Source organism: Choloepus didactylus, chromosome 4, assembly GCF_015220235.1.
Source record: "Choloepus didactylus isolate mChoDid1 chromosome 4, mChoDid1.pri, whole genome shotgun sequence".
NCBI lineage: Eukaryota > Metazoa > Chordata > Mammalia > Pilosa > Megalonychidae > Choloepus > Choloepus didactylus.
Window position 1 is genome coordinate 10,924,414 of NC_051310.1, and position 143,748 is coordinate 11,068,161.

The 143,748-nt window shown below is 50.9% G+C and overlaps 1 protein-coding gene across 8 annotated transcripts; it reads right to left on the reverse strand.

Annotated features, from left to right (window-relative positions):
• Nucleotides 1–16,443: 16,443 nt before the first annotated feature.
• BCL11B (BAF chromatin remodeling complex subunit BCL11B) lies at nucleotides 16,444–107,933 on the reverse strand. Of its 8 annotated transcripts, XM_037831928.1 has the most exons (5): nucleotides 107,665–107,931; nucleotides 106,882–107,419; nucleotides 93,332–93,700; nucleotides 68,059–68,277; nucleotides 16,444–21,097 (listed from the first exon to the last, which is right to left on the reverse strand). In XM_037831928.1, exons 2-5 carry the CDS (start codon nucleotides 106,937–106,939, stop codon nucleotides 19,068–19,070), a joined length of 2,676 nt encoding a protein of 891 aa, XP_037687856.1. In that variant the 5' UTR covers nucleotides 106,940–107,419; nucleotides 107,665–107,931; the 3' UTR covers nucleotides 16,444–19,067. The 8 variants fall into 8 exon arrangements, with proteins under 8 accessions (XP_037687856.1, XP_037687857.1, XP_037687862.1 ...); XM_037831929.1 differs by having other exon boundaries at nucleotides 93,332–93,697; nucleotides 106,882–107,932; XM_037831934.1 differs by lacking the exon at nucleotides 93,332–93,700 and having other exon boundaries at nucleotides 106,882–107,933.
• Nucleotides 107,934–143,748: the final 35,815 nt, after the last annotated feature.

The window sequence follows — 143,748 nt, forward strand, 5'->3', positions numbered from 1 at the left end:
TCAAAGCCTACGGTGGTCAGAAAGCTTATTTATATGGTTTCTAACCAGTTAAATGTATTAAGCTTCATGCTAGCCTCAGACCAGAAATACGGTCTGTTTGGTGAATGTTCCTTGTGTTCTTAAAAAGAACACCTATTTTGTTTTTGTCGATTGACGTGTTCTACGAATGTCAATTAGGTCAAGTTTCTTTGTACTGTTGGTTAGCAGTGAAGTCTTCTGTATCCTTATTCATTTTCTGTCTACTTGCTCTATCAAGTACTGAGAGAGGAATATTAAAATCCCCTATTGCGATTGTTCATTTGTTTCTATTTTCCGTGTTATCAGTCTTGCTGCCCGTGGTTTGGAGCTCTGCTATGACGTGCACGTGCGTTTAGGATCATCACATTCTCTGTGCATGTGGCTGTGGGCGAGCCGCTGAGGCCTATCCTAGTCCCATCTTAAAATCTCAATTCATTCATCTGAGCCCACTTAGCAAAGCAGATAGTCTTGCAGTTCCTTATACTACCCATTCCCCTCTTCCAAAACAATTACTGAGAAAGAAAAAATAACAAAAATAAACACTAGAATTTATTCTACACATATATCTACCAATACAAGACTAGAAACTATTGACAACCATGTCAATTCAAGACCACATTGATAATTCAATAATAACGAAGTATCCTTCCCCCAAATTAAGAAGTGTTCAATTCTTTTCCCATGCCCTTGGTCTACAGGAATTTTGTAAAATTGCCAAAAATTGAGTGAAAGTCAGGCTTCCTATTAGAACACTATTAGGAAGCATTTAGTAAACTCCAGTAATGCACAGAATTTAATTTATGAGAACCGTATGTGGTAGCCTCTAATGACTCAGTGAGATGCTGCTAAGTAAGCATCAGTGACACAGAACAACAAAAAGCAGGTAATGGGGATTTATTCACTGCTAAGAACTAGGCTCAAAAACTGCTTGCAGATTTAAGTACCAGGAAATACTCTGCTTCCCCTGAAGAACCGTCTACCGTTCTTTCTGCACTGATGATGCTCATTGTACCCTTTTCCCTTGGACAGCCAGGAAGCTCAGAGCCAAACATGCAAATCAAACTTTAGGGCCCCATCGCTTGGGTGTTTCATTTTCACTCTGTTCCAATTTGCATTTTTCACTAATCTTGATTATTATTCATATTTTTCTAAATTATTAAATATATTTCTTATTAACCATCTCCTTTTTTATTCTTGTGTTTAACAAGGAACTGGCATGAAAAAATAAATGCAACGGCATGACTGTCTGAGGATCTCTCCCGATATTTCTAAAATCAATGCAGGCTAAATTCCTGGCCCCTGCTTTGCGCTCTGATTGTCCACTCAGGCTTCTTCAAAGAACGTAAAAAATGCCCTCACCTTCTTATAAGCCTGGCCCCTTAAAGTCAGGGGAGAAACAAAGTCAGCTTCCTGCCATCCCTCCCAGCGTGGGAACCCACGGGGATTGCAGCTGAGGCCGGCCCAGCTGGAGGCCATGGGGCAAGGAGCCGCGCCCCGACAGCCTCCCATGACGGTGAAACCAGCTGCGGGTCCACGAGGACAGTTACTAGGGCCTGCGTGCGACCCGAGGAACATGACATTGTAATCTCAGTTATGTTTTATTTATGGGGAGTGGCGCCGCAGCTAGGGTGTGTTAACAAACAAAGATGATTGCTTGTGAGCCACTCTCTCGTCCTGGGGTAATTAAGACAAAGTAACGCACCAGTTGGGGCATTGGTGTTGTTGACAACCTTTTCCAGAGGAAAATGATCTGCAGCACCCAGGCAAAAAGGGGGAATTGAGAGAAACAAGGACATGTTTTAACTTTGGTTAAAGGTGCATCATTAAAAGGTACTGGCATAAATTATTCTTCCTTTGAAAAAATCCATATAACATTAAGAAAATTACGGAGTATAAAATGCCAGGGACGTGTGGATTTGCAGCTGTTAGCAAAGTGGGCCGGGGGCTCCCTGTGTATCTCAAATGGCATAAATTAAAGATATTGACTGCAAGCAAAATAGCATTTGCAATCAGCTCAATGTTGCAATGTGTTATACAGACCATTTGCTTTTAAAAAAATTAAAATATGAATCAAACTTGGATGACAGAGAAGCTCAACTTCTCGGGAAAAATCAAATACATCTTCAAAAGGTCACAATTCATAGACAAATTGCTGTTAAAATTTATTACTTGTTTGCAAAATGTACTGTTGATCATCGGTAACTGCTAAATGCTTGGGCGCCTCTGACAAATAAATAAATAAAGAGCTCTGCATTCATGGGGCAGGGGGAGGGGTGAAATATGAAAAAGTACATGGAGAAGGACCAGGGGAGCTCAGGATAAAGAAAGAAGAGAGAAATAAGCATTGGCAAGGCAGACTCATACTGCTCTTTTGGAAACGCTAAGATGACCGATAATCAAAAATGCACAAAAGTCAGAGCATCTAAATAATGGCCACCGAGGTCCCTGAGGCCCCGTGGGAAGGCGCTTGAGGTTCTGTGCAGCGCAGCTGACCATCTGTGTGCCTGGTGCTGGAATCTGCTGCTTCCAGGCCTGTTTCCCCCAAGGGCTCGGAACCCCCGGGGGACAGGGACATCACTGAGATCAGACCTGCACCCCCAGTGCCCACAGAGCTCCAGGCACCGTGCAAGGTGTGGTGGAGGGCTTTGCAGTTTGCACTTTGACATCCCCTCCACCCTTTCCATGAAGACCCCCTCTTGCAATCCTCCATGTCTTCCATCACCAATGGCTCAATGCAGGGGGCCCCAAGAGACCCCCAAGAAGACTCCAGACCATTGCTCTCCAGTAGAACTGTCTGAGATGATGGACATCTCCTACAACTCTACTGTCTGATACCATCATTATTGAGCACTTGGAAGGTGGCTGGTGCAACTGAGGAAGTGAATTTTTAATTTTATCTATTTTTAATTAATTTAAGTTGTTGCTATTGGCTACCATATTGGACAGCACAGCTCTGGGATACAGCAGCATCAGCAGATGGAAGGAGCCGGGTTCCCTGCACCACTGTAGAGAAAGCTGCCCACCATTCACTTCACTGGGCTCGGACTTTAGCAAGAAATAAACCTCCATTAGGTCAAGTCCCTGGGAGACTGAGATTGTTTGTTACAGCAGCTAACTGTAAATACCCTGACTGATACACTGATGCTTATTGTTCACTGTGCTAAGCACTCTGCATGATGAATCTTACTTAATCATTTCAACACCTGGAGGTGGGAGGTCCTATTATTATCCACATTTACAGATGGGGAGACTGAGGCACAGAGTGGTTCCACAGACAGGAAGAGACAGAGTGGATTCCAGCCCAGTTCAGTCTGGAGCCAGAGCCTCTCTGAGGCTAAAACCAAAGCACCCGTGAGAAGTTCCTGAGGAGCCCAGAAGGAGGGCAGTGGCCAGATTGGAGAGGAGCCCCGTGGAATTCTACAATCTGAGGGGGTCTCAGAGAGGGTCCTGTGGCCAAAGCGGCACCAGGAGTGAGGTGCAGCCCATGGGAAGTCGCCGGCACTCTTGCTTCCCGGCATCAGACCCCTTCCTTTCCTACAGCCTCGCTCATGCTGGTGAGGGGAGAGGGGCCGAGTCTCCGGGGTCCCACCCAGGCCCAGGCGGTGCCCCTCCCACGATCACAACAGGACACCCCCTTCTCCGACTCAAGTTCTCCAGGACCCGTCATGCCAAGTGCGGCAGGGAACTGCACCAGGACAAATGTGCCCATGGGGGAGAAACGTCAGACAGACGGGGGCACGGGGAGTCCAGGAGACGGGGCGGACGGCTGGTCTCGTAGGGCATGGACAGGAAGGGACAGGCATTCCCAAAGGAGGGGACACCACGCCCAAAGGAAGATGACCCTATCGTGCGCCGATAGATGAACAGGTTTGTCCGGGAGATGCCTTGTGACAAACGAGGCAGATTGGGACTTGCTGTCATTTTTTGGTCTTTAATTTAATCACTTTATATTAAGATATAATTTACCTACAGCCTCACGTGCTGATTCATGTCTGGGAAGTAAGCTCCTCGGTGTCTTTCCTCACGTGTTACCATATCGATCCCCCCATGGGTGGGGCCTGGTCATGCCAATTGGCAGAAGAGGGAATGGACAGTGCAAGTTGGGGGTTCTGTCCTGTCCGGGCCACCCCAGGGACAAATGCTGAGTCGGGATCCCACAGGGGCCTGAAGACCCCGAGTGCACGGCTCCATTCAGGGCACCACCATCCGTCTGAGCCCCCCATCCATCCTTCCTCGGGAAGAGGAGGCACCGGGTCAGGAAGCTGGCACAGGGGAAAGGTGGGCTCTGAAACTGAACTTCCCTGTGCCCTGCATGGACCTTCTTGAATGTGGTCCCCAGAGCCCCCACATCAGGGTCTGCCAGGGTTTGTGTTTAAAATGCAGATTCCAGGCCTGTGCACACCCCACACACACCGAGGCCTACTGACTCAGAACCTGCATTTAAGCAAGCTCTGCAGATGATTCTTCTGCTACTTGAAGTGTGAGAACTGGCAGGCTAATAAGGTTTTTGGGTTCACATCTTCCAGAGCCTGTAGGGCTTTCTGCAGGAGGCAGCCATGCCTGTGGGGGGTGGAGGGGTCTTGCCCTCCCCAGGGGCCCCCAGAGTGACCTGGGTGGGAGCCAGGCAGCTGGGAGGAGCATGTGTGGGGCTGAGAGGGGTGTGAGTGCTGAGTGCACAGGCAGAAGGCACAGAAGGAACCAACAGGCAGGAAAGGCGACACTGAGACCCTGTTCAAGAGCCCAAGAGAAGACAGAGGCAGAGGGGACTTGGGGAGAGACAGGCGGGCAGAGCGAGGGAGTGGGGCACCAGAGAGAGGAGAGGATAGATTAGCAAGATTAGAAAGCACAGGGCAAGAGCGCAACGTGCGTCATCCCATCTGCCAGGCCGGCCGGGTCAGCTTTCTGCCTCTGGAGCATCCCCTTCCTGCATGCCAGCTGCCCCCTGCCCAGCTGCCTGCAGACGGCCAGGGACTGTGGTCTGTGCCGAGTGGGTGTCTCGAGATGTGCCAGGAGAAGCTCCCCGAGGTGCACACAGGGTAGGGGGCTTCACTCCAGTCCAGCGCCCACAGCGGCCACGCACCAGGCTCCCGGGTCCCCTGCAGAGTATGGAATGGGGAGGGGAGGCAGGGAACAAAGAAGCTGGGTGGCACAGGGAGGCACAGGTGGGGTCCAGGGCTTACCAGGAACATGGGACAACAACTGGGAAAGGAAAGGGAAGGCAAATGGAATTGTGCCGGGCACTTTCTGTTTACCATGTGCCATTGTCTACAGGGGCATAGAGACCCTTGCGCCCATGTTACAGATGAGGAAACTGAGGCTGGAGAGCATGAAGACCCCAGGCATTTGGCTGGTAAGAGGCAAGACTAAGATTCCAGCTCAGTCTCAGGTGTATCCAATTCTAAATCTCATATTCTTTCCCCTGCACTAAAGTTTCTAAGTTTATGAGAAGATAAAGAACAATACACAAGATGTTTTAAAACAGTGCAATTTAGTGGTACAAGAGACATCACAAGGCAGCCATGCCTGACCATCCACAGGGAGGTCCAGACAGTAAGCGCCATGTGAGTCTGGAGGAGAGCGGAGTAGTGTGGGCAGTTTCCTGGGGTGGCTTCATGGGGGTGGTAGGAGTTCTCTATTTATTTATAATTCCCTACCCTGCCATTTTCCAGAAAGTATTGAGGAGGCTGCAAAATTACATATACAAGAAGACTTTCAAAACAGATAATCAAAAATAGTATAGAAGGAGGAAATTTTTTTAAAAAATCTCTTTAACTAATAGAGCTGCTGTGACTGAACTTTAAATTTAATACTGAGCTTCTTTGCAGTTGTGGCAAAAAGAGAAATGCAACAAGTTACGTGATTCAAATACAAAATGGAATATATACTGGCTTACCAAGAGAAACACTCATTTCCCAATGCTAAATCTTAGAACTCACAGACAAACATTTAGATGGATAAATTGTCACAAAACAATTATATATGTATGTGTATGTATATATATATATATATATATATATATATATATATATGCCTGAATATATATTCAAATATATGCTGAATATATGTATATATTCAGTGTGTGTTTGTGTGTGTGTGTGTGTGTGTATATATATACTGAACTCAAAAGAGAGAGAACCCTGAAAGCTAGAGAAATCAAAGCCAGAGTGGTGAGAAATGCTTCCAAGGCTCGTGGGTTTCAGACACGAAAGTGGAACTGGGGACTGGATTTCCAATACCCGTATGGGTTTCCATCCATTTGAGGCTGAGCACCAGGAACAGACCCCCTTGCATAAAGCCCGGATTTTTGAAGAACTTCTCCATCAGCAAAAAGCAGGCTAGGAAAATGTGGTGGTTTGGCTCATGTGTCAGCTTGGCAGGTGATGGTGCCCAGTAGTCTGGTCAAGCAAGCACTGGACTGCAAGGATATTTCATGGACTTAAATCATCAGTAGGTTGATTGCATTTATGGCTCCTAACATCTACAATCCACAAAGGAAAGCGTCTCCAGCAATGACAGATATTTAGTCCAATCACTCGAAGGCTCTAAAAGGAGAAGTGATGACTTCAGCAGTCAGAAGAGAGAACTTTCATCTCTACTTCAGCCAGCTTCTCCTGGGGAATTCAACAAAAACCTTCATCCGAGTTGCCAGCTTGAGCCTGACTTATGAATTTGGACTTGTGCATCCCCACCATTGAGCAAGACACTTTTATAAAATCTCATAATATTTACAGCTATATCCTGTTGGTTCTTTTTCCCTAGAGAACCCTGACTAACACAGCTTGCTACACCCACGAGGAAGCAGTAAAGAAGAGCACTGCCCACTGGGGTTCGGTTGGGGAAAGGCACCAGGGCCAAGGGTCTGTGGATACAGACTTACACACCCTTTCCAGGCCAGCCCACGGCCCCGGGGTCCCACAGAAGCTGCCATGGAAGTCTCCGAGGGACCCTTTCACAGCCAGGACTGTCAGACACCCTGCGGGAGTCAAAGCTCACCGAAGATGAGCACACAATCCTAAATCACAAGCCACCAAGCAATCAAATCCGTGAGAGGAAAGAAACACGAGAGAACTGGGGAAAACGGAGTAAGCCCAACAAGCCTATAAAATCAGTGCGTTCAAAGGATGTCAAATGACCCAACAGAAAGCATCTTCAACAACTTTTTCATTTGTTTTCACTGGCCATGATTGAGAGAACTACTAGGTGACAACAATTACTTCTGTAATCAATCCAAGAAATGACCATCAATGGCAGCTGGAAATATGTGAGCTTTATTCTAGGTGTTGACACGGGTAAAGCAAAGCTAACGAGCCCCTCTGGTGTGAACTTGTAATGTTCTACCTAGAAATAAGGGTGGACCCTGACTTTCAGACAGGACTGGATGGGTCCATGAGCAAGCGCTACTAATAAACAAGGTCAGATTCTGGTGACAGCCTGAGCCCTGGTCCTCCTTCCAAAAGGGGACAGATTTTCAGCCCAGACAAGGTGCTCAGATTTTCCAGGTGGTTGGTTCACTGGATAAGAAGGCACATTTATAAACAGTAGTTAACTGACTCCTTATCCTAACCCTATGAAGGAGATGCTCTCATTACCTGCATTTTTACAGATGAGGAAACTGAGGCATGACTGGGTTAAGTGGTTAGCCTGTATTCCACCACTTATACGTGGCAGAGCCACGCTACAAAGTCAGGCAGACCCTCAGGGTACCTGCTATGAGTGACAGCACTGTCCTGTTGCCTGCAGACACTAACTCCTTAGTTCTCTCAACAACCAGGTGAGATGGTTCACCTATAAGTAGTAGGCAGGCACCTCAGCTTCCCAGACCAGAGAGAACTCTTGGGCCCCTTACCACCTGCCCCATCACCCTCACTCCACCTGCCCCATCACCCTCACTCCTCTGCAATCATCCCCCACGTCCAGTTACTCAGGCCAAGAACCCCCCATTCATCCTTGATGGGCCTCCTTCCTTCACATCCACACCAAATCCATCAAGTCCAGTGGTTCCTCTCCATTCCCAAAGGAGACCCTGAATCTGAACTCTTCTTACCCCCTGCACCTCTTTCCACAGAGTCCACGCCACCTTCTCCCCATCGCTGGCCCACGTTTGGCTCCTGTCTGACAGTCCGTGCTCCACGTGGCAGCCAGAGAGAGCCTGCTAAAACGTCACCCAGAAACAACCACCATCATGCTTTCCATACATTTCCTTCTAGCTTTCTTTTCAAATCATATGTGTGTGCGTGCAGTTGTCTTCTTCATAAGATCACAAGTATCTAACAGTCTCATTGCATGCTTATTTTGAAATCTAACATTTCATCGGGAACATCCATCCTATGCCATTGAAATGGCTTCTACAAACATTATTTTTAATTACTGCATACTCTTCCCTTGCATGGATAGACCATCCCTAACTTTTCTAATCCCATGTTGTCAGGCATCTTTTCTCCTTCCCGTGTTTGCCACTGTAAGTGCTACTATCATGAACATCTTTACAGCTAAATCTTTGGCTGAATTACAACCTCCTTAGGATGGTTTCTGGAAGCGGAATTATTTCAGACATTAATCGAAAAAGACGAGATTGCTTCTGATGCTATGGATGCTAGGTTATGGGATGTGTAGGCGTTTCCAGATTGTCCAGTGGTGACTCTGCACAGAACCTCTGGGGGTCTTGTGGAATCCTCATTAGCTGGAGCCAACGGCCATCACGACATTCGCAAGAGCCCGTCTAGCACGCATTATTCATTCGGATTTTCTCAGTTGCAAAGGCGATAGGACTAACTCCCTGAGAATTTAGAAGAGATGAGAGCTACCTGTGACCAGGCTTTCCCTCAAGCATCTGCATCTGCTATATACATGTATCCACGTAAGCATTTAGCTATATCATTTGGGATCACTCTTTTAAAATTTAATGTTATTTCATAGATGATTCTCCAGTCACTACCAAGTCTTTGACACCCTCATTTTAGATGTATGTAAATATTTCCTAATGAATGAACTCTTCTTCACTCACTCATTTCTCTATTGTTGAACTTGGAGGCTGCTTCCAAAATTTTATGATGTGTGTCTTTTGTTGGCATGTTTCCTCCTTGTGAATAATAAGCAATGTGTCTATGTTTCTTTTTTTCCCCTTTGGCTACCAAGAAACTTAGCGTCAAATTTATGATTTAAATGTAGCAATGTATGGTCTGCTTCTCTAGGCTAAATTTTTACTTTGGTTTATACCTCTTACTCTTACCTTTTAATCTCTCTGGTCCTGATGTTTTACTACTTATTTATGTCTTATGATGCTTCCTATTGACCTACTCAAAGCCCTGTGAATTGAGGCAGGATACTACTATCAATCTGGTATTTGGTTAATGAAATGCTGAAATGACCCTCTATAGGAATATAGCATTTCCTCTCTCCAGGAATCACTAATTAGTATGCTTAGTACTGTTTTCGAGAATGACCTCACCAAATCAAATAGTCAGAATGCTATTAGGGCCCTTGATATACACTGCCCCGGAGCTTTCCAAGGGAAGAGGGAAATGTGGTTGAAACGTGATCCAGGTAACAGAACTGAACCTTCAATTATACCTCCAGACGCAGGCCAAAGGGCTGGGTCCTGCTGGGTGGGAAAGGTGGCTGGGGGCTGAGGTGTCGCCTGCCGTCTGCCTCTTTCTTTCTTTCTTTCTTTCTTTCGCTTACAAACTCTCTGTTCCTGTACAATTGCTTCCACACTGCACTGTAGGGCATGGGGTGGATTCTTAGAGAGGAAGAAGAGCTGGGAAGAGGGAAGGGAGGGAAAGAGGCACTGCCAGTGATCTTCAGTGGCTGGGAAGCTGCCTAGCCTCTGGAAACCACCAAGGGCAGGGCATTTGGATCCATCCATGATGGATGGATGGATAGGTGAATGGACAGATGGATAAGTGAATGGACAGATGGATGGATAAATGAAAAAGCCTTATATGGCCCATCAGTGAGCAGCTCACCTGCATCATTATCATGTTTTGGGATTTCGACAGGGAGGGTGATAATCCACTTCCTTCAAAGAGGACCCCTGGGTTCACATCTAGGGATGTGTCCAAAATTGGACACTTCTTATTTTTTTTTTTAATTTTAATTTGATACTCTTTATAAAAGATCACAGAAACACTTATTTTCAGTTAGGCTTGTGAGGAATAAGCTATAGCAAAGGGAGACAGTTTGGACTGGGGGCAGCATGTGGTACAGTGAGGACTGGCTCTTCCCATCTGTAATAGAAGACATCAACATGTCCTCAGGGACCCTGCAGGACCCTGTGCTCCTGTCCAATGGATTGAACTCTGATTTTCTGTTCACTTGCTGCCTCCTAGCTGAGCAGGAGTTATTCTGGTGCATGGACTACATCCCCAGGGCCTAGGGTGTGGGACACTCAGTGTAACTTCTGAAGTTTTAGGGAATGAATGACTGAATAGATGGATGTACCATTCTGCTGCTAAATGGTAAGCCCCTAGCTTCCCACCAGAGTCTATGATACAGGATAAGCCTTTGGTAAACATCTACTAAGTGAACAAACATGTGGATGAGTTGATGGATGGGTGGATGGATGATGGATGGATGGATGGATAAGTGAATGGATAGATGGATGAAGGATAGATGGATAGATGAATAATGGATAGATGGATAAATGGATGGATGGATGGATGGATAGGTGAATGGACAGATGGATAAATGAATGGATAGATGAATGGATAAATGGATGGATGGATGGATGGATAGATAGATGGGTGATGGATGGATAGATGAATAAGGGATGGATAGATGAATAAGTGAATGGATAGATGGATAAATGGATGGATGGATGATGGGTGGGTGGATGTATAAGTGAACAGACAGATGGACGGATACATGGATGGGTAGATGGATGATGGGTGGATGGATGATGGATGGATGGATAGATAGGTGAATGGACAGATGTATAAGTGAATGGATAGATGAATGGATGGATGGATGGATGGATAAGTGAATAGATAGATGGATAAATGGATGGATGGATGAATGGGTGGATGGATAAACGGATGGATGGATGGATGGATGGACAGATGGATAAATGAATGGCTAGATGAATGGATAAATGGATGGATGGATGGATGGATGGATGGATGGATGGATGGATGGATGGATAAGTGAATAGATAGATGGATAAATGGATGGATGGATGAATGGGTGGATGGATAAACGGATGGATGGATGGATGGATGGATGGAAGGATGGATGGATGGGTGGGTGGATGGATAAGTGAACAGACGGATGGATGGATTTATGGATGGGTAGATGGATATGAGTGGATAGATGATGGATGGATGGATAGGTGAATGGACAGATGGATAAATGAATGGCTAGATGAATGGATAAATGGATGGATGGATGGATGGATAGATGGATGGATGGATAGATGAATAATGGATGGATGGATAAGTGAATGGATAGATGGATAAACGGATGGATGGATGGATGGATGGATAAGTGAACAGACAGATGGATACATGGATGGGTAGATGAATGATGGGTGGATGGAAGATGGATGGATGGATAGGTGAATGGACAGATGGATAAGTGAATTGACAGATGGATGGATAAATGAATGGATGGATGGTAAGTGAATGGTTGGATGGATAAATGGATGGATGGATTGATGGATGGATGAATAAGTGAACAGACGGATGGATACATGGATGGGTAGATGGATGGATAAATGGATGGCAGGATGGCTGTGCTACATTTTAGGGTTTGGGGGAAGATTCCTATGCTAGATCGGGTTGTACTCGGTGAATTTTAAAGGTCTCAACCAACTCTGGGATTTTGTTTCTCCGTGGCTACCTCCATGCATTTGTCTACATCATACCCTCTGCCGAACACACCATTTCTCCCTCACCTGTCCACATTTGCCTGGTGAGTCCTCTACTCATCTTTCATGGAGCAGCACAATTTTCCAAATTCTTCCTCTCTCTGGTTGATCAATTTACCTCTTCTCAGCATCTCTCACTTCCCAGATAAGTCTTCTGCTTCATAATATGTTTCTCTCATTGAACAAGGAGCTCCTTAAAGGCCAACACCAGGCTAGAGTCCTTGCAACTTGCCCCAGCCTGACACCTGGTTCAGTCTTTGCTTTGGGAATTAAACTGAATTGTGGGGTCAACCTGTTTTGGCCTCTTTAGAGTGTCCTAGATGAGCCAAAACCACAGTGCTGTAAAATTGTTTTGAAGACTCTGCAGGGCAGGCAATTAGTGACTTAGTCTTCACCTGCATGCAAGAAAGTCAGAATTTTCATCTTCCCTGGCTTGAAAGTTACATGAGCTTCATTATATATTTCCATCACATTAACATTTAAAAAAAAAAAAAAAAGGAGTTCTATTCATAGAGTTTTATCTCTGAATCGGAAAGGGAAGTTTTCTCATTTTAATTGCTGGACCCACAGCTCAAGAGTGAGAATATGCAGCTCAGACTCTGAACCACATCTGGGATTGCTTGGAAATGTGAAGACCCTGTGACTTGAAAGAAGCTGAAAACTCAAAGTTTTCATTCTACCATGTCATTCTACCAGCAATGACATGGGATTGTCTGCTCTTAAGAACCCATTCTCCCCCAGATTTTCATCATCAGATCAGGGAACTCTTCTGATGTCGACATCAGGGTCCAACTATTTTAAGGCAGAGTGGGTCTTTCCATATCACTGTAGCCCTCCATTTTACAGATGGGAAAATCGAGGCTCAGAAAAGGCAAGGGAGTCACCAGAGGTCACAGAGCTAGTTACCAACAGAGCAATGGTGAGCACTCAATTGAGCCTTCCTTTCGCCCCACTGAAATCTCCAAACATGGACTTCTTAGATGGTCTGATGGTGGTAGGACAGCCTGTAAGTGTGGCTGTGATTCCGGGTATGCAGACTAGGATTTTGCTCACCAACCTGAAACGGAAATCCTCTCCAAAATGACCGTATCTCCATGTGTTCCAATCAGAAAGTAACCAAGCCTTTTGGTTCTGCTATTTGCACAGCTTTCTGTTTGGGGAAGAAACGAAAAGGCTCAAACACCTGTGCATAAAAACCAATTAGGGAAAGACTTGGAGTCCAGGACTGATGGAAAAGAAGGGAGTTTCCTCTCTGGGAATACTAATTCCTGTAGAAAGCAGAAGGGCATGTCTTCTTCCAGATATTTCCAACTCCAGATAAGTTGCAGAAAAGGGGTTTGAATGCAATGTTCCTTGTCCCTTTAAGAGTAGAAATATGGGAAGAGAGTGGTCAAGGACCCAGTGGGTCCTGGATCAGGGGGTCACTGACCCTCACTCACATGAAGAAAAACACAAGTAGCTTTGTGCTTAGGTGGCAGATACCCAAGAGAACACTGACTGCATCCACCCTCGTCTGTTGGCTGCTCCAACCCCAGTGCTGGGAAGAGCCAAGCTAAGCTAAGCTATTTCATTCTGCAAGACCTTGCTTCTTCTGGATCTGTGAGATTATCCCCAAAGAAAAGCATCCTCCAATGTTAACATCTAGCATTCTGTGGGATTTTATTAAAAATCACAGATGGTCTGAGAGGCCACCTTGTCCAATAACCTTATTTTATAGATGGGAAAATAGGGGATGTATCCAAGGGTTCTGGGGCAAGCCCTCCCTCCGTCTTTCTCCTCTCTGACCCCTCGATGCCTCCCACAGTGGCTCATACCAGGTATTCGGGAAATGTCAGCTGAATTAAACTAGACTCAAGTCTCCAAATTCCCAGACAAAGGCTTTATCTTCTAAACCACTTGTTCTGAAACTTGGCTGCATATGGGAATCACCTGGACCACTTTCAAAATCCCTGAGGCCTGGGTCCAGCTTCCTGAGGTTCTGATGGAAATGGCTCAGGGTGCAGCCTGGACACTGGGACTTCAGAAAACTCCCAGGTGATTCCTAAGTGCCACCAGGGCCGAGGAGCCCCTCTTCCACCTCACCCTTCTTCACAGGGGCAAATAGAACTGTGGGTTCTTTGTGCCATCATTTCCTCTCCTCCCAAATATGGGTGGAAGGGTTTGGGTCAGGAGAAAAATGGAAATAAGCTGTCCACCCCCTACCCTGAAAAGACACAGAAAAAGACAAGGTTTGGAGATCAAGTTAAATGTCCAATTTATTTTTATAACTTGAAACCAGAACAAACTTGGTTTTGAACAAGCATACAAATGAAATGGCAGACACATGCTAAACTCAACATCGTGACATTAAGGGAAAAAAAGAGGCCCAAAAATCTTGTACAGAGAATAAAAGGAACAATAAATATTTTACTAAGCCATATTGAAATGACCTCCTGTCATCTCAATACTTTATCCATAATAAAAAAAAAGTGCCCGTTTCTTAAACAGAGCACAAATACCAAGCAATAATAAATAGTTCCAAACTTGTAGTAAAAGACAAAACCTCCAAGTAAACAACAAAAGCTCATACAATAAGTAATAGAAAAGGTAATAAAAATATTTCGCCTTGCCAGTACAAATGCAAACAACTTAAATGAACGTGACTTTGCTTTGCAGGGCTGAGATTCAAAGAGCACCAAAATCACGGGGTCGCCTGCGTGGGACAGAACTTTCCACTGATTGTTAGTTAAGGACTGGGACGAAAGGCTGATTTCCTTACTTTTCACATTTCATTTAGAGTATTTCAGTCCCCTCTCCCCAAGAAAGACCCTCTAAAGGCGGGTGGCAGATTCCAACATGGGGCAACTTTGAATAAAGTCATGGCAGTGTGGAAACTGGCCTGAGATCAGCTGGGTCACCCATGCTCGGGGCCTCTCTCAACTGGGTCATCAGCTTTGGGGTGGTGGTGGTTTTATAAACCTGAAAGGGAAGCAAAATTCTCTTTCCTCTGCAGTCGACAGAGACACAAACCTTGTGCTTTAGGATGGCTTAGTCCTGACTTTCTGGTGACTCTAAGCCACTGAGGGCTGCTGGTGGAGCTGACTGGCTCTCGTCACTACGGGGTGGCCTTGGAGACCGTCCAGGGCTTCCACGGGAACTGGCAGCCCCTGGGGCTCCGGGTCAAAGCAGGTGGGAAACGGTAGTCTCCGCTTTCCCTCCTTTTGTTTAACTTTGCAAAGGTAAGTGGCAAGGAGCAAAGAGCATGTTCAACAGAGAAGCTCCCAGAAGAGAGATTTCTGCATTTGGTCAAGAATTACCCAAAAGGATGCTTGGTTATACTTCTGTAACCTGAAATAATGGTTTCTTACATTTCCTGAAATTTAAAAACAAAACAAAACCAAAAAAAAATGGCTTCCTGATATAGGTACTTTTAAAAAAATGGATGATCCCCTCTTCCAGAAAACCACCACTTTATTATCTTAAAGCTACTTGGCTTCACAAAAATTAAAAAGGGTGAGGTGAGGGGGGAGGTGATGGGAGAGGGAGAAAGAAAAGAAACCAGGTCGAAATGGAAAGAATGAACAAAGGACCAACAAAGAGACTGGAGGATGGAGAGAAGATGCAGAGGAAGGAGAGAGAGAAAAGTGGGAAGGCACCAAATTTCATCCCAGGTCCTCGGCATTCGGAAACTGATGGAAGGTGGGTTTCGGAGAGAGAAGCGGCAAAGCAGGTTAAGAAAGACAACAGGCCAGCACCCTCCACGGAACGTCCTGGCGGTGACGGGTCAGGACCTCTGGCCCGGGCTCGCCTTCCTGAAATCCGACTGGCACCCGTCTCAACAGCAGATCGCTTCACTGGGCCGAGCGGACGCGCCAGCTCCTCTGATGACATTTTTTTAATGTGTTTTCAAGGACTAAAGAAAGCTCAGTTTGCATTCCTTTCTGCTTCTAAGGGGGACCCCAAAGGTGATGGCAGAGAAGGAAGGTGCTGTCTCACCCTCTCTCCTCTACCTCCTACAGGTGGCCTCAGAGAAAGGGAGGGTTCTGTGGACCATTCCCGACAGCTTTTCAAAAACTGATTTTTTCCACTCAACACCAATAGAGAATTTCCCACCCAGTCTGCTGCAGCCACACCGGGGAGCCTTGATGCAAGTTTCGGGGCGTTCAGAGAGAAGCCCTATGCAAACAGTTCTGTGTGTAAGCCAATTCCGACAAAAATATATACAACTAAAATGATTTGTGAACCAAAGTATTTAACGACTTCTTTTGTTTCTTTTCCTCAAAGGTTGTCAGACAACCCTTTTTTTTCTGTACAATAGGACTTAACATACAAATTTTTTTTTGCAATATTTTATCCTGCCAAATTAAAAAAATATATTATGGCAGCCTGTTTGTTTTTGTTTTTTTTTTCTTTTTATTTCCAAATTCACTAACAAAAAGGTACATTAAATCCCTTTAAAAGGACAAGCTTACAGTTAAAAAATTACAAGCTCCAGTAAAAATACAGCAAGTGCCTACATCATATGAACCAACCAATATATCCATTCCAGAGGGAGGTGGGAAGAGAAAAATAAGTACAGGTCAGAAATGTGATTTTTTTTTTTTCTGCAAAGCAATAACAATATTAAGCACTTTTTTCTACATACTTTTTCTACATGGTGTAGCAATCCCCCTTTAATCCCCAAATACAAGTTTCTATACATTTTTTTTGAAATAAAAATTCAACACCCAAGGCAGAAAAAAATGTACTAAAACTCCGACTTTACAGTTACTGTGACAAGAACAAATTTATAGACCCACCATTTAAATTTTACTGCAACATTTTCAAGGAAAAGAAAAGGCTTTTTTTTTTTTTTCTTGTTTTGTAAAATGCCCAGGCATTCTCGATTGTTACAAATACTGGTCCACTTTTACAGTAATCAAGAAATTTTAATATATATAATATATACTAAAACCCCGTCACCAAAAGAAAACAATATACACGCAGCCACTGTGGCATTTTTGTATAACCTATTAAGCAAACTTTGAAAAAAATGATCGCTCCAACACACATACACACAATTTTTTTTACCCTTGTATGTATCCAATACTGTAAACGTATTTTTAAGACAGAGTGCACTAAATGTAACTTTAGAAAAAAAATTAGCCGTTGTTCCTGAATTGTTTTTTCATTCAACGATATCAACGTGTAACTTGTGTCACTTGAGTTTTAATTCAGCAGTAAATCACCTCCACTCCATAACTAAGCAGCATTGTCCCAAAAACAAAAGGGGCAAATTCAGCTAATGGATGTCCAAAGTTGTGCTGGGCTTATTTCGTCCTGTGACTGGGTCATATGGCAAGTTCATGTCCTCTATCGTCAACCGGGATTTATTTATTTATTTATTTAAAGTAAATGTGGCTTTGCTCGTTTGTTTCTAAAGAATGTACTTTTCTTGTTTTACTTTTTTAAAAAGTCTTTTCATTTCAAAAAAAAAAAAAAAGGTTTTGCATTTGTCTCAAGAGACTCAAATAGGAAGATCAGTTTTCAAGGCACTCACGTCAAATTGAATGGCAGTAGTAAAACTGTCCAATAAGTGATTATTTTATTTTGTTCTTTATAGTGCCAGCGTCGTGAATGCCACGCTTTAGCAACGCTGACACTCGATCTCAGCGGTCCCTTTAAGTTTAACCCACGTCTGGGCCAAAGAGAAGAATATGCTGCAATTTCTTGTTTAGAAGCCATTTAATTCAAATACAAACAAAAGGTTTAAAGTGCGGGTCAACAGAATTCAAATGTCTAACCTCAAGGGTCCCGGGTTTGGTGCCTTCCAACCTAATGGGATAAATTTTTTTTCTTAAAAAAAAAAAAAAAGGGAAGTAGCGCTGAGCACTTTCAGATGGAACTCTTCCCCTGCTTTTCCGTAAAAGGGAGCAGAAATTCCTAAGATCCCATCCCTCCTTCCCTACAATGTCATCAGGATGCATTAAATGACAGAACTCTAACTTCCTCAATTCATCGTCAGGGCATTTGTCTGCTTGAGACAGGGCCAATGACCACTCACAGCAACATACAACTTGGGAGGTATGCGGGTGGGGGGATTAAAACCAAAAACAAAAAAACAGAGTGAGTGAGGGAGAAGCTGTCAAGTCAGAAAAAGCCTGAAACACCACCACTGGTTTCTTCCTTTCTGTGTTACTCCAGCTACCCAGAAAGAGCACCCTCACCTCATTTTATTTACCTAATCTACAGCACACAGCAAGGAAGTGTCCCAGGGCATGCCACCATTCCAAGAAAAGGACAGTTATCTGCGGCAATGCCCAAGTTTAGAAAGCTCTCGCGCCATTTGTGGGGTGGCCCTGGGAAGCTCCCTGCTTCTGTGGGGATGCCGAGCTCAGGGAGCACCCCCACCCACCGCACCCCACTGAAAGAGTCAGTCTACCACGTGAAGGTTGCCATCAACACAGAAAATGCATCAGGACGTCCCCATTGCTACATCTCCATTCCAATTGTGAAACAAAGTGCTACAACTTCAAAGATTGTTACCCGCTGTACATCCGCACCCCCTCCCCAGCTTCAAATGCATGCCACGTTCCATTTCGGGACAAAAGAAAAAGAAGGTGGGGGAAAAAGGGTTCAACTACTTTAAAAGTCATTGGAGGTGTTGGCTTCTTCACAAAAAATTACACATGCTTAGCTTAAATTTCAAAAAAGCAGCGCCCCGCCCCGCCCCCAAATTATAATTTAAAAAGATAAGTTTCCCCTCTACATTGCAAGTTATCTCAGGCTACTACAGGGCTTAAAAAAACAAAACAAAACAAAACATAACCAAAAAAAAAAAAAAAAAAAAACACAATGAAGAAGGGATGGATCCCCAACAAAATCTTTTAAAGGAATTCAAACTGAAAGAATAATAATAAAAAGTACCTGCACATGCCCCCAAAAATTACAAAACCCAATAAATACAGAAATTATTGCACAGTTAAAAGGCTCCACAATGTTTTACTGCCTTAAACAATCCTCGGGGTTTCCCTAGGACTTCGAGGGACACAGGTCAGGATGCAGGGCCGCCTCCCCCGGGCCCCGGGGGGCCCCGCGGGGTGCTCAGGGGCGGTGACACGGCGGCCAGTCAGCTCAGCCTTCTCTCGCGCTTGGCAACGGTTCCACTGTACAGGGACGGGCTCGCCCGTGCCCGCGCCAGCCCCGCGACGGCGACGGCAGCGGCGCCTTAGCTGCGCTCGGCCTGCTCGATTTTGACGTCGTTAGTCAGCAAGTGCTCGCCGTGCCACTTTTTCATGTGTTTCTCCAGGGTGCTGTAGACGCTGAAGGGCATCTGGCAGATGTCGCAGCGGTACACCTCCTTGCCGATCTGCCCGTGCGTCTTCATGTGGCGCGTGAGCTTGCTGCTCTGCGCGCACGCGTAGTTGCACAGCTCGCACTTGTAAGGCCGCTCGCCGGTGTGGCTCCGCCGGTGCACCGTGAGGTTGCTGCAGTTCTTGAACACCTTGCCGCAGTACTCGCACGTGTCGCTGCGGCGGCCCTCCTTGGAGCTGGGCCGCCCGGGCCCGGGGCCGCCCAGGTGCGGCGTGCTGCCCCCGCTGGCCGTGCCGCTGCGCCCCGACAGGCCGCCGTCCAGCAGGTCCCCGGGCGGCGTGGAGAAGCGCAGGCTGCCGTTCTCGGACGAGTGCTCGGACGACGTGGCGAAGGGCGACTGGCGCGCGTCCGTGAAGCCCAGGAAGGGGTCCTTCATGAAGTGCCGCGACGCCGCGTAGCCCACGAGCCACTGCGAGTACACGTTCTCGGACGGGATGAGCGCGGCGGGCGGCAGCTCCAGGTCCTTCTCCACCTTGATGCGCTTCGCGGCGCTGTTGAGGCCCGGGCTGGGCAGCGGCGCCGGCTTGCGCGGGAAGAGGCCCGGGAAGGGCTCGGCGCCCGGCGCGAAGCCCCCGCGCCCGTTGACCGCGCCGCCCGCGCCCGCGTCGCCGCAGCCGCCCGCGTCGTCCTCGTCGCCCGCGTCGCCGCCCGCGCGCTTCAGGAAGGCGCCGCGCTTGGGCTTGTCGGCCAGCAGCTCGCCGTAGGGCGGCAGGGCGCCCAGGCCCACGTTCTCCATGACCTTGCCCAGCACCAGCGCCTTCTCCTCCGCCAGCGCCTTGGCCGCGCCCACCCCGACGCCGCCGACGCCGCCCACACCGCCGCCGTTCTCGCGGTTGCGGCTCAGCTCCGAGTCCATGCTGAAGCTCGACTCGGGCCGGCTCTCGTTCTCCAGCAGCAGCTCCTCCTCCTCCTCTTCCTCCTCCTCGTCGTCCTCCTCGGGCTCGTGGCCCAGCGACGGGTCGCTCTCGTGGCGGAAGTCGCCGTCGGCCGCCTTGAGGCCCTCGGCGGCCAGCTCGCTGGTGCCGGGCTCCGGGGAGCTGGCGGCCGAGAGGCCGTCGTCGGAGCGGCCGGCCAGCGAGCCGGCCTTGTGCATGTGCGTCTTCATGTGGCGCTTGAGCTTGCTCGCCTGCGAGCACGCGTGGTCGCACAGCTGGCACTTGTAGGGCTTCTCGCCCGTGTGGCTGCGCCGGTGCACGATGAGATTGCTCTGGAACTTGAAGGTCTTGCCGCAGAACTCGCACGACTTGCTCTTGGCCGGCGGCTGCGGCGGCGGCGTGCTGCCAGGGGGCATGGGCGGCAGCGGCGGCGTGCTCAGGAACGGGGACTTGGGGCTGGGCTGGAAGGGGTTCAGGAGCCGGTGCATAGGATTGCCGCGGCCCGGCGACACGGGCGGCGGCGTGGAGCTGTTGCCCGCCAGCTCGCGGAGCCTCCGCGAGAAGTCCATGGTGGGCGAGTCGATGGCCATGGGGTTCAGGCGCATGACTCGGTCAAAGGCACTGGGGTGCTGGGCGACGAGCCCCATCTCCTCGGCACTGAGGCGGTGCGGGTCCAGGTGGTGGCGCGGCGGCGGGCTGAAGAGCGGCGGCGTGCCCGGCAGGCGGCCCTCGCCGAAGCCCGGGTGCTCCCGCAGAAGCGGGCCCGTCATGCGCAGCAGGTTGAAGGGGTTGCTGTCGCCCAGGAAATTCATGAGCGGCGACTGGGCCACAGCCTCGGGCCCGAGCGGCGGCGGGATGGTGAGCCGCGGCGTGAGCGAGCTGCTGGCCGGGCCCGGCTCCAGGTAGATGCGGAAGCCGTGTGTGTTCTGCGCGTGCTGCAGCAGGAACCACGCGCTGGTGAAGGGCTGCTTGCATGTTGTGCAAATGTAGCTGGAAGGCTCATCTTTACCTAGGGAGACACGGACAGAAAGGCAGAGAGAGAGAGAGCGTGAGACGCGGCACGGGGCGTGGCATGGGGCGGCGGGCACCGCGGGGCCACTGGCCGGGAGGGGGGCCAGGCACTCCAGGGAGCCGTGGGCTTATTTCCCCGGCCAAGGTTTCCTCCCCTAAAGAAAGGGTGTCCTCTTCCCCATTTGCTTGGGGGCTAAATGAGCTGCATTTATGAGATTGCCCGATTCTGTAACAGATATTATACAGGTGTTGGACCCTTTTCCTCAGAAGACAGTCGGAGCAAATTTCAGCCACAGGAGGCTGTGTTCCCACACCCTGCCACCCAGGATGGGTCTCTCCATCGCGCACAGCTGATTCTGGGTGGGGGTGGGGATAAGGATGCTTGGCAGTGGCCCTGGCCTCTACCCACAGGCGGCCAACAGCACTGCCCCCACCCCCCAGTCATGACCATCAAAAATGTCTCTATCACAGCCAAATGTCCCCTGGGGGGCAAAACTGCCTCCCATTGAGAACCACTGATTTAGACAATCTTTGATTCAGGAAAGTTCTACAGAAACACAACATCAAACTGAATTGCTTGCAAACGTTTTTTCTGTGTGTTTTTTTTTGGGGGGGGTCCCCCACCCCCACCCTTTAAGAGAAATGGCTGCAATACTTGGGCCAGGTTTGGGGCCTTACAGGAAATTCTGGTGTTTTATACACCAGAGTCCATGCGGGAAACTGTAAAATGTAAACCTGGATGCGTGGGAAGGGAAGAAAACTAACATATTTTGAAGACCTACTGTGTGGTGGGTGCTTCTTCCTGGTGTTTCAGCTTCCGCAAAACCACGAGGGGGGTGGGGAGAGCGAGACGCTTCTAAATGAGTATTCCCAAGTGTCTGGCCAAAATACTAAGCGAAGGCAAAAACGTCATCACAACAGGATGAACAGTGGCAGATGGTGATTTGTTAGGAGCAGGCTGTTGGGGACGTCCGCAGCAAATGGTAATGGCCCTTCGTCGTACTGGGCCAGGATGACACAGTCTTTGTCCATCACGGGGCACTTACAAAATGGAAGCTGAACATGTCATCCAGAAGCTGTCATCCAGCTGCCCTCCTCCACTGTGAGCAGAACTTGCTGCTCTCCCCGTCTGAAACCCTCCTAATGCTTTACATAAAAAAAGACAGGTGTGGGCAGGTCCCATCTTCTGTCATCACGTTCGCCAGCCAAGGAAGGACAAGTTAAAAGGAATCCTGTCCCAGACACAATCCAAGACATCACAATACTGAAAAACCTTTTGTTTTCCAACTTTCCCACACCTGCAAGATGTTCACACTGACAAAGTACAGTTGCCACAAGCTCCCTGGGAAAGCCAAATGTAAGAATTAATTGTCCTATCTAATATCAGTAAGGTGATGTGGGGAGTGGAGAAAGCAATCCCCATTTCAGCCTTTCCACTGATTTAAGGGCTTCTGAAATCCCGGCGGGGAGTGGTTTTGTTTTCTGCCCAGGGATTATGTTTCTGGAGGGCTGCACCCTTAGCTGTGTTTATAGGCACATAAACTGTCATTTGAAAACTGTCTATTAAAACCAAGCGACTCAGGGAACAAATGCCCTGAATCTAGTCAAGGGCCTGAGTCTTGAGTCTGGGCCTCTCTCCTCAGTTCGGCTTGACAACTTCCAAGGGGCTGAGACCTCCCCTCCCGGAGACATAGCAATGTGTGCCCTGTCACAAAAGGGCTTCGTGTTGTCAAAGGGGTGGGGTGAGGACCCCCCCAGGCCACGGAACCCCCCACGCCAGAACACCAACACTGAAAACAAGACCTGCTTTCCCAGTCGGGTGTTGTACGGGGATTAGTTCACTCTGTCTATTTAGCACCTGTGTGTTTGGTGGCGAGCAGGCAGTGGGTAGGGTGAAAGGACAGGAAAAAGAATTTGGAAGTTTAGGCTTACCTCACTTTTAAACAGCTCAGGGAGAACTTCTGAGGCTGTTTTCTTTCTCCAGGGTGTCTGGGTAACTCAATTCCCCGGGCCTGAGCCCCTGAGGAGGACTCACCCCACCTTGAATATGGCAGGGAGGCCTTCCTGGGTAGCCATCGTTCTCGGCGGCTGTGGGGGCTGACAGGTGTCGACGTGCCAGCCTCCCCTTCCGGCACCATCAGCCCATGTAAAAATCCCCTGCCTCACGTTTCCCACAGATCAGCACCACAAATATAGACAGGTGCTTGCATGATGTACTTCTAAGGTATGGCACTAGCACAGAGAGTTGACAACAGAAGGGCACATGGGGAAATCTACATATTGCATACTAGGGACTATAATTAATAGGAATACCTTTCTGGTACCGCACAAATACTAGGGACTAATAACTAAGGGCTGACAAGAGCTATGAGGTATTTGGGGTCATGAGAATTGTTTAAAATTGAGAGTAATGAGGATTGTACAACTTAATGTGAGATATGGATGGATTATCTTGGACATAACATATGCTATGTGAATTTAGGGACCCCCTACTTTGTAAGTCAAGCCCTTGATCTTGATGCTTGCATGGGTGAAAATTATGGTTGTAAAGGGGAGGCTAAGCCCACCTATAATTATGCTTAGGAGTCACCTCCAGAGAACCTCTTTTGTTGCTCAAACATGGATGTTCTCTCTCTAAGCCTAACTCCGTAAATAAATCCATCACCCTCCCGCCGACGTGGGACAGGACTCCCCAAATGAATAAGGCTTCCTGGCAATATGGGACACGGATTCTGGGAATGAGCCTGACCCTGGCATCAAGGGATTGAGAATGTGTTTTTGACCAAAAGGGGGAAAAGAAAGGCAACAAAATAAGGTTTCAGTGGCTGAGAGATTTCAAATAGAGTCGGGAGGCTGTCCTGGAGGTTACCCCTATGCAAGCTTCACCTAGATATGCCAAATGACCACAATATGATAAGCCCCAGACAACAGTAGTCCCCAAAACCTTAAAGAATACCCAGATCCCTATCTGAAACTCTATAAAGATTTCACTCACTAAGTTTATTCTTCAGAAACTTAAATCCTCCAGAGCGCTCCTATGACAGCTAAATCCCAAACCCAGAGGCGATAGCCTCTTCAAGAACATCAACCAGATGTGTCCCCTTTTCCCATAATGTTGACACCCCTTTACAACGGGAACAAGTTAGGATGGTCACTGCCTAGACATCCCTGAAGGTCAGGAAAGTGATTCAACTAAAGGAAGGGGTAGCAACAGACAAGAGACAAGACAAGAATTTAACAAAGGATTATGAATACTGAATCTTTATATAATTTTCTTTTTCTTAGTTGCTAGGGTATTAGAATAGTTAGAAAGAAAGAATTGAAATGGGAGAACTGTAACCCATAGCATCCTTTGAAATTTGTTCTATAGCTACTTGTTAAATTGTAATTCGAAAGCTATCACCTTTTTATATATATATGTTATATTTCACAATAAGGAAATAACTGAAACTATGATACTGTAACTCATAACAACTTTGGAAGTTTCCTATATAGCTACTTATTAAATCATACTTTATAAAGATATCTTCTTTGCATATATTTATATTTCACAATAAGGAAATAATTGAAACTGTGGAACTGTAACCCATAACATTCTTTGAAACTTGTTCTCTGTTAAATTGCACTTCTATGTAGATATGTTATATTCTATGTATATTCTATGTGCATATGTTATCACTTCTATGTATATGTGTTATATTCCACAATAAAAAATGTGATTAAAAAAAAAATCCCCGGCTTCTCTGGAGACAGACGGAAGGTGCATCTTCTGCTCTCCTCAGCTATTGGGTTCGTGCCTCGCCTCAGATCACCTCACACCAGAGCTGGCCAGAAGCCATGATTAGTCTCCTCGCGAAGTCCCTCTTCAGGACCAGGCAGAATAAGTAAGTCATACATAAGAAGAAGATACATAAAAGTTCCTTTCTGACATGGAAGCTAACAGCGTGAGTGAAGCACCTCGTCCTACAAGGTCACAGATCTTCAGAGTAAAGAGGGCCTCTGTACCCCTCACCTCTGCTTCAGCCACCCTCAATTAATCGATTCACGGCGCACAGCTGCTCTGCTTCTTCATGTTTTTAAGTCAAACCTTCCCCCATCCTCTTTGCATCCTCTTGGTTTTCTTGAGTATCTCCAAAGCACTTCCTGTTTCTTATTTTAACTGCCACACCTTTTCTAGAAAGTTCTCCTGCTGGGGAGGAATGGGTCTATTAGAGGAAAGTGCAGACCTCCCAGGTGGACCGGGAACAAAGGCTGCTCTACGACTGAAACGGCCCGTGAAAAATTGTTTAAAAAACTCAAAATGGCAGCTTCCGGGAAGCGTGTAGCTACGTGCTCTAAAGAGCTCAGATGTTTCCACTGCTTGTTAAGAAAACAGAGAAGACGCTTCTAAAACTCTAACTTGGAACAGGGTGGGGAGGATGTTACCTGTCCCTAATTCACCATGAGGTGGGGAAGAGCTACTTTTATTCATCAAGTCAGATTTCGAGACCACTTGCCCTGACAGGGTTGGGGCAGGCTCTTTCCCGGTGCCCCTGAACCACTTTGGTTCGAAGACTTCTGTCTGCACAACAGCAGGATTCACTGCAGGCGATGCCAGCCCTCCCATCTTCTGATGGCTTCTGGTGTTTTCTCAAATCCCCCAGCCCTCAGAGGCCCTCCCTAGACAACTCCTTTTGCAACTCGCCCGCTCTCCTTCCTGGGGCAAGACTTTTCCTTGCCGCCACCCCTGCTCGAACGCAGGGCCTTCGAGACACGCCACGTGCCCAGAGGTGAGCTGGCAGCTCGACCACAGCAGGAGCTGACGACACTGCCCATGGTCCAGGCTGGATCCACTTCCTAGCAAGCTTCTCCTGGTGGCCAAGGTTCCAACTGACAGGTGGATGCCAGGATTATCTGGAAGTGATTTACTCAACAACATCAAACCTGGCCTACAGACCTGGAAACGTCAGTGGAATGTGGCTCACTAAATCATGCTTGCTGATGCAGAGCCCAGAGACTGTGTCTTTCCTTGCTTGCTTGCTTGCTTGCTTCTTTCTTTCTTAGACATGTTTAGTATCAACTGGCAGGGACTCAAACTGGATCTTCTTTGCTCTACTGGCTCTAAAGAGAGCCCCTTGATGTCTTACATGGGAAACACTCTCCACCGTATCTCTGTGTTGGGGAGAGCTCTGGGTGGCCATACGGGCTCATATCTCTGCCCTGATGCTTCCACCAGAGTGAATCAACTCTCCGAGCCTCGATTTCCTGACCAGTACAATGGGAATAATAAACCTGCCTCTCAGAGGGCTGGGCAGACCAGCAAAGTCACGTATGCAGCACACCCTACAAATTGCACATCGCCACTCAGCTGTCACGGTTGGGCTTTGTTTCTATTAACCCTCCTGGTACTTGGCAGCGGATGTTTCGGGGACGCCTCTCAGTGTAACTCTGGCAGTAATAAAACCCTGGAGGAATTTCAGTGCAGCCTGCCCAGCCCAGCACACCACATCCAGGGAAGGAGAAACTTGCACACGTTCAAAAAACACCGTTTTTTGTTTTTTGTTTTTTGTTTTTTTTTAATTGTGATGCTCAGAAGCCAACAAGCCAGTGGGCTCCTGCAGTGAAATGCAACCCTTGCCCTCCGCCATTGATTCTTTTTAAAATGAGCATTTAAATAATGACCTTCCTTATTATGCTGGTTACTCTAAAATACCATTAAAAGTGTCAGCGATGGTCAATAAAAAAGTACACCTTTAATTGGATTATCATTAAATTGAAAGGCCACAGCTGAGAGCACCTGCTTAACAGGCCTCCTCCTAAGGCCAGGCGATGTCAAATGGAAGGGCATTCCCGCCTGCGAGAGATTTAGTTGTTCACTGCGTTCGAGGTGGACAGCAAGGAGACAGATCCCTACCTCCCGACTCAAGCAGAGCCTGGGGGGACGTCCTGGGGGGGGGGGGCTGTTCTCCTTCAGACACTAGAGGCACAAACGAGAGTCCTCACACTCAGAAGCCAAAGTAACTGTCTTGGCTTTTCATACTACTTTACAGTTTGCAAAGCCCTTTCCAGTTGGTTTGGCTGTTTCCCGTGAACTAGCTCATTTCATCAGATGGAGGCCAGGTGACAACGGGATCCCCATCGGCACGTGACAAAACTGAAGCTCGGCAAAGCAAAGGTGCACATCCAGCAAGGGGCAGCGCCATGCCCCTCCCTGGGCTTCCTGACCCCCGAGCCGGGCCCTTGCCTGATCCCAGCAGCCGCCCTGGCACGCAGCACCAGCTGAGAGATTGATTGTTCTCTTTAAACTTGTCAGGGCCTGCTTCACAATGAAAGCGGCCAGGAAGGAGTTTCTCATGCCACCCCGTGCGTGCCCTCCCAGCCAAGGGCACTGATTGCCATGTGAGGGGACCCAGTCACGTCCACCACCAGCCCTGCCCCTGGGGCACGAGGAGGGGAGACTTTTCAGAGAGGGGCGAGCCTGCTGGGCGCAGCCCGCTGCTCTGGGCAGGTGGGGGTCCATGAAGTGCCCAAGACGCCACTTCCCAAGACACCCAGGAGCAGGAACCCATCAGTGGCAGGCCCCTCTCTCTGTCTGGGCATCGGGGTGCCAGCACCCACAGAGAGGGCTGGGCTCACTGGCCGGCCCCTCAGGCCTCCCCCACATCTATGACTGCCAAGGGTGCTGCCTCCACAGTTCCAAATGAAAACAATTACACCATCACCCCTTCTATCTGTAGACTGCTCATTAGTTTACAAACTGGCTCCCCTTTCATAATCTCAAAAAGAACACGTCCGTGGGCCACGTGAGGCTGGGCTGGCATGTCCTGAATCCGTTCTAGCCAAGCTCGGCTCGCTCCAAGAGGGAAGGTGGCGCGAGGCAAGTAAGAATAACAGCAGTAGCTGTAAACCACTGTTACAGCTTGACCACAAGCCCACCCAGGCCTCAGAACAGACCTGAGCTGCCATGCCCCATCCCCGCCCCTGGCACCAACAGTCATCACCCCCACTTACAGGGGAGGAAACTGAGGACTGTAAGAGATGGGGCGCTCTGCCCAAAGCCACACTGCTGGCAAGAGGTAGGGCCCATGCTCCTGTGCATCACTCTGCACCCCTAAAAGCCTGGGTCAAAACAGAAGAGTATACAGAGCAGGGTCCCCGGAGCCAAGGGGCCCAGGATGCAGGATGGCCCAGGATCTGCGCACGCCTCAAGATTTTACCTTTGCGACAGCCCACGTGTTAACTAGAATGTCGAGGTGTTGCTTTTGGCTGGGATTTCCACAACCCAGTGAAATCATGCTGATTAGCTCATGGAAAAGAAGAGAAGCAGTTTGTTTAGAAAAGTCTTTCAAAGCCAGTGGTATGTGGAAGGGGGGTGGATGCTGGTGGGTTGACGATGGTAATAATAATCATAATCAGTGGTTTCACTGGGACGAGGTGCACAGCCAGGCTCAGCCCAGCAGGCCATACCTGGCCCCACCACCAGCACCTGGGGCAGGCATCACCAGTCGATCCCCGCACGCACCCTCCAGGCCTTGGAATCCTCTGGAACCCGCACTCCCAATGGACGGTGCCTGTGAGTAGAAATTTCCCTGCCTTCCCTGGATTCCAGTGCACCTCGCCCGGTTAACGGGGGATCCAAAGCGGCAGGGCTAAGTAAACCTGGCACCACGGTGGTGTATCCTGCTAAGAGTGGCCACCTCTGCCTCGCTTTCCTCCGTTGAATAAACAGGTGGGCACCCTCCACCTGCCAGGTACCCTGCTAATCGACAGGGATACAGCTCACACTCCAGTGGGGACAGGGAACGCCTAATCACCCACTCAATTATTTAACAAAATTATGAGTGCTGCGAGGGAGAAGTTCAGGGTGCGAGACAGAGAAGAATTCAAGGGCTGGGCTGAATTGGGGGGTTTCGGAGTCCGTCCGAGGCTGGCCATCTTGCCTGCCTCACCTCATTTAATTCTCACGAGAACTCCATACCCAGGAGCATGTACAGAAGGAGGAAACGTGGCTTAGAGAACATAAGTAAGTTGCTCAAGGCCATATATTACTGGCCTTGGAGTTTTAGTTTAACTCTATGAAAAATTATTTAAATGTGTTCAATTTTATTTGGAGCTGGAGTCTAAGCTCCCTGAGGACAGGCCCAAGCTGGCCTGGCCCACTCCTGTGCCTCCGGCACCCCCCAGTGACCTGAGCCGACTGTGCTGGAGAACTGTCAACGGACTGTATGAAACGAGGCGTCCAACAGGCTGGGGGTTTCTAGGCCTTTCTGCCAGCATGAGCCTGTGTTCCTTCTGGGGTCACTCGGGAGCCCAGCAGCTTTGGCCAAGTCACTAGACTTAGCAGAGTGACAGGACCAGTGACAGTCCTCTACGGAGTGAAGGTGATGCCTGCCTCTCTAGGCTGTCATGGGGATGGAGTCTTGCCACTGCAAAGTGCCCAGAACAGGGCCACCCACGCGAGAGGCACCGGGTACACAGGAGGTGCCAGGCCCGGGGATGACTCTGCAGATCCGTGCGCGGTGCCCTGGTGCCCTCCAGCCCCTCTGTTTGTTTTCCCATGGTTGGGCGTTGCTGAGGTCATCCCCACCCAGGACGGGACATGGTCTCGTGGGCGCAGGGCTCTGTGAACCCGTCCGGCTCTGCAGGGTACACTCTGCCCTCCACCCCGGGCCACCTCCGGGGCAGGGCTCAGCCCAGCACTCCCAACAAACGGCCTCTCTTCCCGGGCACGCCTGGCAGCGGCCCCACCCAGCCCCGGCCCACGCCTCCCGCCAGCTGCGTTCCAACCGCCGGGGCACGCCTGGATCCCAGGTGACTCAGGCAGAACCAGGACGCTGTGTCACTGCCATCACCACTGCCCACTCTGAGCCGCCCCCCACAGTGAGCGAGCCGTCTTCCCAAACCACAGAGCTGCCCCAGGCGAAGCAGCAGCTGCCAGGTCTGGTGGCACTGCTGCCCCCTGCACACGCAGCCCCTCCCGGCCTCTCTCTGGCTGTGGGGCTTTCACACTTTCACGCCCCTGCTGTTTTCTCTTCCTGGAATACCCGCCTATCTTTCCCTATTTGCAGAACTTCTTTTTAGATCCAGCCCAAACATAAAGCCCCTGGGTACTCCCAGAGCATTTTACTCAGACCTGCCTGACACTGATCCCAAAACTGCATTGTCCACATCGTCCTTGACCTTGGTGGGTCCAGCTCACATACAAGGACCTCACCTGTTGAAGGGATGCTCGCGGCACTTTGGAAAGTGGGTCTGAATCCAAGTTTCCTAGGAAAAGGAAACCAAGGCTCACAAAGCTGAGTGAGTGGCCCGAGCTCCGTCTGTCTGACCCCAGGGCTGCGCTGTCCCACTGGGACTGCAAACCTGCCGGCGCGGTGACTGCAGCCCAGGCCAGCGGTGGGCTGGCTGGAGGCCAGCAAAGGCCGGAAACACCCAGGCCCTACAGAGGGGCGAGAGAACCTGGCTCCACTACCCCGTGTCTCACGACCGCCCGCTCATCCCGATGGTGTCTTCACGGCAAAGCTAAACCTTGTGGCTCCATCTGCCTGGAGTAAACGCAGGTGGCAGAACAAGTCCTTGACCCTGGGCCTACACCCCTCACCACGGGCTCAAAGGAAACTCCTGACAAGGAGGGTCCCGCTGGACAGCCGGGTTTGCACAAGAAGGCAGGTGCATACTTGGAAGGTTCCTGCACACGAGGGAATCTCATCTTGCCCCACATGCTCTAGGGACCTGCCTTTTTCGTCCGCCCACCCATCCACTCACTCATCACAAGCTTGGTGCCTGGGACCACCCAGAGGAATTATCCATGTCCCCTCCCCTCAAGGAGGCCCCAGGTGGGGCCCAGGGCAGGAGGGCCAGTTAAGATTCATGGCTCCTGGGGAGGAGGCAGGCAGGAAAAACTGCAGGGAGGTGATGCCCAAGCCAGACAGAGGGACACTGGGCATGCCTAGCTCAAGGGGCAAAGAGCTTAGCTTGAGCAAGCTTGGGGTGCAGGGGAGCCCAGCCTGCCCAAAAGAAAGTGGTTGGATTTGCTGCAGGAGGCAGGCAGGGGCAACCAGAGATGCAGCTGGACAGGCAGGTATCTCCCGAGTGGAGTCCCACGGCAGGTGTTTCCATTCGAGGCAACCCACGCCGTTCTCCTGGACTTCAGTGCCGGGCTGTCCTCACCCACCCTCACCCTCCAAACCCAGGGCTAAATATTAAATATGAAGAAGACACCCTGCTCTCGGGCACTCCTTCCCTTTCTCCTTAGAAAGCCAGGAAGATGTCAGGACAATGTTCAAGCACTTGACTGATCCCTTTGTCCCTTTCTGACTCTACAAATGCATGGGGCATCTGCGCTGTGCCAGACCCTGTGCTTGGTGGAAAAAATCTGTCCTCCTGGAGCCCACGGTCTGGAGTGAGAGGCCAGTGATTCCACAATATCTAGTGAGGGTTTGAGCCACTCTGCACACCAATAAAGGGGTGCACCACACAGTGTGGGGCCCAGAGGAGGCAGCGACAGCCTGAACAGATCAAGGAAGGCTTCTCGGGGGAGGTGACCCTGGAGCAAGAATAAGAGGCGGTCATGCAGAGGAGGGGAAGAAAGGGCATGCCTGGCAGAGGAAAATTCATGCCCAAAGGCATGGAGATAGGACCCTGGGTTCAAAGAAGGGAAGAACTGGAAGTGGAACTGAAAAGGGAATTTGGGATCAGTCTGAGAAGGCTCTGAACACACACTAAAACCCTTAGCTGGTGGCAGATCAGATTCCATTGCTATAAACTCCATCGTAGTAAAATTAAAACCTTTCGTATTAAAAAAAGAAGAAAAATCTCAAACTCAAGGCCTACCCAAATCAAGAAGTGTTCAGTACAACAAAATCTCCATACAACAAAAGGATGTAGGTGACTTTTCTTGCAGAGCTCTGCTTCAGACCTTCCCAAACTGTGGAACCACAAAGAACAGAGAAATCAAGCCAGGGAGGTGGGAAAACTCAAAAAGGGAACTTAAAATTCAATTGACGACGATCACCAGCATACGAGATGGCTTTTAAGTCAGCTTCTCGAGCAGGAGCTCAGTTATGCTGGCAAGCCCCTCACCTGAATCTCCGGGCCTGTGAAGCCACCTTCAGGAACGGCGAGGTCCAGGTGAACAGTGGGACAGGGAGATGTTAAAACCGAATGACAGCTGCAGACGCCATGACCCCCAGACAGCCCCTAACAGTCAAGATTTCAACTGCTACGTTTGGCGGTCAGGGCAGCTGTGCAGCCTTGGGCTCGGGCATCTCGGTGTTTGTTAGTAAGATGGAAGAGCCGGAGACAGGACACACAGAGATTCATCCGTGACAACTCATTTACAGCCTTCGTGAAAAACTATAGAACATTTCTCAAGGTCATCTTTGGCCATCTCCCCCTTTGCATAGGGCAATCAAATCTGCTGGAAATAATATCAGTCTTCCCTGAAGTAGATGAAAATGCGTCATCAGATTCCCTTGAAATCCGCCTTCTGTAGACTTCCCTGAAAAGGGCCTATTTCCAGAGGGTTTTGGTGGGATGACAGATTAACTTATTTGGGTGGTTTGGGCCCACTCCTGCAAAGCCTCACCCAATAGTTATCTGAAAGGATTCTAGAACTCCACAGAGAGGAATTTAGCAGAAAACCTAAAGGGAAAGCACAGAGTAACCATCCTTATATTTAATGGAAAAATAAAGAGCGAATTAGGCAATAAACAAGCAAAGAAAACACAGGGCTGGCTGCTTGTGTGCGTGCATGTGTGCGAGAGAGCACACCGGCATGCACACATGTGATCTCACACACGTTCAAATGGACCGTCTCCCAAGAGCAAGGGCGCTCCTACCTTGGCCGGCACAGGAAGTCCCTCTTTGCCATAATTTGTGGCTTCTTTCACACATGCAAGCCTCCATCCTTCCTTTCCTTAAAATCCCCAAAAATCACTACATTCCCCCCCAACAAGCATTGTCAGGGCAGTAAATCCCGCTTTAATGGAATGTGCATTTAGCTCTGAGGAGATCACGATGTTGTGGAGAGCCTTGAAGCCGAGTTATATAGGTTAGCTCATGCAAAGGGGACCCATTACCAGCACACTGCAAACAAGTAGTAATATATGTATATTGTTCTGAGTGGCGTGATAGCAAAAGTGCGCGGGTCCACGGGGATTGATAAAACACAAGAAAACAGCAGACATGCACTTGTAAATTTGTCTCATGTGTCTCTGAAGTTAAAGGTTATTCCCTTGTTCTGAATTTGTAATAAAAACATGCAGGCCCAAGGTTGGTGGGAAAATGTTTGAATATTTAAATTGTTTATAATGATAGGCAATTATAGTGTAAAAGCCGGACCTTACGAGCAGGGGAGCACGGCCTGGATGGCCGAGTGCTTCCCACTGATGATTAGTTTATCTTGAACGCATTTCGCAAGCACTGCTCCCCAGAGAACTTTGGGGGGCCATTACCAGATCCCGCCACCCATGAACCAGAGGTCTAGCCAGGCTGCGGTTTGCCAGGGTAGGTGGGTTTCTTTGCCTTCTCCTTTCCTTATCTTTATTTTTTTTCTTTCTTTTTCAGTGTTGTTTTCTTAAATATGCACAGTAAATCTCTCCGACTGAGGGCTGAGCTGGGCAATGGTGCCTCGAGGGTGATCACTGCATCTTCTTTCCCAGCTAGCAGGTGCATCTCCATTGCCGTCGGAGACAAAGCAGGGAGAGGGGACTTACCTCTGCCCCCAGATGGGGTGCCCTTCACCCCAGCACTCTCCCCAGAGATGGGCATGGAGACCCAGCTGTGCCCCCCCACCCCCAGTGGGTCCTGCAGCTCCCATGGCTGGAGACGAGGTGCCCGCCTCGCCACATCCGCCCGTCTGCTCAGGTTAACCAACTGCACTGCTCGAGTAACTCCAGCCAGCTTGTCACCAAGCACAAAAGTCATCAGCGAGTGAATGTTCTTTTCTGCACCACAATTAAGACGAATCAATACGATGTGCCACAAATGGTATTTTACTCTCAATAAGAACTCGAGCTGAGTTTATTCAGAATATTTTAGCGCTTCCCCAGGGGATTTGGGGCCGATGCAGATGGCAAATAAAGTACTCAGCCTAAGGCTACAGCACATTATGGTAATTCTAATGTCAGATGTACTTTAATATACAGCTCTATTTAATCACCCCATTATTTCACATTTCCATATGAAAAACCTGCGGCACTTCTGCAGCGCTTTGCCTCTCCGCCAGTGCCAGCATCCCCGGCTCGCCCGGCAGCCAGGGGAGATGGTCACTCTGGCCAGGTACGGCATCACAGTCTCAAAGTGCCCAGGTGCCCAGATGCCCGGCCAAGCTGCCCGGCGCAATTAGAAAATGAGAGAAGCCAGAGATGAGCCAAACACCACAGGAGGTGTCAGGCGAAAGAGAAACCCGGCACCTCCACCGCCTCCCCCCACACACAGGTTCCTGCAAAAACACGGGGATGTGCATGCACACACAGACACAGGGCGGAGGGGAGAGGGAAACGCATGTCAACGAGCAGTAACACGCCTGCTCCCAATGCCCATGCCCCAGCCCTATGGCCGGGTGGCTCCAGGGCTGGGTCCCGCCACGGCACTGTGCTGCCTGGGATGTGGTGCCAGCCTGTGGCCCCCACACTGCTGGGCCAGCTGGTTCTCATGGAACTACCCACTCACCCCACGAGGGCGGGGTCACTAAGGGGCAGGAAGAAATATCCAGGGTTCCCAGAGGCTGTGCTGTGCTGCAAGAGAGTGCAGGGTAGAGTGGATGGGGGTGATGGGGAGGGGCTGGGGAGCTGCAGCCCGAACTCTTAAGATCGGGAGCCAGGAGGCCACCAGGACAGTCCTGCTGGCTTTGCACTGGAGAACCCGAAGCCAAGAAGCCCGGGCCCCAGGGGAGGTGGAATCCTGCAGATTCCAAACGGCTCCAGTGCCTCAAGGCTGGCCCGGCCAGCAGAGGGAAGCCATGGAGAGCACGGGTTCTGGCTGGGGGGCCCAGGAAGTCGCCTCAGGCTGCCGCGTGCACCCTTGGCCACAAGGAGCTCCAAGGGGGCCCAGCGCCAAACCCACTGACCACCCGATTCTAGATTTCTTGAAAACGGGTCTGCTGAGGGCTGAAATGACACCCAGCACCAGGCCCGCTGGGTGCTCCCGTTATGAGTCAACATGTAAAGCCACAGGACACGGTTCTTTTCCACAGTTTCAGCACATGTCTGTTTATCACTGGCCTCTGAGCAGGCTAGGCCCAGTTCCTAACAGTGGGCAAAATGATCTGGAAGGGAAGGAAGGAAAGAGACACATGCATAAAACTGAGAAAGTGCCGGAGTGCACTGTCCAAAAACTCTGGCAAATTTCTCAAAATTGTCAGCTCACCAATGATACCAAGAACAAGCTAACTCTGGAAGAACTGTCCTACATGCTCACCAGGGGAAAATTTTTGCAGAAAAGTCGCTTGGTTATTCACAGGTGCTAGCCTCTGACCTCCCTGACCCCTGACCTCCGGCAGGTACCTGGGACAGACTACTCAGTGCCCTGACCCCAGGTGCCTGCCTCAACCACACAGGGTCACCCTCAAACCAGGGCCACGACACGACTTCTTTTAAAAGCCACTTTTACAATTCAACAGTGGGAATCCATTCTCTGTTTTCAAGGGCTTTCACCCCAGCCTCTTCTTCTACTTAAACCTGAGTGAGAACAGCCCCTAATAGCCTCCAGGCCTTTTTCTGGTGGCAGTGGTGCCCAGCTTGGAAAGGCGGGCGAAGCCCAGCGATTCCCCCACTGAGGGTGATCTTGCCTGTCTGGGGGACATTTGGCAACATGTGGAGACATTTTTGATTGTCATGAATGGGGAAGGGGTGCTGCTGGCATCTGGTGGATGGATACAGATGCTTCGAAACATCCTGCAATGCCCAAGATTACCCAGCTCCAAATGCCAACAGAGCTGAGGGTGAGAAACCCCAAACTAGCCTCTCCAACTCAAATACCAGCTTCCCTGGAGGACAGTGGTGGAATCTAGCAAAACAGACCAAGAGAAAAAAGAGGGGGTGGGGTTGGGGGGGGAGCAGGAGGGGAGGGGGAGGGAGGAGAGAAATTGGAAAGGCAGAGAGAGGAGGGGGTGGCCCCCCTAACTGACTTTTGACAATGAGTGAAACTGTGGAATGCCAGTCAGTTTCACCATTCTAGAAGTCATTTGAATTCCAGAGGTGTCTGAAGCAGAGACTCTGGGGGCTCCTCATCAAGACCGATGCCAGTCTGAACAGGCAGAGGGGCACCCCCTCCTGCCAGCCCACCCCCCAAAACGCTCCAGAACTCGGCCCGGCCACCGAGGCAGGGATGTCAGGGGCTGCCCTAGATTCAGCAGTTCAGATCTGAGCCTTGCAACAGCGGCTGCAGGAGATGAAAACCCAAATATACTTCCTGAAGTCAGAGATAAAAATACAATTTCTGCTGCATGCACACCACTCTTTCACGCCGCAGCCACACTCACCCAAAGGGGGAGAGGCGGGGGCGGGGTTCGGGAGTGCGGGAAGGGGCTGGAGGGTGACCATGCAAGCGTTAGCATTCAAAAAAAAAAAAAAAAAAAATCCAGATAGATTACATAAAGTACAATTAAGGAACACACAGAATCCCGAGGCCTTGGAGAACGCACTGCCTCCGGAATATTTTTAGAACAATCACTGGAGTGATTCTTCTTAGTTGTAGAAACACTCCAAATCAGAAAGTCAATTTTTCCTCTATTTGCAGAAGTGAGCTGGCTCCGCTGGACAGTGTGTGTGTTTTGCTTGGCGGCTGTTCATAATGCGTCTTGGCAGAGTTTCCTTGGAGCGCACCCACTGAACCTGGCTCTCGCATACAGTAGCACTTTCATTTGACGCGCTCTAGCCACGCTTCCCTAATAACAGCCCGGGAACTGCAGAACCCCTGTAAGCCAGGCCCTTTAAATGGAAACAGAGCAGGGCTTCCACCCCACACCCCCCACCCCTCCCTGTGAGACGGAGGATTGTAAACTGGGGTTGGTGCTTTCAGCCAAAGAACGTGGCCCTCATTAAAGGGCGGAAAGCAAAACGACACCAGCGCGTTGCGGGGACAGGTGTGTGGCTACCTTTTATCTCGCCCGCTGCCACAATGCTACTCTCCCTCTACCCTGACAGCCACCAGGTGTGTCCAGAACGGCTGATGTTTGGAGGTGGGGGGTGCGGGCATGGGGGCCCACGCTGGGACTGGTCCTTCGGACCTGATAGACGGTGTCCTGTCCGTGAATGAATGAACTCAACTCTGGGCGCCAGTGTCCTCATCCACAAATGGAGATAATACTACCTGCATAGAGGATGGCGAGAAGACTCAAGGTGATACACCTGCTCAGGGCTCCACAGCGGAAGCTACGTCATGGTCGAATGTGAAGTGAATGAAAGAATGAATGAATGAAAGCAGGATGGGTTAGGAAACCAGACCGCTCCTGAGCCCCCCACCTCTCCGTCCCTGTCCCACCCTCCCCATCAGGCCTGTGGGCCCAGGACAGGGGATCGCCACTCAAAAGGGGGATGTCACCCGCCGAGGTCCGATTTCCCCCACTCCCTGGCATCGAGAAATGTAGTTATCTCGGCCTCTGAGAACTGGCTCGTCACCACTGTCTCGGCTTCACACGTTCCCCTTTCTTTCTCTCTGTGTTGTTTACAAAGGTTTCATTATGTTTTCAACTAATCAGAAAGGCCCCGCTAATACACAATTAACATGTGATTATAAAAAAAATTAAAATAGCTTCCAGAAGAAGGAAATGTAATTAAGTAGAGAATGCTTTTCAATAAGTGCTTGCTTTAACCCATTGTCAGAACACAGTTTACGTTCGTCCACAATGCCTAGAACAGATGCCAAGGGCAGAATGTTAAAAGCAAGTTTAAAAAAGAAAAGAAAAGAAAGGACATTATTTTCTAGGGGAATAATAACCGTCAACTTGGCACAGCATTCTAGAGAATTCGGTTTCTGGCTACAGAGGGTCGACCGCCCCCAAGGCCTCATACCACTCTTTTCTATAAAATTGTTCCCCTTAAAAACAAACAAACAAAAAAAAAACAAAACAAAAAAGGATTGAACCCATATCTAAGATAATAAAACTAAGTGTAACTAAGCGAAGAAACCATAGTCAAACACACATCTGTACAAACACCGCCGTTACATGGAAGATCTAGGCCACCCCAGGAAGTGGATGTCACCCCTTTTTTGACCAAGCCAGTGACAATTTTGCTTCAAACCATTTCTGGCCAAATTTCAAAATGGATCTGTCTTTAAAGCCCCAGATCTAAAATAGATTCTCAATGTCCTCTTCAAGAAGCAAGCTGACAAATTGCAAAGAATTTGTTTTTCCTCCTTTCCCAAATCAACCCCAAATCGACTCCTTATGCCAGTGAAATCCAGCCATTTTACTGGCTCCGAAGCTGGTCCTCGTGGGCGTGGGTCCTGGGGTCGTGGATGGTTTCCGCCGACCAATACAACCCCAAAGCAAATTGAAAATTCCATGATTTCCCAAGGAAATGGGAATTCCGTGAGCAAAGGCTCACGAAGTAGCTGGTCTTTACCCCGAGTCTCCCAAACATGGTGGAGAAGCACAAAGCCAGGAGGCCCCAGGTGGGCGGTGGGGCTGCCCGCCGGGCACCTGTCCCCTTCCTCGGAGCCTCCCCACAGACGCTCCCGGCCCTGACGTCCCCCACAGCGGAGTGACAGCCGGTGGACGGCTGCAGCCTCACTTTGTCCACTGCACTGGCTTGGAGAACACGCCCAGGTCTGGTGTAGAGGCCTGCAGAGAAGCCGGGCTGCTGGAGGAACCTTCCAGTGGCCAAGAGGTGGCACAGCCAGCCGTCATCCTCCCCGGTTTCAGAACCCTGGGGCCAGAGCTGCCCCGTGTGCTGGGGGCAGTGACTCCACCCAAAGGACTTATGTGGCTGGCCCAAGGTCACGGGGGACATGAAGGAGCTGAGACTCAAGCCTGGGTGATCTGACTCAGGAGCCCGTCTTACAAACCCTGGAGCTGACCACTTCGACGACAGCCACCACCACAGGAAGCTGACAGCCCTCGGAGACCCAGGGCAGGCACGAGCAGAGGGGCCCCGGGGTGAAGCCCAGCTGCCCAAGGCCACCAAAATTAGGAAAGAGAAGGCATGAGACAAGCAAGGCTGGGGGAGCCCTCAAGCCCTTGCTCCTTCCACCCAGGTGCCCCTTAGATCACAGAGCCCACTCCCCACAGCACAGATGAGGAAACTGCGGCTGCCCAGCACAGAGGGAGGGCTTGCTGGGGTCATGCAGGGAGAGGATGAGGCTGATAACGGGACTCGGATCTGCAGACCAGTTCCACACAGGCGACAGGAGGACCGACGATCACTTAAAGCAAAGCCAGCCCCCGCCCTCGGGAAACATTTGCTGAATGAGCAAAGTCCTGGTTTCCTGGCCTGTGCAGCTGAGTTCCACTCACTAAACCAACCACAGGCACAAACGTGGCCAGTCCACTCTGACCCAAGCCTCCTTCTGGAAGACATGGAAGAGAAGCCACCAGGGCCCCCCCCATACTCCCCACGCCTCCTCTGCAGGCTCCCCAGTACCCCCGTTCCACCGATGAGGAGACCAGAATGCAGAACACAAATGGCTTACCCACATCTACACTTCCCCAGCATCCCAGCGAGTCTTCACTAACCCTACGAGGCTGGCTGCCTGGGTTTCCAGATGCAAAACCAAGGCTCAGAGAGGTTAAGCCATCTGCCTGAGGCCACACAGCTGGAACCCATCCAAGCATCCATCAGGATCCAACTCTTCTGGCTTCAGAGGCTACAGTCTCTGCCATTCTGGTCCCTGGGGCTTCCCAAGAGCAAGACTCTGCCGGTGCTGGGCTTCGGCCTGGGTGAAGCACTCCTCCACCCCAGCTCAGTTAAACTTTCCTGGCTGCACTGGGAATCCTAAATATCCTCTGCTTGTACTCAGACTCTGCTAATACTCTCAGGTTCAGAAACAGGTCTTACTCATTGTTTCGTCTCCAGGTCACTCAAAGTCAAATTTTAGGCACTTTCTACCTGGCATTCCCCAGGACTACAGGCCCCTCACCCCATTCATCCCTGTATGTCTTCACCAGGCAGCCCAGGCTGGCACATAGTAGGTGCACAACCAACACCTGCCGAGCAGAACTGAAATCCGCCTCCCACCGCTGCCCTGAGGAGTGCTTAAAATTCTGCAGGCGGCACCTGCCCTGCGTGGCGGCACGACACAGCAAGAGCTGACAATCCCTCCTAGATAAATATCTGGAAAGAAGTCGGGCAACAATTAAAACTAGAAGCTAATAAATGATGAAAAAGCTCATGAGCCAAGTCCTGGCCCAATTCCCAGTCTTCATTCATGCATCAAAAAAACCCCAGCAGTCCGAGGCTTCGAGAGGGCAGCTGGGCAGTGCGCCTGTCCGGCGTAATATAAATGGGAATTAGATAGGATCGGATGTACTCATTGCCTTCCCAACAGCAGCCACGATCTGCCCACCCCCCTCCGCCTCTCCCAGCCAAGCCCCCTCCTCGGGGACACGTGACAGGATCTCGTTACCAGGCAACCAGGCAGAGAGAAGGTTCCCAAAGTTCCTCCACATGAGCGGGGACGGTCACCTTCACTCATGGTGGCCCTGGGATGCCACGCAGGGAGACCCTCTCCTGGGCCTCAGAAAATGGGGGCGGCGGGCACTAGCAGTTTCTCTCAATCTTCCCATACTCAAAGACTTAAATGTGCTGGCTTTCTCCCTTTCCCCTCCCAAACCAAATTCGCTGGGAGACAGCTCGACATCCTCCCCATCAACAACCACAGTCAAAGCTGGCCCACAAGTGGCCTCCAGCAGAGGGTCCCAGGCCGCAGCCTTTTCCAGAAAGGCTCATTCCCCTTGACCACCTCCCATCTGCAGCCATTCTGACAAGTGCTCCCCAGATTCCAGAGAACCCAAGTCTCGGGTCAGATGCACTTTGGGGAAATGTTTCCTACAGCCAGGGGAAGGGGAGAATGGAAAAGGGATCCTGAGGTTCTCAGCTAATGAAATGAATCTCCGTGTGCAATGAGCGCATGCACCCATCTGAAAAAAAAAGGGGTCTGAAAAATCAAAATGCCTTACAAAGCCATATAAAACGTCTCAAAACGCAAGCTCTTGAAACTGAGCGCCCAGCAGAAGCCAGGTGTGCTCACGTCCAAGACGGCATGTGTTCCTCCCCAGTTGGGGGAGGGGGTGCTTTATGATTATCCTGCCACTCACAGAAATAGTGAGGCTCAGGGCAAGAAGGGACCTTACCAAGGACCTACTGTGTGCTGAGAACTTGGTCAGAAGACCTTGCAGACATGATCTCAAGAGAAGCATCCTCACAGCTGGGCGTGCACCAGTTTTTTGGCAGGTGAAGGGACCGTGAGAAATTAGCGGCATGCTCGAAGTCCAGAACCAGCAGCCAAATGCGTGGCCATGTGCGTGCCCGGCCTGCACCCTTTTAAAGCCACAGGACGGAGCCTTCTGTTAGCAGCCGTCTCCTTTAGAACACGGGTTAGGGACTGCAAGTGGTCACGGCGGGTCAGAAGGTACCCCTTTCGGCCGCAGCAACGAGCACATGTGAGAGGAGAGGATCACGGTGCCCTGATGTGGGCCAGGCACCACCCCGGGGGCCTCAATAGCCCCCCCCCAGCCCCTCTCTTGCAAACCAGCTGGAGCCAGCATGCAAAGCAGGCTCCAGAGCCTCGGAATGCAAGACAGGGCTGTCATTTTTTTTTTCCTTTCTCTCCAATATCCACAGTGCACTTAATAAAGAAAATGAGTGAAGTTGGAAAACTGAAAATTGGAAAGAGAATAATATATATCTTTTTCATCCGGCAAGCCTCCAGGCCGTTCCTCGGGGGGATCAGAGAGTGAGTGAGGGGCAATCCAGGGAGGAAATGAAGACCTTGCAGGGTGGGGCGGAGAGTATCAGCGGCGTATCTAATAAGGTTCTTCTGACAACACCAAGACAGACACACACACACACACACACACACACACACACACACACACACACACACACACACACACACCCCTTCCATGCCGGCTCTCCCCAGCTCCAGGAATAGAGCAAGATTATTTCTAATGTCTCTATCTGGACCGCAGCAGAGGCTGGGGGGCGGCTGGAGTGGAGGAAATGCAGAGATGGCCCATCGACTCCACGGCTGGGCGCGAGGAGGACCCCCCTCCCGAAATGTGCCCACTTCTGCACCACCCACCCCCAGCCCCAGAAGAAGGGGTCTGGGCCCGGGCTGAGCTCCTGCCTCTCAATTCGGAGCCGTAAACGGAGTATCGAGATAATACCAACAAAAAGACGGTGCCTCCCAAATGCACAGGGACGCTGAGCCGCGTTGGGAAGCCATCCATCAAGCGGGTTGACAGAAGTGTTTTAGCTCATATCCCCCTGTTGTAAGGAAGGTTTTCTGGGAAGTGGAAGGAGGAGCTAACGAAACCACACACTTGGCAGAGGCTGATGTAGGATGCCCGGCTAGAAACTTCTCTTCAGTCAGCAGAAGGCACTGGAAATTTTTAAATCGATGTTATCACATTCTCTGATTTTAAAGGAACAGCTTCTTCTCACAGAAAACTTTAACAGGGTACAGAAGAAAATAAAAAGCACAAAGCCATTTCTGTTAAAGTTTCCTGTTCCTTTCAGTCTCCACACATAAGACACACACATATACCAATTGGGCTCTGACTGTATACAGATCTGATTTGTGTTGTTCTCACGTGTTGTTCCACTGTGAGTATTTTCCCACGTTACTGAAAATGCCATGAAATCTTTTTCATTGCTGTGGAATGTCCCCTCCCACAGCCGTGACACTGTCCATTTAACCATTCTCCTACTGGAATCTTCTTGTTTCCAGTTTCCCATTATTTTAAGGACATGGCCCATGTGTGCACGGGTTCCCGTGCATAGCTCTGGCAGGTCTCCAGGAAAGCACCCCACAAGTAGAATTCTTGGATCCAAGGACAGAAATGCTCTTGCTATGTGGCCCCAGCTTGTCCCCGCAGCCCTTCAAAGGCCACCTCTTTTTATTCACCTAACGGGGCCTGGAAACACCTGTCTAATCCCACCCTCACTCAACACGGCAAGAAACCTTTCCAGCTGATCAATGATTTTGGAAAAACCTTCCCCCACTGGCCAGGCGGGCACGCAGCGCCTCGTGCAGCCAGGGCTGACCACGCCAATCGCGTCTGAACCTGCTGTCTCCCCACAGGCACCCCGAGGAAAGGCCAGCGCCAGCAAATCCGACTCGGAACCCCTGGCTGCAGACACCCTCACCCCAGCACGGTGCTTCACACGGGGCCACTGCGCACAATCATCTTTTAAAAAACAAACAGAAAGAGACCATCGCCCGATACCTTTGCACAATCCTTATCCACTTCCTGAAAAGGAGAGATGATGAATAAAAATGTTCATTACGGGATTATTCACTTACCTCCCTGATTCACGTCCTGGTAATTACCGTGACCAGCCTAATAAAAACTGCTACAAACCGAAGGTCAACTGGCAGTTAGAAGTGTTCATTTTCATTTCAATGTATTCATCTCTGGCTCCTAATGGCCTCATTTTCTCCCATGCTCCTTAATAAATACCACTGAATTACAGGTTAAATAGCTAAATTAAATTATTGCAATTACAGCGTGCAGAGCCCTGAATCTGGGTTTACCTTTCCCAGTTCAATTAGAGGCAAAGTTTCCGCAGCTACGGAATTCTGATTTCCATCGATATTCTCGATTGCTGAGAATCTGCGCTGACGGCCAGATATTTGGGGAGGTTTTTTCCCACCCACCCCCCTTCTCGTTTCTGCAGGGCCGAGGGTAGCGCTCTCAATTGAAACAAAATCACGCCATCAAAAGTGGTTTTTGGAAAGCGATCACAAGGCGTAACTGATTCTCTTCGACTTTCAGGGAGAGAAGACTTAGCAGGGTTCTGGCTAAATGCTCCGTGCGCGTGCACGTGTGCGTATGGGTGCGAGCGTGCTCTCCGAAGAAAAACCCCCATCTTCTGCAGGGGAAAAGTACATTTTAATAAACGTAGAGCCTCTCTGTTCCATGCCACCGGCCCACAATTATTTTAGCAGTCCACATTAAAGAACTTCCTCATTATTTAAATATATTCAAACGCTTGTTGCTATTGCCTCGCCACAGGATTAATTATCCAACATCCCTTATAAGACAGAGTGTCTTAATAATACAGAGAGCCTGGGAAGGGGAAGGGAAAAAAAACCCTCGCCAGTTCTGTTTCCCCAAATCCCAAGACATGAGAGTCTATTTCTTGTGAAAGAGCTCCCCCTTACTTCCCAGTTCCTCCGCATCTAAAGGCACCAGATCCACCACAGAGCGGACTCACACACACACACACCACACACACACACACAACACAGGGGAGGGTTGAAACCCCACTAGGCCCACACGCGAGGGTTTTGAAATCCCGGGAGGCTGCAGGGGTCTGCATCAGGCACCGAATCCCAGGCCTGGGCAGACTTGGAAGGGAGGGCCAATCCCACCCCCATGGGCAGGGGGACCCCACTCGGAACCTTGCCACCCTCCCTCGGAAAGCCCCCGGGCCGGAGCCAGGTGCTGGAAGGCTGGCACCCACAGCCGGGCCCTGGGCCGGGGGACACGGTGGCGCCTGAGTTCGGTCAGCCGTGCAGGGCGAGGGGTGAGCTTTACTCCGCCCGCTTGGAAACAGCCTCTGGAGGCTCTCCAGCTCCTGCCCCGAGGCCACAGGAGCCGAGGTTGGGGGGTGCACCACGTGAGCCACCCGTCCAGTCAGGGTCATGGCCAGGGCTTGGCACCCCCCTGCAAATGCCTCCTCGGGGGCCTGGCCCACAGCTCCCCATGGCCACGTTCCCCTGGCCTGGGGCAGGAGCTGGCACGGCCACCCCTGGGTCAATCCATCAACCCAGAACAGAATCCGAGCCAGCGACTCCCGGGCAGGGAGCTTCTAGAAGGCAGGGAGTGTGTGTGGCTCGCCTCCGGAGCCCAGGGCCCTCCCCGAGGCCTGGCACAGAGCGGCCCTTGATCAATATTTGCTGACCCAAACCAGAGGCGAAATGCACACACACACACACACACACACACATCCCCACATCCCCACAGAGCCCAACGGTGTGGCCAGAGGGAGCCCAGACATGGACCCCTGTCCAGGACCCGCTGCTCCAGGCAGCCCTTGGAGGCCCCTGTCCTCCCAGACCAGACTTCGCTGACCTGGGGAACTGGACCCTGCTGGGCCCTGCCTGGCGTGGAGAAGCTGGGGTGGCAGAGCCAGTCAGTAAGTGGACACAGATCATCCCAATTTGCCGGGCCCCCCAGCATTTTCCTAAGTGCAGGATCAAGGCCACAGGACACCCAGTTTCCCGAGAGAAGTGGCCAGCAGCCCGGGCAAACATATCTACAGGGGAAAAGCTGTGGGAGCCAGAGCCTTCTAGGCCTGGAATCCAAATCCAGGCTCATTTTAAGGAATGTTGGAGAGATGAACTGACCATCCCCTTGCTTAAGACTGAGCAGTAGTTGGAAAGCTTTCATGCTCGATTAATGCTACAAATCCTTTTCAAAGTCTGGGGGGGTGGGTAACACAGGGAGCCAGGCCACCGTCCCTCACACTGGACATGCACGTCTACACCCTCACCTGTGCCTCCCAGCAGCCTGGCGGGACAGGTGCCATCGTCTTCCTCACCATCATCAGCATCACCTTGGTGTCCTTCCTCCCAGTTTACAGGTGAGGAGCCCAAAGCTCAGAGAGGTGACGTGATCTACCCAGGGTCACGAAGCGATAGCCCCAGCCTCCCATGACAGAGGCTGCTCCTGGGAAAACAGTGGGCCCCCCTCTCCCGAGCCGGGCCCCCATGCCCACCAGCCGGCCTCCTCGGCCTCCCCCACTCTGCACCGTTCTAGCTGCAGACAGGTCCCAGGAGAGTCCGGCTCCCTCCCACCTCCATGCCACTGCACAGGCATCCCTGCTGCTTCACACGGCCTTCTGCCCAGTTCAGTCCCCTCCCAGAGCCTCCCCTCGCCCCATTCCCCATCTCATTTTCTGGGGACCCTCAGTCCCAGTGTTCCTAGTGCCAAGAACACAGCTTGGTCCCGAGGGGTCCTCGCGCAGTGCCAAGCAGAACATGCCAACAGCATCAACCGGACACAGCGGCCTCCTTAAAAGACCCAGAGTTGCTTTCCATTTTTGTGAAAACAGCCTGGGTGGGAGTCCAGCTAGTGAAATCCTGGGGTGGGTCTTTTTTTCCTGATAGAATCACCCCAGGATTTCACCACCTTGGCTGGGGCTTCGAGCAGAGCGGGAGCTGGCCGGCCACGTGTCATCAGCTGACAACGTTGCTCAGAGTAGAAGAGACCAGTCCAGGCCTGGGCAGGAAAGTAACAAAGCAGGACCCCCAGAAGCCACCACACAGCCCAAGGGGCGTGGCTGAGGCCTTGCAGGGCTGGCAGGGAAAGTGGGGGCCCCTGCAGGTCCTCGTCCTCCCAGAGCCCAGGGAAGACCATCAAGGCCACTTCCCGGGCACTGGAGCCACGTCTGGAAAGCCACCAGAAGCGTGCGGCCCACGTGCCGTCCAGGCTGCTCGTGCTGAGGGGTGTGCTGCAGGCCCGGAGCCGGTGGGACGAGCCTGGGTTCTAACCACAGCTCACGCACCCTGCCATCCCCGGGCCTGGGCCTCTGGCCCGAGGGAATGGGGCCAGGTGGCATCCCACCCCCCGATTCAAATCCTGCACCACGGATCCTCAACCTCGCGGCCCAGACGCTCCGGAGAAGGGGCAGACAGGGAAAGCTATTTCCATGCAGAATTGCCCAGGGTAGTCTCGTTCCCAAACGCCCCCTCTGGGGGACGGCAGGAGCGGTGACAGCCACCTTCTCCAAGCCCCTCGGTGCCCAGCCCCATGTGGGCCCTTCCCACACGCTATCTCGGTGAACCCTCCAGGGACTGGCCGCGGGAGGCAAACAGTGACCCCCACTTCCTGGAGAGGGAAGACCCTTCCCCAGCCAGAGCTGTCGCCTCCTGCCGGCCTGGTGAGCCGAACAGGCCCCCAACGGCCACTTCGGCAAGGATCAAACAGGGACTCCCCACCCCACCCAGGCCTGTGCCTGCAAATCCCTCCGACAGGGTCCGAACGGGCTGCACATCCCCAGGACAGAGAAGCTTCCGAGATGAAAAGACCTTCCTTCCTTGACCGCCAAGATCTCTTAAGTAGCAGAGACACCGGCGCGCATGCCTGAGACAAACGGATGCCGAATGCCGCATCCACAGCTTTAACTTCTTAAAAGGGGGCTCAAGGAGGCTCCCGAAAGAAAACAGGCACAGGTTCTGTCAACCAGGATTGGAAAAGAAAAGGTGGGTTCTGAATGTGTTCATTCACTGAACGAGGATTTCCTGAGTACCTACTGTGTACCGGGGGCTGTACTGAATGCTGGGAAGCCTGGCAAAGCCCCGGCCCTCAAGGAGGGCATGCATTCATTCATTCACTCACTCATGCACTCACTCATTCATTCAATCTTCGCGTGAGTCGTCTGTGCAAGCTCTGTACTGGGCCCGAAGGGAACCCACTACCCCACCCCGAGAGCACGGGGCAGCCCAGCACAGTAGGGACTTTAACATGAGACGAGCAGAGGCTGGCCTAGTAAACCCCTCAGCTGGCACCCCCACCCCTGGGAGGTCTGCAGGGCCCCAAGTCCTGCCCCAAGGCCGCTGCAGATGGCCGGACCCCCTCACGGTGTGCCCACCTCTGCCCCGCCCCGCCCGCCTCTGGCCAGACCCCAGAGCTGGACCCTTGGGCACCGGCTGTCTGAGCCTGGCCTCGGAACAAAAGGCGTGTCAGGCAGTGATGACAGGAGGTGGAGAAGCTGCAGGGCAAGGTGAGGCGGGAGCTGTGGGAGCACAATGCCAAGCTGGGGGGCGGCGGGGGCCTGATGAATTCTGTGGCCTGGCCCTTCCCTGAGAGTCTGTAACGAAGGGCTCACCCTCCCTGCGATCAGCGATCAGCGATCAGCATGGAGACCATCAGAAAGCCCCTGCCACGCTTTCCCTCAAATGTCTTCCCTTTGCAGAAGCAAATGGCTGAAGGAGGGGCAGCCCTTTACGGCGAGGGGCGCAGGGTCTCGCAGGGAGGGAGCCGGCCGGGGCCTGCGCTTCTTTGCCACGGAGGCTGGAGGTTTTGGGAACAGAGGAGCCGAGCGGCCAGGTACATGGGGCCAGCGGCCTCCCCCACCAGATTCTCTCTTCAGGGACAAAGAGTAAGGGCCGGGGATGCCAAATAAGAGGGCCAGATGCCCGCACACCTCTCCCTTCAGGTTGTCTCAACCTCTACACAGGGTCAGTATGAGAAGACGGGTGCATTTTGTGTGATAGTGTCTTGGTGACCTGTCAGCGTGATATTCACGATTCCCTACCTCAGGGTCTGCAAACTATTAGCTGTGGACTGGCCACCTGCCTTTGTAAATACAGTTTTATTGGAACACAGCCACACCCATTCATTTACATATTGCCCAGGGCTACTTTGGGGCAACAACAGCAGAGCTGAGTAGTTGCATCAGACACCACTTGGCCCACAGAACTTACAATATTTACTCTCTGGCCATTTATCTTAGATAAAGGCCAGGCCTTCTTGAAAGAACTGTAACATAAAGCCTTCTAGGTTTGAGGGTGATGCAAAAAGCTCTCTTTCCTGAACCAGTACGCTTTCTTTCATAAGCTAATCAGGATGTACCACATTTCCCTTCTTTGCCAAGGCTGCCAGGAAGCTCAGAGCTGAATTCTGTGCTCTGTGGCAGGATAGGTTTCTGGAGCAATCTTTCCCATTGTTTAATTCTATGATTCCCATGCTTTCATTGTTTCAATGCTTCTGTGACTGGCTTCCTTAAGGCACGAGACTTCAAATTCCTTTTACTATGGAAGCAGCTACGGTGCTCTTCCTCTTTCTAAGGAAAAAGAAAAGGAGCAGGTGGAAAGGAGGGCTGCACCTCGATAAGCCTTTGCAGATCCCACTCAGAATTCACCAAGGTAAGGGGCTGCCCCCATTCCTTCCTTCGTACTCTAAACGCCCTCCAGCTGAGTCTGTTGTCTGGAAAATCCCAGGTGAAGCTGGGTCAGTGCTGGGCACTCACTCCGTCGCAGGGGCCAGGAGACAGACAGACACACAAGGCATAATCTGTGCTCTGGATCATGTTCCAGTAGAAGCACCCGAGGAGGGTATCATGTGGCCAGCTCAGCCAGAACTGTGAACAAAGCGCTGCCTGCAAGAGCTTCTCCCCGAGACGTGGCAGCGAGCTGCCTCGGAGAGCAAACAGGAGCTTCAGCAGTGGCCCGGAGAGGCCCAGGGGCCTTGCTGGGCGGTGTCCGGCTAAAGGGCAGAGGCGCCAAGCACCCACCCGGCCAGGAGCCCAGTGGGACAGAGCTCAGTCTGCCATCAGCAACCACCAAGCCCGAGCAACAGGAGCTCTGGTCCAAGCAGCAACCGCAGCGTCAACGGAAACAAGCCTGGGTGACCTGAGCGAGTTCCCGAGGCTCCGCGGCCTCCGCTCCTGCCCACCAGCGTCCCAGCTTTTCTAGAGGACGCAGGACAGCAGGACCCCAGGCTGGGCCCAGAGGAGGCTCCACGAAGCAGCTTGACAGGCAGCCAGCTGGCTGTGGTGGGCACACACGGCAGCCCCGGAGATGATTCCAGAAAGTCCCCGAGGCCACAATTGCCGCCATGAGGACTCGACTTTTCTCTGTGGCCACCTGAGCGCCCAGGACGTCTCAAAGCAAGGAGTGAAGGACTGCATTCTTCGTTCTTCTGAGCAGCAGGGTCTGTGCTGGGACAGGGCACCTCAGCCTTCCGACCCCCTATGGGAGAACCCAGGGCCCCAGTGCGGTCAGCCTGGGCCAGAGCCCCTCGTACCCCGCAGAGACCTGGCTCCCATGCAGACAAGGGATCCTGGCTCCAGAGAGGGGCGGCAATGTCCGCGGATCACGGGTTACGTACTCAAGAGTTTGTGAGGCAGGTGGTAGCTCTAACATTTACAACTCTCCTTCTCGAGGACCCCCATAAAAGGTCCATTCCTTCATATTGTGGATGCAGAAGCAAACAGAACTGGGGCCAAGCACAGAGCTGAGTGCAGTTACAGGAAAGGGGACACTTGTGGCCCTTTGGCTTGAGACTTCATGATTCCAGTTAGCAACTTGAGACTTCATGATTCCAGTTAGCAACACTCGCTTTGAGGAGGCTCCCCCCGCCGGCCTCTGTCCGGGCCAGGGGGGCTGGGCCCCTTCCCAGAATTCGGCCAGGCCCCTTGTTGGAGACGTCCCTGCCTATCCCAGCCCAGGGCACCGTGGGGGTCTGAGTGAAGGTGAGGCCATCTCTGAGTCATCAATCACCCGTCCACCACCCCTTCAGGGACGCAGGCACGATGCTGACATTAGGGACACAGGGATCAGAGACCCCATCCCTGCACTCAGCAAAGTTCCCTTCTAGAGGACACGTGGACAGTACGGCTGCTGAGCCCTGAGAGGAGGGAGTGGGTCCACGGGGAGGCCAGGAAACCTCCCTGAGCAAGAGAGAAGCACTCTTACATCCAAACATATCTCAGAAAAGGAAAAGAAGGGCTGGAGTCTCAGAAACCTGCTTGGAGCCTCCATCCTGCCACGTCACAGTCGTGGGTTTACAGCAAGGCCTGGCCCTCTCCGAGCCTTGGCTTCCTCGTCTGTGAGGTGCAAGTGGAGACCCTGCCTTGCAGAGTGGTGGCAAGGATGCACCAGGACAAAGGGGAAAGGACACGGCTCACGGCGGGCAGCCACCATGGAGGGTGAGCCCCCGCCCCTCCCATCCAGCTCACACTCCTGCCGGACCCCAAAACACCGCTTGTTATTGATCAAAACACCCAGCTTCCATTGACATCAGAGGGGAATTCTCCGGCGAGCTGAGAGCAGGCCACGGCCCTGGGGTGGAAACCCACGGGGACTGCGAGGACATGTGATGGAAAAAGCTGTGGCCCGGGCAAGGTCAGTGCCAGAGCCACACTTGCCCAGGGCTGCGAGCAACAACAGCTCCTGGGGACACCGAGGACAGCCACAGGGACACACACACACCAGGGACATCCACAGGGACAAACGCACACCGGGGACAGCCACAGGGACATTCACCCTTGAAAGCTCACAGTAATCCCAAGGCATCCAAGAGGGCACAGACCCCAGCCTGGGGGGAGGCAGGAGCCTGGCCCTGGCAGGGAGAACCTCGGCCCTACCTGAGAGGGGTGAGGCTGGGGGCAAGACCCCAAAGAGCACGGCTGGGATGAAAGACGAGGGCCTTGGGGTTGGATGGGCACACAAGGTCAACCATCCTCTCTGCCCGGCCTGGCCTCCTCTGTCCCTCGGGCTGCAAGATCACCCAAAGGCCAAGCTACCAGTGGAAGAGGTCAGCACTCAACAAGGAGGCCTTTATTGGTCAAGCACAAGAAGCTGTGGCCTCCTGACTAATGCCACTCAGTTGTCCAATGACCAGGAGAGACCCAGAAGCCCCCAGAGTCTTTCCTCAAGGCTCCTCTCCTCACCCCGTTCCCTCAGAGGAAAGGCATGCTGGGACACAAAGTTTCAGCTCCTGGACCAGTGTGATCGACTTGTCGTGGCTGCCTTGCAGGGAAGAGGTGCTGTGATCAGCAAGTGATGTCTGTCACGGGTACCAGAGAGAGCCAGGGAGATGCGCGTGCCATGCATGCCCTTGACCCAGCACATCTCTGGAGGACGACCCGAAACCAGCATAGGAGAGGAAGAAGAGTCACCTAGAATTTCCATCAACACCTGGGCCTTACCTCCCAACACTAAGGGCAAGGCCACAGGCTTTTTCAGTCCATCTTCACCGCGGAGATGTTTGCTGAGAAGGGTTTCTCCAGGGAGAAGTAACTGAGAATAGATCGCTCCTTTCGGCGAGCCCCCTCCCTCACTCCAGCCCTTTGCCTGGGTCTGAAACATGCTCCCAGAGGACCCCAAGGAGCTCGTGGCTTGGGACCAAGAAACCGACTTCCTGGAGTCTGGTTCCACAGCAAGGAGTCTCACAGCTCAGGTTTGAAGGACCTCCCGAGGGAAGAGAGACACACCCCAGCAAAATCAGGAAGCCGGCACAGGGCAGGGGACAGCAGGGGGCAGGGGGAGAGACGGGGGCAAGGCTTCCCACTGGGGGACAAGGGTGTCCCCCGAAGCCAGCAGGACACAGGAGAGTACTGCGGCCCCTTGGAGAGCATGCCCTGCTCTAACAGGTCTAGTCTGGTCTGCACTGGCCTAGCCTGGGGTCTCCACACCTAGGACACAAAAAGGATCCTGAGGCGGGAGGCAGGAGCCCAGCCCTCAGCAACGTCTCTCGGGCTAGCTGCACACGCGCCTCGGCCCCCTGGGTCACCTGGAAGAGCACACTTTCCCCTCTGCCTCCAGTGACCATTATCATCATGATAAAAGCAGTCCAGCCCCTTGCTGAGGCCGGCCACAGGGAATATCACAATCTCCTATTGGCAAGTGGGAAAACTGAGGCACACAGGCAGAAGTGCAAGGCCACGGTAACCCAGTTAGGGAGAGCTGAGCGGGGTCGGGTCCAGGCCTCCCAACTCCCCAGCACGCTCTGCCCTCCAGGCTCTGCCTTGGGAAGCACCTTCAGGGCAGCGGAGGGGCGCACCCATCCATCCCGGGCAGGCTGTGCACCCAGGAGAGTAAGGTTGGGATCCCCAGACCCCGGGAGTCACGAAGGGTTCCTGCCTTGCTCAGGGCAGGGCCACACACTCGGGAGCAGTTTCAGCCCCTCATTCCCTCCCCATCCTGTGCACTGTCCATGGCCCGGACTTTCTGCACAAAGCTTCCCACTGGCTGCAGAGCCTTGTCCTCAGGGTGAACAACGGAGGTACCACTGCTGCACACACGTGCACATACACATGCACACTGTCACATGGGTGCACGTGGATACATGCACGCTCACATGCAGATGCACATCTGCACACGTGTGAATGTGCACACGCACACATTCACACAGACACACATGAATATGCACATGCATGTACAAATGCACAGACACGCATCTGCACAAACATGAATGTGCATGCACACGCAGAGACATGCACAGGCACACATCCACTCACAGGTACATGTGGACATGCACACACACATGCAGATGCACACCCGCACACGTGCGAATGTGCACACCGACACACACGTGAATATGCACACACATGTACAAATGCAGACACGCACCCACACGCATGTGATGTGCATGCACATGCACAGGCACACACCCGCTCACAGGTGCACGTGCACATGCATACCCACACACAGAAGCACATCTGCACACGTGAATGTGCACATGCACGTACAGACACATGCACACAGACACACACCCACACAGGTGCATGCACACGCACGCACACCCGCACATACTTCCTTCTGGATGCGTAAATCCACGGTCCTCAGCCCCCAGGCTATGCTGAGGCGCAGCCCCCGGGCTCTCGCATGCCGACCCACTTCCCAACCAGAGGTTCACGTCAAACTTCTCTGCCCTCGGCCGCCCGCTCCGCTAGTCCCTTCCTTCTAAATCCTCGTTTATTTTATGGGAAATTTAATGAGTAAACAAATTTTGCTTTTCAAGCCTGTGTTTCTCATCATCTACATCTTTTTCTTCTTACTCATAGAGGAAACTTCAATTTAATACAGGTAAATGATCTTGAACCCCTGACCATACCCGCACACCCCAAAAAAGATGCGATGGTTCCAAACTCAGAAACCACACTTCATATTCGATTCCAAACCCAAAAGCCTTCTCCCATTTCTAGTCTTCGACTCATTCTGACCCTCCCCACACTTCATCGCCCTTCTTTTCAAAAGAAGCCACAAATCCATGGAAATGAACGGGGTCCCTGCCCCAGGGATTTACCTGGGGTGGGTTGGAGCCTCTAGCCAAATAAAGGGAAGCAAAAACAAACTGGGAAGAAATGGACGGAGCAAGGAAAGAAGGGGGGGAGAGGGGGGAGAGAGGGAAGCAAAATTTCCAAAACTCAGGTGGCACACCCAAAGCCACAGCGCTGGAACCCCGCTTGACCTGACAGCTGCATTCTGCAGAGCCTCGAGTCCCACATTTCCCAAACTCTCAAGTCTGCAGTGTCCTCTGGGCGCCAGCAGGCAGTGGACCCGGCAGGAAACTAGGGCTCGCTGAGCCGGGGGCAGGCCCGCGGCCTGGGCCTGCGGGGACGGGACGACTGAGAGCCAGGCCGCCTGGTCTCGCAGGCAGACAACATACAACCCTGGGGCCCACGACAGGTATTACCACCGAGCGTCCAGGTGCCCTGGGGGAGGGCAGAGGCCACGCCAACCTTGGCTCAGGGTCAGCAAGGACCCTCCCGAGGACACTCCCCGAATCGGGAGCTGAGTCAGCTGTCTGCGGGCCAGGCCCAGAGGGGGTCCTCCGTGAGGGTCCCAGGAGGCTGCTCCACCAAGGGTCTCCTCGTGCACCCCAATCTCCCAACCCGCCTGGCCACTTCCTTCCCAAACAGTGCATGGCCTGCAGAGGAGGCTGCTACTCTGTGTCTGCCCTTCCCCGTGACCTCCCTGCCCTGGGACCCCAGCCGGGCCATCGCAGGCCCCCACAGAGCATCTGCCTCCACCAAACCTACAGCCCAGCTTCTCTGAGGGAGCAAAATCCAAACTGTCTCCACGCTCCCAGGCATAGGAGAGCCTCCAAGGCGGGGGACGGGGACCCCAGGATTCTGTGCCAGGTCCAGACCAGGAGCGGGACACTCTCCCGTGTGCAGACAGACGGGGAACCTTTTCAACTGGGCATTAATCACCCACAGCACTGAGATCTGGGGACCTCTCAGAGGGAATCCGATTGGGAACGAAGGATGCCCCAAAGTGCTAAAGAGCGAGGCCCGTGGATCTCAGGGCGCATGAAAGGCCAGGAGCCCCGAGGCGGCTCCTTCCCAGGCACCGCGTGGGCTCCCACTCAGGACCCAGACGGGGCGGGCTGCGAGGCAAACGCCCGGGGGTGAGGCAGCAGCAAGGTATAATCGAAAGGATTACCACAAAGGCCATATTTCCCTTCCAAAAATTCGAGGAACACCAAAACACCGCTCATCCGGCTGGTATGACTCACATTAATAGAGAAACTTAATTTTCACTTCTGAGGAATTTGGGCTCCGGGAAACATTGTCTAAGAAACGCTCTTTTTACTCCACGGACAACAATAAGTATCACCACCCGGAAAGCAAAAATAACAGTCTTCCCCCAGCCTGTCCCCCGTCTCCCGAACCCGGCTCAGGCCCCAGGGTGCACCCGCCATCAGCCTGGACAGAGCTCGAGGTCCTGGGCGGAGAGCCCGGGCGAGAGGTGGGCTGGGAGGCAGTGCCCGCCCCACCCCGGAAGGTGCCCGCAATGCCACCCGGGGCTGCTGGTGGGGTACCTGGGGGGTGCAAGGTCAGGGGCTGCCAAGTAGGCAGGCACCACCCCCTGACCACAGAGAGTTCCAGAAGGACGGCCTCTGTGTGCCGCCGTGCCAGCCTTCCTCCTCCCAGCGAGGCCACCAAGAGGGGATCTGAGCCCCCCACGCCAGCTCCTCCCTCCCCCCAGGGCCTGTCCCCAGACCCAGCAGAGGGCAGGAGGACCCAGGGCTCTAGATCCTACCTGTCGCCACTTACCATCTGGCTCCTGAGAAGGTGCCACCTGCCATTGCAGGAGCTCCAGAAACGTCTGTCCCTTCCCAAACTCCCGTGTCCACAGCCCCACTGCTCCCGCCTCCCACCTCATGCCAGCCTGGATCCCAACAAGTGGCAACTTCCCCATAAAAACTGAACCCAGGGGGAGTGTCTGGGAATGCCGACCTCTTGCACACCACTACACCTGGCGAGACACCAGCTCACGACCTCTTTACCTTCCCAGCGGAGCCTTATTTCCAAAGGGTCTCACTGGTTTTTGGCTTCTGGTGGTTTCTGGAGGTGGCAAATAGCCGGGCCAAGAAGGAAGGGCCGGCATGAGGTCCAGCAACACGTGGCCGGAGAACCAGGCAGGGGAGAATTGCCTCTCCGGAGTCCCGGGGTGCAGGACGCTCCGGGGATGCCTTGGGCTTTGGCCACCGCCTCGTGGCAGCCCTGGGCCCTGGACAGAGCACAGGGATGTCCCTCCCCAGTGCCGCTGACCCCTCGCCAAGGCCTCCGCCAGCCCCTGTGGTGCCCGGAGGGGTGCCCACCACTCCCCAGCCCCCAGCCTGCAATTGAGAACAGATCTCCAGGTCCCCCTTCCCCATCTCTTCCCCACCCCTGCTCCGGCCAAGGGAGAGGCCCCAACGTATGAGTCGCAGAAAATGTCACCCACCATTCATCCAAATGTGTCACTACCATCCCATTAGACTATAATTATTTTTTAATTAAAACTAAGAAAACTGGCATGCCTGTGCCGACGCTATGCATCTGTTATGGGTTAAAATAGCTTTTAAAAAATGTCTCGGAGACCGCAGTCTATTGTGGCCGCGGCCTCTGCCAAAGAAAACGCAAGCTTGCTTATTTTCTCCACGGGGTGCAGCAGCGCCTGTGTGTGCCGGAACAGAATCGGCTGGCCGTGAAAAGAATTCTAAATAAAACACAAACATGGAATTTGGCAACGCCACAGAAGCAAGCGTAAGACTAATTCCAGCGTGCGGACCGCTCTCACATAGCGAGTCTGGCTCCAGCATAAATGAAACCAGGCACTGTAAAACACCAGGCACTGTAAAATACCAGGGAGACTTAAAGGGCCAGGACGCTGACGCCAGCGCCAAAGGCCGATGGCAGCCACTCGCACCGCTGCGCACACCCACAGGTTACCAGCTGTCCGCTTCCGCCAGGCCCTCCTCAAGGAGACGTGCGCTCGGGGAGGGAGCACAAGAGGGGGCAACAAATGAAAACCATCACTTTGCTTCACGTGACTTTTAGTGCAGCGGTTTTGGAAATATTGTGCTCATTAGCACAATTAGAGAAGAATAACTACCTGAGACCTCAAGCCCACCCGGATCCGGAAGGGAGGTGAGAAGGCAAGGAGCAGGGCCAAGGGATGGAAGATAGTAACACAGTTGGGAGGGTGGAAAACGGCTCCCAGGACCCAGGGATGTCGGGAGATGGGGGGTGGAAACGGGAAAATGTCATGTGGATGCTGGCTATCATAAGGAGATACTAATAAATAAATTATAAAATAATAATACTAATTAAATAAAAATGAAATATTAGAAATGATAGTGGTAACAACAACAAAATCATACCTGTTAGATATCTTTCGTATTCTAGCTACCGCACACAGCAGTATAACATAACAGTTTTAAAGCATATTAAAACAGGGGTGCTGAAGTCAAACTGCCTCAGCTTCCTCCCTGTAAAACAGGGAGAATGACAGTGTCTTCCTCCCAGAGCTGGGGCGAGGGGGTTTAAGACGCAGACCACGGCAGATGCTGAGTCAAGTGCCCCCTGATTGTTTCTCACCATCCTGCTAAGTTGGCACCATCCCCATTTTACAGACGAGAAAACTGAGGCTCAGAGGTTGGGTGACCTGCCCAAGGTCAGAATTCCCAAATGTCAGAGCCAGGATTGGAACCCAAGCCCGTGCTCTCCCTGCACACGCTCCCCGGGGTGGGCCATACCTCGGACTGGCCACGTGGCCCGGGACTGTGAACCCCAGGCTCCCAGTGAGGTGGGGTAGGGGAGGGGTGCAGTCTCCCCAGAAGGTCCCGAGAAGAGAGGGACTCACCCCCAAAGGTCTCGGCAGGCCCCAGTGCCAAACACCGCAGTCCGAGAAGGACTGCCAAGCTCAGGCATCACAGGTGCTCCCACCATAACCACCCAGCGTCGGGCAGGGTGGGAGGGAACGTTCTGTGCCACAGTTCCCCCACACCGCCATGCACGCACACGCACGCACGCACACACATGCACACACGCGCATGCACGCGTGTGCACACGCACAGGTGTATACATGCCTGCACACGTGCACACATGCACACGCACATAGATGCGCGCACACTTGGGGCCTCTCGTTACAGGGTCGGTGCCAGGCCCATGGACCCCAGCAGAGGCAACGGGGAAAGCCAGGGAGAAAATTACATGAGGCAGTGCTTGGCCCCAAATGCAAAAGGCAAGGAATGTTTTCCCTCGAGTCTTGGTCGTTTCTTGCAGGTCTGCTAGGACCTGGTTGTTCCCACGGAGGACGCGGTCACACCGCACAAGGACTAGCTAGCCTCCTGCCACGGATCTGGCCAAACGGGACAAGGACTGGGCTCCGTGACCTCTGACCCCACCGCCCACCCCTCCCCACGGGGCTCTGCAGCCTGACTTGGTGACATCACTCTGCAGTGGCCCCTGCTCGCTGCACTTCCTGAAAAGATACTCGATGTCTTAGAAGATGCAGACTAAAAATACTCCTGGCTTCTCAGAGCCAGCTTGCAAAAATAATTATATTTTCTTTAAAAAAGAGAGAAAGTGAGTGCTTATAGGCAAGTGTGTGTCCAGCTATTTTTAGCTCCTATTCAATTCTGTTCACTTTTTCTGATAACAATCATTGTGGACGTTGTTTCTGTAAAGCCCCCCCTCCGGCCCCCTATTAATTACCGTGCTGCCCTGGCTCAAGGGTAGGACACTGCGCAGGGCTGAGTCCTGGCCAAAGGCGTCAGGCTCTGGAGAATCGCCGTCAGAGACCAGCTCCACATTCAAGCCAGCACACATTTGGGGGTGAGGGGGGGAGCGCCTCGCCTGTGCCTGGCCCCATACCCGACCTTGGGAATTCACAGAGAGACCAACATGGGGCTTCTGCCCTGGAGGAGCTCCAATCCAGCTCCGGGGAGAAACCACAGCCTCTAAACCCCATCCTGTAGGTGAACTATCCGAGGGGGCCTCAGCCCAAGTCAGCCTGATGACCCCCATCCGACGGGAGACTCAGAAAGGCTCAGAGAGGAGCGGCACAAGCCTGAGGACACCCAGCAGAGATCTCATTTGCTTCCAGCCACTGCGACCCAAAATACAGCCTCTTTCTGCTAAACTGCACTCAAATCAACACTCTGAGGACACAGTGGAAAGTTCAGCGAAAACTGTCAATTTGCAGAATTTTCTTCCCCAAACTCTCAAACTAGGAAAGTGTCTCACTGACCACTAAACCCCAGCCATCCTGGGGGACAGGGTGGTCCTGAGGAAACACTGACAAGAGAACGGGGTTCAGATCCTCAACCCAACATCCTTAAGGCAGGTCCAGGATGGCAGTGAGAGCACTGGCCGTGGTCGGTCAGAGCCGGGGCCCAGTCCAGCTTCCAGTTCATGGCTGAGGAGCCAGGTGTCACCCCATCCCTGAGACACAGTGTTCTTGGTCATAAAACCCAACTATCACTCCCTGCCACCCTTGTGAGAATCAGCAGAGATGATGTACACAAAGCCCGTGGCTTACAGTGGGACTTCAACAAATGGTTGCTCTGGCTATTAAGTCAAGAATAAAACGAGGCGCTTGTTAATAAACCACAGGGAAAGCTGAGCGAAGGGCTCCAAGGTGGAAAGAACTGGTTAAAGAACTGGTTAACCCCACACTCCACCCCCAGCCATTCCTCACCTTTTATTAATAAAGGCAATCATTTTTAAATGTCCACTTTCATGAAAAGATTCCAGCCGCCCTGTTTCTGCAGGGAGGCACTCCAATTTTGCATTAACCTCCTTCCAGGAGTCCCGGATCCCTTCTGCTGAAATCATAAAATCCGGGCTTCAGCCAGCCCCACGGCGGCTCGGGGATCCAACAGCTCGCTGCTCTCCCTTCTCTGATCCCACTTGCACCTGCCACGTAGAAGGCCGGGGCAGGAGGGCCCACCTGAGGACCTTCGGGAAGGAAGGCTGGGGCAGGAGGGCCCACCTGAGGACCTTCGGGAAGGAAGGAGCAGACTGCCCACAGGTGAAGGATGCAGGGCCCAGGCTCAGGGAGGCCCGGGTTCAAATCCCACCTCTGCCGTCCACCAGGTGTGCAGAGGTGGCAAGTCACGTCACTTCTCGGGGCTCGGGGTCCTCACCTGTCTACTATGGAAGAAGGGGGGACCCTCCTGGCATCACAGGAGCTGTCTGGGAAGGTCCCTGCAGAGACACAGAGGGAGTGAGGAAACAGTGGCTTAGCCACGAACTGGTAATCCCACTGCCAAGGGTGAGAAGGACCCTGTGGAAGGGGAAGTCATGGTGGATTCTTGCACTGCCACTGATGACCTGCTGTGATCAGCTGCCACCCACAGCTCTCAGGCACTTCACTGGCCCAGCGAGGGGACTGGGGAGACGGACGAGACCCCTACTCCCTGAGACGGGAGACTGGGCTGCAGGACACCCAGACGGGGGGCCCCTCCACACCAGGGCTTCTTTCCACCGCTTTTTGGATTAAATCAGCCAGCCTTGATTATGTTTGGATAAACCATATTCCATGGCTTAGACCCCTGGGATTTGGTTGTGAAATATGTACAGTACCCAGGCCCTCCAGCTCTTTCCAGCCCACTGGTTTGAAAAGCCAAGTACATGATGACCCCAACCATCAAAAAAAAACAAAAGGACGGACACCTCAAGCTTTAGGAACAACGAACACTGGATTCTCTTGAGTGAAGAGAAAGGGATTCCAGGGGACCAAACAAAAACGAAGAGGTAACTAACAGGCTTCTGTTTTCTCTACTTTCTCTCACCGATGTGGACATGTCCTCTTTTGAGTTCCCACTGTCCACCATCATTTCCTTAGCACCTGTTGGGGCCATGCCCCACCCTGGGGACTGCAGAGGACAGAGGGACACACGGACATGCAATGGAAGTCAACGTGGTAAGGGTGACAGTGGAGCCGGCTGGCAAAGCCCTGCCTCTGGCGCAGATCACAGAACCCCAGTTTGAGGGCGAGTTGACGTGAAACCCTTTTTCCAGCTCTCACGCTCTTCTTCAACGTCAAAGCTGCCTTCTGGCCGTCTGAGGGTCAGTTAACAACTCGGCCCCCTCCAGGCTGGCCAGGGCTAAAGGAGCTCTCGGCTGTGACCCCTCCTGGAGGACACCCACTCCCACACCTGTCACTCCTGTCCCTACCTCTGGCCTCACCTTCCCCAGCAGTAAGCCCCGGTAGCCCTCCAGGGCCCTCCCAGCCCCAAAAGCCAAGTCCGTTTGTCTTTCTTGAGTAGGGAGAGGCGTGATGGGGTATGTGTTTCAAAACGACAGCATGTCTCTGCCTGGGCCACAAGGCTGCCCAGGGGACACCCCCCACCACCACCAGGGAGAGCTCCTCCAGGCAGGGACCCCGTGGGTGGCACTCATTTCTGGACCCCCTGAAACTAGCCCAGGAGAAGGCACGGGCATGAGGAACGAAGGAAGGGAGGAAGGGATGTTGTGGGTATCCTCCCAGGATGATGCCCAAGTTTGCTCTGGTTTCCCACTGTGGTGCCCCATTTTCTGTTACCCTGGTCCCAGCGGCCCCTGCAGCCTGGCTAGGACCGGCCACCCCCAGGTCCGATCTCAGTTCTGCTGCTTCTGTGCTGTGTGACCCTGGGCAAGTTAAGTCACCTCTCTGAACCCTAGAGGCCTCAGGGGCGCCATGAGGGTGGAACGCATAAGCTAATGGGGTGTGGGGTGCCCAGGAGAGGGCTGGCACATAGTAGGCATTTCCTCCCCTTCCCCACACTGAGGAAACGCCAGCAGGAAGGTGGAGAGCTTCTGGGCACTTTCTAAGAGCTGGCGGCCACATCTCCCTTGGAACTCGGGTCCCAAGGCCACCATGCTGCAGCACTTGCAGCAGCCCGGCATTCTCCTTCCACCCCTCACACTGCCCTTTCCCCTCGGGTTCCCCACCGTGCTGGAGTTCTACTGGGGCCACCCCAAGATGGTGGCATTTGTGGGGCCCTCCAGTGGAGCAGTGATGAATGAGGACGGTGAGCACCCCCTTTTACAGCGGAGAGAGAAGTGGTCAGCCCGGGATCGCACACCCACACACAGGCAGCCGGAGCCCCCCACGAGGCTGCAATTTTCTGCTAAAGCATGTCCACAGTGACGTTTAAATGCAAGCCCGAGCCCATGCCACAAAGCTGAGAAGACAGGGGACGGCCAGGGATCAAACCACTGAACAGCCGGCACCTAGGACACGTGGGGGTCACCGGGACAGTGCACGGCAAAACTAGGTTCCAAGAGGTGCTAAGGCTCTATCTGCAGCCAAATCTGATCGCACGTTTCACACCGAGCCTCCTGGTAACGTGGAAATCCATTTTTAGATGGCTTTGGGTGGATGCTGAATTTTCCTCTCTGCTTTTCAAGAAGAACTTAAGGGGGACAGCAAGGCCGACTCGGAGGAAGCTGAGGGGCCCGGGTAGAGTCAGCTCTGCCACCCCCGTCTTGGGGCCTCTTCCCCACACTGCACCTCAGTTTCCCCATCTGTAAAATGAAGAGGTTGGATTAGAAGCTCTCTTGGGACCCCCCAGACCTTGGCTCTTTCAGGATGGACTGAAGCCTCCAGGTCACCCGAGGTGGGTCACCTGAGTTGAACGTGTTTCCAGACCATTCTGCTCCACGTGGAGGGCCATCCAGCCCCCTTCACCTTCAGAATCCCTTTGAAGAGGCAGCGTGGGCCGCCTTGCTTGGAGATCTCCACCAGTGGTGGCCAGCGCGAGTTCCCCACATCCACTAACTGCTTTAAAGCGCTGCATCCAGTGCTGCATTAAAAATTAATTACACATGCTATTTTATTGCTAGCGCATAATGTAATGAGCACCAGCTGTGCTAAACAGCCAAACTCCTTTTTAAGACAGCTATAAAAAAAAAAAAGAAAAGAAAAGAAAGAAAGAAAGAAACTGCACTTCCAAATGCCTCTCCTGTCAGAGCAGAAAAACAGCAACATCTTGTACAGATTTGAACAGAATTCTTTGATTTAGCTCTGCGTTCAGAACGTCTGAAGGGCCGGCTCACGGAGAGAAATGGAATCTGGCGAGGCTGCGGCAGTCTCGGGGACATTCCTGGGGACGCCCTTTCATCTCAGGACTGCTAAGCCGGTGGGTGCCCTTCTTCTTGCCCCAGACCCCCACCCCTGCCCACTCCCCACTGCCTCGGTCCCGGGTGCTGGAGGAGATGTGACTTTCCTGGTATGTTGGCCAGGGGCCTTCTCTGGAGTTCACCAGGGCCCTGCCACTCTCTGCCACCTCCACCGCCCCGGAGAATGGGCTCCCTCCATCCTGGGCTGGCCCTCCGGTTACTGAAGGAGGTGCCCCAGTTCTAACGGGGGGCGGCCAAGGGAAGGCCCTGCAGTGGTACAGACCCCAAGGAGCGAGCACCCTCCGCAGAAGAGCCTGGAAGGTTTGCACGCGGGAACTGCCGTCGGGTTATAAAGGCGGACCACCGGCCCTTCGGTGATTTAGACATTGCCAGGTGTACAGAAGACTCTCTAAATTTTTAATACTTCTTCTCGAAGTCCTTTTTCTACAGTGAGCCAACCTCCATTAACACCGGGACCTGGTGGGCCCGGAAAGACTCCAATGACAAACGTTACTTTGCAGCGGGAATCCCAAGAGCATGTTTGCTGACCGCCCACCGATGAGGTCTGTCCACCCATGCTCACACACATGCACACGCTCACACACTCGCACGCACTATTTTCCTCTGCTTCACCCCCATACTCACCCTCCCTCCAGAGTCTCAATGGAGGCTGTGTCGCCCTGTTGGGGCACCTCCGACACCCCCAGAATCGAGGCAGCGGGTTGACGGGGCAGGAGGAGCAGAGCGCGTGGGGCTGGACGGCGCTGCCTGTCCGTCCGCACAGCTGCCTGGCTCCCACTGATCCCCGGGTGTTAATCAAACCCAGTCTGGAATGAAACTGCAGCTTGCTTCTTGTTCTGGTATAAAATGTGCAACACACAGACCACAGCACTAACAGAAAACTTTGAGAAGGAAGGACCACTTCCCAAACAGACTGTATTAATTGCATTGCACGTCCCCAGCAAGGGTGGTCTAACCCACCACGTTCCGTTGGACCGCTCCAGTTATAAAACCGAGACAAAATGACACTGGGATATAATTGATGGAGGAAAAAAATGACAGATTCTACTGTTGAACCTACTATTGACTTACAGGTATTCTTTTATCTTTATTGTCCCTTTAACCCATGCCAGGAAAGCCCAGATTAGCTAACACAGCAAGCACAATTGCAGTAGAAAAGTAAATTGAATTTAACTTTACAAGATTGCCCTGTGATTTCAGCATCTACTAATCACTGCAACTGACTCCCTCTATTAAATCCAAACACCTCCACTTCCCCGAGCTGGGACTCCTGTGTGTTCTTGCTTGAGACCTTGAACTTCAAGTGCAGGTATTAATAAGTCCTGTAGCTGATGACCGTTTGCAGCTTTTAAATATGCAGTGAAGTTTCTCAGCTCCCTTCCCACCCCCTAAGACTGATCCGGGAACCAAGCCGGCCAAAAGGCCCCATGCCTTTAGGAACAGAACCCGGCTCGAAGCAAATTCCCCTCCGGGTCTGGCATCTCCTGACGTCACGTTGCGAAACCCATTCTGCTCACGTGTGAACCGTAACTTATCCGGGGCACTCAGTATGAGGTCTGGTCTGGCACCCGACACGTAAGGCCTCATTCTGTCCTCACAATGACACTTCCAAGTACCTGCTTCGACGATGCTCATTTTATAGATGGGGAAACTGAGGAATGGAGAGGGAAAACGACTTGTCCAAGGCCGCAGAGCAGCAGTCAGATCCAGCTGATGACCCACCTCCTCACAAGCACGGCAGCCTCAGCCCAGGGAAGGTTTTCCGATGGTTCCCCACTCTTTTCCAAACAGCCACCCATTCTGCCCCGCCCAGCTGCCCTGGGAATCCCAGCCAACCGGGGTCCCCAGTTCAAACACAGCAGCTCCATACCAAAGTGTTTCAGAGAATGCCATAAGGAGCCTAGCTTTAATGTTTATATATCTATGTGTGTATATATATATAAGCATTACACACACACACACACACACACACACACACACACACACACATTTAGACAGAAGGGGAAACTGACGCATGGTGAGGGGGAGTGACCCAGCAGCTAGAATAAAAGCCAGGCCCTTTGACCCCAAATCCTTTGCCAAGTCTTCTACATGGAAATTCTCAGGAAAGAAACTCCAGTCTCCAGACACACCTAGATGCAAGGCCCCATAGGATTTCAAGAGAGCAAAAGAGAAATGGGGTCCCCCCACCCAGTCCCTTGCCCCAAAAGGGGGTCTTGGTCGGGGTCCTCCAGAGGCGGGGCCGTTTGGGAACACTGCCAGCCAGGATGTTCACAAACACACATACCTGTGCGATTTTCTCCCCCATAAAACCGCATCCTTCTATAAATAACTGCGAATGCGTCTGTGGGCATGCAATTAACCTGTGTGAAACACGTTTACACTGGGGTTTTCTGTATTAATTTGAAGAGATGGGTTCAATGCATCCTGATCCGAAAAGGGACAAAACAAAGTAAGGACGGAGGCCCCTTTCCATCTTTACAGCAGACTGCTTCTCCCTAACAGGGGTTACTGGGAATTTAATGACTCCATTCCAACTACTAATTAAACAGGTACTAAAAACACTTATGCAAACAGTCCAGTGCTGATGACAGAAACCACAAAAGGACCAAAAAAAACACTGGAGGAGAATATTTTCAGGTATTGAAGTCGGCCAGGAAATAGGGCCACCCATCCTGGACAGGCCAATGCCTTCCTTGACTCTCCAACACTCTGCCAAAGGCTCCAACCCCTGGGGGCTCTTGGGTCCTAACGTCCAAGCAGGCCTCTCAGCCCAGATGAGCCTAAAGTAGGAGCAGTGGCTTGAAGCTGCCCAGCCCAGGATTGAATCTCACCTCCGCCACTTCCTCCCTCTCCATCCCTCCAACACCATCACACCGTCTGTGCAAATATCCACGTCCTCTCTGCTTCCCCACCAGGCAGCAAGTGCCATGAGGGCAGGGACCCCAGGCCTGGCTCTGCCTTCATCTGCACATGCTGACAAAGCCGATGCCCAAGGAATGGCTTTTAGTGCACGGACAAATGGGTGAGTGGGAGCTGGGCAACCTCAGTGTCTCTGAGCATCCCTTTCGCAGCTGTGCACAAAACGCCCAATGCAATGCTCACGTGGGAGGCTCCGGAGGCATCACGGTCACTGGGAGCCAAGGCCATGGGGACCTCGTCTGCCCTCCCCTGCATTTAGGCAGAGGCAGCATGGCCCAGCCCCACGACCTCCCCAGCCTGCAAAATAGGGCTGGTGGCAGCTCCTCTTGGCCCTGTCCCAGGACACCCAAGGCACACAGCAGGCAGGTTCTCCGTTTCCCCTGCTGAACCTCATCCGCTTGGGCAGAGCTGCCTCCAATACATGGTTAAGGAGAGCCCCAGGTGCACCTCTGCCAGGGAGACTCAGTTTCTGCTGCAGAACTTGAGCAGAACCCGAAGGGGTCCAGTCATAAACACCCAGGCTGATCCTTGATAGCCAGCCTCCCCCCACATCCCGGCCAGTGGCTGCCAAATTACTGGAAGCTCTGACAGCAGAGCAGACACCCCTCACTTAGCAAACGGGGTCTTCTGGGGAGGCAGGGTGGGAGCCCCAATAAGCCTAGGGGCCAGGGCAGCCCAGGGCTCCTTCACGAGCAACTCCTACCCTGTCCTGGGCGAGTTTAGTCTTTGCTTTGTGCATTCAAGGCATAAAGCCCAGTAAAAACCAGAACCCCCCTTTGAAGCCGGATCGTGTGATGTCACCGTCTGTCAGCACCAGGGAAGGGGGGTTGAAGGCTGTAGCCGCCCCGCAGCAGGTAGGCCCAGAGGGCTCTCCAACCTGTCCACCGGGAGCAGAGGCTGCCCATGGCCTTCTGTAGAGCTCCAACGGGATCGTCCCTTGGGAACAGCTTCCTCCGGGGACGCTGAGTTAAACAAAATTAAAAACAAAACATTGCCCAATAAAAATAGTTTTCCTTTCATGACTCTAGTCAAGAGAAAGCAGGCAGTCTGGCGGGGCAGGGACCAATCAAATCTGTAGCCAGGCTCCCCTCCTCTGGCCTCCTGCCCTCTCTGCTTTTGCTTCATTTTTGCCAATGCCACAGAAACCAGGCCACGGGAGCTCCCACCACGTGTCCGGGTCAGCGTCCCCGCTCCAGGCACCCAGTGCATTTCACACCAGGCCCTGAGGGGATGCCGGGCTGGGCGGGTTAGGATGAGAGCCTCCAGGGACCGAGTTCCCAGGGAGCCCAGGCTGGAGCGGGAGTTTGGGGGGAAAGGGGAATGGCAGAAGGACAAGCTGCAAGTAGCTGCCTTGTCCCCATTGGCTTAGCTGCACGCTGGGCAGTCAGGTCAACTTCCCGGGGAAACCAGGAGGAGGTGGGGCAAAAAGAGATGTGCGGGTCTGGCCCAGAGCCCCCCAGGGATGCGCCCCGTGACTGCTGACAAAGATGGAACCCCACAGACCACCCCCCAACGTTTCACCTCTCCTGAGGCCACAGCTAAAAGGCTCCTTTTGATCTGACATGTTTTTTTTACCCTCAAAGTTAATGGGCAACACATTCTCCCAAGGAGAAAGCTGGCATTTTGGATGACTCCTAGCCATGTACCTGCCTTGTGGGGGGAGACCCTGGGGGGACTGGGGAGCAGAGGCCAGGGCAGCAGACACCTCAGATGTTAAGCGGTATCCAATCACACTTTAGCTCAACAGCCCAAAGAGATGAAATTTGGAGGCTGGGAGGATGCATTTGGGGAGTGGGACTCTTGGAAGGGGCGGGGTGGGGGTTCCCAACAGAGGGAGCTGGCTTGCAGTTCTGCTGACACCCCTCACTGCTCCCCCAGTGCCCCCCCAAACACCTTGGGGGTCGTGCTCCCTTCCCGGGCCCCCACCTTGCCCCAGCCCCCTGGGGGAAGCAGCCACCAGCTCTGCCCGGGGCACAGGGTCGCCGACCCCCACCGTCCCTGGGAGCCCACCCCCCTCCGCCGCGCCGTCTGTTACCTGACAACTGACACTGGCATCCAAAGGGGGCCGGAGCCTCCGTCTCACCCTCACCCTGAGGCCCGGGGCCTGAGGCCGGGCGCGCACCGCAGCACGGCAAGGACAAGCAGGGCGGGAAAGAGCCCAGCGCGCGCAGAGGCGGCGTGATCACAGATGTGTGAGGGTGGGAGGAGGCAGCTATGGGGGCCATCGCTGGCAGCTGGGCAGGCCTGCATGGCCCTGGAGAGAAAACAATAGAAAAGACTGGTCAGTGGGGCCCTGGACGGCACGAGGGGCGCGGGGTGGCAGAGCAGGGGCCCGGGGGAAAGGGCCTGCGGGCCACCCTTCCAGGGTGGGGGCCCCAGGGGCACCAGGCCCCGCAGGGAAGACAATTGGGGTACAGGGAAGGTAGGCAGGGTGACCGGGGCAGGGGCAGGGGCCAGGTTGGGGGTCCTAGTTCCCAGCTGCCAGGTTGGGCCGTCTTGGGGCCAGAACCCCTGCCCCAGGGCGGGGCCCTAGAGCAGGGGACAGGGCAAATGAGGGCCGCAGGATCCCCACTCCCAGGAAGGACCCCCATGTGGGGGCTGCTGGAGCCACCTGGACAGGTTCCACTTGGGGATTTGGCCCACCCCCCTCTTGGGAGGCCGGGCAGCTCCCAGCCACCATTGGAGGCTGTATTGGGGGGGGCTGGGTTTGCCTCAGATAACTCAAGTGCACCTGAGTGTCTGGGGCACTGTTAGCCTCCTGCCTGGCTGACTACCAGCCGGCGACCCCCTCCAGCCCCACACCTCCTCAAGGACCCTGAGCACCGAGCACGCAGCCCCCCACCCTGCCCAGCACCCGTCAGAGGCTTTGAAGACCCTCTCCCCAAGAACATCCCGGCACCACCAAGCAGTCCCTCTCCGCATCCGGGCCCCGGCTCGGGCCACCTCCCCAGGCCTGAACGCAATGCCCGCCGGGTGAGGGCCTGCCCACCCCACCCAGCCCCCCGGCTCACCTCCGCTCCCCGGCAAGGCCTGCATTTGATTTGGGCATTTATCTTAAATGGCAAAGAGACCACCAGGGCAAAACATTTGTGTGAAGCCCTTGCCAAAACCACAAGTGAAGAAGCCCAAATTCCCTGGGTAAATAATTGAGCGGGGAAGTATCAGAGAGGCAGAAAATCGCCAAGGGGCTGGGCGGCTTGCCCCTGGGCTCAATGCTGCCAGAGAAGCAGGCCGGCTTGCTCCCAGCCCAGACGGTTTTGCCGAGGGTGCAGAATCTGCCCAGCCCACGGTCCCCCTACATGGGGTCCCCCAGCCCGGGAGGAGGCCCTGTAAGCCCACCAGGAGATGGTCAGTCTCTACCTTGACTGACCTTCCCAACCCACCCTCAGGTCAGGTCCCACTGCCCGCTGCCCAGATAGAGAAACATGGTGCAACTGTAGACACCAGCGGACCCCCACCCAGCCACCCTGCAGCCAGCCCACCCAGCCCAGCCTGCCTGGCTCCAGAGCCAGGGCCCGTTCCCTGGGCTCCTCGGCCTCCACACAGACTGGGGCAAATGGACATCCAAGGAGACCAGGTCTGGAGCTGCAAATGCCCTGCCCAGAGGCCAAGGCTAATGCTGCTTGGGCCCCTTGGGGGCCTTGAAGACCACGGACCGGGCAAGGCCGAGACCCCGTGAGCAGTTCAGCCACAGACGCCGAGCAGAAAGGCCGGGCTCCAGATTCCATGCAGGTCCCCAAGGGACGTCTGCGCCTGGGCCCTGGGTCGCTGGCCCCAGCCGGTCCTTGTCTGGAATTCCCCAGGCCTGGTCCCTCGGAGTTCGAGCCTGTCCACTACTGACCTCACAGCCCAGCCTCGGCCCACCCTGCAGCCACTAAGAGCTCAGGACCCCATGCCACCAAGGCCAGGAGCAGAGCGCAGTCCCCTGGTTTCATTTGCACAACCTCTGCCCTCAGCAGGGATGGCCACCCCCACTCTACAGGGGGACATCGAGCCTCAGGGAGGGACAGCCCATGGCGGGGGCTGCAGGACTGGGACTTGAACCCACTCTGGTCTCCAAAGCACAGCTATTTTCTGCTTCCCTCTTGGGCTGCAGCTGGGTGGAGTGACCAAGCAGCCCCACAAGGTGGGGGGGGGGGGGCAGGCAGGGTTGGGGGGTGCCAGAGGGTCCTCAGAGGCTGCAAAAGGGCAAATCAGGCTCTGGCTCTCCAGCTCCAGGTCAGGCCTCCAACCAGCTGCCACCTCCAACACAACCTGAGAAGGCCTGAAGGAGCACCCCGGGGCCTGGGGACAAGTTTTCCAAGCACAAAGGGACTCGAAACTGTCTCCGTTGTAGGCAGAGTGACCAAAGAGCAGTCCGGCCACTCTTCTCCTTCCAGAAAGTTCAGGCTTGGGCCAGAGCCACAAAGGGGAATCGTACCAGGCCTCTCAGACACCCCAGCTGGAGCAGGGTCAGGGCCAGGCCGCCCCTGGAGGGACTTCCAGAGATCTCATGGCCAACTCTGACCTCGCAGGCCGTGCCCACCAGCCCCAGAGCCAGTTCAGGGGAATTGGGGGGTGGGAGAGCAGGCAGCAAGCACAAGGGGCTTCAAATCCCAAGCCAGCCCAGCTTCTCTGGGGCTTTGCCCTAGGGAAGGTCCCTTTCTGGTGTAGCTCAAATCCCAAGCTCCACCCAAAGGTAGAGCTCATGGAATCCTCTTCTGAAGCTACTGCAAAAGCCAAAGGTGATGAAACAAGCCAGACTCAAAAGGTCACACGCTGTGTGATTCCACTTGCATGAATCCTCCAGAATAGCAAATCCATAGAGAGGCCAGGTCTCCAGGGAGGAGGAGGGGGAGTGACAGGTTAATGGCTCACTCCCATCTTTTGGGGATGATGAAAACGTTCTGGAATTAGATAGTGGCGATGGCTGCCCAACACTGTAAATATACAAGAAACCACTGAATTGAACACTCTAAAATGGTAAAGCGGGAAATTTTATTTAAATTTTAAAATAGGTTAATTAAAATGAAAACACCAAAGGGGAGCTCTTTGTCTCTTGGCCTGTGCACCTGTCCCAGGTCTCCTCGCAGCCCCTCGTCCTCTTCGTGGAAGGGGTGGTTTGCCTTTAAAAGTGCAGCCAGGAGGTTCAGAGGGACTGAGAAGGGTATCTGGGACCCGGTGATGGAAGACTGTGCACCCAGACACACACAGGGCAGAGCCCTGGTGCAGGACAGGCCCGGCTTTGCATGCCCCCCACTCTGGCCCGGGACCTAGACACAGGGTAAGCTGCCTTCCTGGAGCCCCCGTGCCCACCTCTAAAGGAAGGGTTCTAACCGCCTTCAGCCGGCACCTGCTAAATGCTCAATGAGTGGCCACCACCATTCATTAATTTTTAGTTCTGGAACTTTCCCTACTCCCTATCAGTTCCTCCCACAGCAACACGGACTGAAAGAGAATGTCTGTAGAGGTGTTTTGTATAGTAAGGCACCTTATAAAGCCTTGCATGGTATTCTTTTTTAAAATGCTTTCCTTTGAGGTCTACTGCGTTCCCCTCTGGAATTCCAGCAAATGCACATATGCCGAGATATGTGAGCAGTGACGCCACCTCAGCTTCATGTGGGATCCAGGTGGCTTAACAACGAAGCCCTAGTTGGCTGGGTTTCTCATCATGCAAGTTAATTTTAAATAGAGAAAGAGAAATAAACAATGAATACCTATGTGATCTCATTTAAACCTAGCAACCTTCCTACGGTAGGAATCACGATCCCCTTTTCCCAAATGGGGAAACTGAGGCTCAGAAACGCTAGAGTTGTTGCCCAGGACCAGGCAGTGTGTAGGGGTCAGAGTCCAGATTCTCCTGAGCTAGGCATTGCGTCCAAAGAAGTGCTAACAAAAAATAATAATAATAACCCCAAATAAAAATCGGTCATAAAGAAAGCCCACAAAATGTTTGCTAATTTTTCAAGGCACCCGTCTGCTGGAAGCGCTGCACCGAGGATGCAGCCGGCCTTCCTCGCTTCCCGGGGACGTCACAGAGAGACGCGCCCTCTTCCTTCCGCACACATGCGCACTGGCCGGGGAGCGCGCCCGCAGCCGCGGGTGTAGACACAAAACCGTGCCTGGAAAACCTCCAGCCTGGTTTTCAGGGAGACGCGAGCGTTTCCCACCGATGAATTCTCCTGGGTCCCCTCCCAAACGGGCGGATTACTAATTTGGCATTCTCAGAGCGGGGGGTGGAATACACTGTGTGGAGATGTACACTTCTCTCCCTACTGGTGCCTTTCAGTTGATACATTTTTTAAGCCCAGAACTCCTACCGATGGTGCAAAAATGAGTCACAGATCAAGGAAGGAGACAGAGGAAGCGGGCGCCTTTGAGTGAGGGACCCTGGCTCGGAAACCTGACAGGCCCCGCGCCCCCTCCCCCCATGCCAAGACATTAATTCTCACAAGTCGGAGAAAATTACTATGCATGAATGCAAAAAGCATGATCAGGAGTAATTAACATGGCTTCATATGCAAATTTTATTAATGCAGAAGTACAAAGTCATTATGCAAATGAAACTTACGTCAACTCTCTTGACAAATATTCATCTCTGAGGCTCAAGTTTCTCCCTTTTTATTTATTTAATTTTTTTCCTCCCCCTTTTTTTCCTGTCTGTGTGGGGTTTTTTTCTGGGGGGGGGGGGATGGAAGGGCGAGGAGGGGAGGTGGTGGTGGCCGCTGAGGCGGCGGCAAGCCACAAGGACTGTTTGACAAGTTTGCAAAGTTGTTTCTCAACCAGAGAAATTTATTCTTGCATTGTTGATTTTTTTGGGGGGGAGTAGGGTGGGGGGGCTTGTTGGCAGGTACGAGACAGAGCATAGGAGAGGGGGGAAAATATAAAAAAAAAAGCTCTGGGCAGCAAGCAGCCAATCAAAACGCCAGCTCCTGTAATGAGGGCGATTGATGGCTGTTTGGCTTTTACTGCAGGGTAATGAACTAGAATCCAGTCGGGGGGGTGGGGGAGGAGGGAATATGAATATTCATGAGACTGTGCTCCTGCCTTTGATGATTAAAGAAATTTTTAATATTCAAATAAGCGCTTGCCAAGTGATTAACAAAGAACAAGCACGCAGAAATATGGAAATGGGAGCCGGGAAAGATTTGAGAGGCGCTCAGCCTGTGCAGGAGAGGCAGCCCCAAATCTCACAAACAAGATAGGTAGATAACCCAATTCGTACGCAGGCAAAATAAAAACATTTCTTTCTGATCGGTTCAATATTTTGCCAGCTACTTTGTTTTAAAGGCGATAAAATGCTATGTGTTAGGAGAGAGAGGGGAAAGAGAGAGAGAGCAGGAAGTCAAAGGCACAGCTCACAGTTAAGGATGCGTCTCCTTTCCCCAGCCCACCTGCACCCACCCCGAGGGAAAATCAGGGCTCCTTCCGGTGTGCTGCAGAGAGAAGAGGGAGGTGGGGGGCCGCGGGGAGTCGGAACCCCAGTGCTGGAGGAGCAGGCCTGTCTGCCTGGGCCACTGCGCGGCCGCGCCGCCTCGGTCTGCAAATCTTTGTAGGGGTGGAAGGGGGCCTTTGGTGCTTCTAGGATGGGCCAGAAACCCAAAGCCTGGGGGACCCTGAACCTACAAGGGGGGCGCCTTGACTCTCGGGGTATACAACCAGGAGAGCCCCCACGATCATCGGGGCTTCCTCTCAACTCTACACAAAGAAGATGGTTACAGGGGGAGCAGCAGGCGCGTCTTGGAAGGGTGAGAGGCCTCAAGCCCGGCTGGGTGTCTTCCTGGTCGAAACTCCGGGGACCAGCCCCAGGGAGGGAGGGTGCCTCCCCCAGGCCCGCAGCTTCCCCCCGCTGTCTGCTGAGGCCCCGCACTCTTATTTTAACAGCTCCACGACGGGCTCACACAGAAGCACCTAATAACAGCATTAGCTGGTAAAACAACCCTGCACTTAAAATACATCTAATTAGCAGCCGATGACATCCATTTTGGCAATTTCCTATTTGAAAGAAGTGGAGTGCTACCTTAAATGAGACAGAAACTGAGTACTCACTCGACAAGACCCCTTTCACATCATTTGTCTCTTTCTCTCTTTCCCTTTTTCGGGGGGAGGGGGTGCAGGGAAGGAGTGGGGGGGCGGCTGATATGGCAGGAACCGAGAAGGATTGCAATTTGCCTTCTCTGTTGCTCAATTTCAGAGCTACAGAGGTCTTGAGGGATGCCCAAAACATAAATTCCTTCACGCCACAGGTATTATTTCATTTTCATTTCTTAGTTTTTAATCACCAAGGTCTGGGAACCAGCAAAGACTGGGCCTTATTTTCCATCTGGTTGTTAAAAGCCAGCATGAACACCTACAAGCCCAGGGCGTCCCCAGGACGGACTCAGAGGTGAGTGGGTGTGGGGCCCGGCTCACTGCACCCCAGCATTCAGGGGACCTAGAAATTCCATGTGGGCCTCCAGGGACCCCCACGTCCCACTTCCGGGTGCTTTTTCTACATCAGGTGCTACTGTTTTGTCTAAGCGCCAGGCGACCGTCACAGGGTTCCAGGTCCCTGGCCACACCAGGCTTTGTTTGGGCTGCATGTGGACATGTCCTTTAAAGGAAGAGGCACAAGAAGGGAAAATGAGATCGCATAAGGGTTTGCACAAAAAGGGGCACAAGAAGGGAAAATGAGATCGCATAAGGGTTTGCACAGCTGTTTAAAGAGCTCCTTTGGGGTCATCGCATGGAAGACATAAAAGCATAGCTCAAATCTGAGTTTGGCCTTTAGCGGGGCTGCCTGCAGAGAGATAGCAGCCGGTCCAAGAAGGCTGGGGACAGTGACAAAGGCCTGGCTGGACTTTGAATCAGCCCGGGTAGGGAGCTGGTCACTTGTTTCCCCAAGTGACCACCCAGAAACCTGCACTACCACCCCCCAGCCCCGTGTGGACACCAGGGCATCTTCCCACGGAAGGCAGCAAGAAGCACAGCCCTTCCTGCAGGGCCCCTCCTCCCACACACCCCCTCCCACGTTCCCCCCTCCTCCCACACGCCTGAAATCTGGCTCTGTGATTCACCACTTAAGACTATTTTTGCTCCCCAAGATGCTACACATTTAATGCATCCCAGAAGAAACAGAGGAGGGGCACAGGAGCAACCCTGCCCCCCAACACCACCATCAAATCAGTGTCCCCCTCCCACTGGGCTTGCTTCGGGGATGGGGGTGTCCTCCCCAGCAGCTGCGTCTTGCACTTAGGAGCAGGCACCAGGGCACACCCCTTGGCCAGGTCCAGGCACCTGTTGCATGGCTGCCAACCCCAACCTCCTCCAAGCGAGAACAGCTAAGTCACTCCAGGCAGCAGACCCCCTGCCTGAGCCACGAGCCAAGGAACGGTGACGTCACATCACAAATTCCAACTCCTTCCCAAAGGCCCTGAGAGGTAACGGAGGGAATGTCAGATGCTGCTGGGGAGGAAGGGCACATCAACCATTTCCTTTAAACTGCTCCAGTGAAGATGGAGCGAGCTATCAACTGTCCTCTGGACTGGGGATCTGCAGGGGGAAAATGCACAGCTTGGACTCTTTTCCTTTGATTGTCTCCTGGGGAAAACTCTGGAGCCATCTGAACCGCTGGAATGCAAATAAACCACAACCACTTGCCCCCCAGCCCTGTGGGCCTACGTATCTCGGCTCCAGAACGCCCAGGAGAAACAAAACGGCCCTCCAGGGTGACCACAGCAGGCAGTGTCCACCAAACGGAGGCCAGCATCCTGGACCGGGCAGGCCTGGGGAGCCCCAGAAGAGGACACCATGTGTTTCACGAGTTAGAAAAACGTGTGAGTGTACATATATTACAGAGAGGCTTACAGATATGCACACACACACATATCAGCAACATGCACATGTTGAAATGTCTGCAAGCGTCAGGCTGAGTCGAGAGAGACCAGGGACAAACAGGAGGGGGCAGGTCCCCTGAATCCCACCAGCAAAAACAGCCAATACCTAGCAGAGGAGTGACCCCCTCTCCCCTGGCTCAGGACTAACTGGATAGCTGCTTCAACCCTTGGTGGCTACTGCCCTCAAACTCAACTTATGGTAGCTCCTTGGGTAGTTTTACATTGGGTTGCAATGCGTACCACAAACAGTATCCTACGTGCATCTGCAAAAGCACCACTGATGAGAAGTGCAGTCTGTAAACTAAGGCAAAAAAAAAAAAAAAAAAAAAGCTGGATAAGTCATCCAGATCCAGAGCATGAAGAGTGTGGGATGCAAGGAGTTTGGCCAGGCATCCCTTAGTATTTCCCCATTTATTTAGAGCTGGGGGCAGGGAGGGAGTCCACAGTCAGGAGAGAAGTCACATGGCACAGGAGGGAAATCAACAAGGAGGAGAATCTTCCATTTGGCACCCACAGTGAGTTTTATTAAACTAGAGACCTGTTTTTCTTTCCTGTAAGCATCCGTGCCTGACATCCAAGGAAGGACCAGGAAACATTCAGTCCTGACGCTCGTTAAAAACCTGATCCTCTGTAAAACTGTTTAAAATCTGGTGTGTTCAGGAAGGTCCTGCAAACCCCACTACCAGCAGCCACGAGTGAAAGGATGCAGTGGACAAAAGAGAAGGGGGAAGAAGGAACCGTGAGAATACTGGAGAATTGAGAAAGAAAATAACACAGCACCGCCAGTAAAAGGACATAAAGAGAGGAGGGTGCCCAGCAAGGAGGTGACGGCGATGAAGCCAGGGGAAGGAACTCAAATTCTAGGTACAGATGGAGCTAGGGATTGGAGGACTGTAAATATCATCAAACATTTTTAAGGCCAGACCATAAAATCCTACCTGGGCAGTAAGGGCACTGCAATCATAAAGATCAGCAGGAGTTTCTTGTTTGAACAGGAATAGAAATAAACTCAGTGGCAAGCTTAAAAAAAAAAAATCAAATTGTAAAAAAGGGGGCCCCTGCTATGGTTTAATTTTATTTAATTTTTTTTGTTTTTATAGCTGCATTTATCAGAGTTATGTTCAACTAATCTCTATTATTGTAACAAAAAAAATCCATCTCTCTCCTGGATTTTGTTGCAGATGGAATCTTTTTTTTAAAATTTCTTTCATTTCTTTTCACCTTTTTCTAATAGACATATAGAATACTGAGGTCCAATGTTTTCGCACCACGTAAGAACAGATCTTTCCATGACCTCCTTAGGTTTCCAAGCCAAGAGTGAAATATCACGGACTAAATAAAAATGGAGCAGGCCTGGAATTACTTTCGACAAAGTAGTTCCTTTAACTGAGTTTTCTGTATGTAGATGGCATCGAATACACACATCGTGAGCTTGCTTTTCAGCACAGCTCGCATTTGATGGCAAAAATCACAAATCTTCAAGGGAGAGGCTCTGACAGCCGCTTTCTTCCTTATTTTTTGACGTGAAATGCATTTTCATCTAACATGCCAGTGGTGACTTACGGCGTGGGCACCACAAAATTTGTAAAAATTAACACTTTGCAGGATTAATTTAATAAAGATTGTTAGCACATTAACACCAGCAACAGCTCCTTACGATTCATATGAGCCCCGCTCCCGACGCCACGGAAACAGAGGTTTACGTTCAGCTGAGGTTTATACCGCTATTTAATGTAATTAAAGAAACTGGCAGCGCCGTCCTCCGTGGAAATATCATTTCTATTGCAGAGTATTCCCATTAGAAAATGGGGAAAATCATAGCCCGCTGACTTTGATTTTGTTGTAATGTTTTTTTTTTCCCTGGGCTTTCTCTGAAACGGAGCTGGCATGCAGAACCCCATGCTGAATTCACTGGAGAAACCTTGCAAAGATTCCTGATAAGGCAAGCCTGGCCTCTGGACAGGAGCACCCAGCAAACGGTCACTGGCCCCTTATTTGTTACTGAAAGTGTTAAAAAAAAAAAAAAAAAAATTAAAATCTGCAACTTATATTCAGCTGCATGCAATTACCCAGGAAATTCTCCACACAAAGCACCCGGGAACCTCTCCCCACCAAGGAAAAGGACTTTTCAGATACCCCAAACCAATGTCGTGCACGACGACGCGGAAGCAGGCGCGTCTCCCAGGCTGTTTGTACGTACAAACGACGACAACGTAGCCAGGAGTCCAGCAAGCTCCAAACCCAGATTTTGCCTAGAACCGAACCGTAATTGCAGAGGGAAAACGTTCAGGAAGCCTCAGAAACTCAACAAACACAAAACCAAAAAGAAAAAGGGGGAAAAAATATATCTTTGCAGAACATCATCCAAAATGGCAGAAGTCAGGTCTTGGGACCAAAATGAAGGGAACCTGACTCAGCTCCCGGCCCCAAGGCGGCCTCTTGGCGTCCTCCGGCCGCTCCCACCGGGGCCTGCCAAGTGCAAACACAAATGAGACCTGTCTCCAAACCTGGCCTCTCACTGCTTATTCCTGTGTTGGAGGGATGGCTGGTTCCTTTTTTTTTCCTCCTAAGTGCATTTTAATACCCTTATTCTACATCCTAATTTCTTTGAAAAAAACATCAGTGTCACTAAAAAAACGTCACTCTGTTTTGCAATCCAGCAGCTTACTTGGCAGCGAGAACGGCTGGCTGGCATTATCCCCTCATTTGACAAAACTACTATTTCTGGGCATGTGCTCAAAAACAGGTAGGAAGCAAATGCTGAGAAATAAGGAAGTAAAAACAGCCAACAGATTTTTCACTACCAAGAACGCCAAGCGTAAACATGATTTATTTAGCTGTGTTTAACGAGGCTGTCCTCCACTCCAACCACAAACCCACTTGGGTCTAAGGAAAGGGTGACGAGGAGGGGACGGGCAAAGGGACACCGGGAGGACAAGGGGGAGAGAAAGAAGAGGTGGGCAGCCATGAACCAGTACATCCTAAATTTGTAGTTTTTTTCAGGAGAATAAGAATCTTCTACCCCTAAAATATACACATGTGTCAGAAGAAGGCAGCAACTAATCTGCCGGCTAATTAAGGAGCTGCCACTAACAAAAGATGGAAGACCCAGCTCATGCAAACAATATTTACATGGGTGTTGCGTGATTTTGTCACCTGCCTCCCCCCTTCCTTTTCTGCAAACCAAGAGGGCTGGTGCAGGGACACCAGGGACAGAGGGTGAACTTCCAAGTCCAGATCACGGGTGGGTGGGGGGATATCGCCGCCTTCCCCACCCACTGCTGCATGCTCACGTGGAATTTACTTAGATCTGTATTCAATTAAGGAGCGGCAGACAGCTCTGGCTCCCTGCCTGCGTCAGTACAGACTCGGGGTATCTGCTGCCCCCGCCCCTGCGCCAGCACCGATGCCAAGGAACAAGGGCTCTGTCAAGCTCCCCATGAGATGCCCTGCTCGTCCGCCCCCACCCCAAACTCAAGCCCGAGGTCTTGGCCCTGACAGGAAGAGCACTCCAAATATATAAAGCAAGCAGCTTAAATATATAAAGCAAGCAGTTTTATTTCCTAACGAGCGAGACCAGGCCAGGAGTTTCTGGCAGTGCCAGAGGTGGTTGTTCTTATTCGAAAATCCAAGCCAGGCCATTCGACCTTTGTTGGAAAAAGAAACAGCCTTTTCAAAAGAAAAAAACAACAACAAAAAGTAAAGCAGAGCCCCACTTGAGGCCACGTTTCCCTCGTGACGGTACCATTTCAGAGCAGCCAGCTGTGGGTTCAGAAAGCGTAAACGCTAATTTTTGTTAGCTTCCAGGGGCAGTGGCAGAGGGGAAACGCGAATCTCTTAGCCAGTCTGCACTGCATGCCTAACTCACCTGCACATACCAAGACTGTGCATTTAAAGGCTGCCTGCTGTATGTGTTGCTCCCCAGTTCCTGTGCCCAGCGCCCCTCCTTCCAAGGCCGTCAACCCTATGCCAGGAAAGACACCTCTCAGGGGTGTTTGTGTCAAGATGAGAGCACCAGTGTTCACCAGCTGTTAGGATTTGGAGTCACTTGACAGTCCCCAACAACTGTAAGGGGCTTGGGGGGTCCCCTAAAATGAATGGGGGAAAGAGTATTTCCTGTTAGCATTAGGTTACTCAGTTGACAATCCAAATCTTCCTCCATAAACCTGAATTGTATAATTCCTCCTCCTTGCTTTCAATATGGCATGCTGGACAGGAAGCTATCTGATCCCTGCCACCTTTGCAAATTAATTACCCACCCCCCTCAACTGAACAGTAAGTCTGCCCTTCACGTTGCCTTTGAAATCGGCAATTGTTTCACCTCTACCTACCCGTTTGTTTTCATATATGGGTGGTGACAGAAAAGTAAACAACTGGACATCCCCATTTTTATAGATGAAGAAACTAAGAGCTTAACTGATCTGCCCCGGGGCTGTTTAGGAAGCAAATACATTTGAGAAACTGTGCACCACTGTGCCTGAATTCTGAGGTGACCTCCTGAACGTTCCAGCAGCAACAAATATTCAAATATTTATCAAACATCTAACCAGGACGCAGGCACTGCTCTGGAAGGCCACATTTGTTTGTTTTTTTTTTTTAAAAAAAAAAAAACCTATAAAAAAATCTAGATTCTCAAAGTCCTAAACTGAGGAGGTTGAACAACATCTCCAAAGAAGGTTTCTCCAGGATTCTTTGGCTACCAATCCTGCTGGCATTTCAACAGCAATCCAGCTGACAAAACCCCCCACTTCCAAGCCAATCTCCCACATGTTCTTCCTGAACAAAGCAAGGCAAGCCCACCTGGGCCCTGCAGACACATCCCAGGGCTCAGAGCAACACTCGGCAAAGCACCGTAGCCAGCCTCTCGGGCACACGAGACGTGTGCGGCCCCCAAACCAACGGGAGCACTCAGGGAAGGGGGCTGGGGGCTCCCCTTGCAGAGGATTCTGGACCAGAACCTCCCACCACTCTGCCCCAAACCTTCACCTGAATCTAGAGGGAGAAATCACGCGTAATTTTATCACTGTAGTCAAAATAAAGAAACCAGAGATGATACATTGGCTTCTCCTTTGGTGCAACAACCAGTAAGCCAGCCAAGCACACGTTACCTGTCTTTCGAGCCAAACACGAACAATCAGTCCCACACACACACCAGGTCTCCAAAAATCCTCAAATGTACATGCAGAGACCCAGGATGGGGGCCCCATACACACACATACACACACACAAACACACACGCAATGAGTGTTTTATCTTTCTTTCTGTAAAGGAATCCGATTACATAAATATTAATCAAACACTAGAATCTGCCTTTTCGTCTCAGACCATTATGAGGGACAGATTGTGATCTTTACTCATATTTACAGATATTCAAAGGCAGATTCTATCTTGTTAGAACTGCTAGAAATGGACGTCTGAGAATCAGCGAGCAAGTTCAGGCAGATACGAAAACCTTCCTGTCCAAGACTGACAACGGCTTTGAGTTTCCAAGTGTTGAAATTGTTACCTTTTAGTAGGCCTTTCAAAAAAAAAATAATAAATTGGCAAATAACCTTCAAATTCTTCCACTAGAAAAGCAGCTACTCCAAGTATGGGTTAGCTAAATCGAGGATTTTTTTTAAGATCAACTCAACTCAAAATGCCACGAAGTCCTTGTTTACTTAACTACATCGGCCTTGAAAGCACAGAAAGTGTAAGATACTATTTCTGACCCAAATCACAAATACACACACTTTTTAAACTACCTTGACTCTGCTTACAGAAAATCTGTCCTGCTTGGTTCAGACCTATTTCTGAATAGTAGAAAATAAGAGACATGGTTCCAACCCTAGGCTGGAAAAGCTGTCACGGTGAAGGTAAACTTTTAATCTTCTATAGGCAAACAGCATACATTTTTATTTCCTAAGTAACAGCTTTGGGAAAATGTTTGAACAAGAAATTAAGAGCTTTGTGGGAGATACACTGAGCTTCCAACCCAGGCTTTCCGGGTCTGTAAGGGTCTGCTGAGTGCTTTAAACCTTAATTCGAGGCCCATTTTCAAGAAGCAAAAATAAAGAAACCCTTAGCAAGAGGACCAACTGCAGGCAAATTCTCTTGGTATGGGGGTGGGAGGGGGGTATTGTAAAAGAAGTAAGGGCTGGAGAGGGGAGTGGCATTAATTCCCTGTAATTCCACCAGGGCTTTTTGTCCCACTCTTGTGGGGGGCTCTACTCCCACACAATCAGGAAAACACTTTTGTCCTTGAGTGGTTTAAAATTCAGCCCCGGGATTTCCCTCCAGAAAAGCAGGCTCCTTCTTCTCCCCCTGAAAAATAAAACGGGGGGGAGGGGTTCCGAAGAAAACCACATTGGGGCAGGACCGTTTCCCCTGGATTGGACACAAAAAGCACAAGTAAACTCGTTGGCGGCTCCTTCCACGCGGGCCGCACCTGAATCCGGGCCGGGCTCTGTGGGCCCAGCCGGATGAAGAGGTTGCTGCGACCCTTCGGGGCGCGACGGCGGCTGGCGGAGGTGGGTGGGGATCCCCGGGGGCCCCCAGCACCTGGGACAAACAGGAGTTGGAATGCCACCTGCGTGAGTCTCCGCCCCACGCGAGCGCAGGGACAGGAGGTTGGAGGGGTCCTGACACGCAATTCCCCACCCCCGGGAAGGTCTGCAATGGGTTCCCGAGCGCGCGCCCCAGGGCCCAGGACGAGGCGGCGGGAGGGGGAGGGGCGGCTCCGCGCGCACAAAGGGGCCCCGGGCCGGCGGGCTCCCCGCCCTTGACCTTGGGTCTCCGCCTCCATCCATCTCCGCCGGCTGCCCGGGAAGGGGGCTGGCCCGAGGCCAGGGGCGACCTCGCCCGGCGGCTGCGTGGCGGGGGGCCGCCGGCGGGAAGGGGCTCGGAAAAAAAGGCTCCAGGGCTGCAGAGTATCCGAGGAAACCTGCATTCCAACTCCCCCGGCTCCTCGGGTGTCGGGTCCAGAAGGCCACAGCCCCCTCCCACCAAAGCAAAAGTTGCAGGGGCGTACGAAGGCGGCCCCCTCCCCGCGGCTTTTCCCTTAGACTTGCCTCCCCCACCCCCACCCCCACCCCGCCTCCCTCGGACCCGGGCCGAGAGGGGGAGGGGAGCTGTCAGGGGAGGAAGAAAGGAGCGCGCCTTCCCCGCGAGGCCAGACGGGGGCAGGGTCAGCTGCGCCCTCCGCCCGCTCCTCGCCGCCCGCTCGGGCAGCTGGCCCATTAAGCCCCGGAATTATGCATGAGCCCGGCGCCCCCTCAGCCCTCCCCGCCCCAGGAAAACACAATCTACGTGCGTGGCGGGCCCGGGTCCGAGGAGAGCAGGCATGAGGGGCGTAAAGCCGTGCGCCCCGGGCGCAGGCTGGAGAGGCCCGGGCCAGGCGGCGAGGCCAGCAGCGGGGCGGGGGCTCCACACGCCTGGAGGCCCCGGAGCGGCGCCGCGCGGACCCCGGGCGGGAATGGGACGGCGGGTGGGTGCAGGGGAGGTCCCCCCCCCCGCGCAATCGCGAAGTTGCCGGAGTGGCCGTGCGATGCCTGAGGCGGGATCCGGGACGCTGAAGCTGCCCCCACTCTTCTCGGGAAAGGCCATTGTGTGCCCCGGCTTGGCGGCGAAGGGGGACTAAACGACCCCAACCTTGGAGCACCCCCCAGGGGGTGGAGCGACTTGCTGGGGGTGGCCACCGTCAGGGGGAGGGGAGGGTGTGAGAGCCCGGAGCCTCCACTGACGACGAGGGGGTGGTGGTGCGGGAGAATTGGGGAGGCAGGAGACCCATCTGCCTTGCAAGTAGAAACCGTCGGGGCAAACGAGAAATTGCATTCTTGGGGAGACTGGGGGCGCCTCGTTTCCTGTGAGCGGGAAGAGGAGGTTGAGTCGCCAAGTTGGGAGGATTTTGGTACCCCACCCCCACCCCCAAGTAGACCTAAGACCGCGCCAACGTCACAGGCCCAAAGTGCTCCGCAGCTTCCCAGAGCCCAGTCCCGCGTCCCCCCAAAATTGGCGTTTTCGGTTTTCCAGAGCCCCGCGTTCCCCATAGCGCTGTCCCGACACCGGAATGTGGACCTCGTTTGCTGCCTTGTGCCCGTCTGTTTCTGGAAACGAATTCTCTGCTCTCTTTCCCCTCTCTCCAAGGAAAGGCCAGGTCAGAGAAATTGCATCCTGCTTTTTCCCAGCGGTTAAAGTCGCCTGGTTTGCAGGGAAAGTTTTACAAGCCAATGATGTCAACGGTGCAGGGAGAAAACCACACTGTTTAGGTTTCTTATTTGGCTGCTCTGAACTCACACTGGCAGCGGGAGGGAAAAGAACCCACTGTGGTCCCGGAGCTTTAGCTCTGCTGTGTCTACCAACCCCACCCCTTCCAGCCAGTTGCTGGGGGCGAGGAGAGGTCACCAAAGGTTGTCCTGTTTTCCCCCTAACAGGCAGGAAGAATACGGACCGTTGCCGTCATGTTGAGTCAAGGAAAGGAGGCCCCCAGCCCTCAGGGAGGACCCCTTGAATCCCTGTTTGGGGGCTACACACTCCAAAAGGTATGCCTGCCCTGCAAAAGACTTTGAAACAAAGCCAGTGCTTTCTCTCCATTCTCTCAAAGGTCCCTTCCACGCCTGAAGTCAAGACAGTGGATCTGTGTTTTCTGGACCCTCTGCTGGGGTGGACAGATGTCCCCACTTGCTCTCCCTTGCTCAGAGCACAGTCTGTCCACTGCGGCTGCCAGGCCCAGGGCTTCGCGGGCCTGGGTCCACCTTAGCTGGCGGCTGGCTCTCACACCTGCAGGCCGGCACCTCTGGGGCTGCGTCTAAAGCTAAACCACACCTGCACCCTGAGGGCCACGGAAGCCGCCCCCAGCACTGGGCCCCCAGGGTCAGCAGCCTGAGCAGACCCCGCCTTGGCTGTTTCCAGAAGTAGCTGCCGTCCTGGGCTGCTGGGGAGTACCCTGCCCTGGGCCGGCCCATCTGACAACTGCTTTTCTCTCCTGGCCAGGAGTGGGGGGGTTCTAACTCCTCTCCCCACCCCCCATCCCAGAGAAAAGACCTTACATTGCCATTTTTCCACCCAAAGGAGCCTCGGGCCCCAGTTTCCATGCTGGCTCTTTTCCCAGATGAGCTGCTCATCAGTCGGACCCCCCCCTCCACTCCCTGCATCCCCTTCCCGGGCCTCCTGCTACCCAACACTCAGCACAGCACCCTGCCTGAGCCGTCCCAGGGGCCTCCAGGTAAAACCTGCCGGTCAGCAGGAGGGGCCCAAGGAAAGGCACTTAAAATCAGATGAAGCCCAGCCTTCTCCGCAAAGGCCACCCTCCCTGGGTCCAGCTCGGGGACCCCTAAGGCCCCCAGGACCCTACTTTTGGAAACCCAGCCCATGAGCACACCCTGCCTGCGTGAGCTCTCCACCCTGGGAAACAGTAAATCAGACATCACAGTGAGGAAACCGAGTCAGAGAGGCTCAGTGCCTTTCTCGGTCGCCCTGCCACTTGCATTGAATTCGGAGTTAGGTCACGGGCTGGCACCCAGCAGTACCCGGGCCAGGGTGGGTCCAAACCTTGTGGGACCTGAGGTTTATACAGTTCAGGGATGCCTTCTTCACACACACACCAAAACGAATACAAACTCACAACCTCAACACTGGGGACGGAGCCTGGATGTGGCTTGAGGCTTAAACTCCATTAACCCGGCAGGGTATTACACCAGATTCCCCCAGACTCTGCTTCACAGCTTGGAGCAGACAGACCCTATGATCCTTGAGGATCATAGTTTTCCTTTTTAGCTACTTTTTTTTTTTTTCAAAGAAAACTTACTTTTTCAGTCTCATATAAAACAATTGAGGGAGTCAAGACTGCCTAGTGGGGAGGTTTAGGTGTGAAGGTGGAGCCCCCAGGCCGGGCCCCCAGCCCTCCACGGCCCCTGCTGAAGCTGCTGGAAACTAAGTGGCTCCCACTCAGGAGGCTCAGCCCACAGAAGAGCAGGACCCGCTCAAGGTCACACAGCAGGGCAGCAGCTGGCCAGGATGCCATCCCAGCTCGCAGGCCTGTGTCCTGACACCTGCCTCTCCCTACGCAGGATCTGGCAGGTCCACCCACTGGGTGGGGGTCCCAGAGCCAGACGGTGTCAGAGGCATGGCACAGACCAGCTCCAAGCAGTGCAGGGATGAGCTCAGGGCAGGTCTCCACCGCTGTCTCCGATCTTTTGCCCCACGCTGGACCCCAAGTCAGGGGTCACTAAGCACCCGTCACAGATGGCCACCCCCAGAGTGGAAACCTCTCCTTGCCTGTGCCAGCCAGAGTTAAAGAACCACACAATCCTCTGAGACATGGGATCCCAGGGGCCACCCGAAGAAGATATGCCATGCTTTCCTGGCCCACCCGGACCCAGTTGGGAGGCCTGGCTTCTAGGCGGGCAGGCACCAACACCTGGGTGACCAAGCAAGGCACTGAGCCTCGCTCTGCCTCGATTTCCTCACTGTGGCGCCTGATTTACTGCATTTCTCAGGGTGGAGATGACGGCTGGGGCCTGGGACGGAACCACAGAGCGTGACCACAGAAGCTGGCAGCCTGGCCTCTCGCTCGCTGGCTACGTGACTTTGGCAGGTGACAGTGTCTCGGGGTGCCGTCTCCTCTTCTGTAAAGGGGGTGAGCCGGCAGCTCCCTCATAGGTTTGTTACGCGGCTGTTATCAGTATCTGCAAAGCACTCACGTGATGACTGGCACATCTAATGATGTGTGCGAAGCTAAAAATCCAAATATGAAAATAATCTTTTTTTCCCTCAGTGAAAAGATGAACCCAGGGGTGCTGGGGTGACAGCCAGGCTGCCTTATTTATATAGCCTCCCAACGCTGAGCCCACTCCTAACAGATTCTAGGGTTGGTGATTAGGCATTAGTCAGGCACGAAAATAAGCAAGGGAAAAAAAACTGTCAAATGCCTAATAAAAACCTTAAGTCAACTGCTAACTATTTACTGTCAAATAAAAAACCTAATAATAATAATAATAACTGAGGGTGAATGTTAGTTAAGTTCTCCCCTTGGGAGCCCAGCCACCTTTCTCCCTCACTCTCTTCCTTTCCTTTCCTTCCTCTTTCCTGAATTGCTGTGGGAAGTGTGAGACCCTCTAGAGATACCAGCAGCCAAAGAAGACCTAACCTTTAAGGAGGAAAAATAATTTTCCTTTGGCTAACCGGTATTTTCTTCTTTCCTTCCTCCTTCCTATCCTTTCCTCTTCCCTCTTCCCCCTCCCTTCCTTCCCTCCCTCCTTCCCTTCCTTCCATTCTTCTCCCCCTTTCCCTCCTTCCTTCCCTTCTTCCTTCCCTCCTTCCCTCCCTTCTTTGCTTCTTTCCTTCTTTCCCTTCGGCTACAACTTCAGAGCTAGGGTCACACATCTTCCCCTGCTGATGAGGCTTGTCCAGCCTATCTGGCACCTTCAGCGGGGGCCAGTGGGACAGGAATTACTCGCCCCCATCTTGCAGATGAGGAAATCGGGGCTCCGCAGGGGGAAGTGGCTTGCCTTAAGCCGCAAGGTGGGGCAGCCTGGCCGGGTAGGGGCTACCTATCCTGACTCCACGTAGCCAAGTCCGCAAAGGTCTGGACTCAGCTCTGGAACCAGCTCTGGGCATCGGACAAGTCACAGGGTGAAGACGGGAGGGTTGGCAGCGAGATCCTTCCAGCCGCAGCCAGGAGGCAGGCCCGTCTCCGATCCCGGGGCGGCTCTCTGTGGCTGACGAGAACAGCTGACCATCCACGAGGACTTATTCTACACACACATTAGCTACATCACACCTTACAACAAACCTGAGAGAAAAGACTGTCTCCATTTTACGGAAAACTGAGACTTTGGGAGAAGAGCAGCTGGCAGAAGATCAGATAGCTGGTCACCGGCAAAACCAAAATTCCAGCCCAGATCCGTCTGGATTCACAGTTCATTGCTGTCTGTTCTGCCACCGCCTCTCCAAAACCTTCACCAGGAAGAAAAGTATTTGAAGACGCGGCAGGCTCTGGGTCAGGGGCTCTGTGGGACTGGTTCCTGGCTGTATCCACCCAGATCATACCTGGTGTGGGTTTCCAGTAGCACCTCGGATGGGGTCCCGGGGTAACGCCGGCCCTTTGACCGCCTCTCCCTAACAGCTTCCATACCCCCTCGCTCTCCAAGGACACCAGGCAGACCCAGATCTCTCTCAGCTTTGCTGTGTGACCTTGGGCGAGTCCCTTAACCTCTCTGAGCCCCAACTCCAAAGTGGCATTAGAACTACTACTTCAGGGTTGAAAAGCAGCTAGCGCAGTGCCAGGTACCAGTAAAACCCTCCTCCCCATCACCTGCCAGCCCCACCCAAGCTCTGGGGTCAGCCCTGCAACACCAGACACCCCAGCCTGAGCTCAGGGCCACATCCCTTGGCCAGCAGAACACTGCAGTGTTCCTCGGTGCACACAGGACTAATAATTAGCTGTCACAATTTAATAATAAAAAAAAACATAATCCATACCACAACACCCATGGATTTAACCAATCTTAATTTGGAAGGAAAATAACAACTCTAAATATATCAAATGCATGTTTTTTTAAGACAACCTGCAAGTGAGGTTTATCTCCAGTTTCCAGCACAGGCAAGTTATTTAGTTTCTCTCACTGGTCAAGCTAATTTTTTTTTTCATTTATTTTTTAAAGTCCAAAATGAACATTCTCAGAGCAGCATTTAAATCCTCTGGCTGATGGAATGCCCTTTCTCCAACACGTTTTGCTTAGCGATGGGTCACTGGGACCCCAAACCAAACCCCTGTCTGTGCTCAGCCAGCTGCACACGTCTCCCCAGCACATCTTGGCCCTTCCTGGGTGCCAGACAACGACACAGAGCAGGCAGGACATCGCAGAAGGACTGGCTGCCACCTCCCTTCACCACTGCTTGTCCCCTGCCCTTCTCCAGTGAGGGATCCAGGAGCAAAGCCACAACTACTTCCTCCCTTAGAGCTTCCTCCCGTTATGGAAGGGGTGGTAACAAGCAAAGAGGAATGACCTGTGATCAGGACCCTTCAGCGGCTATAAAATGGGAATTCTAAGGAGGAATCTAGAAGAAATAGCTGAGAGCTATCCAAGGTTAAGTTTAATAGTCAGATTAAGGAAGGCAAGTGCCACGGGCTGCCAGGTTGCCGTGCTTCCCAGAGTCTAGCTTTCTAGAAGCTTCCCCTTCTCGGTTGTCTACGTCAGCCCAGACGCTGCACTAGGTGGATAATTCATACCCCCAGGCTCATTTAACCCTCAGCTTAATCTTGAAAGATGGGGGCAGATGAGGAAACTGAGGCCCGGGTAAGTGACATGGCCCAGGTGGCCAGCCCATGGGCGAGGGCCCTGGGATTCAACCCAAGTGGACGGGTACCTGAAGCCCCCAGACCCCTCCCCAGGTTGAACAGCCCCCAGAGAGCTGTCCCCATCACAAAGTCAAGTAATACTGGGATGGGAAAGGGGTGGGGGATGGTCTCGCTTATTCGGACATGGTTTCTGAGGATGGAATTCCCAGGCCCCCGTGGAACCTTCTCGCGCCCATGATGGTGGAACCCAAGTCCAAGGGTCAGAAAATGACCACCCGGGAGGCAAAGCCACTGAAGGGCAGGCAGGACACTCACATTTCTAGCACAACTCCCGTGTGCCTGGCACACATCATTTAAACTTACAATTATTATTAGGTCCATTCACAGGTGAGGAAACAGGCTGAGAAGGTCAAGTGACAGGCTCAAGGCTCACAAGTAGCAGGGCAGGGACTCGGACGTGAGCTGTGTCACGCACACACACACGCACTCTCACACGGCTGCCTCGAGCCCCAGCCACACGTAAATCCCCCTTCTCATCACCACCCATGCCAGATAACGGCTCAGGGTGACATGCTCCTCGCGAGCCCAGGACACCCCCCCCCATCTCCCATCCCAGGGTCTTGTGAGTGAGTGGTGGTCTCCCTCGGGTGGAAGGGGTGCCCATGTCCCCCGCCTCAACCACAGTGGGGGGTGTGCCACAGGAAGAGATCCTAAGAAACATAAAAAACTTCCATGCGGACACACATCTGAGGCACCGTGCCTGCCAGCAAGTGAGACCTCCAGTCCAGAGTCCTGCCACTGACCAAAACTCCACCAGGGTCCCCAGGTGGGTGGCCACAGACCCCCCCCCCACCCACAGCAGCAGGGCCTGAGGACCCAGACCACACACGTCGGGGGCAGGCTGATACCGGAGGGCCACAAGTGGGACACAGCAGCACGCCCCCCCACCCCACGGCTGCACCCTCTCCCTCCCTGGGGGCTCTGTCACCTCCCACCCCAGGTGGAGATGCCTGGGATGCAACAGAGGCAGTAGGTGCTTGGTTGCTGAAAGAGGAAATGAATGAATGAATGAACGAACGAATGCACTCCAAAGGCAAAGCTTCAGAAACTCCTCCCTCTGCTCCCCTACTTGGAAGGAAGGAGGGAAAGGAAAGGAAAGGATAGTAACTATTGCTTTTACACCTCCTCCAAAACCGTCCCAAGGAGAGGGCAGACCCAGGGTTCACGCACTGGGGTGATGCCTGCCAAAATCCCAGTGCAGTCCTCACCCTGGGGTCTCCCATTTTGGCAGGCGCACCCTGAGAGCCATCTCTGGAGCTCCCACCTCTAGAAGCACCTGGCAGCAAAGGCAGGGCCAGGGACCCAACTGCTGGCTCTGGAGAAGGCAAGACCCTCATGGCCGCCACAGGAACCTCACCTCGGACTCCACTGAGCCTGGGAAGCCAAAGCCAGGGACAAACTCCCAAGGATTATCAGCCACCAGCTCGCCAGCCACCAGCCAGGGTCCATGGGGCCCTGGGGACCACAGCGGGGCCTGGAGAGGCTGGAGCCTCCCCTCGGAGCCGGGCCCGGGAAGCCGAAGCAAGAAGGAGCCTCTCGCGGCAAGGCCAGTGGTGCCAGGGGCACGGGCAGCAGCTGTGCGGGTTTCCGGAAGCCCCAGCAGAGAAGCTCCTGTGATTCCGAGTCCCCCTCTTAAAATATAAAGACTCAATTATCTTTGAGCAGCTTGCTTTACACATGAATTGACACATTTATTTTACAATAAATAACTGAAAGTTATCTGTGTTTCCTTTACTGTTAATCTACACAGCGAAATAATAAACAGGGCTTGTCTACAAAAATGCAACTACTGCAGTCCTCAGAATTCAATTAAGCTAAAATAATTAATGCTCCCACCATATTAAATTACTTTATACATTTGAGCCACCGAAGTTTTATTCTTTAATCTTTCCTTTTTTATTAAATTAAAAAAAAAAAAGTTGGTGCCAGAGCAGGGAGAGAAAAAGGAAAAAACGGACTAGAAAGGGAAAAGCGTGACGCGCTGTTAAAATGTGATGGTCGTCTTCGGCTGACACAGCATGTAGGCTGTTCTGTGCCTTTGATTAAAATAACATTTTAAATGCTTGGAACAAACATATCTCTTTAGACTTCTAAAGGATTATTTTACATATTCCTTCTAGAATGAAGAAATCCATTCGTCCTGTGGCTGAACAGAAAGGCCAAGAGTATCTTTTGTCGCACATGAAATAAAAATACTGACGACTGCTGCAGTAATGCAACTTGGAAAAGGGGGTGGGGGTGGAAGGATGAGGACAAAGCCGCCTCGGAGATTAACTTTGCCTTTTATGAAATCATATTTAGTCGCTTTCTTAAACAAACCTACCCACAGCGACCCGCGGCCACTCGTTAGGGAATACCTTCCATGTGAAATGAGGATTGGGATGTTTTTTGGCGAAAGGGGAAAGGCTTTCCATTGCAGCAGAAGTAGGGGACCCCAGTCTCCTCGAGAGGAGCCGCCCCTAAAAGGTGAGGGTGGGGTTTTCAGAGCTGCCCACCCCAGTTGGTGAAAACTACCTCTGAGCATTGGACAAAGGGGGGACCCCAAGCACACAGGCAGAAGGGGCCAGCACCTTTCTCGCCCGATGGCTCAGGCCCTAATTAGGGAAGCATCGCCCAGACCTGCGTGGCACCCTGCGAGCCTCTGGCCTGCACCCACGGGCTCCCTCTCTCAGTGGCTTTGCACCCTGGGAGGGGAGAGAGAGAGTCCGTGCCAGGGGACGAGGCAGCAGGCAAGGCCCACGGTCTGGGCCAGCTCACCAGGGTGCCGCCAGTGCCCAGCACGTGCCCAGCAGGGACTCTGCACACACCGCCATCTCCCCACAGGAGCAGGGGCTCTTCAATCCCATTTTATAGATGAGCAAAGTGAGGCCCAAGGCCACGCAGCTGCCACATAGCAGGGCTGCCGAGCCCACCCACCTCACCGGTGGTCACCCAGGCTCACCCTTCTAGAAGAATCTAAAAGCCTCAGTCCCTCCAGCACCCTCACTAGCCTCCATGACTGAGATCCACCCACAAACTCCCCAGCTGTCCAGCTGCTGGCATGTTCCAGAACCAGAGGGGACCCCGAGAGAAGGGTCACACAGACAAACCATTCGTTTAATCCTTGCCCAGCCCTGAGGGTATTATCACACCCCGCACCACTGACAGTTGGGGAAACTGAGGCTCAGACACATCCAGTGGCTTGCCCAGAGTCGACCAACAGGATTCAAACTCTGAAATGCATGACCTCAGCTGCCCGCCTGGCTCCAGGACAGGCTGTGGCTCCCAGGGAACCCAGGCCAGCCAGGCCCGCCTTTCTCCCCCAGGCCTCCCGGGCCCAGGAGTAGAAACCGGGAGCAAACTCTCGGTTTTGCAAAGAACAGTGACTCCCTGGAGGAGAGAGAGACTTCCTGCAAACTCACTGTGGGAACAGGCCCAGTGTGGGGAGGTAAGCCTTTACATCTGTTGTGCAGGTGCTGAAACCAGCTGTCCAGGTGGTCAGCTGAGTGGACCTGCCAAAGGGCACGTCCCACCTCCCCCAAGGGGTGCAGTGTTCCAGCAAGTTACCTTGGGATCAGGGAAGGTTCAGAAGAGGCCTCTGAGATCAGGGGCCTAACCCCTCTTTTTACAGATGGGGAAACTGAGGCCTGAGAGAGGAGGGGAGAGAAAACACGTGCTCGCGTGCACAAATGCCTATCGGGCAGGCCTCGTTTGTGCCATTTCACAGATGACGGAACTTGACCTGTCCAAGATGTGCAGTGCACAATCGAACCCGACACTGGCTCCAAAGCCAGGCACTAGGCCATCATCACCGGCAAAAAGGGAGCTAGCCAGACCTCCAAATGTCCATTCTGTGCTTCTGTCCACCACCTACGGATCAGGCCCAAAAAGAGAGAGCCCCTCACCAAAAGCAAAGCAACCATAGGCCAGGCGGCCTTCCCTGAGCCCCAGGCCTGTGTCCCCCCTGTGGACACCGGTGGGGGGCCCAGAGGCCAACCCGAGAGCCCCTTGGCCCTCCCAGCTCCGACACCCCCAGACAGAGGGCAAGCCCCCGCCCCGGAGCGGCATGGAGTGCAGGTGGGCATGGACCCCGGGGGGAGCGGCAGCAGTGACGAGGCGCACGCATCAGTCCCTACCTGCCATGTTCTCCTGCTTGGGGCAGATGCCTTTCGTGGGTGAGAGCAGGCGGTCGTCTTCATCGGGGGTCACCTGGATCCCAATCTCCACCGGCTCGGACACTTTCCTGAGCTCGGAGCGCAAGGGGGGCGGCGGGCTGCACTTATCCAGGCCCTTCTGGTAGCAGGCACCCAGGCCGCCACCACAGTGCTTCTTCTTGTGCTCTATAAAAACCAGGATGTCCCCCAGGGGGAAGTTCATCTGACACTGTCCACAGGTGAGCAGGTCAGGGTCAGGGCCACCCACCATCAGCCCCAGGCCACTCGGCTCCTCTATCTCCAGACCCTCATCTTCCTCGAGGATGGCGGCCTCCACATGCTCAGCCTCTGCTGGAGACAGAAAGGGGAGAGGGGGTGGGGAGGGGGGCAGAGAAGACAGAGATGGGCTTAGGCAGTCACAGGCTCCGGGCTCCCCACCCCCCCCACACCCAGAGGCCGGCACCCTGGCTGCTGGAGCTCGGAGCTCCCCAGACCCTGCCCGGGACACCTGCGGGCAGGGGCTTCACCACCCCATAATCTGACAGATGGGTCAACCGAGGCAACGTCAGGGCTCCCGGGGGCCGCTGCAGGAAGTCAACCTGATCGAACTGCCTCCTGGTTTATTTCCTGCCGGTTCCCCCAACACAGAAGACACACACACAACACACACCCGTTCTCAGGCACACACGGCCTGGTGCATCCACCAAAAACCTGGGCCGCTGCACACCTGGCTGCCAATGGCATCACCTAGAAACACCTCTTGAGCTTGGCTGCAGATGAGAATCACGTGGGGAGCTTAGAAAAATCCTGATGCCCAGGCCACACCCCAGACCAATCACACGGGGACCCACACATCAATATTTTCTTTTTTGTTTTTTAGACTCCCCAGACGATTCTAGCAGGTAGCCAGAGCTGAGTGCCTGCAAGCTCCCGTGCGTGCCGCCACTTCTCCCTTCCTGTACATCTTCCTGTCGTGATTTCCCCATTCACAGAGTCCGGATTCCAACTCACATTCCAGTACCTGAGAGCTGGCCACACACCAAACAAGAAAGCAGAAACCCGGCCGGGCGTCAGAGGGCCAGCCCTTCCGAGGGAAGGCAGCCCACATGTTCAGAGAGCAACGAGTGCGTGCTGGTTCGAAAAAATACACTGAAGGACAAACCAGGGCAGGGCGAGGGGGCGTGAGAGTCAGCCTGCAGAGTGGGGGGCTGGCCGTGCTGCCCGCGACAGCCAGCTCCTGCTTAGACTCTCCTTTCTTTGTTGATTTCCAAACGCTCATCAACTCCCCACTTCTGGTTGGTCAGTTTTATTTTCACTCCCAGAAAAAAAAAAGGAAAAAAAGAAGAATTCTTCAGACTCCAGAGCAGTTCTTGACAGATTGCAAAGCACATTTCCAAAGGACTGTGCATTTTTATATCTCTTTAGCAGCTGATAGATGTCCTTTCATTTTATTTATTTATTATTGTTTTTTTCTTTTTGGTAAGGGGCACAGGACCCAAATATTTTGAAGCAAACAGATGCCTCAAACAGGAGCAACGCCCTCGAGGGAAAACTGGAAGGCTCGGCAGCCAAGAGCATCGTAAACAGAAATGGACAATGAGTTTTCATATCCCCTCGTGGTCTGAGCAAATTCAGGGTGGAATTTGTCAAGAGCAGATGTCAGGAGTCGTACAGAAGGTGCGAGTGGCAGGGTCTTAGGAGAAGGGGGGGGACACCCAGAGGTCTGAACCCCGAGGAAGCAGGTATATTTTTTAAGTTGTATGGTATTTAGTAGAGGATAATGAAAACCACAGAAAAGCAGGGAAAAGAGAAGGGAGAAAGATACAGTCCATAGCGGTGAAGTTATTGAAGGACCAGAGCCAAGGAAGAGATAATTTAAGGAAAAAATTGTATGGCATCTTCCCTCCCACGTGTAAATAAATCACTGTTCTCTACTTCCTGAAGACAAGCTTCTTTGTGGCCTGTGAGGGCCCCTATGTTAAAACTGAATAAGGAATACATGACACGGGGTGTATAATGCACACGTGCGAGCCTGTGTGTAGAGGGAGACACGCAGGTATTGCCGAGAAGGGAAATTATGATTTGAGATCCTGCCTCTGGTTGTTCAAAAACAGCAGACAGAGCCCTCGATGAATTAAACGTAGAACTGCATTAGAGATGCGGCAGGACAAAAATATCCTGCAGACGAGGAAATCCTAAATCTGTTGTCTGCATATCTCCAACAAAAAGAAGCTTTACCAGGTCCTCTGAAAAGCCCATCCCAGAAACCATTAATTATACTTGAAAAAGAAATCGGAGTTTACTTAAAGAGGAGTTTGAAGACAATACTACATAATTAATTTACCAATTTATTTTATGAAAAGATGCTTTGCTATGGTGAAAATGTAATCACAACCCTCGCACTGAGCAGTGGTTCTAAGGGGGGACTGGGTTTCTGAGAACGGTTTGTCAGAACGTAAAAGGTAATTATTCGGGGCCTCTTTTCCCTTTTAATGGTCTAACATTGAGCAATACTGTTTATATTGAAAAGCTTGCACCTTTAATTACCAATTACATATACATAATTTCAGAGCCAAAGGAGAGGGCTGTGAAAACAATTCTTTAGAAATATAAGGATGTATTGTGCGCCATTTCTAGAGAATGAGCTCTAATAAATGGGAGGAGGATGTCAAAATATTGTTTTGTTAAAAAAAAAAGGCACAAAGGAAATGAACTGAAAAGCAAAAAAGGACAAAATGAAATTGAGAATTCAAATGCAATAGGGGGCAAGTTTGGTGGTAGGAAGGGCGGAGGGTGGCGGTACCAATACCTGGTTCCGTTACCTGGTTCTGTGTTAAATGCCACTCCTGAACAGGCCCAGTAAGCTGCATCTGATACAAAGCTAACAACAAGAAATCCCTCCACCTTCCCAAACTGCTCCTCCTTTCCGAGGGTGAGGAGGTGTGATTTTTTTCGGTTTGTTTGGTTTTTTTTAATTTAATTTTTGGGTCTCATTTATTTTTTTGTTTTGCTTTGCTTTTAATTAACTTTTTCAGCCACATCCGCTTTCCTGGGTTGGAGGCTTGCAAGCATGAATATCTCCTCTCTCCTCTCTGCTAGGAGGTTTGCAGCTACATAATTTCAGATTCATTTTCTAATTCAAAAGAAACACAGACTAATTTAAAAATTAGCGAAGTTCACACATGCCTGTTCGCCAGCCTTCCTCCCTCTCCCGACCCCTTTTGCCAAGGACTCTACCAGCACTTTTTTCCTTCCCCCCCCCCTTTTTTTTTTTTGGTAACATCTGGTATTCCTTCCTTTTTTTTGGCAGTCTCTGCCTTTTCACTTTCCTCATGGAGCAAGCCCTTGCAAGCCACAGTAATTGAGTCTGAAAGTATCCAAAGCCGGTGGCCGCGCCGCAGCCGTGCTCGGGGCCCCTGTCGCCACCACCCAGGCCTGGGATCCAACTCACTGCATGGAAGGGAGTCGGGGAGGAAAAGGAACAACAACAACAAAAAATCACCTTCCCCTCCCACTTTCAGCACTGAAAGTAAAACCCCTGAGGACGACAGAGAGTGTTCTTGCAACCCCAAAGAATGGGGTTTCCTCTCCCCACCCCACCCCCAGGCTATGGGGCTCTCCGAGCTTCAACCTGCTGCGCACCCCACTTCAAGGAAGGTGGCAACGTCATCCCAGCCTTCAGGCAAGAGGCACCCCAAACCCCAGAACCGTTCAACGACTGGGGGACCGACTGGGGGGCCGAGGCAGCTCCCTGGGCTGTGAGCTTACACCGAGGCACCTCCAAAGTCTGTGGTTTCATTTCCTCTGGCAGACAGATACTGGGCTGGGTGCTGAGGGTGTGTGTGTGTGTGTGTGTGTGTGTGCACGCACATGGCACGTGGGTCCCCTCTTAGAACTGTATCCGTAACATGGACGAAATAAAAGGAGAAAGAGCCGGGGAAGGGCCAAGTGGAAACAAGTCTGGCCTCCGAGAGCCCTCCTGAGGCTGCCCCGTGGGTTCCTGGAGCCCCACGGCTCCCCACAGCCTCGGAGGACAGGCCTCACCTCGACAGGCAGAGGGGCCAAGCTGCCACTCGGAGATGAGAGAGCACCAGGAGAAAGCAAAGACAAACAAAAACAAAAACAGCCTTTCAAATTCCCAGACCCTGCAAACGAGCCCCGCAGGCAACCTTGTCCAACAAACTTAGGCCTTAAAAACAGGAAGGCCAAGAGGAGATTTTCTTCTGAGGTTATTATTTTATATTCTTTCAAGAAAAGCTCCCCAAGAATCAGGCAGCCCTGCAAAATATTGCTGTTCTCCATACATTATGAGCCAGATAAAGCAGAACAACTGCTAAAATGTTTGAGTCCTTCAGAGGAAAAAAACCAATGGATGCAGCAGGTGACTTGTTCAAATGTCAGCTATCAGAGGTCTGGGGTAAATTCCTAAACGTTAACTCCTAAAGCACAAGGACAAATACATATTTACACACACACACACACACAGACACACACACACACACACACACACACATACACACAAACACACAGAACTAAGTTTTCTTCTACAGCAAAACCGCATTTTATTTATAAGACTGGGCCTCCTCCCAGCTGGTAAACGCATTTAGAGGCAATGAAATCAGGTTTCACAAATAATAATGAACTTCATTGTTAAGTGGAGGGGAAGCACTTGATTCTAAAACAAACCCCCCCCCCCATGCCTCACTTGGCTGTGGAGGAACTCGGGGGGCAGAAGACAGAAAGGGAAAGAAATGGTGAACACGGCCGGGCCAATCCAACAAGCCCCCAGGAGCTGCCGAGGCCCATCGCGGCCCTACCTGCCCAGCCATCCCCGCCCCTGCCAGCCCGGGGCCGTCTCTGGCAACTGCCCCTGCACCTGCCCTTGGGGGAATTCCAGCCAAGGGGGCTGCCACCTGCTGTCCCCAGAGCACACCCAGCCGTGCTGCCCCTTCACCCCGCTTTGACTCAAATCCAAATCTCTATCTTTCCTGTCTCAGCCACAGTCCAGGAGAAACATGCGCAGAAATGAGTGATTCGGTGATGGGGTGGGGGTGGTGGGGGGGTGCTGGGCTCTGAAAACCGAGTGCCACCAACGTCCCAGGGCCGTGACAATGCCCTCTCATGCTTAGGGGGAACGTTCAGCATCCATCCACTCGAGCTCCACAACCGACCAGACATTCCACCTGCTTCTTACGAACGCGGCCCTTGCCAGCTGCCCATGCTAGCAGATAATCTGGAAGGATCTTCGCAGTCCCCTCCCCGTGAGCCTTCTGGGAGGGCTGAGGCTCCGGCCGGCTGGGAGACACCCCCAGCATGTGCCGTCCACAGAGCACAACACTTTCTGGGCTGCCATCAATTGTTAATTTATCAGATCCAAAATAACAACCATGGGGAGCGCATGGGGGAGGTAGGGGGTAGAAGGGGGGTAGGAATAGATGGGAGAAAGAAGGAATCAATTCTTGGAGAAAAAAATAATCTATGACCAGATGACACTTAAAGGCACGACAAGAGATTTTATGAAGTTCTCTAAATGGAGGGAGGAGAGAAGTGGCCGACAGGGGAGAGGGAGATGAGAGCAGGCATCAGGCTGGCGAGGCGTGTGTTAGGGACGTGGGCACGCAGCCAGGACCCGGGGTCCAGGAACCAGACGTCCATCCGGCCGGAAGGGCAGGGCCCGGCCGGGGTCCGAAGCAGGGCACATCAGAGATGGCCCGTCTCCCCGCTGACCGCCTGTCCTCCGGGCAGGTCTAGGGAGACCCCGCTTTTCCAGGACACACCCCGTCGGTGGCCCCAGCCTGTCCCCTCAGGTCAGCTGGGGGGACGCGTGGACGCCCCACGGGGGCCCTGCCACCTGCACACAGGATTTCCCGTGTTTCTGGCTTCTGGGTGGAAGACACAGAGAAGGCCACAGGTACAAAACGGATCACCCCTGTGGGTTTCTGCCCAGTGGAAAGCACCACAGGGGCAACGTTTGGGCCCGGCCTGCCTTCCAGGAAGGTGGGGGTTCCTGCCCCTCCGGGGAGCGGTTCTTGGTACAGGGAACACCCCGTTCACACCGTCTTCAGTGGTTAACTCCAGAAGGAAAGTCTGCTGGGCAATGAGCGTGAGGGAGCAGCCCCTGGCACAGATCCTCCCCCAAAACCCACCTTGGTTTTAAGATACTAAGGCATAGTAAAAACAGCTTCAGAAAAATATTCCAACCTGCTCTTAACTCGCCACCCACTTCACCTCTCCTCTACCCCAAAAACCGAGCTCAGGGCTAGGTGCCTCACAAATTCCAGGGCAGATAAAAGAACAAATGCACAAGCAAAACAGCATCCTGGTGCGTTTAGGATCCCGTCCATGGCCGAAAGGTGACTGGTAAAAAGCTAATTCTGGGGTACCAAAGAATGAAGGCAGCGACTTGGGTTTTGATAAGTAAAATAGTTACTTAAAAAAAAAAAAAAAAAATTTACAACTACAGAAATCCTTCTAAACACAGTCAGCAGATTCTATAAAACTGCAAACACCTTAAATCTTCAGAACCAAAACAGGGCTCATATTCATACGATAGAAAAGCATTTTTTGTGTGTGTGGCCAGATGAAGAGATTGGTTTTATTTAAAGATAGGTTTTTTCAAAGATGCGAAGTGGCAGAAAAGAAGACCTTTCCTTCCAGGACACTGAACTGCAAGCCTTTATTTAGCTGGAGGAGTTCAAATCCTTTGAGTCCTGACAGCAAAATAGCCAGGGCAAAACCTGCTTTCAACATCTCATTTTCCAAGGTAAAGATCTGAACGTGTTCCCATCATTACTGTTATTATTTTAATTCTTAGCAATGCCTCCTTTTCTGAGGCACGTGTTCATCACAAAATATTGGCATTCACCTTTCTTGAATCATTTTTGGCTGTTGTTTCAGTAAAGAACTCATTAGAAGTTCTCACAAATGCAGCAGTTCCGTGCAAGGGGGTCATACAAAATTTTAAGTAAAACAGAGGATTTTCTTTTTTCACTTTGAAGTTACTTAATTTTGTGTGGTCTGGGATTTCATTACAGTCAAATAGCTTGGACTGGCTAATTCAGCAAATTATCGGCTGCCTTAGAAAAAGGAAAAAAAAAAAGAGAAAGGAGAGTGAATTTCTCAAATTTAAGCAACTGCACAAAAGACTTGCATATGTCAAAACGCTGTACGAAAGTCCTCGTGAATGTAGCACCATTAATCAAACCTCGATCTGGTGTCACTTTTGCCAGTATAAACGATGCTGTGCGGCTCGGCCCCTACACTGGCTCGTGCAGGGGACAGACGGAGCCCGCCCCTCCCCAGGCTGCCGGGAGCCCCCAGAGAGCCTGTTCACAGCCCAGGACTCGGGAAAACCCAGAGCTCTGGAGAGGCCATCAACAACCAGCTCTCCTTGGAGAGGGATGGGGAAATGGAGGACCCCACGTGAGCACGTCCCCCCTGATCTGGAAGGAAGAGTCAGTCGCAGGAGCAGTGAGCCGGGGAGCAGGGAGGGTTGGAGCACACAGGACCCCAGACTCCACTGTGGGAGTAAAGAGAGAGCTACCGAGCGACAAAGCCATCCCCAGACAGCCGGATGACACGGACATCCACCTCCGGCCTTCTTCTTTACCCACTCCCCATGCAAAATATCCAAGTGTGTCGGCAGCTAATGCCACGTTCAGAGAATGGTGCCCAGCTGATACCCCGCACTCAAGGGTGGGGTGCAGGACACACTTCCCCAAGGGCATTTATTGCCACTCGGAGGTCCAGATGCAAGGCCACCACTGAAGCCAGAGGCCAAGTCCTTGCACATCACAGCTAAAGGGGGGCCTAACCAGGCTGGGGTGCCGTCCTCAAGCCACAGGTGAAGCAGTCGGTCCTCAGAGGACAGGAACCTGCCCCCCAACTCTTCCTTCCCCACATATGTCTTTTTTCCCATGCATCGTCCTATCTATAATCTGCGTTGAGTTACAGCTTGTGAAACTCCTCCGAGCTCCAAGGCAAAGGGTTTCTAAACTAAAATTATTTTTTAAACAGTTTCCAGCACACCGGAGGCCACTGCCCAGGCCAAGGGCTGCGAGGCAAATGCATCCCTTCATCTCCGAGTTGTCAGATGAGCTCGCGGCAGCTATATGTGCACAACGGGCTCGATTCAAACCTTAAATGAAGTAGAGAAATCATCAGATAAATTGCTGGCCCTCCATACTCAAGAGTGAAGGCTCTTTCTCCAGCTGATGACAGCACTAGGCTTTTGTCTGACCTAATTTATTTCTCTTTCAAGTTAGAAGAAAGCACTCTTTCCTGTTGCAGGGCAACCTCTCCTGGGCAGACACTGAACTCGAGCGTAAGACTCAGCGTTGCGGTGCTGGCTGCAGAATTCTCGGACCTGGACAGAGGACATGATGGATCCAGAAATCCCACGATATGCCCAGGTTTGGGGGAGAAACAGTCTCATTAAAAGCCACCCATTAAGTGCCCTGTTGGGGGTAAAAGGTGTAGGGAGCAACACTGGGTTTAGCAAACATACATACTCCTTCCAAAGCAAGTTTTACACGTTATTTGAGTTGGCATTTTAAGTCTTTGGGGAATGTTGCTATTTCCCTTTGCGTGGTGGAAACATCAGCTAACAAATGGAACTGAGAGTCCAAGTGGTATAAAATTTGAGCTGAAAGGATTTCCATTCAAGGTTCATGACTGCCAAAAGCAGGTCTCCTCGGCTGTTTCCCGGGTCTGACATGCAACACAGAAACGGACAGCATTTGCCCAAAATGAGGTACACGCTTCACAGACCCTCCCCCCCTCGCCTGATCACGAATGCTTTAGCAGCAACATGGAATTTTCAGAAATTCAGGGGGAAAACACACCCATTCAAAATTTACACTTTCAATCATTAACCAAAAATAAAGAGCCCAAATCTGCAAATGTGGGCTTGTAAATCAATGGCGAGGGCTTGAAAATAGATTTCTCAAACTTATCATCTCATTTTGTCTCCACGAATCTCTGCAGGAAAATCAATATTACAACTTCACACTTGAGACATTTTGCAGCAGCGTCAACTGCCGCCGCGGCTGGTGGAAGCCGGGCCGGGCCCGGAGCGGCGGCGGCGCCCAGCATGACACGGGCGCCGGGCGCCCCCTAGCGGCCGCGGCAGCGCCAGGCCAGGCTCGGCTCCCGGGCTTGCCATCCACCCAAAGCCAATTCAACTGAAAGTTTATTTTGGAAAGTATTTTATCACAACAAGCAACAGAGAATGAAACGCAATCCTGATAGGAGATGAAAGCCGGGAAGAGAAGGCTGGTGCAGGCCTCGTTGTCAGCGGAAAGACCGTGCCAAGAGTTAAATTCTGATAAGGCACTAGATAGAGTGCGTTCTACAGGAGAACATATTCCCCATCCGACCGTTTTACGTGGCTCCATCTCACCTGAGACATAATTCTAATTATTGCACACCAGAAGCTGGCCTTCCCTTTGGTCAAGTAACATGCATTTAGTCCCGTAGTGATGAGCAAAGCGTCCCACCCAAAACGATCCCAGCAATCCAACCCCAGCCTCCTTGGCTATTTCTAAGGCCGTTTTCTTAAAAGGAACTGTATTAGCCCCAGGACTTGGGAAATGACTAGTTTCATGTTATGAAATATTTCAAAGGCCAGACAAAAACCGCCAAGGCCAAAACACAATGCAGACAGCAACGTCCCCCATCAAAATATATATATGTACACATATATACATAATATTCTGAGGAAAAAATACCCTTTAAAAATATTAGGGGTTGTTAAAATATGCTCACGGCTGTTTTCTCTCAGGTGTGAATTACAAATGAATAAAATCAGCCTGGCATAACACCTTTGATGAACACATCTTTATTCTCCCGTGGAATCGGAGCAGCTGACTTATATCACACTTCTAATGATATGGGGTTCCCTTCTGTGCAGAAGGCAGACAAACTTCATTCCCCCTAACCAACCACCAAAAAAAAAAAAAAAAAGAGAAAAGAAAAAGAAAGGACCAAGTCTCATGAAATTTATCAGAGGCCCTATTTTGCAACATACGTGGACAACTGGAGATATACGATGCCCTGGGGAATTAAGACAATTATGAGCACAGCCACCTACAAAACATACAGCTTAGAGCAAAACCTAATTTAAAAGCCAACCGTGGAATTAACACAGCCTAACTTACAAGTCGAATCTTGGGTCTCTGGTTGTTTTGCAAAACTGTGAATTCATATGGAAAATTATTAATCTTCCAAGGAAACCTGTTGGTGGGTCCTTGAAAAAAAAATCACCTTAATTGGGGTTGTGTAATTTACCAGGGGCATCTTAGTTTCTCCAGAAAGCAAGAGCTTTTTCATTCATTCAAGTTTATTTCCCTGGACCCTCGTCCTGTCTGGCCCCGCCAGTTCTGGGTGGTCAATTGATACTTCTTTCCTTCCCATCTTCATTTTTGTCACTGCGCTGTTGTTTGTTTTTATTAAGAGCTATGTCTGTCCTCCGGGTTTAAAAGCCATATCCATCTGGGTCAAACATTTTTGAAATAAACCAGAAGTCCAGTTTTTCATCGCCAGCTGTCTCCCACACTCTCTTCTATACTCTCCCTCTGCTCAAGGGCCCTGTCTGTAAATTGAACCACTCATGAGAGAATCCTTCTCTGTCTAACTCCCACCCATCCCCAGACAAAGATGATCGATGCCAGTCGTCTTCTCTCCTGGCCTCCCAGTTCATCAGCACCCTGAGTTAACGCCATGCCAAAGAACCTGAGGCCCGCAAGCTGCCACCCCAGTGACGAAGACACACCACGTTTTAGGTCATTTCTTTCACATTTAAAATCTCAACTCTTGAGCCCCAGGTGGGGGTGGTGACAGCACCCATTTTGCTAGCCTGGGCACCAGCGTGCCCTAAACTCCCTCGGTTGTCAGGAAAGCTCTTCCCCAACCAGGCGGGCTAACACTGCACCCCTTCTCCGCCTCTCCCTGCCGGTGCTCCCGGGTGAACACAGGACAGACAGAAAAAGCAGCTGCTTTTTGATAATAAATGGCCTGCTCTGAGAACTGGTTACACCACTCTCTCTGCTCAACCACCTGCACACACCAAGGTTCCCAGTGCCCCTGGAAGGCAGCGGCCAGGATTTCCTCTGCCCCCTGCTCTCTGTCTCCCCTTTTCCTCCCCACCTCGCTTCCCCTCCACCTCCCTCCTGGCCCTCGGCACTGCTCCGGCCTCAGCCAGCTTTCCCCAGCACCAGCACCACTCTGAGCCAGGCTGAGAGGCATGGAACAAATGCAGGATGGAAGGATTTTGAACCAGGCACCCCTTGCCCCATGTGCCCAGTGGCCGCCAGCCCCCCCGGCCAGGGCTCTCTCCTGATGTCCCAGGAATGTCAGGAGAGGAGAGAGTAAATGCAAAGCAAACCTACCTGCTTCCTTCCCCCTTACACACAACTGCAAACGCTTATGGCTCCAATCGCTGCCGCCAGCCTAGCAGCGTACCCTCAACAACTCCCCCTTCTCCCACCGCCACCCCCCCACACACACTTCCCCCTCCTCAAAAAACGACCCTTGCATTTATACAGAGGCTAACGTGGGAGCAAATTATCTCCTGGAGAAATTAGGCATCTGCAAGTACGGACATTCTAACAACCACCCCACCATCTAAAAAAGGGGGGTGGGGTGGCAGAATAAGCAACCGCTGTGGCTTGGTAAAGGAACGAAATGTCAACTGGCGAAAAGGACCTTGATCAAACCAGGCTCAAATCTGGTGGCAAAACATTTTGTTTTAAATGCAACCAGCCGAGTCTTCTTTGATGTTACAATGGCGAAAAAGAAAAGAGAAGCCTTCCTTCCCTCCCTCCAAAAAGGCATCCCTCTCCCAAACCGAGCCCCACTTTGTCTATCACCCCCCACCACCACCACCACCAAAAAAATAAATCCACAAATTCTTACTAATGTATCTGCTGTAACAAAGGAGAGAAGGCAACAGCAAATACCGAGCAGATGGCTCCTATGCTGGGTTTTCAGGGGAGGGGAGAACCCTTTTATATATTTATTTATTTATTTAAATTTTTTAAAATATAACATAAATATTCGGCTGTCGGCCGCCCCGCAGCCAGTCCTCGGCAGCGGCGGAACGCACAGCCCTCTCCAGCTCCGCACGGACAGTACAGCCCCAGCTCGGAGAGCTGCGCGGAGGACTGCGGGAACCCAACCTGCCCGCGGTCTCGGTGGCACCCAGAGAATGTTTTATTTTTATTGCAATAAAATAATTTAAAAAAAAAAAAAAGAAAAGAAAGGAAAGAAAAACCAGCCACGGCGACCCAGGCACCGCGAGAGAAGGAACGGCGGGGAAATGTTCGCTGGCGGCGAAGAAGCGGCTCCGCGCGCGGGCTGGGAGCGCTGCGAGCCTCCCTTCCCCGGGCAACCGTGCAGGGGCCCCGGGCGTGCTCCTCTGCAAACCTCGTACCTGGCCCGCTCGCGCTCGTTTGTTTCCTTTTCTAAACAAGCCGAACTGGGGCGCTGGAAGCTGCCGCGTCCCTGCCCCGCTGCCTGACTTTGCCCGTCCCGCCACTTGCAAGAAATCCACAGGATCTCAACCGGTGGATTTCCACCGCGACCTGTCTTGTTTATTTAGATGGGGAAGATGAAAGATACTGAGCTAGAAAGATGGGTAAGAGATTGATAGGTCTCTCCCTCTCTCGCTCGCTCTCTCTCTCTTTTACTATTTTACAAGCGCATCCCTCTCTTCCCACTCCTGGCTGACAACCCCCCCCCCTCCCGTGCCGGGGATTTTTCACCAGCCCCAATCTCCCCACCTTTTTTTGGAATGGGGGGAAAGAAGACAAGATCATCCCAGGAGACAGACGGAGGTGGGGAGATGGTGGAGGGGGGGTGCTGGAGCCCGGCAAACAGCCGCGCAGCTGGATTCTTTTGCAAATAGAAAGAGAAGGGGAGGAGAAAAGCGACGGCGGAATCCGAGAACCCGCGTGGCGGGCGCCCTTGCCCGGCACGGCGCAGAGACCTGGGACCGGGGGCCGGCGGCCGCCCCTCGCCTCGCGGCTCCCCCGGGCCGCCGCGCACCCCGCTCTCCTCCGCCCGCGCCGTCAGCACGGACCCACGCGCTCGCCAACTTTTCCCCACTTCCCGGCTCCCCCCTCCCCCTCCGCTCCCCCAGCCCCCTCCCCCTCCTCTCCAAACCCCGCCACCAGCGCCGCCGCAGCCACACACGCCGCTCGGAGGGGCGAGCGTCCAGCTGGGCTCGGCGCGCACACACACACCTCCTCCAGCCCGCGCGCCCCCTCCCCGGCCCGAAGCCCGCTCCCAGGGCCCGCGAGCCCCCGGCGCGCCCGACTGAGCCAGCGCCCCGACTCCCCGGGCGGCCAAGAAACTTTCCTATGGCTCCCCGGCCCCCTACCAGGCTCCCGGCCGCCGCCGCCGCCTCTGCGGGCCCGCAGGCGGCCCCAGCGCCCGGCTCGGCCCGGCCCGACTGCGCCCGGCTCGGTGTCCCCTGCCCCCGGCGCCCGGAGCCCCGTCGTCCGGCCCCTCGCGCGCACTCCCCAAACACTTACGGGTGATGAGCTCCCTCTGGGACAAGTGCTGCGGGTTGCCCTGTTTGCGGCGGGACATTGCCCCGGCATCTATTCTGGCATCGCCCGGAGAGCTGCACCGATGAGGGGAGCCGGGGGAGGGGGTTCCAGCCGCCGCCGCTGCCGCCGCGCTTCTGCCGCCGCCGCGCCGCCGCCTCTGCCCGGGTTGGTGTTGTGTGTGTGTTTTTTTTTTCCCCTTCCTCTCTTGCCCTCTCTTCCTCCTCTTCTTCTTTATTTTGCTCTTTCTTCTATACTGCTTTTTGTTTTGTTTGCACAGAGAAGAAGAAGAAGAAAAGAAAAACCTCTCGGTTTAAAATAGACGAGGAAAAAATCAAACTGCTGTTGCTTGCCGCCGACTGGCTGGTTTCTTTAAAAATATATTCTTTTGAAGGAAAAAAAAATCGCTTGCACTTCTTCAAACTGCTTGGCCTCTTGGACTTCCAAATGTCTTCTTGAACTTAAACCGGATTTCGCACCGGCTCCTGACACTTTCGGGGGCTGGTAGATGGAAAGCGCACTTCTACCAGGAGGGGGGAAAAGAGGGAAAAAAAATTGCAAAGAAATAAAAATAATAATAATAATAATAAAAGAAAAAGGAGAAAAAAAAAGCAAAGAAAACTTGGGGACTTGTCTCGTACCCCCCTCACCCCGCCCCCTCAAAAAACCCAAAGCAATGTAAAACTGCCCCGATTCGGTTGTTTCTGGGTTTTCTGAGGGCTGCCTGGTTTTTTTTGTTGTTTTTTTTTTTTTTTCTCGGAGACTGACCCTTCTGAGGCTCTGGGGGACTCCAGGAGCGGTTCCTTCCCAGTTCACCTGGCAGGCTGGCGCCGGCCGGAGGGGCTGCCGGGTCCCCACGAGCGCTCCCCTGCGCTCCCCTGGCGCCGCGGCCCGGGGGGAGCGGGGCTGAGGGTCGGCTTGCCCAGCGCGCCTGGGTCGGTGCGGGCGCGGACTGGGAGCTATAGATTGCAACGTGAAGATGGCGGAGTCCGGCTTCTCTGGGAGCTCTCGGTCTCTCTATGGCTGGGGCTGCCTCTGTACAATGGGATAAAATTCAAGTTCAAGTGCGGACGTGACGTTTAATCTGCACTAGAGACAAAAAGACCCAGAGAGTCGGAGCACTGGGGGCGACTAGCGGTGGCTTTTTAACATTGTACCCTGCAAGAGAACAAGAAAGCACACACACACACACAGAGACACACTCTCTCGCGCGCGCGCACACACACTCGCCCGTGCGCACACCCGCACCCATGCCGGCCACACGTGCAAGTCGCATTTTTGTGCGCTCCTCTTTTCCTGGTGCATGGGAGGCGCAAGGGGGGGGGGGAGGGACGGTGGGCAAGATATTTTTAAATAAAAGAAAATCCTTTTCTTTATCCCTCCTGGGAACAGGACCCCCTGAAAAGGGCGGGGGGGCCTAGAGTACGTTGGATCGATAAGACTCCCCACCCATCCAAAAGCTCTCTCGGACTTGGGGGAGGCGGGTGCTGCGGAAATGGGTTGGAGACTGGAGGAAACTGCCAACGGCTGTTTTGCTTTACTTTTGTTTTATTGGGGAGTCCGGGTTAAACTTCCAGAAAGTGTCTCCATTTAAAACCTGATATTATACAGACTTTGAGAGAGAAAGATGAACAAAATAAAAGATACTAAAAGAGAATTGAGAGCACATGGAGGGGAGTGGGGTGAGATGCACGTGAGACCTTGTTTGAGTCCCATTGCAGAAGGAATATTCACCCGAATCTCTGCCCTCCCTCCACTCCACCCCACCCCATTAATTCCTCGGAATCAAACACGGTCCCACCGCCTAAGGCCGAGGTCTGTGGGAAGCGTGGGGATTAAGGGACGGGGGGCTCCACGTGGGAAAGGGACTTGCAAGAACTGACCCAGGAGTAGCGTGGCCGGATCTCTGCACATCCTCGGGTGAGCGACCCCCCGGATCCGCTCCCTCCCGTCCCCTGACAATTCCTGCGACCTAAAAGGGACCCCTCCACCCTCACCCCAGTGCCCCTCGGCGCAGGGCAGGACTTGAAATCGCCCGGCAGACTGGGAAAGACACAGCTGCCTTGTCAGCCGTTTGATCTCCAGCCTGGGAGGACAAGACGAGTTGTGGGGGCCTGTCCGGGGACAAGGCCTGGCCGCGGTCTCCGCGAACCGCCCCCAACCCCCCTCCACCCCGCCCTCCCCAGGCCGCGGCCAAATCCGTCTATTTGATGACGGGGCCTCCTGGGCTGGGCGCGCCACGCGGCTGGACGCCTCTGACTTCTCTGGGTTGCTCGGGTCTCGGCCCGGGAGGTGGCCGAGGCGGGTCGGGGCTTGGCTCCAGGAGAACCCAGCTGCACCCTCCCCACCTCTCCCCACCCCGCCCCTAAGCCCGGCCCCGGCGGCTTCACCCCAGAGAAAGGCTGAGCCGTGACGCCTCCGAGCGCGCCGCCTCCCTCGGGGCCTTTTCCTCGAGGGGCGCCTGGAGTTTTTGTTCGCTCCGCAGGTCCTGGGTGGGGCGATGGCACCAACAGCTTAACAGCGTGCAGCGCCCACGGACGAAGACGGAAAGAGCTCCCTGCCCATCCCACTACCCCCAAAAGCACCATATAATGTGTCCTAGCGGACAGTTCTGTGGATAGTGGGCTGCGGGGTCGGCCGACGTAAGACCCTGCGTGTGGAGACGCCGAGGTGGGCTCGCACCTCCCCACCCCCTGCTGCTAGCCACCGCCCACCACCCCAACTCCACGTGGTCGAAAGTCCAGAAGCGCCTCCCTCTCCTTCTAACCCGCGCCACCGCCAAAATCTTTGCATGAAAGTGGCCTAAGTGAGAAAAAATTGCCCACACGCACCTTTAATAAAGTTCTTAAGAAAACCACAAACCGGCCATTCCGACTCGCCCAGCCTCCTAAGTTTGGGAGATCACCTAGCCCGCTCTTTCTGGGAAGCGGCAGGATGAAGCCCAGAGAGGGTGAGCGCCCAGCCCAAGGTCACCCAGCGCGTCGGAGGAGGGTGTGGACTCGAATCCCCGCGGCGTGCCTGTGGTCCCGCGCCGCCTGCTGTCCGGGGCCCGAAATCCCGACACGCTCCCCTCGCCCTCCAGGAGTTGATTATAGAAAAGCAGGGGGACCCGGTGGCCGGCTGGGGGGGCGGGGCACCGCGGGGGTCGCGGGGACGCTGGGGGCCCCAGCCTGCAGCTGCTCCGCTGGCGCGCGGTCGGGCGGCGGGGGCTGGGGAGGGGGCACCTCCGCCCCACCCCCAGCAGGAAGTGGCGGGGAGGGGGCGGCGCGGGCCCAGATTGACCCGGGGAGCACTTCCTCATTGGCCCCACTCTGCCCCCCGACGGCGGGAAGATGGACGCGCGGGCGGGCGGGCAGGCGGGCGCAGGGCCGGACACGCCGCCGCCTGCGCGCTCCACCTCGCGGCGGCCGGGAGAGGCTGCCCTGCCCCGGCCCAGCCCTGCGCTGGCCCCGGCGCCCTCCTCCTCGTCTCCCGGGAGGCGGCCGGGCTCAGGCAGCGAGCGATCCCAGCTGCCGCTCCAGTCTCCTCTTTTTCCCTCTGCCCGTCTGGCACGGGCATCATTAGCGCTGAAAGCTGTTAATGTCTGGTCTCACAGCTCCCCCTTTAGTCTGGCCGAGCACCCTGTCTCGCGTTCCAAGCAGGATCAATAGCCGCCTCTCGGCCGACCTTGACCTCTCCCTTGACCCCGCCCGCTTGGGCTTCTGGCCCACACTGACATTTCCACACTACCCCTGGGTGCCCAGCCAGCGGAGGGGGGCGGCCAAGCTCGGCCCCCAGCCGCGCCCCCTCCCCTTGCTCAGGACCCCAGGCAGCATCTTCTGAGGTCACCCCCTCCCCCCGCCCCACCTCTGGATCTACCAAAGCTTTATTTGGAATAACAGACACCCCAGCCCCCAAAAAGGGGGTTCAGGCGGTTAACAGATAAAGATGTAGGACGAAAAGGTGCAGGTCCCAGCGTGCTCCTGAACTGACAGCACAACAGCTGAGACTGATTCCGCAGGTACTTGCTGCAGGCCCACTGTGTGCTCGGAGCTGGGCTTTGTGCACGCTGGGATCGCGTGGAAAGAAATGCCACATTTTCCGCACTATCTTTTGAAAAAAGAAAAGACAGCAGATGTCAAAAAGCTTGTTGAGTCCACAAATATTTCCCTGCTCTACTTTTCTCTAGCTTCCCAGTGCATTCCAGCAGGTAATCCCTCATATTCTCCATCCCTTTAAAGGTCTTTATAGAGGAATAGTTCAGAAATCAGAAATCATTTCACCAAATCGAAGCACATTTCTGTTAGCCTCGTATGGGACTCTCATTCCCTGTGTGTAACATGCCCTGGGGTGGGGGCAGATCAAACACACACCTGAGCCACAAGCCAGACTCTTTGTTAAAGATTGTTTGAGCGATTCTCAACACTTAACTCTTAGCTAAATTCCGACTCTATTTCAGATTCTACAGTGTTATTATCTTTGCCTCCTGAGTTATATTTCATATTTTGTCTTTACTAAAATTTGGAAAGAATCAAGAGAAGTAATGTCTGTAGAAATGGGAACTCCCAGTGTTTCTGCAGAGAGAAAAATTGACATTTCACTCCTTGTTTGTTAAAACAGGGATCCATCCTCTAAAATGTAGTGGGATATAACTTTGTAGCAATATAAAAACTCAACAATACATTTTACCAAATCCCTTTGGACTCCATTTCTTGTGCTTAAAAAAAAAGAAAAAAAAATCCAGGTGGAGAAGGAGAATCTTCTCATATTCACAGGTGTAGGACAAACTCAGAAGCAAAACCTGTCAGCTAGTTTCTTATTCCTCAGTATCCATAAACACTATTGACTGTGAAGATGAGGATAGCTACACTGCATTGATCTGATCAGCGTATTGACTTGTTCTAGCTTGTGAGAAAGCCCCAACAGAGGCACTCACAAAATCCTATGTGCGTATTAATAAGGTTCCCAAAGTGGCCTTTTTCTCCTTCCTTACAATTCTAGAATCTTTAGGTGCTATCAAATCCAGAAGCATAAAAAGACAAAGAGGCTTTTGGGTTTCCTGGCACATCTTCTAGAACTGTTTTATTCATTTCTGAAAATCACAGCAAATTTCTGGGTGTCATAAGCACTCAGAAAAGGCTTTGCAAGATTTGGAGTTTTTTGCGTTGTCACCTTATAGCAGAGGCAGGACCACAAACGCTCCTCCTGAAAATTGTTTGGCTGATCCTTTGCATGTACTGAATTCAACGACGTTGCTTTCGTTACGATATGATGTCATTTGTACCTTATTTTTTCCTGCAAGTCATACTTGGGTTTGATACAGTAATACATTTCTGACTATTGCATAACTACATAAAGAGGCATGGTTTCTGCTGTCTGTACATCTGCAGCCTGCAAGGGGTTAAAGTGACTTCACTGTTCCTGATTCATGTATTATTTTCCTTAAAAAATACTTACCCAGCTCTCCGTATATGAAAAAGACTCACACCCACAGTGAATGTTCCTAGTTCTGTCCCTGTCATCAGAAGTGATATTGAATGGCTCAGTACTAGGGGATCTGGAACTATTTCTACAGCTTTCTCACCTCATTTGGAATTTTCTTGCCTTGCTAATTTTAATTCTTTAGTTGAGTCATCAATTCAAACTTGGTAGGGACTGAGGGACTGGCAACACCCTCTTGGTCGACTTGGGAGAAATATTGTTGGTCAAGGTGATGAGCACCCCACCCCACCCCCAAGATCAGAGTGGCTGTGGGCCTGAAGGGGTCAGTACAGAAAGGGTCTCTCTGCTGCTTCCCCTCTTGTCACTGAGTCTCCAACTTGTGTAACTGAAAAGTGCAAAGGGGACGGTTTCCCTGAAGGTGGTGCCAGTTCTGTTTTGATCAAACACACACACACACACCAGTCTGACTTCAGTGGTCTAGTGACCGTCAGTCTGTCCTATTCAGAGCGCAGATGAGGAAGAGAAGGAGAGTGAAAATGGTTCATCTGAGGAAAGAACTGGGATTCAGAAGGGAATTTTCAGCTCCAACCCCGGCTGTCAGCCACTGTGGTCCAGAACTGGAACAAGAGTGAATGAGGGTCTGGTGATAAGAAATGGGGAGAGGGCTGGGGATGGAGGTCACAGTGATTGCCCCCCCAACCAGAGTTGGGGAGGCTGTGAGGATTAATTAGTTTGTATCCTTAAGCAGTTTGAGAAAGAGGAAGTTTCAGCAAAGGCTAAACTGGAGTTGTAGCCCATGTGATTCAGCGGAGGGCCCTCCCCCACCCCCAATCCCCGGCTCTGAAAACTCCTTTCTGTGCTGTGATGAACTACAAAGGAAGTGATGGGAAGGGGAAGCGGGGAAGGACTCATGGAAGAACCGAAAAGCAGAGAGAAGCATGAGTCAGGCAAGCAGCCTTCGGAAGGCGCAGCTAATGAGAACGCTGCAAGGGGGCGCTTACCAAAAAAAATAAAAATAAAAACCAGCCAACACCTTGCTTCAGATATGCCTACCCCAGAGCTGGAAAGGAGAAAGAGTTCTGGAAGATATCATCTGTCGTTTTGTCGTTTCAGAAACAGCCGCGTATGCTTTCGAGTGACTCCGACAAAGGTAGTTTGGATCCTAGAAAACGCTTAAAGTGGCTTTCCCTCTGTTTGATAGAGAAGGGTTAGGGTTGCAAAGCTGACAAACAAGCCCCTACTACACCGCATTTTAACTGCGGGAACGTTATTGAAGATGGAATAATATTTCTATAGTAAGTGGAAGTTATCAAAGTTGTTCCATTATGTACATATTAAAACATTGCATCTGCTTGAAGACACACTTTTGGCTCATTTTACAAGGCAGACAATTTGCTACAACAAAAGATAATTAATGCAATCCAGGGAAAACCAAGACGCTGGATTGCCGTGCATTCTGATACTAGTTTAATCTGGGTCCTTTAAAAAAAAAACGGATTTCACTGTGATTTTAAGCCTCTGGGATGTCTGAAACAACAATGGCTTCTAAAATATGGATGTAGCAATACACTTCCCATTTGAACTTGCGACAAAGCCCTCCCTTCTTTCTCTCTCTCCTTTTCCCACTTGTAAAATGAAATGGAATACTGGACACAGGGGCAGAGAAACCCATCTCCCAACTGTCTCCAGACCATCCTTACTAGCTGCAATTTAAACAGGACAGATTTATGGTCAATTTCTAAAAATCTGTATTTGGTCCTCCAGATTCAAACGGATAGGCTCCTCAGCTGCTGGGATTTAGCACAGGCATCTGCAGTTTCATTATTTGTATCTGCTTAACAGGAACAATTAGAGAACCGAAGAGGGAGGACGCCTGCTTCGGGACCCGTTCGGTATTGTACCCAGGCCACACATTCCGGCTGGGAAGGAACAGAGTAATGTATAAAGCATTAGTGGATTTAACGCTCTCCATGGTGTTTGGGGAATCGAATTGTTGATGTTTCTGGCAAGAACTCATCCTCCAATTGAAATCTATCAAACACCTTAATTAGCTCCACGTACCTGAGTGCACCGAACCCAGAGGCAACTCGGAAAGCACAGAAAGCAGAGGGCAGGAGCTGGCACTGAGGCAGCACGGGCCTCCTTTGCAACCCTCCCTGCCAAGGGCCCGTGGCCTCAGTTTCCAGCCCCAGAATGCCCAGACTGTGGTGTGAAGTTGCACAAATTGCGGCTCTCACCGCAGCCATCTCTGGGGACGTGATGGAGGGTGTTTGGCCCACCCGCCCGGCGTTGGCTGATGGGATGGGAAAGGCCGCAGTGATACAACAGTAACTGGAGCCTTTTTCCGAGCCAACCATTCCACCTGGACCTCCGTACAAATTATTGTTTTCAATTACCACCTGTGTATTCCTTCCCATGCAACTTATTGATGTAAAATTACAGCTACACCGGTATAAATAAGTTATGCTGCAGTTGTAAAATGGAAGAAATTTTGTTGTAGCAATTATGTTCAGCAAGATGACAAAATAAATTTCCAGAGCTGTGCCTGCAGTAACCTGGGGAATTTAAACCTCATAATTTCCATTCATTTCAGATAATTTGGAGTAATTTCTATATGTAATAACTTTGTAATGAAAAACACAGCGGTACTGAAGTGATTTCTCTCTGTTTTCTCCTCCTATGGTATACATGGCACAAAATAAATGACAAAAATAATATTTCCTTTTTATATGTGTGTGTGTTGAGTAATTCCTTCAGCAAAAAATCATAAACTAATACCCTGACTAAATCTCTGTCCACAAAATGAAAAATAAATTGAGTTAAAGAAAGTGAAAAAGTATGAAAGGCTTTGGATGTTTTATTGTGAGTTTATTGGATTGTCTTACTCAGAAGCTCCTTCTGATCTGTAAGGGTTACAGTTCCCTAGTAAGGGGCAAATGCAGGCAAGCCCCCGGACTCCCAGGAGGGGCTGCAGGGGGACCCCCGAAGGCTTCTGGTGGTGCCCCAGAAGCTGCTGGGAGACCCGCTGGCCGGGGCTGCTCCCCCATCGAGGTCTTGAGCGGCGACTTTCCCCCAGGCTGGAAGCAACCCGAGGCCGGCAGCGCTCCTGGACGCGCTGACATGTTTCCTCCCCTAATTAAAGACGCGGCGAGCCCGCTCGGCCTTCTCCTGTCGCGTCCCGGGAGGGCTGATGCACACGGCCCCTGAGCGCGCCGCGGCGCTCCGTAGCAGACGCTCCCACCGAGTTGTTAGAGGGTGACACGGATCACAGCGGCGGCGGGAGCCCAGGGCTGCGTGCAATTAGCTTCAGCCGCCACAGCGCCATCAGGGGTTTCCTCTACATGCAAAATGGGTCTGGGTCTGGGTGAGGCGTCCGCCCGCCGGGGGGTGGGGTGGGGTGGAGTGGGGTGGGGTGGGGGCATCAGCCCTGGGGCAGGGGTCCGCTGCCTCGACCTGAAGCTCTCCCCCCCCCCCCCCCGAGTGCATGCAGCACAGGCGCAGCTCTGGGGTCCCAGACTGTGCTGAAAGTCAGCGTTGGGGTGCACTTTGAGCTGAGTGATGTGGAAAGAGAATGTTCATTCCTCCAGTTCAGAAATCTCCTAAGCCAAACAGGGCTTCCGAATGCCTCTCCAGCCGGCTTGGTGCAGGGTGCAGCGAATGCACCTACATAAAGCACCTGGCACTTAGCAGCCGCCAGTCTGCATCCCTGTGAGTTGTTCCTGCACTAGGTGTTGATGGGGTACCCAAGGACGGCAGGTCCCGGGTTACGGTAGGTACCCAGGCTCTGGCTTCCGGTAAACCTGACCCACCGGTCCCACTCCCAGGCACATGCGGGGGGAAGCAGAAGCCAGTGCCATGCACACACAAAGTGCACAGAGGGCCATGTGTCCCAAGTGCCAAGGGAACAGAGAGCAGGGGCAGGGGTTCTGGTCACAGGTGGCAGAATTCTCCAAGACCCTCCAGGCCTGCTGGGGCAAAGAGAGGCCCTGTCCTCGTTACATAGTTAGGTGGCTTGTTGCACAGACAAGGCCCTTAATTCCAACTTTACAGGGAGCCCCGGCCAGGTGCTAAGAAACAGGTGGGTTTGTGGGTTTTGTTTTTTTACATTTTGCAGGAACCCCAGGTTTGTTGGTCGCCACCTGGATTCAATCTGCAACCACCACCACCCCGCCAGACAGTGGCCAGCAGCTGATGTGGGACTAAAAGGGCAGAAGCAGACTCACCTCCAGATTAGGAAACAAAGCAAGGAAGGGAACATCACAAAGAGAAACAAGGTCAAAAATGAGTGGAAGAGATTACTTTTACTTTTTTTTATTTTCTTTTTTTGTTTGTTTGTTTGTTTGTTTCAGGCAGCAATATCCAGGAAAATATGACCAAGGCTGTGAAATCCAAATAACTGAGGCAGAAAGAAATGGAGTGAAGGAGGAAAGGTAAAAAGATTTGGGGGGCGTGACTCTCAGGTTGGACTGAGTGGAGGAAATGGGCTTGAAATGCAATAAGAGGGAGCTGGGTTAGAAGGAAGATCCTGCTGATTAAATTTTGGAACAGACACATAATAACAATGGTGCTACTGAATTTTACAGCCCAGAGAGCTTTCCGCGAGCTTGTCCTTCCAGCAACCTTGTGCAGGACAGAGCACCAACAGCCCCAGGGTTTGCGTCCCCACCGTGCCCGCCAAAAACTGGGAGACCTCCTGCAAATTGCTTCCCTCTCGTATCCCAGGTCCTCCTGTAAAATGTCCAAGGCTATCGTGAGGGTTGCATTGGAAAATCTACCTGGAAGCCCCCAGCCCAGGGCCTGGCATGGGTAGGCACTTAATAAATTATAGATGACATTATTTTGGAGGCTTATCCTCTGCTTAAGAGGAGATTCACACTCAGTTGGATCTAAGGTCCACACACATCTCAGCTCAGGAGTGAAGAGAAATTTTCCCTAGATTTTGCTCATAAACATATTCAGCAGCTGTTGATGCTGCACCTACTGTGTGCCCGGGAGAGCTTTGTCTGCGAGGGGATTATAGGCTCTGAGCTCCTTGAAGCAGACCGCCTGGCGCCTGCCGTCTCTCCTGTCCCTGGGATAAGCACATAGTAGGTTAGCGCAGAATGAGCCAGCTGGATCTCGTCACAAGACCCAATACACCTGCAAACTAGAGAAGGGCGGTGACAGAGTCACACCCACAGAACAAAGGCTGGGAAGAAGCCCCTGGGCATGTGAGAAGGGATCTTCTCAGAAATGGGGACTGGGGGGGGCCACTGTTTATTTTCTTCTCTTAGTCTCCAAATGTCCTACTGTTGACATTTATGGCTTTTATCCTCAGACAAAAATATTTTTTAAAAAATTTAAAGTTGTAGCAGCTAAATCTTTGGGCTCATTATTCAGAGGAAAAAAACATACAGGCCACAAATGCAAAAAAAAAAAAAAAAAGACTGGAAGGAGATGCAGAAATGACAGCCGTTATTGTGTTAGGATGAGGGGATTAGAGGAGCTTTTAAAAGGACTTTATTTTCCAGTCCTCCTAAAACTGTTAACGATCTGCCATACGTTTTCTTAACCAGTTTTGTAAAGAATCAAGGAACAGTCCTTGAGCTCTGAAGAAGAGCTCTGTGGGGACGTCCGGCCCTGAGACGCGATCACAGGAGGACGTCGTTCTGGGTAGGAGACCACCCTGGGAGTGAGCCCCAGCCGGGCCCAGCGACACTTGCTTTCAGAGGGACACGGAGGTTCCCTCACGGAGGACTGCGGGATCGGGTTGGGTGGGACCCGTGTGTGTCTCCTAGGGCTGCTGGAACAAACCACCACAAACCCAGTGACTTAGAACAACAAGAATTTTTTATTTGCTCACAGCTCTGTAGCTGGAAGTCCAAACCCAGGGTGTCATCAGGGCCGTGCTCGCCTCTTCTAGCTTCTGGAGGTGGCCGGCCATCGTGGCGTCCCTCAGCTTGGAGATACCTCACTCCCATCCCTGCCCCCATCGCCCCACGGCCTTCTCTCTGTATGTGTCTGCGTGTGCAAATTTCACTCCTCTTGTGAGGACACGGTCACTGGACCAGGACCCCGTGCTCCAGTATGGGCTCATTGAACTTGACAACTTCAGCAAAGACCCTTTTTCCAAATCGGGTCGTACCCTGACAGGTACCCGGCTTAGGACCCCAGCATATCTGCTCAGGGGACACAGTTCACCCCACAATAAGACTCTTGAAGAAGCTGCCTTGTTTCTTCCTTCATTTCCTTCTATTGGGGGGCTCCCTGGCCTGAGACCACACACCCAGGCAAGACTCCCAAGGCTCGAACAAAATCCCAGTGGGCTGATTTTGCATGCCCCCCCTTCTCACTGCCCTGGGGTTTTAAGCATGACCAGCTGAGCTCACGCCTTTCACCCTTGCGAGCTCAAGCCTTTCCAGGAGTCGGGGAGCAGCCTGGGGGGGCCTGGGTGCTGGTGAATGCTAAGTGTGGGGTACTTTTAGACACTCACAATGAAGAATGTCCTCTTCAAGCATCCCCCTCCTTCCCACCTTCTGTCATCCGGGGAGATAATTCATTTATGCAGCTTTCACAGAAGACTGACATTTTCGACTTTTTTAGCAGAATAAATTTATAAGGTAAATTAGGGGGTGGGAGCCCTAGTGTCCTAGGCAGATTCAAACTGGTAATTACAGAGGGTCTAATTATGCTTTCACCATGGAGCCTTCTGGAACAGGGAAGGCTACAGGGTGGTTCTCATTGTCCTGCCGAGGATGTTCTCCTGGGACCTCCGCAGGCAGGCAGCGGCTGAGTGGCTCTTGCTCCCAGCCCTGAGCTGTGGCGGGAAAGCACCCTTGTCACCGGCACCCACCACCTATTAGCTGAGAAAACCCTGACCCTGACCACGGTGCCCAGGTGTTCCCCAACAGCTGGGAGGTCAAGCAGTCTTCAGATCAGGGGTCCCCGTGTAGATAAAACAAAAGGCAGTAAAACCAGGCAGTTTTTCCTCCCACTCTGCACCATCTGCATCAAATCCCTTCTGCAGGCTACATTTACTGGCCCACACTAGCAAAACGATCAATTCCCTGGCCTTCTCCGTTGCTGAACTGGGAGCTCCTTGGGGGCAAGGACTGTGGATTTTACTTCTCCATCCCCCCAGAACCCAGCATGGGGTCTGGCCTCAACATAGCTGAATGAAGGAACGAACGGGTGGACAGCAAAAGTGTACAATGGACCTTGGAAGAAAAGTCCTGGACCTTGCCAGAAAGATGATTTGGGCAAAAGCCATGCCTTTCTCCACGTTATGGTGTCCATGATGATTGGATAAATAGACATGTTTTAAATGCAAAGCGCTCTTCTCGGTGGCCTGTCCTCCCTCATTTCCACACCCTCTCTTCTCCCCAAGCACCGCATCCTGCACTCGGCAAATAGTTATTGAACTCCTGCTGGGTGCCAGGCGGTGAGTGAGGTATGGGGGGCAGGGGGCGGCGTTGATCAGGGAAGACACGGACCCTGCTCGCAAGGAGCCACAGACTTTTCCTACAAGGCAGCAAAGCAGAGGGAAAAGTTTCCTTTGCACTTTGGGTTTGCAAAGAAAATGTTGAGAGGAATTGTTGGGCCACCCTCTCACTCTCACAGAAGAGCAGTAATTGCTGGACTATGATGATCTTGAGATCAAGGATGATGACATGTTCATCCTTTATATCCTAAATGTCCAACCCACATACATCCCACGCCAGCGTCCTGCTCTGGCTCAGTGCTTTGCATATAGTTCAAACTCCAATTCCAGTGGCAGAATTTGGGGTAAAGTTGCACGTGAGTGGAGGAAATGTTTGGGAGCAGAAGGGTATTTCTAGTGGTGCTCAAATCACATCCTCCAAGAAACCACATACTCGGCCTCTATATAAGGTTTACCCAAAGATAAGGCTGCACGCCTTTGAAACTGCACAAGCACTTGAGGTGTTAGCATGGTGTGTGGATGGCTTTCATTTTCATTTTTGTGTTTAATAAACCAAGAATAAAAAAACAAGACACAACAGCGATGAACTATTTCTTCTTTGTGTGATACATTACCTCACAGCGCTAAGGAAAGGGGAATTGGATAAAACACGTGTTTTCTTGGTTTTTACTAAAAACCATTTTGGATGTAATATCATGAAAAAGCATTACTCCATCTCCTCACCCACACCCTGCTGATGTCATCTAGGCAAATGAAACCACCACCTGCTCCAGCATGTGAAAGATCACGGAGAAAACTCTCTACCTTTGTCCTCCGTACACCCTCTCAAGAGAGCCCAGTCCTGGGGCAGGAATGACTTCGGTTTGGCCAGGCACCTCTGTCTCTGCAGTTGCAGCCATGGGGGAGGTGAATTGAGACCTCACACTTCTGAGAAGGGCTGTGTTCACACCCAGACCCAGGCTTCTGCAACTTTGACCAAACACGAATACGGAAGACTGGTTTTTGATGGGCCTGTCACCCCAGTTAGACTGTGAGCCTCAAGAGGGAGTAGAGTCGTGGGGCTGGGGTCACCGAAGAAAACAGACATAGATCGTGCCTCTACTATGTGCCAGGCACTCTTTCAACACACCACCCTGCCAGTTTGATGGTGTGATCCTATTTTATAGATGGGAAAACCAAGTTGTGCAGTTTGCCCATGGCTGCACAGCCGGCAGGGGCATATCAAGATTCAAAGTCAGGTTTTCTAATGACATGAGAACTATTCATTTCTACACCCCCGCATTAGTCAGGGTGATGCAGGTTGTGCTGCAGTAACAAATCAATCCCCAAATCTATTGGGTTTACACAAGGAGAGTGTAATTTTCGCCAACATCTTATGCCCATTGGCAGCCTTCCTCCTCGTATAGCTACCCCTCCTGGCCTGCAGGGCCACCACAGCAGGGAAGAGAAAGGCAGAGGAGTCACACTGGCTCGTAACTGCTGCATTCCCAAGGCGACACGCATCACAGTCCCTTGGCCAGAGCAGTCACATGACCCAACCTACCTGCAAGGGAATCTGGGAGATGCAGGGCAACACCTGGAAAATTGGAGAGCTGTGCCCATCCACCAACATCTCCAGAAGAAGTGTGTCCTCAGCTTCTGTGTGTTGGCTGAAGGACCTTAACTAGAAATTTCTTCACCGGACAACTTGGGGAGCAGAAGTATGGCTCAACACCATGCCTGCCCATGTTACATAACTGTACTTCGATTCTTACTCTGAGCTGATTGTTGGGTTGCTTTTTTGTTTTTTTGTTTTTTTTTTTTCCATCCTTTGATATTTACTGATGGCAATATTTCTTTATCCTCTCTCACTGTGTTTGTCCCCATCACCTTGAAGACTTACGGGGCCTTCAAGGTAACAGAGGTTTTAATCAGGAGGCTTTATTCCTCATCGTGCAAATTGCTGTGGGGAGCAAACACACTTGCAGGACTTGGAGCTGACCAGTAGCTCCTCAGAAAAAGAAACTCTCCGGTGGGGCCGCCCCAGTCCAGAAATGTGTCCACTTGATGTGCCGATCAAAAGAGACTTTAGAACTTTGGGAGATGGGAGGCAGGTATGTGGGATAATGCAAAAACACCCAGGCGTCACTTCAGAGCCTTCAAAATAGTGTTTGATGGATGGATTTAGAACAGGGAATTTTTAAGCTGGAAGGAACAGAGAGCTAATGCAGTCCACCTACCTGAGGAGGGGGTGGGAGGCTGGGGCAGGGGGAGGGCCTGAGCCATGGGGCGACCCCTGGAGCTGCCTCCCAGGCCATGGCTGCTGAGCCCCAACCCATTCCCATCATCCCTTTTCAATCTATCAATCAACAAAAGAGAAGCAAGAGTCTGGGAAACCGAAAGACTTTGTCTCCAATGGGCCTGACAAAGGCTTGGAAAAGGCTCACAAATCCCAATCACCTACGATGACACTGAGGACGAGAAAATGGTAGGTGGGGTGGGACTCTTCCATGATGGGGGATGGAAAGCTCCACGCCCCCTCCTCTCCTCGCACACGAGTGCCTGCTGGATGCAAGGCCGCTGTATTCTCCAAGCAACCAGGGACCAAGTTGAGGGAAGTAGGTGCCCAGGCTATAAAGGCCACTGTCAAGTTCCACATGGACTCAGCACCGCTGAGCCATCAGGGGCCAAGTCAGAAGCCAAGTCCAGAGAGGGGACTCCCTAAAAAGCTCCACAGCAGGGCTCCACAGCTCTGCTGTGCTCTCCTGGCTTTTGAGGTGCAGCACCCACTGAGCAAGGGGGAGTCAAAACACTGAGCAGTCCAAATTGCCAAGGACTCAAGAACTGTCTGTGAGGAAGTTCTTTGACAACATGGGTCAGGGTGGATGTTATGCAACAGTGCAGGAGAGAGGGTTGCGAATTTAGAGCTGAAGAAACCCTAGGGATCAGTGGGAAGGCCCTGTCATGTGACGGATGGGGAAACCGAGGCCCACCACAGGGCAAGTCTGGCCAAGGCGCCACAGAAGTTTGAGTCAAGGGTGGGCAGAGCTGTAAAGCAGTCTGACCACTGTGGCCAGGTCAGAGTATCAGCCTGTGCCACCCCTCTTTTTGGGGGCTGATGACCCCCAAATTCTTATCCTCATCCCCTGAGCTCAGCCTCAAGGTATCCAAGCACCTGCTCAACCTGCACAATGAATGTCTAAGAGGCACCTCACTCTTCGTCTCCAAAGCAGAGTTCCTGAACTTCCTCCCAGAAATGGCCACTCCTGGCATCCAGCCCATCCGCAAATCCTTTCGGTCCTACCTTTAAAATCTTTCTGGAGCATGACCAGGTCTCACCTCCACCCTCACCACCCAGGCCAACAGCCACCTCTCTGGCCTTTCTGCCTCCACCCTCGAGTCTGTGCTCAACAACCAGCCTGGCCTTTGGAAACCCAGGGCAGATCCGAACACTGCTCTGCTCAAACCCTCTGTCACTCAGAGGAAGCACCAAAGACCCTGCAATGGCCTGGTCAGTCTTAGGGGGTCTGGCTTCACCCCCTCCCCCATCTCTTCTCCATCACTCTCTCCCCCTCCCCCTCTTCAGGAACTTTGCACCTTCCCTCTCCTCTGCCCGCAGGTGCAGCGTACCTGACTTCTGCGCTCTCAGGCCTCGCTCCTGTCCTGCCCTCCCAGCGAGGCCTCCGGGCTCAGCCTGGTTCACACTGAAACACCGAACACTTAGACGAGACAGACCAACGCCTTGACAAACACAACCTTCATGAAAAGAAACAGAAAAAGTTGAGTCACATCTGTTACAGAGTGCATCTATAATTTAAAACTTTCCTCCCCTCCTAGACTGCCCCCCAAAAAACAAAACACACACACACACAAACCTTTAGGATCAGATGACTTCACTGGTGAATTCCCCCAAATACTTAAGGAAGGCAGAAAAAAATACCAATTTACACAAACTTTCAGAAAATAGAGGAAGGGGAAACACTTCCCAAGTCATTTTATGAGAACAAATGACCCTGATTCCAAAACCTGACCAGGACATTATAGGAAAAGAAAATTATATAGACATGAAAATCCTCAACTAAGTATTAGCAAATTGAATAACATGATACATTCAAAGGATACTACATCATGACCCAGTGGGATTGGTTCCAGGAATGTACGGTTGGCTTATTATTTGCAATCAGTGTGCTGATGTGGAGGGATTTCTAGGAGAGAGTGTCAAGTGAAAAAGCAAAGTGCCAAAGAATGTTCTACAGTATACAACATTTTGCACAAGAAAAAAGGAGCAATAAGAAAATATACGTATATCTGCTCATTTGAACAAAAAGAAATGTAGGAGAGATAACCAGGAACTAGTGATGTTGGTTAGCTACAGAGGCTTGGGTGAGAATGTGGTGGAAAGGATAGAGGGGCTGCGAGGGGTGATGACACTTCTCTGACTATAACATTTTTGAACAGTCCTAAACATGTTCAAGTTTTGCATAATCAGAAAAGAAAATAAGATCAACAATGATGGAGGGACTTAAATTAGAGCACAAACAGAATATGGAACTATATTTCAAAAACTAACAGCCCCGTTGAAGCGGAAGAGCAGAGAAACTAACCCAAGAGACTTTTGAACAGTGTTCGGATTATATGCCCTCAGACAATAGACAAAAGGAACTCTAAACAAACATTGAACTCTAATTAGTGGGCTTCATTTTTGCAGAGGAATGGGTGAGCAATTCTGAAACTACTTGCTGTGTATTCTAGGACTGAACAAATAAGTAAATATATCATTGATAATGGGAGACAGGTTTTTCACTGTCAAGAAGGGAGTTAGCAATATGGAAAGAGGAAAAGATAAGATGAACCATGAGTATTAGATATTATTGATATTAATTTCTATTAGATATTAGATATTAGATATTAGAGTACCAGTGTGATATTAGAGTACCAGTGTGAACCCATGGATTTTGAGAGAGTGAGAGAGCGCACGCGAGAGCGAGAGAATGCTAGATGTGGTAATAAATATAAAGGTGTATGCGTGTGTGTATAATTTCCCAGCTCTGTCTGCTAATGGGCCTTGGTATCTGCAATGAACATGTGTGCAGACGAGATCTTGGGTCCTAAATACCATTCTCCACCCAAAGCAACCAAGATCCTTGAAGAAGTGGCCAAATCCAGGACTGGGTCAGGGAAAGTACAAGATGAGTTTGGGATATATTGTGGCAAAAAATAAAGTGCTCCAAAAATTGATGTCAAACGGCACAAGAGCCAGCTTAAAGGGACTTCTACTGGCAAACTCTGGGACAATTTGAGGATCAAAATAGATAACAATTGTAAATGATTATGACCTATAGGATAAAGTAAGAATCTGTGAGTCCACACTCATATAAGTGAATAAATCAATAAATGAGAATAAAAACTCTACCTTACATTAGAAATCTAAATGATAAAGGTGGAAGGAATCATAGAACTAGAAAATCATCATTAGGGTATAATAATAAAAATAATAATTCAGTCAAGAATCATCGACGGATGCTAAAACTCGTGAATGAAAGCTTGGGGAATAACGGGATATTTTCATAGTCTCAAAGTAGATCCCCACATGTACTTTTTAATTACAAAGAGTAACTACACTCGAGAAACCCGGCAGACACCATCTTAACCCACTGATCAAAATTAATGTCACGAGCAGCGGAACGAAGGGACAGTGTGTGCCTGCAGGGTGGTGCACTGAGACACACACAGCATCCTTCCCAGACACCCCTGCCACAGGTGCTAACCTGAGTCTAAACGCGATGAACACCAACAGACCCCACCTCAAAATAACCAGCCTGTGCTCATGAAAACTGGCAGTGTCATGAAATACAAAGATAAATTCCAGAACGGTTCCAGAATAACGGAGACTAAAGGGGTATGACAAATGAACAGTGGATGCCCTTGGGTTTTCTTCTTGTATAAAGGACATTACTGGGACAATTTGTTAAATCTAAACATGGGCTATGAATTGGATTATTGTTTTATGTCAATGTTAATTGCTTGATTTTGATAGTGATACTGTGGTTATGTGAGAGAAATCCTTGTCTTTAGGAAGTACACTCAGGGAAGTATTTAAGGATAAAGAGGCATCATATCAACAACTTACTCAGTTTAGGAGAGAGAGACAGAAAGAAAATGTAATAGAATATTAGCTTTGGGAAATCTGGGTGAAGGATATCTGAGAATTCTTTATACTCTTCTTGCCACTTTTCGGAAAGTCTGAAATTATGTGAAGAAATCAATCAATGCAGTAAAATTCCAGGCACTTCCTATCTCCTTCCCATGCCTTATTTTTCTCTCTAGCAGTTGTTGCCATATCACATATGTTTTATTTCACTTATTTAGTTTACTTTTTATCTCCACCCATTCAATTGTAATCTCCATGAGGTCAGAGAATCCTATTTATTTTGTTCATTGCTGTATCCCCCACACCTAGAACAGGGATTGCCACATAGAAGGAGCTCAATGAGTATTTGTCAAATAAATGCTTGGCAAAGAGTTGGTACTCAATATATGTTTGATCAATGAATGAGGGAATTAGTTGGGAAAAAAATGAACATTGAGCTTGGACTTGAAAGATGAGGTCCTTTCTAGCCAAGGATGTCCCTCAGGTGAGAGGCAGTTCTGTGACCTCAAGATTAGCATTTGAAAGTAAACATTAACGGGGAATTCCTGGTAGAGCTGGCCCCATAGCCTGTCGCTGGAACTTGCTTTGTGGGGCTGTTAACCCTACCTGGTTTTGATGATTGCACTCCAGGAGAAGCAAGCTGCTTTTGGACTCAGGAGAAACGTTGAGACATAGCCCCAGGTGAAGAGGAAACAAATTCTTCATCAGCTACCAGAACCCACCAAGATCTGAGGTCACAAACCCAGAGCAAGGAGTCAAACTTCTCCATCTATTATCCCTGAATATACTCAGTGCTTCTTGCTCATCAGCAAGACTCCAAGGGCAGAGTAAGATCTAAGGATGCCTGATGATAACACAAGTTTGGGAACAACTTTGGAAGACACACAAAGACCCAAGGAAGTTAAGGTGGCAAAGAAAATACCTGTTCCCTCTCCTCTCTCCTTCTCCCTCGCTCTCTCCCTCGCTCTCTCACTCTCTCCTCTCCTCTCCCCTCCCCTCCCCTTCCCAGAATAATTGCAATCAGCTATAGTGCTTTGGCAACTCTAGCCAATGTGCCATCATCATTCCTTCACCTTATTTTGAGCAGTATGCCAACTTGTAGGACCATTAGGATCACCTGAGATACTGATTCAATATGTCTGGAATGGAACCCAGGAATCTGTACTCTTTAAAAAAATGCCAGGATTAAAACCCAGGAATCTGGCTTAGAGCCCACGATTTCAACCACTAGGCTAAGCTCCTCTGATTCTCTATTAGAGTCACACAAAAAATAGTTACAAGGATGTCCCTTGAAACATTTTTCAATACCACCAGACACTGGAAATGAACTAAATGCTTACCAATAGAAGAGTGATAATTAAATTACAATGCAGGGGAATAGCTTATAGAAGACCAACTAGAGAATCCGGTTGAAAGTTTTAAAAATTCTTTTCGAAAGCATCAGGACAATACGCTGGGCCATAAGGCAATTTTCAACAAATTTCAAAAGATGAAAATCATTCAGGGTTTGTCCTGTGACCCTAGTATAATTAAGCCTGAAATCAATAACAAAAAGAAAACCAAAGAAATTCTCAAGTGTTTGGAAATGAAACAAAGCACTTTTAAATAGCCAACTGGTCAAAAAATCAAAGTCAAAATTAGAAATGATCTGAGGGGATAATAAAAATGCAACTTATAAGAACAGAATATAGAACTAAAGCTGTGATGAGAGGAAAATGTATAGCCATAAAAGCAGATATTGCAAAAGAAGAAAAGCTGAAACTCAAAGACCTAAATATACATTTCAAATTAGAAATAAAAAGCAAATCAAACCCAAAGACAAAATAGGAAATAATAAATAATAGAACAGAAATGAATGGAATAGAAAACAAATGTACAATAAAATTAACAAAGACAAAAATTAGTCCTTTGATAAAGATGACTAAAATTTATAAACTTCCACAAAAAACAATCAAGAAAAAACAAAGAGAAAATGAATTACTAATATTAGAAATAAGAAGTGGAAATCACTACAGATGCCACGGAAACATTATGAACAATTATTTTCCAAAATATTTGAACATTTATATAAAATGTACAAAAGCTTAGAAGAATGCAACTTTTCAAAACAGACAAAAGAAGATATAGAAATGTGACTAGTATGTAAATAGTTTTTAAATGATTTTATAACTTCATATCTTTCCAAAGAGAAACATTCCGTTTCCCTGGTGAATTCTTCAAACTTTTTTGGAAGAAATAGTGCTAATATTACACAAATTTGGGTTCTTAAGAGTGACATCAACAAATTTGGTGGGGTGAGATGCTCCAGGTTTCCTTCCCCCCACAGAATTTTTGAACAACAAACAAGAGCTGGCAGAACCATCTTTCTCAGAGCTCCAGAAAATGATTCAATGATTGCCGTAACTGGGTAGTGCTGAATCAAGAGAAAAAGACAATTTTAGAATGGTAGGAAAACCTTATGGCACATTTGCTGCATTCCCCCGCCTGCCCTCTGACTCAGTGGGGAGCCAGCCCACACTCCCACTATGTGTCCCTGTCCCAGTTCCAGAGGGAGCAGAGTAAGCCTCATGCACATATTGTGGTGACTGTGTGTCTATACTAATTTGTTATCCTGAAGGACTGAACGAGGAGACTCATGTGGCTTTTCCTAGAAGTTGCTCTGATGTAGGGGTGACTCAAAGGGCAGCTAAAACACTATAAGAAAATTATCAAACCAAGGATGCCAGGGGCAAAGGAGTACTGGCTTAGAGACAAATACTAGAGTACCCAGAACCAGGAAGAAATACTGAGAATTTCCTGAAGTAATAGGGGCGTTTGGAGAAGGCCCATGTAAATGGGAGAATGCATAAGATCACTCATTATGAGGCTATCTGGGCTCTGAAGGAGAGCCCTTACACAGAGACCATCTGCAAAGACTGGGAAAGGTATTTCCTTTTGTTTTATTTTTTTCTTTTCACTCTCTCTCTCCCCTCCTCCTCCTCCTCTTCCTCCTTCTTGTTAGCTCCTGGCATTCAAGGAAATATCTCTGATAACATTAGCTGGATACAAGCTTAAAATATAGACTAAACTCCAGAGTTAGCATGTTAACATGTCCAGTGTGCAACAAAGCAATGCAAACATAAAAAGAAGAAGGAAATGGTAGTATTTTCAAGGAACAGAATAATGCATCAGAAGTCATCAACAAGGAACCCCAGAGTTTGGACATAGTGGACAAGGAGTTTTTAAAAAAGCATATCAAATATGTTCAAAGGGTTAACAGAAAACACAGAAAAAGAACTGAAGGAAATCAGGAAAACAATACATGAACAAAATGTGAATTTAAATAAAGAGTTAGAAATCATAAAAAGGAATGAAATAGAAATACTGGGGCTGAAAAGCACAATAACTGAAATAAAAATATCCCTAGAGGAGTTCAGCAGATTGGAGCTGGCAGAAGAAAGAATCAGTGAACTTGAAAATAGGACAATTGAAAGTATCCAGTCTGAGAAGCAGAAAGAAAAAGAATGAAGAAAAGGGAACAGAGCCTAAGAGACAAGTGGGACAACATCAAATATATAGATATATGCATTATGAGAGTCCCAAAAAGAAGAAGAAAAAGGTAAAGAGGCAGTAAGAATATTCAAATAAATAATGATGTCTTAAAAAGTCTAAACTTAATGAAAGACATGGATATACACATCTGAGAAGCTCAACAAACCTCAAAAAAAGATAAACTCAAAGAAGCAACTCCTTTTTATTGCAGTTACATTGAATCTAAATGGATTAAACTCCCCAGGCAAATAGTGGAGTTTGGCAAAATGTATAAGAGTATGACCCAAATGTATGATATTTACAAGATACTCTCCATAAATTCAAAGATGCAAGTAGGTTGAAAGTGAAAGGATGGAAAAAATATTCCATACAAATAGTAAGCACAAGAGAGCTGAGGTGGCTACACTAATATTGAATAAGTTAAAGTACAAGTAATAAAGTTTTACAATGGACAAATGAGGACACTATATATTGATAAAAGGGGAAATTCACCAAGAAGACATAATCATTAAGAATAATTTGCATATAACAACAAATAAAAAGAAGAAATAGAAGATCTCAACAGACCCATAACAAGTAAACAGATTGAATCAGTAATCAAAAAATCTCCCAGGAAAGAAACGTCCAGAACCAGATGGCTTCACTGGTGAATTTTAACAAACATTCCAAGAAGAATTAACACCAATCCTGCTCAAACTTTTCAAAAAAAAATTAAAAGAGGAAATACTTCCTAACTCATTTTAATACCAAAGCCAGATAAAGATATCACAAGAAAATAAAATTACAGACCAACATCCATTATGAATATAGATGCAAGTATCCTCAACAAAATGCTGGCAAAAGAATCCAATTGAACATTAAAAGGATTGTACACCATGACCAAGCAAGATTTACCCCAGGGATGCACAGGTGGTTCATCATAAGAAAATCAATCAATGTAATATGCTACATTAATAGAATAAAGGCAAACATGTGATCATCTCAATTGATTCAGAAAAGGCATTTGACAAAAATCCAGCACACGTGCTTGATAAAAGAAATATCATAAAACTAAGAATAAGAGGGAACTTCCTCAACATGATAAAGGGCATATATGAAAAGCTCCACAGCTAACATCATACTCAATGTTGAAAGAATCAAAGGTTTCCCTCTAAGATCAGGAGCAAGACAAGGATGCCCACTTTTACTACCGGTATTCAACACCGTGTTGGAAACTCTGGCCACAGCAATTAGGCAATGTAAAGAAATAAAATTTTTCTAAACTGGAAAGGAAGAAGTACAACTTTTCAGATGACAGGATTCTACACATAGAATATCCAAAGGATATTCTATAGTAATATAGATCAAGTAAGCTACTTGATCTAATAAATGAACTCAATGAAGTGGCAGGGTATAAGATCAACACACAGAAAACAGAGGTGCTTCTATGCACAGAAACAATCCAAAAAGTAGATCAATGAAACAATTCCATTTTTAATAAAAACTAAAAAAATAAAATATCTAGGAATAAACTTAACCGAGGAGGTACAGGACTTATACATAGAAAACTACAAAACATTGCTGAAAGAAATTAAAGAAGGCCTAAATAAATGAAAGATACCCTGTGTTCATGTACTGGAACACATAATGTTGTGAAGATGTCAATAACACCAAAGCGATTTACAGATGTAACACATTCCAATTCAAAATTCAAGCAGCTTTCTTCAAAGAAATGGAAAGGGCAATCATCAAAGGGCCCAGAACAGTTAAAACTACCAAGATAACACAGTTGGAGGACTCACATGTCCTGATTTCAAAATGTATTAAAGAGCAACAGTAATCAAAACAATGTGGTACTGACACAGGACAAATGTATAGACCAATGGTAGAACTGACAGTTCAGCAATAAACCCTCACATCTATGGACAATTGTTTTTTATAAGAGTGCCAAGTACACTCAATGGTGAAAAAAATAGCTTCTTCAACAAATGGTGCTGGGAAAACTAGACATCCACATGCAAAAGATTGAAAGTGGACCCATACCTCATACTATATATATAAATCAACTCAAAATGGATCAAAGACATAAAATAAGAACAAAAACTATAAAACTCTTAGAAGAAAACATAGTGGAATATCTTCAGGACCTAGTATTAAGCAATGGATTCTTTTTTAAATTCAGTTTTATTGAGATATATTCACATATCACACAATCATCCATGGTGTATGATCAACTGTTCACAGTACTATCTTATAGTTGTGCATTCATCACCCCAATCTATTTTTTTGAACATTTTCCTTACACCAAAAAAAGTAAAAATAAGAATAAAAAATAAGAGTAAAAAAGAACACCCAAATCATCCCTCCCACCCTATTTTTCATTTAGTTTTTTGTCCCCATATTTCTACTCATCCATCCATACACTGGATAAAGGGAGTGTGATCCACAAGGCTTTCACACTCACACTGTCACCTCTTGTAATCTACATTGCTATAAAATCATCTTCAAGAGGCAAGGCTACTGGGTTGGAGTTTGATAGTTTCAGGTATTTACTTCCAGCTCTTCCAGTACATTAAAACCTATAAAGGGTTATCTATATAGTACATAAGAATGCCCACCAGAGTGACCTCACAGCTCCATTTGGAATCTCTCAGCCACTGAAACTTTATTTGGTTTCATTTCACATCCCCCTTTTGGTCAAGAAGATGTTCTCAATCCCACATGTTGGGTCCAGATTAATCCTTGGGAGTCATATCTCTCATGGCCAGGGAGATTTACACCCCTGGGAGTCAGATCCCATGTAAGGGAGAGGGCAGTGAGTTCACCAGCTGAGTTGGCTTAGCTAGAGAAAGAGGGCCACATCTGAGCAACAAAGAGGCACTCAGGGGGAGACCCTTAAGCACAATTATAAGCAGGGTTAGCCTCTCCTTAAGCAATCGATTCTTAACACTTTTCACCAACAGCACAGCAACCAAATAAAAAAAGATAAATTGGACTTCATCAAAATTAAAATTTTGTGCATCAAAGTACATTATAAAGAAAGTGAAAAAACTTACAAAATGGGGAAAATATTTGGAAACCACTATATATGATAAGGGTTTAATATCCAGAACATATAAAAACTCTTATCACTCAACAACAAAAAAGACAGTCCAATTTTTAAAACTGGGCCAATGAGTTGAATAGACATTTCTCCAAAGTAGATACAGAAATGGCCAAATAAACACATGAAAAGATGCTCAACATAAACAGCCATTAATAAAACACAAATCAAAACCTCAGTGAGATACCACTTCACACCGACAAGAATGGCTCCTATTAAAAAAGGGTAAAATTGCAAGTGTTGACTAGGATGCCAAGAAATAGGAATCCTCATGCATTGTTTGTTGGAATGTAAAATGGTGCAGCTGCTTTAGAAAATAGTTTGGAGGTTCCTCTGAAAGTTAAGTATAGAATTATCATATGACCTGGCAATCCCTCTCTATGTATATATAAAAAAGGATTGGAAGCAGGGACTCAGACAGATATTTGTACACCCACGTTCATAGCAGCATTATTCACAATAGCCAGATGAATGGATAAACAACGTGTGGTATAGACTTACACTGATTCGGCCATAGCAAGGAACGAAATTCTGATGCATACTACAACATAGATGAACCCTGAAGACATCATGTTGAGTGAAATAAGCCAGACACAAAGGGACAAATATTGTACGAGTTCACTTATATGAAATAACTAGAATACGCGATCTTATAAAATGGATTGCAGGTTACCAGAAGGAAGGTGGTGGAGAATCAGAGTTAATACTTAATGGGGACAGAGTTCCTGCTTTGGGTGATGAAATGGCGGTGTTTTGATAATGGATGATGAATGTAATTAATACCACTGACTACTGAATTGAGTACTTGAAAGTGGTTAAAATGGGAAATTTATGTGGTATATGTTACCACAATAATCTTTTTTAAAATATATAAACAAAGTTTTCCAGAAAATAAGAAAAGAGGGAACACTTCCCAACTAATTTTTTAAGACCAGCATTATCTTGATATCAAGATTCTGACAAAGAAATTACAAGAATGAAAAATAACAGGCCAATCTCCCTCATGAACATGTATGCTAAGATACTAAACAAAATATAAGCAAATTTAATCCAGTAATTTATAAAAGATAATACAGCATGACCACATTTTATTTGTTTCAGTAATGCAAGGCTGGCTTAACATTTGAAAATGAACTAATTTAATTCACCACATTTTCAGAAAATGCAGAAAAATCAGATGATCATCTCAACAGATGGAGAAACATTTGATAAAATTCAACATCCTTTCCTAATTAAAAAAAATTCTTAGCATACACTGAATAGAAAAAACTTCCATACTCTGATAAAGAGTATCTATAGAAAAAAAAAAACCTACAGTGATCATCATCCTTATGCTTTCCCTTTGATATAGAAAAGATGCTCACTATCATTATTTGTATCCACATTGTTTTAAAGATCCTAGACATTGAAATAAAGAAAGAAAAATAAACCAAAGGTGTAGGGATTGGAAAAGAGGAAATAAAACTGTAATTTTCTCAGACAGCATAACAGCATTTGTAAAAAAAATCCAAAATAATCCACAAACTATTAGAATAAATATGTGAATTTTGCAAGGTTGCTAGATAGTAGGTTAATATAAAAATATAACACCAGCATAAAATTAGAAAATGAAATTTTGAAACTGATACCATTTAGACCTCTGGCTATGGTAATGGCAGAGTGAATTGGTTGGGCACATGCTTAAAAAGATAATTGTAAAATATGGACAAAGTTTATTAAAATAAAAACTATTTGAAGAGACTGTAAAATAATCTAAAGAAAGGAGAAACCAGAGGAGACTCTTGTCAGAAAGATGGCAATTAAAATGGAAAAGAATTGCAAATGTCTGGGTTTTTTTTCCCCCTGAGATGCCTGAAGTTCATCCCCAACCCTCACAAGCACTCTAACAGAAAATCTTAGCCTTATGGGCTTGAGGATGTATAGGAGAAAGTCTAGGAATATCATAGTAAAATTGAGGGAGGACATCTTAGAAGCAAGAGAATGACAGAAGGATCATGACTCAAAAATATGAGTATAAACACTTCCCAACCCCTTGGCTGACTGCTAATCTGTACAGGCATAGGGGAGACAACAGGGAACCCAGTGGAATAGCAGGCAGAAATCAGAGAAGAGTCTACCTTTGAAATACAAAACTGCAGTGGGTGAGATATGTGAGTTTTCTACATTTTTGACTAAGTGCATGGCTTGGGAAACAAAAAGTTGAAACCCTACTGGCTTGAGGTTCCAGAGGGCAGCAATCAGGACTGTCAGAGAAGGTAGAAATTTAGGGGAGAAACCACAGGAGCAAGGAAGCCACAGAGAGAGTAAACGTCACAATGTGAGGATAATCTCTGTCAAATGCTTGGCTAACGACTAAGCTATGCTGGTGCAAGGAGACCTCAGGGAGCCAGGCTTAAAATACCACAGATTAAAGTTTTCAGAAACTGAGTGTGGCAAGAACAGTGTTTGCACTTTGAATCCAGACAAATTGACTGCCTGCTAGACCTAAAACCCAACAATCCTCGGAAGGACATAACAGAATCCAAAGCAACTACAATGTATTATCCACAATATTTAATTTTCAACAAAAAATTATTAGACATGCAAACAAACAGAAAATGTGACACATATTTGCATAAAATCCAGTCAATAGAAACTGACTGTAAATGGGCACAGATGTTGGGTTATCCAACAAAGACTTCAAAGCAGCTATTATAAATGTTTTAAAGAAATAAAAGGAAATATGGCCTTTTAAAAATTAAAGAAAATGTGATCTTAATGAATGACAGACAGGGAACTTTAACAGAGAAACGGGAACTATAAAAAAGGCCAAATCAACTTGAAAGGTGAAATCACTGCCCTCCCCCCTACGTGGGATCAGACACCCAGGGGAGTGAATCTCCCTGGCAACGTGGAATATGATTCCCAGGGAGGAATGTAGACCTGGCATCGTGGAACAGAGAACATCTTCTTGACCAAAACAGGGATGTGAAAGGAAATGAAGTAAGCTTCAGTGGCAGAGAGATTCCAAAAGGAGCCGAGAGGTCACTCTGGTGGGCACTCTTACGCACAATTTAGACAACCCTTTTCAGGTTCTAAAGAATTGGGGTAGCTGGTGGTGGATACCTGAAACTATCAAACTACAACCCAGAACCCATGAATCTTGAAGACAATTGTATAAAAATGTAACTTATGAGGGGTGACAGTGGGATTGGGAAAGCCATAAGGACTACACTCCACTTGGTCTAGTTTATGGATGGATGAGTAGAAAAATAGGGGAAGGAAACAAACAAACAAACAGACAAAGGTACCCAGTGTTCTTTTTTACTTCAATTGCTCTTTTTCACTTTAACTATTATTCTTGTTATTTTTGTGTGTGTGCTAATGAAGGTGTCAGGGATTGATTTAGGTGATGAATGTACAACTATGTAATGGTACTGTAAACAATCGAAAGTACGATTTGTTTTGTATGACTGCATGGTATGTGAATATATCTCAATAAAATGAAGATTAAAAAAAAAGAAAAAAAAAGCCAAATGAAAACCCTAGTACTGACAAGTACATAATTAAAATGATAAATGAAAAACTTATTAGATGTGCTTTAAAAAGATTGGAGATGGCAGAGAAAAAAGAGTCAGTGAACTCAAAGGTAGACAAGTAGAAATTGTTCCATCCAAAACAAAAAGGAAAAAGGCTGAAGGTAAATGAACAGAGCTTCAGAGAACTATGGGAAAATATCAAGAAGTCCAAATACATGTAAGTGGAGGTCAAGAAATAGAGCAGAGAGAGAGAAGGGAGACCAAAAAAAAAAAAAAAAAAAAAAAAAAAGATTAAGAAATAATGACATAAAAGTTCCTGTATTTGGTGAAAGCCTTTAGATGACAGATCAAATAAACTAAACAAACTCTAAGCTGGATAAATACAAAGAAAGTGACACATAGGTACTCCATATTCAAATGGCTGAAAGCCAAGGTACAGAAAAATTATTGAAAGGAGCCGAGCAAAATGACACATTACATACAGAAGAACAAAAACAAAATTAACAGCTAAGTTCTCATCTGAAGCAGTGAAGTCCAGAAAATATTGAAATTATAGATTTACAGTGCTTAAAGAAAAATAAAACTGTCAACTAAGAGTTCCATATTCATAAATGTCCTTCAAAAATGAAAGCAAAATAGAGACAAAAACTGAGATAATTACTTCTATATTCCAGGAAATGATAAAGAAAGATTTTCTGGCTGAAGAGAAATGATGCCATAGGAAGAAATAAAGAGTACCAGTAATGGCAAATATGTGGTTAAATATTAATGAATAAATATTTTTTCCTCTTCTCTTAATGTCTTTAAAAGGAATTTGATTGTTTAAAACCAAACCAACAATGCTGTTGGGTTTGTAATGTGTGTGTGTGTGTGTGTGTGTGTGTGTTGTGTGTACATATTATATAATATATATGAAAATGATAGCATTAGATGAAACCACTGCTACAAGTTTCCGATTTTTACCTGAAGTATTTCAATAAAAATTCTTAGGCCACAAAAGTTAAAATTTCATATTGTAATACTTAGAAAAACTATTTAAAATTATACTAAAGTTTATAGCTAAAAAAGCCAATAGAGGAATTTAAATGAAATACCAAAGATATTTGATTAACACAAAAGAAAACAGGAAAGGGGAAATATAAGAACAGCAACAACAACAAAAAAGAGGATATATATAGAAAACAAGTAGCAAAATGGTAGACCTAAATCCAACCAAATCAATAATTACATTAAATATAAATGGACTACATATTCAAATAAAAAGGCAGAGATAAAAATGCTAAATCCAGCACAATGCTGTCTGCAAGAGATGCACTTTAAATACAGACATTGATGGTTTGACAGTAAAATGATGGGAGAAGATATACCCTGCAAACAGTAAGCATAAGAAAGGTGGAATGGCTATATCCTACAGACATTAGTCTAGTCAAATTGACACATAAAATTAACCACCACATCGGGTTGGGAAGAGACAGAGCGGGGTAGCATTCCAGGCAGAGTGAACAAGCATGAACAAAAGCATAGAGACCTTCAAGAGCAGGATGAGTTCAGGGAACCATGAAACATCCAGTGAGACTTTGATATAAGAGTAACTATGGTCAAGGCTAGATAGAATGTTAGTGTTAGATGGTTGAGGACCTCAAATACCAAGGCTGAAGAGTTTTCACTCTACCCTTAGGCACTGGGGAGTCCCTGCAGGTTTGTGAGCAGGAAAGTGACATGATCAGGCAAACTGAGGCAGAGACTAAGTCTACTTCACTCATCACTTTATGTCCGACACCTAGCATATTGCAAGCACTCAGCAAATACATGTTGAATGCATGAATGAATTACTGAAGTCTATTGGCCTGGCCTCTTTAAATTGAAGAATCCAGATAATATCTTTGCTAGTTTAGTTTGGATTTGTTTGAAATTACATATTTGGACAAGAAGTTAAATAACTTTAATAAAAATTTCTAAGCATGCATTCAATTGTTCCCTACATGATCCATGCTATTGGCTACTCACTGGTGGTCCCAAATTCCTTTCTTGTTCTTGGAGGAGCCTCTCTGCACTGCCATGCTTTTCCCTAGACTTCCAGCCACTTTCCTAGATGCTGTCTCTTTCTGCCCAGCACTGCTTCCCAATTAAATCTTTGGGGACAGTTCCCACCCACTAACCACAGGGATGCATTCACGGTCCAGGCTGAGCCTTCTAGTCAAGGTAATTGTTCTAGGTATGGGCACGGGATGCAAGCTGGCCAGCTGGATTCCTCCCCAGAATGTTTTCTGGATGGAGCTGTTGGGGAAGAGCCATCTTTCTAATCAACTTACTAAACTGGAAAAGTATGATTCTGTAGTTTCTTATGGCCATAAACTCCTCCCCAGTTTCTCTACTCTTGTCTCTATGTGTCCTGAGGTCAGCTTTACCCCACCCTGGAGGATGTTTTATCACATGAACCAATAAATCAATAAATTGTGCTCTCCCTCCCTTAAGCCAATTTGAGTTGTAGTTCTGTCATTTGCAATCAAATGGTTTCAACTAATTCAGAAAACTCTGCATGTTGTGTTACGTTGAGGACATTTGTTCACCCACTCATTTGCTGCAATCAGTTGTAGGCTAAATACAACTTTCCACACATCTCTCCAGGTAACTGGTAGCATAAAGTTTGTCCAATGATCACCTCCACCTGCCCTGCTTCCAGCCACCTGTGACGTCTAGACCCCCAGCCAGGTGCTTTGACCACCGAGCAATGTGTGAAATGATGGGAAGGGAAAGATGCCCTCACCATCCAGCATCTTCCAGGTAGGCAAGGGGGCCTAAGCTTTCCCAGACCACTCTGGCTCTGCATAAGGCAGTGGCCACTAGCCACCTGGGGATTCCCGGGGCTCCATCCAAGGTGTGGGGCTGGTCCTCTCCGAGTTCACCCGGCACACTTCTTTGCCAAAGTGGGCTAAGCTTCCTTCCCTCACTTGCCTGAGGTGCTAAAGCCCTTGTCTTGTAGGTGAGGATCCTGAGGCTCAGAGAGGTTGAGGACGTGGCCCGAATCACACAGCGACCAGGTGGAGGAGCTGGAAGCCGAGTCCAGGTCAACCGTCTCACACCTGGTGCTATTTCTCCTGGAGACCGTGAAGTTCACAGATGAGGCTGAATGGAATAGACTTGGACTCAGGCTTCCGCTTTGCCACTTACTGCTGGGTGACCTCTCTGGGCCTCAGTTTTTACCTGTTGAGAGTACGGGAGAGTGCTTGTCAGTGCCTGGCACACGTTACCTGTTATTATTTGTTTGATACTGGAGCTGCTGCAACCAGCAGGGCACCTTGAATGGCAATAGGTACTTTTTAGTATTAAACCCCAAGGAAGGGAATGGAAACAAAGTAAAAACTGCTCCCATTTCAGCCAAGTGTCCCACAGACAGGGTGCAGTGCATTTGTCAGTGGGATTCCCCGGGAGGCTGGGAGAGGAGTCAGAAGTCCTGTCCACATCCTGGGGCCACCACTTCCTATCGGAGGGTGCTCACTGTGAAGTGGGGGCCAGTCCTGCCCCTGCTCAGGCATCGTGAGAACAAGACGACGTGTGGTGCCGGCTGGGCATATCCCTAAGAACAGGAAAGAACCATCCCCACTTTACAACCCAGAAACTCTGGCTGGGACTAGGTGAGGCGAGTGGGGCTATTGCTTCAGAAGCAAAACTTAAGGCAGAGCCAAAAAACTCAGGAAGGAAGGTCAGTGATCTGTTGGTGCAAATTTTACAAAAATCAAAATTAATGCAAAAAAGACCATGATGAACAAGATATTGGAATTTTAAGTGTGTTGCATGGCCTGTGATTCTGTAGAATGAGGCAGTCGTCTCAGGCTCATGTGGCCCAGTGTCCCCCCCACCCCAGGGGGTTTATGAGGGCCGACAATGGCTTGTGAACACTGGGCAATGGGGCTTTTCACAGAGTCCTGGATTTGTTTATTGTAGAGATTTTATTAACTTTTCCATTGTGGGGGAATTTTCTGAGATGTGTTCAAGGTGGCGCTCATTCCCCCTTTTGTCCGCCTTTTGTCTCTAATATGGCTCTGTGGGGCTCAAGAGGAGCCTCCTCTCAGACCTCACCCTGCTAAAGGTGAGGGCGATGGGGGGTGAGGCTGGAGTCCCGGGCATAGCTTCTGCTCCCGGAGGGGCTACCACAGCGCCCAGACAGGTGCCGGCAGAGGGAAGCCATCTGTGGGATCCCCACCCCCCCAGCTGGGGTCCCTGGGATCGTGCAGTCGGATGGGAATAAAAAAACTACATCTTCATTCTCACTCACCTCCGACAGATATTTAACGGATATCAATTGAGGAACATGAGCAACAAAATTAAAACCACAGTGAGACCCCTGCACTTCTGTTGGAATGGCCAAAATAAACATACACTGAGAATACCAAGTGCTGGCGAGGGTGTGGGGAGACTGGACCCCTCATGGATTGCTGCTGGGCTGTGGAACTGTCCAGCCACTCTGGAAAACAGTTTGGCAGTGTCTTAAAAAAGTTAAACATGCGCTTAACATATAAGCCAGCAGTAGCCCTGCTGGAAACTTGTGCTAGAGAAATGCAAACAGCTTAATTCGCGATAGCCCCGAACCACAGCCATTCCAGATGCCCTTTGACAGATGAAGGGATCCCCACGGCGGGACGCTCCTCAGCAAGCAAATCGGACGAACCGGGGATGCCCACGCCAACATGAACGGATCCAAATGCCCGTGCTGAGTGACAAAACCCATCTCAAAAGGTTACCTGCTCTGTGATTCCAGTGATCTAACTTTCGTGAAATGACACAATTATAGTGATGGAGAACAGGGGAGCGGGTTGCGGTGGGAGGTTGAGGCAGGGGGTGGGACGCAGCTAGAAAGGGGCAGAGTGAGGGGCTCCTTGGAGATGACAGTACAGTCCCTTATCTCACTTGTGTTTATAAGAGTCTGTGCAAGTGACAAAATGTCATCAAATTATACACAAAGACATGCCAAAAAAAAAAAAAAGCATGCAAAAAAAATTCCAAGTAAACGGTAAAATCTGCAGTCAAGGTGATTTTGTTGTGCCCATGTAAATGTCCTGGTTTGATCGTGTACTATAGTTGTGTGAGATGCAGCCATTGGGAGAAGCTGGGTGACGGGTACATGGGACCTCGCTGTACCATTTTTGCAACTTCTTGTGAGTCTCTAGTTATTTCAAAATCAAAAGTGTAAAAAAAAAAAAAAAGAAATACAGGCATAAAACACCTCCTCAGAAATATAGGTAGCACCTGTGACTTTGTCATTGCTATCTTGAAATCTAATTTTCACTCATTGCTACGTTGAAATTATAATAGCAGACTTGTGGCTACACCTTGTTATCCAATACATTCATAAAGAAGCATGTGGATTTCTAGACCACAAATTTATTTTTTAAATATTTTGTAACTGCCTTTCAATATCCTTAGTTTCCTTTGTAATCTTCCGGATTTATTTTATATATTAAGAAAATATTATTCCAGAAAGGGGACCTTCAGTTTCCCCTGAACACACACAGAAAGATCAAGGGCCCCACCGTGGGGCCTGGCGTGGAAGCCACCACCATGGTCAGGCGAGGAGGCCCAAGCCCAGAAAGGGGGTTCACCAGCACCCCAAGGTCCCCACTCCCAGACGCACTTGCAGGAAACAGAGCTCCTGGCCACGGCCACGGGCCGCCCTGGGTGATGTTTACTCTGCCAGGCGGAGTCCGTCCGAGTCCACTGCGGGCCGCACGGTGGCCTTTGAGACGGAGAACAATGCAGCATTGTCGCCCTGGCCTTGGATGAAAGAGAAACTCGGCCTCGTTGCCCGGCAGGACCCACCGTCCCTTAATATTAACACGGGAGGGAGTGCCCCGCGCCCACACCCTCGGCACTTTCGCCGCCGCGGCCGTTGTGCCCGCTGCCTCCTGATGGGCGGGCAAAGGCCAGCGCGGGCACTTTTATTGTCAGATGCTTCAGTAATCTTTAACCTCCGCTGGCCAAAGGGCTGAAACCCAGAAAGACAAAACAAACACGGGCTGGGCCCCAGCAAGGAGTGACTCAAGGGCACTGGGCCGAGGAAGCCGGTTCATCCTGCTACCCCCGCTGGGCCCTCCCAGCACCCCCAAGCTGGTCCAGATGCTGGGGAACAGATGCCCGGGGCCCACCTGCAGGGATGCCACTGACACCTCTCCGTGCTGGAGGTGGGACACGGGGTCCCTCAGGAAGGGCTGCACACTTTTTGCTGCGGGTTCAGGGAAGGGGGCAGAGGCTGCCAGAGGCTGTGCTCCCCCCACCCCTAGCCTATGGCCCAGATGGACCTACAGAGTGAGGCCTGAGAAGCCAGGTGTACAAGGCTGGGCATGAGAGGCTGGGTGTGTGAGGTTGGGTGTGCAAAGCCAGGTGTGTGAGGCTGGATGTGCAGGGCTGGGTGTGCAAAGCTGGGTGTGTGCGGCAAGGTGTGAGAGGCTGGTGTGCAAGACCAGGTGTGTGAGGCTGGACATGCAGGGCTGGGTGTGTGAAGCTGGGCATGCACAGCTGGGCATGAGACGCTGGGTGTGCAAGGCTGGGTGTGTGAGGCTGGGTATGCAAGGCCAGCTGTGAGAGGCTATGCATGCAGGGCTGGGCATGCTAGGCTGGGTGTGCAAAGCTAGGTGTGTGAGGTTGGGCATGAGAGGCTGGTTGTGCAAGGCCTGATGTGCAAGGCTGGGCATATGAGGCTGGGTTGGACAAGACAGATTGAGGGCTAAGGAGGGACAGTGGGATGGGTGGGCTGTGGCATCAGACGGACCTGGGGCTGACTCAGCTCTACCACTCTTGGACCTCCCCCAACAGCCTCTGTCCCCTCACCTGTGAAATGGGGACAGGAAAGTCCCCTCTTGGGGTCAGTGGCAGCCGCTGCCACTTGCTGAGCATTTACTGCTGGGCAATGACATATCTTTCTTCAATTCTCACAACACCCGAAAAGTGAGCTTTACTCTCCCTGTTTAGGAAAAGTGGAGCCTGGAGCTCAGGGATGTGGGCTTGCCATGTGGCAATGCCAAGCTCTGAACTCAGGCTCTGTGGACACTGTCCGCTCACCGCTCGGCTGCATATGGAAAGCCCTTTCGGCACCTGTGCTGAGTCCCCGCAAGCTGGCTGTGAGGTAGGGATCTCCGCTCCCACCATGCGGATGGGGACCCCGAGGCTCTGGGCCCCGTGGTGGGTGAGGAGTGGGTTGGGGTTGAAGCCCAAGTTGTCTGAGGTCCTGGGAAGTTTCCAGCCCATCTTATTTCCTCTTCAAACCGAGGAGGGCAGCCGACACCACAAACCTAGTGGTGATTCTCGTGACCACCATGGAGAGTTTTGAAACTCAGGCTCGGGACTTACCTTCCTGTTTGGAGGGACCCAGGTGTCCCTGTGTTTGAAGGGGCCCTGGTAACAGTTGTCACTGCAGGGGAAGGACAGACAAGGAGAAAAGGACCAAATCCAAACCCCACCACTGCCGTGGGGCAAGGGAAACACGCTCGGGGTAGACAAGGATGTTACAAGTTCGGATTTGATTCTCTAATCCTTATTCCCCCCCTCTCCAGCCATCTAGGGCTGGGGCCACGCCAAGCCCTCCCCACCCTGTGATAAGTTTCCTTCCCTGCCAGGGGCAGAAGGTCAGGGAAAGCCACAGCAGTTGGAAGAAGGTGGCTCTTGAGGACCTGTGGGGCGAGGTGGGGCGTGGGAGGGAGGGAGATAAGACAGCAGGAGGAGCCCTGGGGGGAGGCTGGCATGGGAGCACGACCCG

Excerpts from the sequence above, each read along its gene's own strand:
- BCL11B (XM_037831928.1), bottom strand. The coding sequence starts at position 106,939 with ATGTCCCGCCGCAAACAGGGCAACCCGCAGCACTTGTCCCAGAGGGAG. Across the intron at positions 68,278-93,331 it reads CAAGCAGGAGAACATGGCAG|GGCCATGCAGGCCTGCCCAG; the intron begins GTAGGGACTGAT and ends TTTTCTCTCCAG. Across the intron at positions 21,098-68,058 it reads ATGCCAGTGTCAGTTGTCAG|GTAAAGATGAGCCTTCCAGC; the intron begins GTAACAGACGGC and ends GTGTCTCCCTAG.